This window comes from Apteryx mantelli, chromosome Z, assembly GCF_036417845.1.
Source record: "Apteryx mantelli isolate bAptMan1 chromosome Z, bAptMan1.hap1, whole genome shotgun sequence".
Classification (NCBI taxonomy): domain Eukaryota; kingdom Metazoa; phylum Chordata; class Aves; order Apterygiformes; family Apterygidae; genus Apteryx; species Apteryx mantelli.
The window spans coordinates 16675592-16819770 of record NC_090020.1 but is presented as its reverse complement, the minus strand read 5'-3'; the positions used below and the strand labels follow the sequence as shown (position 1 = coordinate 16819770).

At 38.0% G+C, this 144179-nt stretch overlaps 2 protein-coding genes across 7 annotated transcripts in view; both read right to left on the bottom strand.

Moving 5' to 3' along the window:
• The window catches only part of SUSD1 (sushi domain containing 1), a 50552-nt gene extending 2024 nt beyond the window's left edge, over window positions 1–48528 (bottom strand). Inside the window, exons 1-15 of one of the 5 annotated variants that reach the window (XM_067316484.1) lie at window positions 48462–48528; window positions 46206–46337; window positions 44835–44990; window positions 44003–44155; window positions 42498–42674; window positions 38051–38230; window positions 35517–35696; window positions 24844–24938; window positions 23021–23210; window positions 21907–22001; window positions 20596–20782; window positions 9872–9989; window positions 8529–8784; window positions 4668–4707; window positions 1962–2055 (exon numbers count right to left, since the gene is read on the bottom strand). In XM_067316484.1, coding sequence (XP_067172585.1) covers window positions 1962–2055; window positions 4668–4707; window positions 8529–8784; window positions 9872–9989; window positions 20596–20782; window positions 21907–22001; window positions 23021–23210; window positions 24844–24938; window positions 35517–35696; window positions 38051–38230; window positions 42498–42674; window positions 44003–44155; window positions 44835–44990; window positions 46206–46337; window positions 48462–48528 — 2120 coding nt within the window. The remainder of the gene's footprint in view (window positions 1–1961; window positions 2056–4667; window positions 4708–8528; window positions 8785–9871; window positions 9990–20595; window positions 20783–21906; window positions 22002–23020; window positions 23211–24843; window positions 24939–35516; window positions 35697–38050; window positions 38231–42497; window positions 42675–44002; window positions 44156–44834; window positions 44991–46205; window positions 46338–48461) is intronic. The other 4 variants (XM_067316487.1, XM_067316486.1, XM_067316485.1 and 1 more) reach the window with 4 other exon arrangements.
• Window positions 48529–66202: 17674 nt separating this feature from the next.
• On the bottom strand, window positions 66203–127396 carry PTBP3 (polypyrimidine tract binding protein 3). 2 transcript variants are annotated; one of them, XM_067315136.1, is made up of 14 exons: window positions 127367–127396; window positions 97389–97464; window positions 93405–93574; window positions 92582–92728; window positions 84952–85116; window positions 81905–82015; window positions 79882–80056; window positions 76699–76776; window positions 75905–76044; window positions 73222–73255; window positions 72464–72556; window positions 71706–71922; window positions 67943–68020; window positions 66203–67262 (listed from the first exon to the last, which is right to left on the bottom strand). In XM_067315136.1, the coding sequence occupies exons 2-14, from the start codon at window positions 97411–97413 to the stop codon at window positions 67130–67132; spliced, it is 1566 nt and encodes a 521-aa protein (XP_067171237.1). In that variant the 5' UTR covers window positions 97414–97464; window positions 127367–127396; the 3' UTR covers window positions 66203–67129. The 2 variants fall into 2 exon arrangements, with proteins under 2 accessions (XP_067171237.1, XP_067171238.1); XM_067315137.1 differs by lacking the exons at window positions 97389–97464; window positions 127367–127396 and adding an exon at window positions 97023–97058.
• Window positions 127397–144179: the final 16783 nt, after the last annotated feature.

Here is a 144179-nt window from a genome sequence, read left to right as displayed (position 1 = left end):
TTCTCCTCTTGGCTAAGCAGCTCTAGATTACCCTACCCACAGGTCGGATCGGACGGATCTCTGGTCTCTCTTGCTGAGTTTGTCTGTCTGTCTGTCTCTCTCTCTCACTGGGCCACATCTTTCTTGGAGTACAGTGCTCAGACTAGACCATGGCCTTAAAACAACTGGACAGGGCACAAGGCTGACTTCACATGTTTTTCAAATTACATTCTTATTCAGAAATGGATTCAAATGATGCTTATTTAAAAATAAAAGAGTATTTTGTTACTTATGAACATTACAGCAATTTCTTCTGAGCATTGGGAATGGTCATATCTCACATGACACCTGGATTTTCCATCCTCTGGCTCCCACAGGGGGTGGGGAAGCTTTAATTTCTGCCAGGGATTCTGTCTGATCCCCTCTAAAGCAGGAGAATGCATTTAGGTGTTTCTCTACACATGGCAACATGGGCCTACAAGATACCTGCTGAGTTATCAAGTTCCAGTCCATAATATTGCATGACATTACAGCATGATCCTTGTCAAAATGTACTCAGCTTCCTAGGGACAGTACTTGAGGATTTAACTCCCACTATTTTTAAAGGAAAACTGAAATGGAAGATCAGGACCTTAATTCCTCTACACTCATTCATGACTGGTTCATACTCATATGAGATTCTTCCAGTACTGTCTTTTATCTTAAAAAGTTCTCCTCCCTCCCTGAGGCTAATTGCTTGCACACAGTTTTAAAGAATATTCATATCCCTTTGTCCCATTTTTGCCACAGAAACTGAGATAACTGAGGAGTTTTTCAGACCACAGCAGCCTAGCAATGCGCCTTCTGCTGCAATAAACCATCTGCCAGGATCTGCTAGTTAAGACACTAGCATAGTTCCAGCCCCCTCCATCTTGAATGTCAAAAGCTGATTCTGACAACCTATCCCAAAAAATAAAAGCAATCAAGATTGCAAGCACCAGTTGATGACTGTATCTGATTGCCAAAGGAAATCTGAGATCCCTTTCCTGAGTAATTACTCAAAGAAAAGAAAGAAACTGTGGAGGTTTTATTTTGGGATTTACATTTTAAGAATTGAATTAAAATTTAGACAACCACAAATAATCCCACTTTCTCTAGCCTTTATAAGGAGAAGCTTCTTCTGCATGCCATTCTCCTTCTGAATGCCAAATAATCAGCTTAGCTGATCAATGCTTGATACTTCATGGCCCCCAAGCTGTGGGCTCCTGATCTCATGAGGGACATAAATCAGGAGAACAGTTTTCTTAGAGACAAACATATTTAAAGGAATGACAACGGTGTTTTTTTTCGGTCAAGAAATTTTACACATACATAGATGTAAACAATTACTGAAAGGCACATACTTGTTTTGCCTTTGAAAGAAGGAAAGTTATAAAGTTATTGCCCCTACATGAAGGACCATGAAACACAAAGCAATCAATTACTTTAAGATTTCTAGCACATTTTTATTGTAGCCTTTTTTTAAAGATAGCTTCTTTTGAAAAACTATTTTTTAGACCTTTTGAATAAAGTTGGGAAGTCTGGAAATTGTTCCATAAATAAGAAAAGCAGAGCAACATTTCTTTGGCATGACTTTACTTTTACAGTAGCGTGCTGTATAAACATCCTTTATTTAGTTACCATTAAATCAAAACATCTCTGAACTAAATTCCTGGCACTAATCGCTCTCTGGATCCCTCAGTTATTAAGGTATGCCCCTTATTTTTCAGATGTTCCCCCACTGATTGAAAAGATAAAGAGGGCATCAATTCATGCAATGGACTAAATTCCAGAGGAGGTGGCTACCGATGAACTATTGATGAAGTTTCTAACCACCCAGGAGGCCTTAAGCAAGCAGGTTGGTGAGAAAGACTAAAAGCTGAGAGAGAAGGACCGAAAAGCAAAACATATAAGCCTTGAGCAGGACAACTACAAAACTGGAGTTAACAATAAACTATACATACCGTGCTGCTGAGAAAGAAAGGAACAGTATAAGGCAGACAGCAGCAACCGACCCTAATCCAACAGCAGTCATGTATTGCAGAGTGGGCGATAAATCTGAAAGGAAAATATCAAACAATTTAAGTGAACAAATGGTGTAGTTTCAGTGTGGGGATTGACTGATTAAAAAAATAGTTACAAGCTAAATAATTCTAAGAAAACTCATAGACTAGACTTACTGCTCAATCAAGCAGTAATGGATCTGACTATTCAGTAGTCAGTGGCCAACTGAGGAAGTATGATTAAATGGTGTATTTCTCAGTAGTGATTACACTTCTCCATCCCTCACCTTTCCTGTTTTTTTCCTTTTAATTTCTGATACTCAATATCAACATTTTCCCTGCTCACCACTGGCAATTTCAGTCCCAGTCACATGCCAAGGTGGTCTCTGCTGCCAGAAAATCCTAATGCTTTATTAAATGGCTCAATGATTCTCTTTCAACATTTTGCAATTCAGGTATTATTTTCTTTCCCCATTCTCTTTTTTTTTTTTTTTCAGTGAAAAAATAGAAATAAACTTGGCCATTATAGTCTTACCCAAGCCCACCATGACCGAAGCCACCTAGGACAGAACAGAAGGCTTATACTGATTTAAGGTCAACACCAGAATTATTAAGAACTACCTGTGAAGACAACCTGAGCAAACAACAACTTGATCCCCTCCATCTACCTCTATCCCATTTTCAGTAGCAGGTGAAAGTTACCCCTTTCTTTCTGGATTTCTCACCGACATCTGGGCCACTGGATCTTATTCCTGTAAGATTCCACACTTTTGCTTCCTGTTAAATCTTGCACATGTGAGTATTTAATTCTTTAGCAGAAGTTTAATTTATTGCAAAAAATGCAACTTCCTTATTCAGTGAAATTATTGCATATGTCAATGAAGAGAACCCAAATGCCCAGATATCAGGGAAGCAATCTCTATTATATAAGTGGAAGTGTCTTTTTTTGGCTCATCTGAAGGTGCAGGCACAAGGAGCAGGCTAGGCTTTTACCCATAACGCTCTCAACAGTTGGTTTGAAGCACAAAAAACATACAGGCGAATAATAATAAAGGAATTAGGAGAACTTTAAAAGTTTGCCTAACTCTGCTAGTGTAGCAAGACATGTATTGATGTAGCACTTCCTGAACCTGGCTTGCAAAAGAAAGAATTTCAGATAGGGACCTCATGAGGAAAATGTGTTTAATTTCCAAGCATGTCCAGTTTTGGAAAAAGTTAAACTAAGAGACACCTGTCCTAACATCACCACAACACTAGTTGCCATATGTAAAATAAAAATGTCTACAACAGGTGTCAGCCCCCCCTAAAAACTACAGAAGTGCCTTCCCCACATGTTGTAGAATATATTTTCTGAAAAACCCTCAAATTCATTCTATTCAGGCAACCATTAATGACAGAAGGAAGCACACTTGTAACACCACCCTACCACTTTTTACAACAATGATTTATCCAGCAATGTGAAGTGCTGTCTAAAGGGCATCTGAAGCAGCGCAGCTGGCTTTAGATTTAATTTATAGACCTGTCCTTCACCCAAGTGGAATTAAGCAATATTCCTTAAAGGATTTGGTGAGCCAAAAATACTCTCAGCCTCTCCAGTTGTAGAAGTCTCTTTAAGCCAAGAACACCATTTGGCTAGAAGCCTCTCCAATATAAAGGCAAACAGATTTACATGCAAAGGCAAAGGCCTGTTCTGTCCTGCCCTCCTCTTGCAACGCTCATCTTTTCACCCTCCCCCAAAACCCATCTATACATAAGACAATCTCTGACAATGCTCTAGAAGCTGGTAAAAGAGAAATTCAGAAGCAGACAGTTTTCTGTCCTTCCAGCATTTTTTTACATCTCTTGCCACCTTGGACTAGCAACACAGCACTCAAACTTATTGAATCTTTGAGCTTAGCAGAGTTTCTCATAATAACAAGCTGCTGAGATGATATTCTAAATGCAGCAGCAAATAAACCAAGTTGTGTGAGTACACAACCTAGAAATAAAGATACAGTTGTCCCTGGAAGATCAATAACAATACCAGTCAGACGTGGCTTTTGCTGAGTAGTGGAGGAGATACAGCACAAACACCGCCTCTTTCAAAGATATTCTCACTCCCTAGTGTCACATTTCCTAACACAGTTTCACATTAGGTCTTTCAACCCAAAAGCAGAATCTAGAGTTTGTAGGGGACTCTGAGGGTACCACTTTTTTGTCAGGAGAGGCTAATGTTTGCCTTTTGCTGTAATAAGATGAAATGGGTAAAGATGGTTTCTTCTAACATGGTGGAAAGGATATTTTTCTCTATTTTCTTCTGTATTTTTCAAAACAAGCTTCTAAAATTACATTTACCTTTTGTGCTTCAAATCTTTTACGCCTGAAACTTTTATTTCCTCTTTTATTTTGATATGGAAGAAGACGGGTCACAAAACCAGTGCTGTAAATGGATGTGATGCCCAGAAAGAGCAATATTACAAGCAAGGTGGTGAATCCATTTTAAAACTTTGTCCTCTAAATACTGAAGTTCAAAGCAAAACTTCTGCCTCTAACCTTTACAATCCTCAAAGTGAACCGATTATTAACAGTGAATGAAAGAACAGCCACAGCAATTATTAGTTTTATGTTGGGATGCTGCCAAGCCAAGCTTTGACTTCTGTTTTCTCATTGAAGGAAAAATGGACTTACTTTTGATTTGTGCCCAAACAGCACAGGACTGTGTTCTCACCTGAAAATGAAAATATAAAAAAACACCATTTCTGACTAGAGAAATTTACCATCATTTACACCCTCATCAAGCAGTCAGCCGCAAAACACTGAATTTTTTTACTATTGAGAATGGTTCCTCCCTTCCCACCCCCAGAAACAGCACCTAGCTCTTCTGAGAAGATCATAAACCATAAAGATAAGATGAGAGAGATGGCTTTGATAAAAGCCTAGCTCTACTCTTTTCCCCCTTTCTTTCTATAACCTATGCATGTAAGTGACATGAAAGGATCTTTGAAGCTGTATGGTTAAAAAATTAAAAATTAGGAAATGCCAAGGCTGAATGTGCTGTATTAACTCTATTCTTGTGTAGCATATATATGCTAAAACACAGTACTTAATTACATGGTTTTCAGATACTACATTGCACAATGTTTTTTGCAGTTATGACTACATGCTTAGTGCCTGTTAATTTTAAAGTATTTTTATACAGTACTTACAGCAGTTAATGTTCACAGTAACTAGACAAATCTTTATCAAGACTCTTCTTTTGAACTGTTTAACAAGTTTGTTTTTCTACAGTAAGTCTTGGCGTCCGTATGCCTTTTTTCCCCTTTTTTCGTAGTCATATACACATAAAAACACATGCACGTGCTCGTTCTATTCTAAGTTCTATTGTCCGTTGTATAAGTACTGGGAAGTTTATTTTTGGAGTGCTTCTATATGGATCTTCCTGCTAAATGACTTTCACACGCTTTCACAGAATATATATATATGCATTCCTCGTGAAAGCTTTTGACAAAATGTATTACCCTGCTCTGGATGATGGTATGTTTTCATGCAATTAAAGACTTAAGTTATGAACCATTTGCACAAGAGGACAACACCACATTTTTATACATATTCTTCCTTTTGTGTGTCTGCATGCCTAATCATGCAACCTCAGTGTTTCTTAAAATAGGCTTTCATATGGAATTTTCTAGCTATTTAAAAATACAAAATACTGAAAAAGGAAAGCTTATTAAGATAGGAAGGAAAAAGAATAAGGAGTGAATTTAAAAACTCAGCCAAATGCCAGAGCCTAGCAGTCACTTGTGTAAGTGCCATCATCTCGGAACAGCTACCTCCCTGGCAAGCACTGGTTTGCAGTAAGTCAGTCCTTCCCTGCCTAAGAAAGAAGTTACAGACCTCCCAGGGATCTCACCAGCAAAGTACGCTAGCCTGTACTTGATACCAAGTCAAATTATAACACCCTTTGATGAATTAGCAGCTGATAACAAAAGTAAACCCCCATGCCTTCTCAGAAAGTTATCAGTCAGATTACTCCTGCAAATATTCAAGTACCCCTTGTGCATGACAAGGTCCATGGACCTCAAAGTCCTTATTTTGGCCTGTATATTCTGCTTTTCCCTGGTAGTTAAACTGGAGCTAGAAACCCCTCTCGCAGCTGTACGCTTAAAAGACTTCTGGAGAACAGAGAAGATATTTTCCCCTGCACATATACTTTTCTTAGCTGATTTTTATCAGTGTAATTTAACAGGCTTTCATTCCAACTCAGATTATTTCCATTCTAATTTTCTAAAAAGCTCTTAGCTTTTTTACTAAAACTACTGCATGTCACACACACAGACAAAAAAGGAAGAGAGTACTAAAGTTATCTTCACTTTTCATAGACCTGCTCTTACTTCTGTTATATGCGTACACTGTTTGCTCCGGGAAAGCTGATGCCGACACTGAAGTTGTACAAAGTTGTGCTAAAGAAATTAATCCCAAATCTGTTTAATCTCCAACTACTTTTCTTAATTCTGACCATTCACTTTGAGCATTGGCTTTCTGTAGAGCATGGAATCTATAAAGTAATCACTGGAGATTGAAATGGGTACGAGATAGTTTTGAGTTATTTAATTAACAGTATGCTTTACACAGAAGGACACATCCAAGGGTGGACAATTTGTTCCACTTAAGTGAGATTTTCATGATAATGACAGTAAATTCTCATTTGTTCCCAAATCGTCCCTTGGTCTCCAACATTCCTGTATCCCAACTGCCAAATTCATCAGTATGAAAAATGGTAATTTCCTTTATCTCTAACTTCTTAGCTTCTTTCCTTATACTTTTCCAAAATTCTCCTTAGCAGAAGATCATATGACTAGCCTTTTAACACACATGAATATTCTGCGCAACTGAAAAATACAGCTTTTAAGTCCTCTACTTTGAAAAATAATCAGAAAGCAAAAACTGCACAACAGGAAGCTTTCTGAAAATCTTCAAACCATTTCTAAGCAACGGATAAATCAAAGTGGAATAAACATAATGGAATCACTTATTTATCTTAACCACTTCCTTATAATTTTATCTGAACTTATTTTCCCACCTTTACTTCAAGGAAAATACAATAGAGATATTGAGAAATAACAGCAAGAAAAAGTCACAACCTAGCCTTGATTTTGTAGTTCTTAGCATGAAGTGACCCCAAGCTAGAAAGGTCTTAGGAGGATGCCAGAACATAGAAGTACAATAATGACAACAGTAGTTATTATTCTATGACATAACTTTCTAATATGGCTGTATTCAAATAGAAATGTATTCACATCTAAAACATACTAGATAAATGCAAACTTCAGAGTGCCTTTAACTGCCATTTCTCTGCTGATTCCCTCAGACTATTAATCAGAAATAAGTGACAGATGCCAGGTTTATATCAGGATCAGGAACCATCTTATCTGTACTATCAAAAACTTAAATATTAAAGTAGACGCCATATAGAAAGTATGATGCACACATTAATAGATACCACTACAGGAATTGACATGTATTTACTTGTTTTATTTCATTTGGTTTGGACTGAGGCAGAGTTATGTTTCTTATTAGAAGCTGTTTTCACTTACTGAGGTTTGGATGTAGGCTTCCAAAGCTACAGAGATTTACAAGTGACTCACAGATGAGTTTTTGCCCTGCCACATTGCTTTATGCTTACACATGAGACCCCCAAACTCTATTTTAATTTCAAAAGGCTTTTTTTTTTCTTTTTTTTGGCAGAGTGCACTGTTTGTGTGGTGTTTTGTTTTGTTTTTCTTACATTTGATATTCGGGACAAATTTGACCTTGAAAACGCTGTCACCTGGCTCACTTGGGAAAAACTACCTGCTGCTGAGACCTCTATTGGCCACAATATATCAGCTATAGACCAGTGAGATGGACAATGACTGGAAAACTAGTGGCATAATAACATCAAGGGAGGAAAGACACTGAAGCACTGAACAGCTGAGAGGAATACACATTTTAGATGTTTTGTTTCTGATTAAAATACACATTTAACTTAAAATGCCAAAAATTTTATGCTAGTAATATGTCTTCCAGTAAGTCTTTTCCAAGGGAACAGGAGTTGACATTCATTGCTACTTGGAATGTAACACACATGATAAAATACATACTTATTTGGTTACTTGGAGAAGTAGAATATTTTGCTCTAGGACATTCAGTTCAAAAATGAGAGAATTTTTCATTGCTAGGGAGTAATTTCAGATTTGTCAATACAAATCTCTTTCACTAAGTTCTGGCCTAAAAGAGACATCCTCAAATAGTGAGGGCAGAGCTGGCCCTTCATTTTTAATTCTTTCTATTGTTTGCCTTTTGGCATCCAGAATTACTCCAACATTACAGTGACCTGAATATCTGTAAGGAATTACAAGAGTTATTTAAAGATGCTTTAGATTCATTCTGTCAATTTACAGATACTTTCAACATCATAAAAATTTAACACAAACCTAAATTTTTTCTCTTTTTTCCACAGCTACATTTCTTTCCACAGGTATAAAAGAAAATTTAAAAAATATCCATTACCTTATTCCACTCGCTTATTATTCTCAAAAAAACAGAATACTCTTTTCCCAGCTTTAAAGGAGCATTATAAAACTTTCCGTAGTAATGTCTGTCTCCGAGAGCGATTGACATGTTATCAGCAACATCCTTGGCCCGAAATTCAGCTGCCACATATCCCTCAGTGTCAGTGGTGTTGCTAAAGAAAGTTGCAGCAGCAAAGGAATCACAAATAAAAGTGCTCTGCAAACCCAGGGGTAGCACAATCACCTGATAAAAACTAGAGTAAAACAAAAAAGTAAACTTTAGCCCTCACTTCAATGTACTAAGCATCAGACATTCACTACACTTCCATTTCCTGTTTTCTACCTGTAGACTCTTAACTGTTTTTAATCATCAATGTCCAATATGAACTTTTCTTATATTAGAATATTTCTCTCAGTGTGTGCTCCACAGCATTTTGTACAAAGAGCAATGCATACACAATTTAAGACTGGTTCCCCTTATCACATTCACATAAATCTTAAATGTTACTGCATGTTAACTTGAGAAGAGCATCAAACTCAGTTTCTACAGGATGCCTTTTGCTGCTCTCATCTGACCTATAAGGTTGTTTATAAAACAGAACACATGATTGGCCTCTAAAAACTATTGTTTCCAATTTTCCAGAAGCAAGTCTTTTTCTGTTTAAAGAAGGAGAGGATCCAATTTCTAAAAAAATTCATTAAATCTGTCCCCAGACCTCTCAAAACAAAGTTTAGCCTATGGTATTCTAACATAGGAAGAGTAATTCTCAGAGCTGTTATATCAATCATTTGCTCATATATTACTAGCTTTTAAATATTTTCTGCTTTAGTATAATGTGAGTTACAATTACCATTTCCCTCCTTTCACAAACAGTACTTACTAAGATGTAAATCTTATCTCTCCCCCAAAATATGTATTTTGGCAGTAATGCAATAATATGAACATAGTACTTCAGAATATGCAGAAAAAACAGACTTTGTTATTCATTTCCTCTGGCTTCTAGAAAATAATTTTATTGGATGCACGAGTTCAAAGGAAAACAAAAATTACAGGGGTAGAACTGCTCTTGGACACATCAATAAAAATCTAGTGTGACTTCACTGTGGCTAAAGGAAAAAATCAGTGAAAACTCAGAACGATTAAGGACAGAATTTTGATCCAGAAAGTGGGGAAGAGTCTGTAGCCAAATACTATTCTGCCAAGGGAGCTGAAACTGGGAATTATAGTTGAGTTTTTTCCCACTGCTAATAAAAAATAACCCAAACAAAAAGCTCTAATATATAAATAACATAAATCTGCGGAATGTTTTTTTGAAATATAAAGAGTGCACAGAGACAAACCTGATCGGGCCATTTCGATCATCTGCTTTCCGGAGTCTGAGCAAGGGCGCAGAACCTTTTGTTTTAACAAATTCTACATCTGGGGAGGGGGGATCTAAAAAGAAAACAAATATCACAACTTCAGAGAGACTTCAGAAATATTTCAAGCATGAAGGTTCCTAGCTGTTTTTTTTTCAAACTTCCTCTATTAACTGAACCTCAAACCCCAAAGGCAAACATGAACATGATGGCATGGCAACCACAACTCAAATCCTTTGCTACGTGTGCTACTTGGGAAAAACAGAAATATCCATGAATGATGATAGACTGTAAAGAAATGAGACAGGAAAGACTTGTAGGAAGAAGCAATATTATTTATTAAAGTTACCATAATGTTTGGGGGTGGCGGAAGATGAACCTCTGGGCACAAGGCCCACTACAAGAAATAAGATGAATAAATGAGAACCTTTCAGGGCCAAAAACACTTTCAACAAGGCAACTTCCTTAGTTATTGCTCATAGTCAGCTAGTAATATCCAGCCTCTTAAATTGGATTTGGACTTGGATACAGAGCTCTAATTTGTATTAATGGGAATTTGCATCAGGACCAAAACCACGCAAACACTTCTGCCTCCAGTTTCAACAGCAATGACGATGGCTTCACACTGACAGAGACCCATGCTGTGGTAATAGAAATTACCACTACCAGCCTGGAAATAAAACTGAAAGAGTTTCAGTATGCCCGGCTGAGAAGGAAGCTGCTGCCCCACAAGTCTGAAAGAACTAGCACAACTATTTACAGGTACAGCTAGGCTGCTTGAAACTGGTCTGTCAAGCTGCTGGCAGCATACGTGACTAAACAATAATAATGCAATGCAGTGCTTACATGTTGGAAATGAAGACCTCAGAACAGTGTTAGAAAGGATAATCAAAGCAGTGGAAAAAAACAAAGGAAGGCAATGCAGATTTGCCCAAGTTACGTCATTCCAGGCAAATCCTTGGTGAGATACATGGATTTTTCAAACAGCAGGAATAGGGTAGCTGAAACACACGCTGAAGCACAGAAAATCAGCATTGGTAGAAAAACAGGAAAGTGGGTAAAGAGCTGGTAAATAGGGAGCTAGCAACATGCAACATGTTGAAAGTAGAAATACTAGGCTGCAGGGAGGTTATTAGAAGAGTTCCTTCAAGGTTAAACAAAGTCAGTACTAAGACCAGTGTTTTTCCTAATGATCATGGCACAAATTCTGGGCGTGTGCAGATGAATTTTGCTGCTCCACATTAGACATAGTGTCAAACCAAAGTTGTATGGGGATGTTACCTACAAAAAACTGAATGACCATGAGAGAGCGTGTTCTGAAAAAATGGGATGAAATTCAGCAGTATAAAATGCAAGGTGATGTACTTGGGGACTAACATGAATTTTTTGCTGTATACCTTGAGATTATTTGGGTAGTAGAAAGAACATACTAGTGAGTGTCAGTCACCAAAATAGTAACAGATAAAAAGGAAAAGGCAATTCTAAAAAGCGTAACAAACGTATTTCAGTAACACTGGAATAGTACCATCACAATTACAGAAAGTCTGGGCGCAATCATTTCACAACTGCCTAAACTTCCAGTCATAAGTCCAACAAAGCTAAGTCAAACCAGCGCGCAGGATGACTACACAATCCAGAGAGGGAACCAAAGACTTGTCTTTGTAGCCTACCAAGATGAAATCCGAGAGTCTATATGATCTCTGCTTTAAATAGATTTGAGCAGATAACTCCAGCGAGGGAAAGGAACAACTTAAGCACAGCATGCCCAATATAAAGACAACAGGCCATACGCAGACCACCAAAGGAAAATAAACTCTACCTTGTCTGTGGTAAAAATCACCCTTAAGAGAACCTCGTGAAAGCTTACTGAGCCAAACGAATTCCTCTGGTAGTTCCCTTTACCAGGTCCTCTTCAAAACCAGGCTGTAGGCAAACTACCAGTGGAGAAAACTAGCCATGAATATGTTCAAGATTTAAATAAGAATAAGATTTGTATCCAGCAAAACCACAATGTTCAAAAGTAGCTTTTCTCTAGCAGAAGACAGGACAAAAATCCTTTAAAATAGAATTTCATGACATAATGAAGCATATGGCGTGGCTGCCTGCAAGAATAGGAAATGGTCTTTACTTTGGAAGGTCTCTTCAATCTTTTTATAAATACAAATAGCTTAACATTTATAGACAATATTTCTAGCTAATGTTGGAAACAATACTTCATACTGAGTATTAGCCTGAACAATATGTGAGAGCCAACCTTTTTGTTCTTTGCACCTTTCAAATTTAAGCAAATATAACTTAAGACCTGAAAACTTTCCACTAACTTCAAGGTTCCTCAGCACAGACATTGCCAGGGGGCACCTAGATAGGAAAATACATTCCGTCAGGGTGGATTTAACTGGTACTGTTCTCACATCTTTGTTTCCTTTGGTATCCAGTACTGTTAGGAGATGCTTTGTTTCTCTTGGGAATCTTCCAATTCCCAAGGAAAGCTTAGGAACTTCTTCTCAAATCTCAGCCAGAATGTGCAAAGCATACAACGGCTTTGCATTACTTTTCAGGCAAGCAGTGCAAGCGGGAACAAGGGGCAAAAAGGCTGTTGGCACAGTTCGTAACAGAGTGTTTTTTATTTTCTAGCATTTGACAGAAGTAATGCAAAACATGAAAGCAAACACCATTGACAGCCCTAATAAGTGAGCAGAAGGAAGTAAAATCTGCAAAGCACAGTGCATTTAAAGCTTGGAGCCTTTTGCCATTTTTAGTTTCTGATAAGAAATACAAATATTTAAAAACATCAAGCACATCTAAAACTCCCTGCCTATTTTAATAAGAAGAGTAAACAAATCACAACAATCCAAACCAATAATAATAATAATAATAAATGAAAGGACCAGATTTCATTTTTGCTTCAGGAATCAGAAATGCCCTCTGAAGGAGTTTTTCCATATGCAATAATTGGCAACAGGGTTCTTCTTCTTCTTTTTTTTTTAAACAGAAGCATCTTCTCAGAACTTTAACTTTTGCCTAAAATAAATCTGCTATGAGGTTCTCAGAATGTCCAAATTTAAAAATTCACACGGAAAAAATAACTTAATACCATCTAGAAGTCGTTGTGGGGGAGGGAGGAATGCTATTGACAGATGAAGAACTCTCACAATGTGGACTGTGAGAAGAAAGCAACATCCTCTAGCCCATCTAGGTGCTGTTAGCCTGTAGCCTTTGGTAAAAGTACTACTCTAACTCTTCACCAGCAGCACAGACCAACACCTGTGAGCAGCACCATCAAACATATATGCTGAGATGGTCCCACTCTCAGAGCTCCTCATCATAGCAGCACTAGGTTGCCAATGCTTGGACATTTCATTGTGAGGACCATCTTCGACAATAAGAATCCATGTGCTGAGTCTCCCTTTGAACATAGAGCCAGACTACAGGAAAGAAGTTCATGCCAGGAAGTGCCTCACATTGCAAAAAACACAGGAAAACAGCACACGCCTCAGTTTTGGAGCAAAAGCCTGTTTGCTGTTTTACTGTAATCTTACTCTTCAGAAAAATCTAGCATGTAGGAAGCAGTTCATTATTTGTTCTTATGAAAACATTTCATACCGGAAAAGCTGCATTTTTTCTCTAATACTGGAAATGTATTGTTTACTCCTTGTTTTACAGATCTGATTTTTGCAGATACTGTTTACTGCTGCAGTCCAAGCACTGCACAGGCAAACTGCCACAATATGAGGAATATCGGCACTTTCATGACTTTCCATGGTAGGGATAACAAGAATATTTAATGCCTTTCCTGTCATCTGACCTTATGTTTGGCTCTGAAGACTCTGGGACAATACTGTGCTATTTATTTACCTTTAGATATATAATGCGGGCAAGAAAGGTTGCAATGTTTCCTATACATGTTTGAGTCAAAAAAATGAATGTATATATCTCTATCGCACTCTATATATGGATACACACAAATAAAATCTGCTAAACCGAATGACATGTACCTTAGTAGATACCTTTGTTTTGTTCCAGCATAGCCCTATTTAATGCTTCCCTTTGTCATTTTGTGCTGATGATAAAGCTTTAAAAATAGTAACGGAACTAAGCCATGAAGTCCCAAAACAGATGGTAACTCTTCCCAAGTTCAGGTAAGTCAAATCAAGGATTCTTCCTAAGGCCAAACTCTAATCACAAACAGCTGTTTGCTGAAATAATGCCATTAGTGTGATCTTTATTTCTTGCAATCAATTTTTTATTTTATTTTATTTTTTTATGAAATAGCCCTATGTGAGGGCTTTACATCCAAAAATTTTTTTACTGAATCTTAAAACAAGGAAGTCAAAAGCTCTCATGTAAAAGGGACAAAAAAGTCATGTACAAGTACTAAGTCAGCGGAATTTTTTTACTATTGATATTACTGTCTGAAAAGCAACTAAGTTTATTGTATATATTACAGTATAAATGCTTTACTGAGGAGTGAAGAGAGATTTTTAACTTGCAGAAAACCATTACTAAAGGAAGGGAAAAAAGGAGGGGAAGAAATCAAGACCCTATCTGCAAAATATGATCACTTAAATATTCTTTTAATATAAAGATATTGTATCTTAAAAAAAGGAAATACTGGGCGAGACTTTCAGTCCATAACTGAAAAATGTCTATTTTCCTCCCCAATGTAGTCTATTCTCATTTGTTCTTCTTTTTTTCCTGTTTGCACTTCACTCATTTTACTTAATGCAAATTATGCTAACTAGATTCATTTTATCATAATTTGTCTATATTCGAGGACAGCATAAAGGTAGATGCAGGTACATAATTATAAATTAGTGCTGTTTCAGGTAGTCCTTTACAAAAGAGCTTCCAGTTCACACCAAAGGAAAAAAAAAAATAAAAAGAGAGAATTTTGGTCAGCATGTAAAGCAGTGGCTGTACAGAATTAACTGAATCACCTATATCAAGTGTTTTGTAAACAGAATGATAGAGGTGATTGGAATGAACATGACTTTGCAGATATTTATGAAAAAATTCTTGCCATGAGAGAAGTCAGAAGAATAACTGAAAATCTGAGTTACATGAATTTAAATATCGTGCATTTGAACAGTCTTTGCATAAATGCAAAGTGCATGCATGAATGTTTGTATGGAAATGTTTACAGGATTGGCAGCTTATTTCCCCCCTACATAAAAACAATTTCTATGCTCAGGTTTTAATCACTCCCCTTTCCCCATTACACAAACCAGAAATTCGCTTCTCTGCAATATTGTGCTAAAGTTGCACACTGTAATGGATTGTCTCAGTTGGTGAAGTGCTGTTGCAGTAGAAGAGCTGTTTTATCACCAGATAGCCCAGTCTTTCAGTTCTTCACTGGAAAGCAGATTTTTTTTTCCTTCTCTTTTTCCAGACCTTAAAGAACTCCCTTTATCAAAGGATGAGTGTAAACTTTTTCCATCATACGTTTTAGCAGAACAATAATGGATCTTTTACACACACACATGCACACCAGGCACAAACACAAACCAGATTTCACTACCTGATCTGTCATGCAGTGCATGAAAAGGGCTCTATAAGACTGTACTTACTATGCAGTGAAATTCACTTCTCTAATTCAAAACACTTTCCAGACTCTGTGCTGGTGAGTCTTCTGACTTACATGTTCATATGAGAGAGAGAGGATACACATACAAGAATGTGTGGCATGCAGGTATATCCTGGACTAAAACAAAAACAACAGCATCTGAGAAACATAGGAACTACTTTAACTGTCTGAGACACACGGGCACCAGAGGTCAAACCTACCCAAACCCACTGGAAGGTGCACATACAAATGGGTAAGAAATGGCAATACGTGTGAATTGTAAGCATAGCACAAAGTGGAAATACACACTGATTCTAAGCAAAAATTAAGAGGAGGAAGTGTAGTGAGAAATGGTCATTGAATCCAATATGAATTATTTTACAGGAAGAAAATATAAGCCTTCCCCATTCAGTAATTCAGAAACAAAGAATCTATTTCTAGTGGCCAGATTTTCTTCTGTCTTATACATACGATGTCTCAGTTCATGGAATCAGCTCCAAACCACAGAAGACTAGCCCAACTGTACATATTAAATAAGTAGATATTAATTAAATCCTAAAGACCAAAATTTTATTTTCATATCCATCACAAATATCTATCCCAAAATAAAGCTAGTAAACAGATTCAATCTGAACCTAATTTTAATGCGGCTCAGTTGAAGAAGTTATTTTGTTCAAGGATATTAAAGTGAAAGCACATGCATTAACTCTCTTCCAAACCACCACTCCCCCACTGTAATGAAGCCAAATTGAGATAGAAGCCCTACTCCATGAAGATAAAACTTCATACAGTAGTGGAAAGATGGCAGGAAAAGACACATGCATATCTATGCAACATAATACAGCCTGAAAGTTTGATTTCTTTTCTTCATTTCACAATCCTGGAAAAGGTCCTTGAAAATACCTTTTACAGGGTTGCACTCTGACAATATGCTGGCAGCTCAGCAAGATCTTCTAAAGCAAGTCTTTCTTGTAGAACTGCATGTGATGGAAAAAATATTATCAAAAGAAATAGACTGAAAAATGATAATTGGGGGTTTTGTCTGCTTTCTGCAGTGAGAGGCAGAAAATGCAATGAGGATTTCAGGATGCTGAGAGTAGAAAACAAGACAAACATGCTGATACAGACAGCTCCCTCCACACTTCTGTGGTTCTCTGTGTGGACTGCTTTCATGAAGCCGGCTCCAAGAATTTTCCCCTTCTGTTTTACAGAGTATGTTTCAAATCTACACATTTTGCCTACTATTCCACTAAAACCCCAGATTTAACCGCCTCTTTTCTTCATCATTCATATGTGAATGCTGTTCAAAAGAATATTCTGTCACCTTTGAGTAATGATTTTGAAGTCTATTTAGCCTTTATGGTGCTGAAGGTTTTTCTGGGGGGAGGGGAAGGAAGTGGGGTATTTGCATGGCTACCTTTGTTAAGAAGGGAACATGTTAATTCTGTAACTGGAGATACCGTGATAGCACATGATAAATAGCAACAAACAGGAATAAGTGAGGCGATAGATCAATATTTTTAAATATCAGTTGGAATTCTGAATGAGGAACCTGAATCACGTGAGAAAGGCTTGCTTTTAGAAACTGATGATCGTTGATGAAATAGGTGAAAATCAGGCCATTTTCACAGTCTTCAAGTCAAGCACCCAAGAATTACCAGTTATGCTTGAAAATTACCCCTGCCTTTCATATACCCTCATCTGCAGAAACAGGTCATTTTGAAAGTCAGGCTGTCATAAAGGAATTCTGAATTACACTGGTTGCTGAGTACCTCCTATCCTTTCCTTAAGCCTCATCTTGAAGTTCATAGACAGAGCTGCTCTGGAAATACTTGTAAAATGTACTTCATGGACTGCACAAAGCTATTGTTCAAGCTATCTTCAAGCTCACTATTTTCCCGTAAAAAAACTTGCTTGTTTGTCACCAGAAGTTGCAAGGGTGCCCATTCTGCACAATTTGGCATCACTCTGTTGTTGCACCACTCACTTTATTTAAGATCATTCTTTCTCTATCATTTCTGTTTTTCAAACACTTGAAAGTGGTTATAAAACTCAGTCTTCTTAAATTCATACACAAAAACAGGTAATGAAATTAACAGCAATAGCTTGACTGAGGATGCCTTCATGAATTCCTACAAAAGGAAAGAACAGCAGAGCCACATGTAACTAGAGTAACTCTCATGGAAATAATGAATGAGGAAGTACACCCAAAAGACACTCTCCTTCCTTTCCTTGGAAACAGACACAAATTCTCTTCTTGCTTAAAAGACAATCTTGCTATCATCTTTTTATATCTACAGTGTAATCACTGCCTAACTATCTTTCGTCATTGACTCAATTTCCTATCTTGAGAAGACAGGTGCTGAGAGCTTGTCTAAAATAAGCTAAGAAGACATAAAAGGCTGTGTGAGAAGCCTGCTACTGGAAATATGAAAGGAGCAGAATTTCAATGATCCACCAAGCATTTGGTAGACTATATTTACCATCCACAAGATGACGGGCAAAAACAACTACATGCTCAGCCCAGAACTATTTTTAAAGGATGTTACTTGCCAGGAGAGAAGCAGGCTTCTGAGTCCCAAATTCTTGGACTTTTTCTTCAGAAAAATTGTGGGCATAATGAGTCCTCTCATTCAGGATATCTAACCTAGGAGTAGCTTTCTTAACATGTATTTACAAATCTTCCTTTTAGAACAAAGATTTTCACTAGCACTTACATGTTTGATTACACAGCTTAATGTATTCTGCAACATTCCTAATAGTTTGCACAGATGGCCCTCCCTGTCAGGAAATGAAGTCTGTTTGGTAGCGTCCATTCAACCGTCTGGGACATGTCTCTTCGCAGCATTTGAATCTCCACAGTTAAGACTGACGTGAGTGGTATGTTGAAGTCAAGGAGATATGACACTCAGCAGAATATGGATTAACCCCCAGCTGGGGAAACAGACCGACTGAATGTGCATTTGTGAAGAGATTCCACGTGAAACTTTACACAATAAACAAGGCTATTTGCAGTACATTAGCAGTAAAACATCTCTGTCAGTCTCAGCTTCCTTGGAACCTCTAAGTTTTAAGCATATCTTGCATTTATACAATACCTTTTAGCCAGAAAATCACCCAAACCATAAGATACTGTTCAGACTTAAGCTGGCAGACAAATTGAGAACATTCCACCCACCACTGAAACACAGCCATCTGGTTTAATATCATTCTTTATTGCAAAATAACTGGAAAGAGAAGAAGGAAATTACATACCTATTCTAAAGTTAAAATAGTTATTATATAAATTAAGTTGCTCATAAAGATAACGCAACTAATCAAACAGAAGGAGCAAAAGTCAAAGAGACATTGCCAGGAGAATTATTTTAAATGTTTCCTTTTCATATTAGATCAGCTGAAACAGCTAGAAAATTTTAACATTTGGTTTAGATTTTCATCCTCTGATGAGCTTTTCAGCATGATCTCTGCTGGCTTTTTCATTTTCACTCCATTTCAACCATAAAAAGACCTACTTTCTCTTTTTGACTGCCATTAAAAAAGCATAATAGAGAGTGTTTGTGTCACAAGTTTTGGAGGAAGATTCCTAATGACATAGCAATACCTGCTTTTTATTGCTCATTGAAAAAAGTAAGTACACAGTTTCATAATGTTGTGAATAATTTTATAATATTGAAATGAGTTCTATAAATCTATGGTGACATAAACATTGTCATTCTTACCAGAAATAGAATGGTCTGTGTAGTAGGTGCTTCTTTCAAAATGGAAATGACCTAATTTTTATGTCAAGACCTTTCCTGGGACCATGCATGTGTATTTATCAAGCATTAACTTAGCTGAGAGGGAAACATGCCAGCTGCCATGTCACGATTACCACTTTACACAACACCTGCTGCAAAATGCTCTTTAGAGTGCTTCTGAGTGAGTGACCTGACGCAATCCTGCAGATCTTAGGAATTATGACAGGATGACAGTGTACAGGAGGAATGCGTTTACTCAGAGTACAAAATTACCTCCATCAACCACGTTCTGGGACAGCTTATTAGTTTTACAAGACTCATGAGAGGGGCACTACTTTCAAGTGATAGCTAGGACATTTCTGAACATGAATTACCAAATCATTACTATAACCAGGTAAAAAATAATCCAGATCATTGTGTATCCTAAACAGCACCATTAGAAAACAAAAGAGAGATATTTTGCCTTTCACGAGGCTTAAAAACCTTAGATTTACTATTAGAAATTCTGTAATACTAAAATTTAAGAAGCACCACAAAATCTAATCCCCAGTTCTTCATAAGTAGTCAGAAGAGGATTGGTTCCACCTAGTGACTGAACATAGTTACATATACTCAGAGAACTTGTAAGGTTTCTTACCTATCCCAGCTGTTTGTTACCCAAACCTGAAGAATTGATACTAGCACCAAAGCCTGCACTTCATCTTGTAATAACAATGAACTAACGCAGAAAGTTTGACAATACAGGGATAGCGCAAAACTGTTCTAAACAAAAGTGAGGTAAAAAATGACAGATGACCTTTATCATAGCATTTTGGTGCAGCAAAAATATCTTGCAAAATATTGAAACTGAAACTCCCTAGAGTGATATTTTTGCTAAAATGCCCTTTACATTTTGCACTCTGCCAATTACAAACAAAGGTACTATCTGAAATACTTGTAGGACTCTTTGTACAACAGATCCTCACAGACTTTGGTGATATCTGTTGTCCCAAATACTCATATGAAGTATGATTGCGCTATGATCTCCACTTCACAGTGGAGAGAACTGATATACTGAGAACATAAGTGACTTAGTCTCTAGTAGAGCAGGAAATTGAACCCCGCTCTCTCACATACCAACCTTGTGTCTCACCCACCAACCTATCTTTTCCTTACTGTGCCACAATGACTCTTTGAAACACACTGAACGCACTATACCCCTCACCCTTTCTCTCCACCTTCAAGAGTAGGATTGTCAACAGTATGAAACCTCTGAAAACAAACAATGAAAACAAAGTATTTTGAACATGCAATGAGCTTTTTGAAAGATGGCGTTACAACACAGAGATCAACAATGCTACTTCACCTGGGTTTCTTGCACCCAATGGGTCCTTTTGCAAATACATAAAATAAATGGCAGGACCTACCTGTAATTTGCGTTGTCATGGAAACCAGCAGTGAAAAATTCAAAGCTACCATGGAGATATTAACAGAGTAATTTGTGCCTGGCTGCAAATCAAAACAAACTTCTGGCGCCCGCTTGTATGTGGTAAGGTTGAAGGTCATTTCATGAAAGAACTCCTTCTGATACCAGCGCCGGCCTTGCACATGAAACTGTAACAAAAAAAAAATCACAGCATGGAAATTGTAATGTTTTAATACATCACTTGCATTCATTTATGCCATACTCTAAATGAGAAGGAATAGAAGAAACACACATCATTGTATACAGAACATCAAGTGCTGACAATTATTCTAATTCAAATACTTCCTAAATTTGACATGAAGTGCAGCCCCTCTTGTTGATCAGCTCTGACATTTTCCTAGCTCTTCAGTTCTCCTCCTCCTAGCCTATCCTCTTTTCTATGAGAAACATAGTTCCCACGATTCTTGCTTGCCTGCTAACAAACACTTTTAGTATAGTGCGTCTTCATTGTGCAAAGTAATGAGCTACAAAAGTGAACTCACATGCACAGATCTGTGACTCGACCCTGAGGATCAAGTCAAAATCAAATCATTTGGAGCTATGTCAAAATGTATTCTGAATGCCGAGTATCTCCCAGGATCTGCCTACAGACAGCTATGGTTCTAGGAAAAATTACAAGCACACTTTTTTTATTTTGGTTGGATTTTGTGTGTGATTATTTTACTGTTCATGTCTTAAACTATCATAAAGTTATTTTTTAAATTAAGACCTCTCCTGATTTTTTGTTAATAAAAACTAAAATGCTCGCTATATTTAAATCATATGCTGTTATTTCTTTTAAACAAATCCTGTGTCTTTATTTAATCCCTGAGCACCTCCTAGCACAGGGAGATTAGAGACAACAGCAGGTGGTCAGAGCCCTGGCAGAGATAGTTCACGTACAAATGCCCTATTGGGATGAGAGAAGATTGAAGGTATGTCATAAGACAAAACAGAATGACTTTGTAGAATTGGAACAGACTTCTTTGGGAGCTGGGAACGACCAAGCTGAAGGTACAGGCAATGAAGGCAAAATAGAATTAGAGTAGAAGAGGGGAAAAATAACCAAGAAACAGAGACTACAAAAAAGCATGGTGGTTTATTTCTTTTTCAAACATTGCTATGCAAGATCACTCCCTTTTTATGAGAGATGTTATTAGCATCAGAAATACTGAGGGCAACAAGTGTCTAAAAAATTACAGGTTTGTTCAGACACGTGATTAAAATAGAGAGGTAAAAAAGTCACAGATTCAAAATATGTATTATCACTTACTGAATATCTGTCTTCCATATCAGCTCCCCTGACATTTCTCCGCCATTTCAAGCAGGTGTCATTAAAAATTAATACGTTGTTGAAAGCTTCCTTTACTGCAGAGACAATAAAAAATGGAAGAACTCATTACAAAAAACATCACCTTCTTTAACATAATTGAATGTGGGTAGCTCAAAATAAAAAAAAGGTTTTATTTTCTCTTCTGAGCAGGAGGTAGAACCTCATTTCATTTTGAATGCACAAACACAGTAAAAAAAGCATGAAGTTCCCCCCCAAGTAATGGCTTTTGGAAAAATCCAAGCACTCTGTTTGGGAAATCAAGAAGGATTTATTTGTCCCAGATCTAGGGAGGATGTAAGGACGAAGATCAAATTTCTTCTGTCTGTTAACCCTCCTGATGGCAATAAAGTTATTGCAGAACCATTTGTAACAGCAAATGCATTTGAGGAAAAATACACCTAAGAAAAAATATTTCTTGGGATTCCAAAGGCAATTGTTTCCCCAGGCCCATCTCCTTAGAATTAGTTTGTCAGAAGGCAAGCTTAAAGCTTCCATGACCAAAATGTTACAAAATCCTGCTCTTAGAACATACCTTCTCTACAACTACTGAAAAGCTGCTAGAACACTGCTCAGCACTGCTAAACATAGGGACATTGTCTACAATGCTCACATCACTTAGATCAGTATCACATGGCTCAGCAACGGTGAACACTCCCATAGGCAGAGAATCAATTATCAAGGCAAGGCACGGAAACCATTAAGCACTGTGCCACGGACTGAAACTCCTGCATCCAGGCAGGAATGTCACTGCACCAACCCTGCCTTAGTCAAGAGACAACCCCTGAAAAAGGAGTTTGCCAAGTCTTTCTGAAGGGCAATTATCACCACAGCTCTAAGTTTGCTCATAGATTTGTGGACCACAGTGAGCAGGAAGAAAAACATCTTACTTACAGAAAAGGAGGGATGGTGATGGTGGTTTTATTTGAGAAGTGAGAATAAATGATGGGATAGTCTCGGAAACAGCTTGTTATCTTGTCTGCTAGACTCTGAACAATGAACTCCACACCAGAGTAATGTGTTTTATAAATCACAGAGAACACAAAACACAACTTACCTTTTGTTTGAACTGCTACTGTAACTGAGACAGTAATGTTTGTGGAAGAGATGGTAGTAATATTCACCAGGTAGTTAGTGCCAGAGTTGAGTTCTAAACAAACCTCCGGATTATCTTCACTTGTAGTAACGTTAAGTGTCGCCACCTCTGAGAATGTCTTCTCATCCCATCTTTGGCCCAGTATGTGAAACTATTGAAGGATTAACAAAAACAATTTTGCAATCAGTTGTGGCTCTCCACAATTCAGAATTCAATTAAACCTTGAGGATTAGGGTTAATTCTAGGATTACACTTGTTTTAGACTACCAGCTGGACTCAAAAAATATGCTTGTGTCTAACTGTTTTGCTATATCATGATGGCTTAATAAATCAGATTCTTAATTTCTTCTGTCTGTTAAAAAGATTATTATTGCTTTGTATATTGGCACAACAAATTGAAGGAATCTATGAAGGGGGCCCTAAAAATACCTCAAATACAAACAGTAAGCTATAAGTAAACATTTTCTCTTGTTTACAGCATATAGATGTAAACTACATCAGCTTGGTACTTTCTGTTCATTTTTCTACTTTTCTCCCCATGCTCTACAGAAGCAGCCACAAGACAAAGTGCCAACCAGCAGCAGAAGCCAGGCTTCCATCTGATCTTGCTCAGGGCAGTGAAACAGAAAGCTGCTGTTTATATGAGATGAAGGGACAGATAAAGCTTACCTAATTGAGCTCAAAGCTGGCCGCACTGCATTATGGACCTTATCACATCTACCTATGCCTGCATCATCCCCAGTTTTAGCTATTCTGAAGTGCCTTGCTGAGAGCTAAATTCAGGCACAAGCAAATGCACAGAGCACACTGCACCAGAGATCTGCAGTTTGCCAGATATCACTGGGTACAATGGAAAGCACTGGTTTTGAACCGCTAAGGTAATCTGGAAGTTGTTTTTCCATCTAAGTGGTGCTTAATAAAAGCACTCAAATTAACAATGCATCAGTTTATAACATAGAATTTCCTAAATTAACACCCAACCTTGCAATGTGTTTTCCGTATTAGCTTCTCACCTCTGGAAGTTCTAAGTAATCCCCTTCTTTTTTCCCTATTTGGGCATGCTCAAAAAAGTCAAACTTTCTTGGGCTGCTGTCATTGTCAAAACACGGGAATTCTTGTCTATTATTTTCAACTTAGATAACCCTGACTAAGCAATTTCTTTCTGAATTTTTATTTAATTTATTTTTGTTTCTAAGAGTTTATATTTTAACTTTTATTCTTATGCTTATAGATGGCAAAAAAAACAAAAAGACAAAAAACCCCCAAAACAGTTACAAAGGTTGCTTTCAACTACCAGGAAATAAAGTTATAAAATGTTTAAATAGAAGATGGTTGACTCTCTTGAGCAAGATGCAATATTTCAATTTACCTTTCATTTCTAAAACAAACTATGTCCAGTATCTGCAAGTGATTTGCTGCTTACTTGAAATAAATACATCAGAGATGGGGACAGAGCACAAGTGGTGTAGTATTTTCTCTATCAAAGTGACCTCTAGCTCTTCGATGTAATTTAACTATAAGCTTTCTTCTAGTTTCAAGCCGACATTTAAATGCTTTACTGGAATGGGACCCCAAGAGCTGCTGAGCCCTTCAACTGATGTTAGGGCTGGGATGTGTTTCTTTCCTCTCTCACACAGCCACATGGAAAGTTTTAGGTAGTTCACTGGAAAGAAAAAGCCAAGAACTTACGCTGCCAACAAACCCCCAAAATAGATCTCCATTGCTGACTCACCAGAATTAACCAGGACAAAGCTTCTCCCACTGTTGAATACTGCATCACTTACTGTGTATGTTTTCTGTGCACCAGACCTTCCAGTCTTCCTCTGCCACTTCACACAGGTTTCATTGAATATGGACAAATTACTGAATAATTCTTCTTCTGTGAGCAAAAATATTAACATAGAAAGACAGTCATTATTATTTCTCAGGTAAATGTTAAAAAGTTTGGAGCAATGCTTTATTTCTCTTTTCCTCTAAATGTTTTTGTTGCAAAAGACAAAACAAGGCATGCAAAAGTTAGGTAGGAAGTTTTCACCTAATTGTGTAGGCTCCTAAAAATAACATACAAGACCAAGTGAAGCAAAAATTTCTGAACTTATGACTGCCCAAGTCCTTAAACACAGAGCTGACATTACATAACTTATCACAAATAATGAAAACAAAATACTTTGCTAGGTTTGGATTTTAATGTAGAAAAATTTAAATTCTAATGGCTTTACAGATCTTGAATAGGATGTTAAAACTACATTGCAGTCTCCTGACATCAAAGCAACAAGCTCATACAATCCATCACGCATACATCACTGTCACAGATATGTTTCTATATATCAAAGCATGCACACATATCAGCACTTTTTCTTGCACAAGGATCTATAGCATACACTCTACTAAAGACTAAATTCTTCCATACTGGATGACAATCCAGATGGCGCAGCCCCTGATGAAAGAGATTCTGCCCTGCTTTGGACATTCCTCCTAGTCATAGTATATTAAATGTGTGCCTTGTGTAGATATTTCTGAATGCCAGGTCAAAGTCTCTCATTAAAGTCTACTTACAATATTTTCACACCACAAAAAACAGAGAGTAAGAAAGAATGCCCCAGTTCCATTATTTCTGCTACCTGTTCTAGATTCTCCTTGCACTTTGGTGCCAGCATCTGGATCTCATGAGATCCAGTGGTCTACAAAGTCTTCAAGTTGATTTGTAAGTAGCTGTCTTAAGAAGACAGAATCAATCTATTCCACACTATACTGCAGGCAAAAAAGTCAAACTGGATCATGCAAAAGACCTGTCTGTAAGAAAAAGAGGTTACTAAAAAACAAACAAAAATAAAAAAGACACCTTTGAATACAATACCCTGCATTAAAGCATTTTAAGAAAGCTTCTGTGCTAGATGGAAAAAGAGTTTTTTTGAAGCTGAATGAATGTTTTGTTCATTATTTTTCTGGGCTTTCTTTTTAAAAAACCTTTACTTTTGTCAATATTTTATAAATACTATTTTATATCTATAAACATATTCATATATAAATATTAATATTTATATTTTATCAATGCAATTAAATAGCACAATCACAGTAAAAACACTTTTTAGAACAGATACTAGAGCCAAAGAATGAAACCCACAAAACTAAGCACGTAGTGAGTGCAGTTGTAGCAACCAGTAACAAAGCCTTTAACATACCTGTGTTAATTTACAAATTATTTAAAAGTTGATTCATGCTGCAGAGAAAACACGGTCAGGAAGATCAGCTCATCCATTCTTTTTTTAGGCAATTCTCTCACTGCTGTCATAGACACAGAACAGTTGCTTTTACATGACATGACAATCAAATAACCCATGACTGAGAACATAGCTCCTTCTGGTCACAGGTTAGCTTGACTGTGAATCCATTTGCTCCTCTTCTTGCTTTCACTAGCCTTCAAACATGTCATTCCTTCGCCCACTACAATAATTTATTATTACATTCACCACGTGACCAGAGTCTTACAAAGCCAAGCTCATACACATACTGAGCTGAAGAGCACTTTCTGTTGAAAATATGAAGGGGATTTATACGACAGCCTTGTTAGATACATCAGTGATATTCACTGAGTAGTTGGTGTAACGCCTGGTGTAAAGGCAGGCATAGCTCAGGGCTCTCTTCCTCTGTAAGTAAACTTCTTCTCTAGGTATTCAGCAAATAAACCTCTCACTCACTAGGTTGGTTTCTCTATCTCCCAACTCATTCAAAATGCCTCCTCTGTTCCAAACAGGTGTGGTTAAATACAAAACACTTTTGAAACTTCCTCTTCTGCAAAACTAAACAGTGAAAAATGAGAAAAATCTACATCCCCTCTAAAACAATCTTCCTTACAATTGGCTGTGCAATTTATTACATAGAAATGCTAGATTCCTCTTATTTCCATTATTCGTTGTTTCCTTTGCAACAACGCCTAGAAACTCCACAGTGGTTAAGACTGCTGTACCAACATAAAGCACAAGAATATGTTCAGTTGTTGTATTCTTTAAATCAGACATCATTTATTAAAAGAATGGATGGCAAAAATGACTCATTAGAGCACAGCCAGAGGGAAAACATTTGCATATTCATGAGATCTGAATTAAAATGCATAGCAAGAAGGAAAAAAATATCTCATCTCCAGGACTGCATAGCTAGATAATCAGACACATGATTTATAAAAGATTCAGTTAAAAAAAAAAAAAAAGAGAGAGAGAGAAATAAAGAGCCAAATAATAAAATAATAAAACAGTGACTATGTTCAGGCAAGGAAACAAATCTTAGACAGCACCCACTTTGGACATAAGGAAACAAAACTAGAAGCATTTTTTTCTGTAATTACATCAATCATTTCTGTCACACTAACCCATATTAACATTCAAAGGACAAGCCTACCATGCATTTACCAAATGGCCACAGAATAGCTGGCAGAATTTTTTGCAAAGGTTTCCACTCTAAATGGGTGGGAGTGACAGAGATAAGAACAAAAGCTGTAACATGCACACCACGAAACACCATGTGAACACCACAAAAAAGTCCTGGGCTTTCTCAAGGGATGGCTTTTCCTCCCTTACTCTTACTGATCATACATACTCTTTGGTTGGATCATCAAATGTACAGTAAGTGCTTGGTTAAACTTCAAGTCCAGTATAATAAACAGAGTATCCAGTAAGAGCACAGAGGTATCTCTGAAAAATCAATTCTTTCACCTAGAAAGAAGTGGGTTTCCTGACACATTTGTTCTCCTACCAAATTTAATGGTACTAATGCCTTCCACAGTTTGGGAACTCCCAAAAAAAAATGCAATGTACATGCCTGGACTCATGTGATCAGCATGTCTTAGTAAACAGCGGCAACCAGGTCTTAAACATTTCTGATTTTTATCAACAGCTTTCATTCAGAGTCCCAAACAAGGGAGTATAGGAATGCCCCAATCTTCCCATACTTTAGCACTGGGAATTGCAGCTTGTGATGAACGGAGAAGGCCACTGGATGCCGGTGTTGCTCCACCAAGCTCTGAAGAAGGCTCCAGGTCACCCTCCCAATCTCCTTCCCATCCCAAGGGAAAGGGTTCCAAAAATGAGATGGTAACTGGTGGGGACCAGAGCAGCAGGGGGAAAAGGATCCAGAGTCAAATACAGAAAGGCAAATTAGGGAGAGGATAGAAAAAAATGGCAATTGACTGCCATTGACCTGAGCTGGAGAGAGAGATATCTCTCATCAGTGAAGTATTTTTGAACTTTCACAAAAAAACAGTATTTATGAAAAGGAGACAAAACCAGCTCCAATCTGCTACTTCATCTTCTGCAAGTAGCTAAAAGATCATCCACACATGCAAATTCGCTTACAGAGTTCTTCCCACCCTTACATATGTGCAACTTAGGAGAAAGAAAAAAACCAAATACTATCTTCCCTTTTTTCAGTTCTGTGAAAACTGCGAATGAAGTGCTGCAAATGCCATCTGCTGCTAACATGCACTACACACACATTCAGACAGAGAACTGAAGTGACAGAAAGTGAAGCATTTCAAAGGAAACTTCCACTCAGACTGTTTCGGGACATCTTTTCCACTGAATACAGGCAACCTTCTTCTGTACGGTACTTTTTGCAGGTATATATGCAATCTATTTTAGAGATGTATCTTCAGTATTTCTACCTTTTAGGGTAGCATGGGAAGCTTTTAAGAGTATTTTCACATTGGAGTAACATACCTACTCTTTGTTTAACTAACACTGCAAATTTCAGCAAGTCTTCATTTTCTGTCCCAAACTTTACATAGAGGAAGCCCACAAAAGAACAGCAGAGCTACAGGCAGAGACAGCCATGTAGGAAGGAGCAAACAGATAGCTAATGATTTACAGCTTCCTTTGGTCTAAAAATGTTACAAGGATACAGCTAGGAGCAGAGTAATTCCCGTATTGAACTAGACCGACAAAAACATAAGAGATGCAACTGAGGGCATATTTACAAAGGAAAGATATACCAATCATGTGCACAAGCAACAGAGTCAGGACAGACGGTATTAGATGAGCTAGGACTAGAAATCCTCATGATCTACTCCCCATTTGAAAGAGGTTTCTGGGATTAGTGACTGATATTTGCCATCAGGAATCATCATTGTTGGATTGCAATACCTCCCCATAACACAAACTCCACCTGTGTTTTTCCAGGCAATTAAAGAAGTTATCAGATTACTAGATATCTGGATTTAACATATCAAATTAGTCATTTACAAGAATTTAGGCCAATCAGATCTTTTTCATCACCGACTTTAATTACCCTAGTTGTTTGATGAGGTCCTCATTCCTTCAGAACTATGGGCTTCCAGTCAGTGCCCACAGATCTGAGTGACACCTTCTCTAATAAGCTCAGAACTATTGTATTTACACACAGCTGGGGACAAAAATTAGGTGGAAAGTGAGAGAGATCTGGGAAAGAAGAAAGACAGTTAAACCATTCACTGTTGCCTGGAAATTGCTGACATCATTACCACCATAGAAACATCCCAGCCACCCTTCTGTACCATCCCGCTAGCTAGACGGGAAATCAGTCAGTGAGAATGGGGACAAAACACAGAAGAAAAAGGGGGAGTGAAAGCAAAAAACAACTCACAAATAAGGAGGGAGTAACTAGACCCTCTCGGCTGCATGAAAATGATCTTTGCTTTAGGTCTGAAGTCAAATTACATCTGCAAAGCTGGTCATGCCCTCTTTGTTCTAGACTGGACCAGATTTGGCTTTTGATTTTTTCCCCAGTTTTTCACACTGTAAATGCGTTCATTTCCTCTTATGCATTTTTAAAGTGCACAGTGCAGACAGTCTGTTGTGCCTTCTCTGGACTGGCTCATCAAACTACTCTTCTTCGCTCTGTACCTTTACAAATCTCTGAAGCAATGTTTACAGGAAATCATCATGTATTCTCCATTCGCTTCATCCCTTATGTTTTTCTGTGTTGGTCTGTTACATGCATTTTTCTGGGACATGTCTCAAAAACAATTAACACCTTCCTTTCTTGACACCTTTAAGGTACTCCTCATTATCATAATACTCAAATTCCACGTAATCATCTCTACAAAATCTCCAGAGGGTAACACATGCCACTAAACCCTACTTGTGGATGGCAGCCATGACACAGAAAAACAAAGCATTCTAATACAGAAAATTAACTCTTAGTGGAAGAGGAACAGTTCACATTACATTTAACAAGAGGTGCTATAAAATAAGAGCATGCACATACGAGTTTATGACACAGAAGCTGCTGTGATTTTTTTACTTTTTTGCTGCCGTACATTTTTGTTTTCAAGCTCAGGACTAGATGTAATGTGTAGTGGTGGGGGGAATGAGTTCTTCCTGTTTGAGTTCTAGGTTCACACTGTGATGGATGGATTAATCTTTGCTTTATGTGCCATGCATAAGGGGCCTGCAGCCTGCTACAGCCTTTACTGTACCTGACACTACTTTGGAGGACTCTCATAACTAATCAATAAAATAGCTGTGCTGTCAAGTTCAGCATTAAAGGCACACAGAGGTCAAATTTCCCTTTTGCCTATTACCGGCTATTCCCTACTGCCTGAATTTTGGAAAGCTTCATGAGTAATTTTGATTAACTTTTTCATGCAGGTCAGATGGTATTTCTCCTCCAGCCTTTTTACATATCCATGTATTTTTCCCACTCATGTGCAACCATTGTGTCTATTGCAGAGACAATACTTCAATGTTTACGTTCAGAAGTTCTTTAATAAATTTATTTCTAATAACATAGGGAACAGTGGTAATGGAAAATGTATTTAAATACTGAGATGTTATTCTTTAATGCAAACTCGCATTTTCTTTTTTAGGATAAGAGTAATGAAATTGGCTGGAATTCAAACTGTTTGCCTTTCTTCAGACACCATATTGTAGCTATCCACACCAATAGATGCTAAATACAGTCACTGAATACTGACAACTTCCGCAGAAAACAGACATACAGAAAGAGATTTTGGGGACCAGAATAATAAAAAGCAGACAACCCAGCATATGTGGTTGTTGCTGGGACTAGAGCCTATTGTTACAGGAAGGAAGGATCAGATACTATGAAAAACTTCCAATGACAAGATTATCTCTGGGGCTTCGGACCAGGAAATTGGAAGAAGCTGGATGAATAGCAGGAGGAAGGACTATGGAAACAGGATGAGAAGAGAGCTGCAGTAAGTAATGGGACTACTTCCTTCTAAAATATCCCTAACAATTGTTTATTTAATCTAGAAAATTGCATCAAGCACTCCCCCCTTTGTGCAAGAACTGACCCCTTCATAACTTTGAAGAAGATGGGGAAAAAACACCAGTTTTACAGTTACACATGGTATCTAGAGACAGGCAGTCTCATAAGCACCTTTTTCAACGCAGTTCTTTTAAACTTTCCCAGCAGGCTCAAAAACAAGTTCTCAAAGATTAATTTCTCTCTCTCTCTCTCTCTCTCTCTCTCTCTCCCTGTTTGTGTGTACATGCATGTACGTTGTAGTCAGTTCCACATCCACCAAAGCAAAGGTAGAGTAGCACTCTAAAAATCTTGAAAATCACAGCCTAAAAAAGGACAAGGTGGGCATATGCCAGCACAAGAAGACAAGAGTAAATAATTAAAATTCTGCAGCAGACTTCCTTTCATGTTGCTTTCTTTTACTATGTGCATATACATACATGCATGCATATTAGAAGGGAAACAAGATTTTACTTCAGCTTCTATGTTAGTCCTCCCTGATATTTTACTTTCAATATCACTTGTATCCAAGCTCAATGAAAGACAAAACCAAATCATTTTACATTTTTATTTCAAATACCCTCCAGTTCCTCTCCCTGCCCTTCTCAAAAAATACATATTTTATGAACTTGAAAATGGCTTGTGACATACACTCCACTCTACACTCTGCCATTTTCAAGCACAGATTTAAGAGCAAGCATCTCAGGTTCATTGCCAAGGCACAATTTGCCTTTTGTCTGATCTTCTGGCAGCTGTGATGAATCCAAAAAAACCCAAATCTGTGGAATCTCCTCAAAAAGAACAAAACAGGGTAGGAAGGCTTCATTATAGACCTTTCCATTTTATAAAAAATACAGTTGCAAGCCTTATAATACCTTATGTCACATTTTGGGCCTGCACCCAGAATAACCTCTCTAGGTAATATAAATATTACTAACAAAAAGCTCAGGTTACACTTGCTTCTCTTACATTTACAGCAAGGGGAAAACAAAGCTCCTTGTTTCAGACTATCTCATATTCCACATTTGCATGCTAAAATGCTCTGTAGCCAAACACCTTCACCGAAACAAACATTATTCCCACCAGACTATCTCAACCTCTGCCTAAAAACAACTTCTCTGATTTGCCTTGGAATCCCACCGCAGCTCAACACAGTGCGTGCTTGGAAAAAAAAATGCTATTTCTAGAACAAAAATAAATGAAACCACATATTCTTATTCCACAGCAAGAAAAAAAAAAAAAAGACAAGCTTTCAAGACAAGCTGCGCAGGATGTCCAGATTCACATATTCATCATGTCAAAACATATTGGACAGTGGGTATTTACTTGCTCAAAGGTTCTCTGCACTGTAGTGACTTTGGTGACTTGTTTACATACACAAATCAAAGGCTGTGAAAGAAAGACTGCAATCCAATTAGCCATTGCTTGAATTCACTGCTGATGGCTTAATCCTATCAGCATCAGCCAATAAAATCACTTTGTTAGGAAACTTTCTATATTTGAAAATAGCTATTAAAGAATGTATTTCATATACAAACACACACATATATACATTATATTACACACACACACACACACACAAGGTTTTCAGTCAACATGCAATGCAAATAAAGGGAATTTCATAGCAATCACTGCCTGAGAAACGAAGAAAAGTGATTATTGGTCAAAGGGAACATGCTCAGGGGTATTTCTTTACTTCTCTCTTACTTCTAATTAGTTTTTTATTCCATACTGTTCATTTCCCCTTAAGGCAGCAGGAAAAAAGAAAAATGGTGTTCTGTACATTTCATAAGTTATTCTGGAATGGTACATTAATTTCTCTCATTTTAATGGGAATTACTGATTAATTGCACACACCCTTAAGATCATATTCATCTGAAAGGCATCATTACTGAAACAGAACTTTCATTTCATTTGAAAGTCATTTGTGACCTTCAATGAGTGTTAAAAATGTAATAGTTGAGGGTTCTCATAAAAATTTCCTATTCATAATTTTTTTCAAATCAGCCTTAACTAGTTAGGCTATTTCTTTCAGGTTTTTCCATCCTACTTATCCATATCCCTGGGCATTCCAGAGGAAGGGCTTTTCTTTTTGCCTTCTGAGCCAACAGCTAGAGTCTACATTCCTGCCTCTGGCCAAGCTCTTGCTGAAATCCATGGTAATACAGTGAATGCAGTCTGCAGGTTCAGACCCTGTAAAGCTTCAGGGTGCTCAGGATTGAAGCCTTGACATTGCAAAGACTTACACACCTGATTAACTTCCACACTCTACAACAATGTTGGCTTCAAAAACAACTCAAAAATACAGAAGCTATGCAGATGGCTTAAATGAAATGTGAATTATGACTTCCAACAATTGCAGTTCCACTTTTAGATGGGCACTATAAAAAGTAAAAGAACTGTTTTTCTGTATGCTTATTTTATTTCCTATGTTTTATATCCACAGTGAATGCTCAAGACCAAAGAGGTGGGCATCAAGTCCCAACTCTGTGTGTACAGATTTGGTCTGTGAAGTGATAGAAGTCAAAGGCACATTTTTAGTCCTTCTGGAAAACGTGTTGGTGTTACAAGCTAGAGGAACACTATCACCTGCAAAAGACAGCATTACTACTTAAAAACAAAAGAGATGAATAGTCATAGAGATATCTCATGACACCCCTTTCTGAGGGCACAGAAGAAAACTGAGGAGCACAACAGCTATAGTCCAAAACATCTGCCAATTTTTTGCTATTATTAAGATGTCATTACATCCTGTCTCCAAACCTACAGTATGACAGTATCTTCATTACAGACCTTCTCAGGGGTCATTCTTTTATGAAGTAAATCCTCCTGGATTGAAATTCAGAGAACTGAGTCTAGGCTGGAATGGCAACCATGAACAAATTTTACTTTGGGTGTTAGGGGAGAAGACAAAAGAGAGTTTTGGATTCCGTTGCCCTTATTGTCACAGCAGTGGACTTCACAGTATCAGGCCCATAATAAAGTACTGTTAAGTGCCATCTGATTGCCTGGTGATGCTGCATTGTCTTTTAAAGTTGCAGGTTCCCAGAGCAGCAATGAAACTCCTGTTGCATTAGTCCCTTTCTGTTTGAAACAAAAACTAGAGCAGATGGACAGCTGGACTAGCTAGTTCTGCCATCCACTAGCTATAACATCCACCAGAAATCGTTGTATGATTAACATTCTTTTTCTTGACATTTCCATCCAAAAGTACTACTACATAGTCTAAAACTGTAAATTAAAAAGGGCTTTCTTGCCTTCTATTTACCCTACCTTCAGAATAGGAACTTGAAACTGGATTAAACAGCACACCCCAAATTAAAATGCTAAAGATTTTATCATATTGTTACATTTGCATATTGGATGTGTTATTTCCCAGATCCTTTTACAAGGAGTAACAGAAAGTGTTCCTCCCATTTGGGCTGTGGAATCCCTTGTGGCTATGGCAATGCATTATGACCCATTTGAGAAATATTTTTCCAGTACACCTCTGTGGTGAGAAGTATGTGGGTTTTGCCACAATCTGTTGCTGAAAATTATCAAAACTAATGTTAATATACAAGCAAGTCTTCTCAGGATTAATACACCAGTTAATGTAACATAGTTAATCAGAATGATCCCTTTGAAGTTTATCAAGGTTAAAAACCACTACAGAGACAAAACAGTACTCTAATGAAGGAAATCCTAAAGTTCTTTTCAAGAGCTCTGTGTCTCAGGGGAAAAAAACAATCCTTTTACCTCTAAAATAAGCAACTCATTTGCAACTTTATGAACTACAATAGGAATTGGAAATTGTGTGGGCTCTTCCCTTACTGAGTGAACCCACAAGGCGCACAGTTCATAGGTCAAGTCCCACTCTCACTTCTGCCACAGCAAGGCCACTGTCTCTGGAATCAGCCTATTGAATTAAAACTTCATTGTGAATTCTACTGGCACATAAGCCAAAGAATAAACCAGTTCTTTGGCTCTCAAAATGTGATGTTTCTTCAATCTCAGATTAAAAAAATGAATAAACTTATGTTTTTCATTTATGACAGTGCATGCAATTTGAGGCAAAAGGAATAGATCTGTCCAGAATAAAATTCAATGATTTGTTTTCTTTCACTTTCTTTACAGCAAGGCCAATCAGAAAGACTAATCTGAAGCCCCACAGATTTCATTTGAAGCCAATGGATTTTTAAAGCTAAGGGGGGAAAAAAAATCCTTCAGTAATATTTACCTTTGCATACGTATGTAATATTTTCCCACTCCTGATCTATTGTGCATTCTGAAAAATTCCTGTCTCCATGAAAATAATATCCTTCTCTACACTGATAGTACACTCTGCTCCACAGGGTGGTAGAGTTGTCCCAGACCATTTCTGTGTGTGGAATCACCAAAGGTTTGCCACAGTCTATTTCTGGAAGAGAAAAATCAGGATAATAAACCTAAAAATGGAAACAATCAAGGCATGTCACAGGATTTAAAGAGGAGATGAAAATTGTCCCAGCAAACAACACTCCACCTTTCTGCACTTCCTAATGACTTCTAAAAGTCAGGTTAGCCTTTCAGAACCTGGAATTTCTTTCCTGTAGTTTCCAACAGGGTGGGGCATTTATCCCTCAAGGTGCTTCATAAAATAAGAGTGTCCTGCTTAGAAGTGGAGAACAAAGATCTACAAGCAAATTTGAACAGTTGGATTTACCTTCCCACAACACTTGACTCCCAGCTGATATTTATTCTTTTATTTCACCTATCATTAGCAACAACAGAGGCCAGAGCATCTCCCCAGGAGATGTAGCTTAGCACAGTCTTGTGGCTGACCTACAAAAGTTGACAGTCATCCTCTAGGCACTGAGGCCAGCCACCATCTCCCTGACATGGACTGAATCTGTAGAAACTTTCAGTCAGCTTTCTGGAGAGTGAGAGATTCCCCACATTTAGGGAACCTTCAGATAGGGAGATGCAGGCAGTTTCTCCTCCCTACAACCCATGAAGCAGCCCACCTGAAGAAAGTGTGCATGAAACTCAAGACAACGGCATAGGAAATTACTCTATGCCAGATAACAGGGGAGGGATTTTGCACTCCAATTCATATAATACTTTCACGCACAGAAACATCTGAAAAATGATACATGGTCCAAGGAGTGACATGGAAGAACAGCATCAAGAGGGTTGTATTCTATCACCGCTAGGTTTAATTTAAGCTTTGAAAGAAGGAGGAGCTGCTTCAGACAAGGAGAAAGAGCACTTCTGGGAGGGGAACTGATTGGTTATTCAGGCTGCAGCAGACATAATTAGAAAGCTGGGGTAATGTACTTTGAAATTTATTCATTTACTTGGTTGTTTTCAGGGGCTTCACAATAAAATTAGGGAACTGAAAGAATTAAGAGAGAAGATCTAATCAACTGAAAGATATTTTGGGTTAAAATTCCCTCTCAAATCCACAGTGAATCTTACACTCCAGTTAAAGCTTCTGCATTGCTTCACTTATAGGAAGCTAAAAATGTAAGAATTCGAACCTTACCTTCACTAAAGCTTATATGCAGAAAAGAAGTGTTTTTTAAAAGTGTTCAATGAATGATCTTAAATGATTCTGAGATTCCATTCAGAAAAAAAGTAAAATAAAGAAGTAAAAAATAAAGCATGTAGAATCATAATTTTATAATTTACAATAACACCTTTAAAGGAAAACTTAATCATATACTTTGCAATGGAAACACATCTACTATAATGATTACCTTTCTTTTCAAACATCAGTATGCATGCATGTATATACATATAGCACATAGAAAAAGCTTCTCTTTAGAATAACAAATTTACATGCAAAGAATATATTTAACTTATAGAAGGATAATATTTGCTGGCATACAAAAATTACTACTCCTTAACTCCAGCTATCTGCCCTCAGCCTTTCAATATATCAAAGACCAAAAAACAGAAATGCTGAATTATGTTCCTGTGTAACTAAGCAAGCCCTTTATTTCTAAAAGTAGAGGTTGGTTGAAACATTGACGAAGTGCATTCAAAAAATTACTAAATTTGATACCAAGGAACAGAAGGCTTGACCTTGTTGAATCAAGCTGATGAGATACTAATCCTCCAGGGAATGGAAAAGTGAAGTTGTGCCAATGTAAAAGCTGATTAAGGACTCAGGTCACATTAATTAATAATATGAATTCAGAGTAACAACCCACTGGAAATTCTGTTAGGTAAAATATAATTCTCTTTTTATGTGTTTTTGTGTTTCTTCTTAACAAAGAACTAGTTAGGCTACATTCTTCCAAATTATAAAAACAAAAGGGATTTATGATTCGTGTCAAATAATAAGAGCTTGCTTGAGTAATCAATGTGAGTAACTAGCAACAGTCTGAATATGGGAATTTCAAGGGAAGGTTACCTAGTAACAACGGCTCAATTTCTAAGTAGTGGCTTCAGCCACAGAGTAGGCGTTGGGCTAGAAGAAAGCAGCGATTTAGGTTGGACTTCCATCTCATGGAAATCCCAAAGCCTCATATGCAAAAAATGCTGAAGACGTAGCCTTTCATCGCTAGAATCTGTTAACATTTAAGAATCTGCTGCAACTTCATTAGCAACGGATATAAAAAACTGTTTAGTTTACGGCTTTTGTTTTGTGAGTTCCTATGCCAGAAGACTGCATAAACTGAATGCCCAAAGAGGGTGTCTCCAGCTTATAAACTGCATGACTGCTATTTATAGTGATGCCTGAAACAACACCTATGCTAAATAAATCTGAAGGCAGATGTGATTTACCTTTGCACACCAAATCAGTACCATCCCATTGTCCTTTGGCATTGCAAACTGCAGTCTGATTGCCACTTGCAATAAGGTAACCATGAACACAATTGTAAATAACTTCACTTCCATATGTGGTTCCACTCAAAGATGCTGGATGTGCATTTATGATAGAGGGTGGAACTCCACAATCCACACCTACACAGGGGAAGAAAGAGGAAAATAAATTGTTATTCAAACAACAAAAGGAAGGAAGGAAGGAAGGAAGGTTGCTCTCCCATGAAACTATTTTTTTCATCATTATCAATTAACCATCTCCTGTGGTAATCAAATTCTCCCATGTATCCTCTCCCATCGTGGGATTGACAGAGTGCTCTGGCTAGTCCAGAACTATGGTCAGATCCAAACACAGTAAGTTCTGCCTGCCTTTTCCTCACTATGGTATGCTAAATTCATGTCAAACCAGCTAGTTTGTTAATATACTCAAAATGTCCCAGGTTTCAATCAAGATTCTCCTTCTTTTACAAACACGATTAAAGTGTTTAAAGGCCAGTTGGTTCTAAAGCTTTTAGGGAGAGAAAGGGTCAGACAGAAGCAGACGGACAAGCAGAAACTAACTTCAGGAGATCAAACTTAAAAAAAAAAAAAAAAAAAAAAGCATAGGGACCAGATAAATGCAAAACCATAAAAGATGTTGCAACATGTAACACAAACCCTTCCTCTTAAAGCAAGAATCTACATGCTTTTCAAAACATGCTGTAATAACTAAGTTGTTTTATACACAAAAAGCCTTCAGGCTAAATCAGAATTTGCAAAATAAGTGTAGTAGTACAAAAAACAGTCTGTTTGACAGGATGTACATTTTTTAGAGTAAGCATCTACCTACCTGCTTTCATAATAGCATGATAAAAAAAAAAAAACAAAAAAACCCCCCACATTCAACAATTTAACTACAACTCTCCACATACATCGCCTCTTCCCAGAGAACTAACTATGCGAGATTTTGGCTCAAGACAATTCTGCTCATTAACATTCAAGGAAAGCTGTATTCTTTGAAGGCACACTACAACCACATTCATATACTTAAATCAGAAAAAAGGGGACCTGTTCCACTCACAGTACCTTGATGTTAGGTCAAATACCCTACCAAACATAACCTTATTTGATCTGTCAGTTTCATCATAAATAAAATCATTAATAAAATAAATTTCTAAATTACCATAGGAAGTAACACAAATTCTAATTTGAAAGCATTCTTGATTTTCCTGAATGAGAAGGAATTACACTTGGCCAGGAGAAATTCCTAGATTAGTCAAAATAATCGTCAGGGAAATTGTGAGATTTTAAAGAATTTTTTAAAAACTCCCTTCCTAATGTTAAGAAGATATGGCTACTCAGACTTGCTGGTTTTACAGAAAGAGAAGAAATCTTTACTGAAATCCAGGAAAAGCAACTTGCAATAAAAGAGGAAACAGTTTGTCATTTCAACCTCATGAGCTGTTTTTTGGGGTTTGAGTTGCTTTATTCCAATTAATCACCAGAGGTATGCTCAAAACTCCAGTCTGACCTATTGTTTGATTGTGGAAATTAAAAAATCATATGCCAAAACTTCACTAAAAATATTACTTAAAAAACTATACTGAGAATTCACAAGGGGTGCCTTCCACAAGCTTTCTTTAGTGGACCTCTTGAGGCTTTGGGCATTTTCTTTTTGTTTTGAAATTCATTTTGTTTTATTTATTTTGAGGAGAAAAGTGTTATTGCAATTGCCTTACTTTCCATGTCACTGTATTTTATTATTTATAAATAACTACTGCCAGTAATTTCATAGTAAATTGTCTGGTCCCTTCCTTAAGAATTTGCTGGTGATGTTTAATACTTCACCTTTTCCAGCCACACTTGCTTTAGCACCCTTATTCTAATTTTTACTCACACACACACACACACACACACACACACACGGTATCTATCCACTGTCAAAAAAACAAAACAAAACAAGAAAGAACTAGAAATAAAGAATATTTTTCGTATTTTGAGGGAAGGATTCTCTTCATTAACACATTATTTTCAGGACTACAATCTTCCTCTTCCCTGTATTGTTGTTATATACATTGTAGCTTATGTTAACTAGCATTTTTTGTCATTTAACTAACATATAGATTTTCTAACTATTCACAGGAACACAAAATACTGCAGAATGGGTAATTACAATACCAAAGCAAGTGGAAGTTTTAATGATGCTTACAAGAAGTATTCAGAGATCTTCTGAAAGCATTTCATTATGTTAAAATCAGGAAGGCTATCTAGCAATGAAGAGCGGTATGATGCCTCTTTTGCAACTGCAGTCAACCTTAGGAAAAAACCTCACATGCTCCAGAAAAACTGTGTCTTTTCCTATAATGTCATATATTTCAGTGTTTCTCATGAAATACTTCAGAAATTTAATGTTTGCTAAGCCTCAGCTCACAGACACAAGAACACATTGCTCTGCTTGTAGAAATGAAAGGACCAGCATCCAAAATGACATTCTAGGAACAAGAGGTGGCATAATTTTATTACATATTTACTAGAAAATAAACCTGTTCCTGCTCAGAGTTTTGTAAAAAAATCCTGACAGAAAATGGTAATTCATTGTTCATGTACTGAAGGGCATGTTACTCTGAAGCAGCTTCAAATTAGAAATATCTGCAAAACATTAATACATAGAATAACCTGTCATTTTATTCTTTTTTTTTTTTTAAATAGCCAGAACTTGTAGAAATACCTTTGAATTGAGGAACTGGCCTACTTTCTTTCGCAAACACACTTCAGAGAATCACAGAACAGTTGAGGTTGGAAGGGACCTTTAAAGATCATCTAGTCCAAGCCCCCCTGCTCAAGCAGAGTCTCCTAGAGCCTGTTGCCCAGGACCTTGTCCAGACAGCTTTTGAATATCTCCAAGGATGGAGACTCCACCACCTCTCTGGACAACATGATCCAGTGCTCAGTTACCCTCACTGTAAAAAAGTTTTTCCTTACGTTCAGACGGAAATTCCTGTGTTTCCATTTGTGCCCACTGCCTGTCGTCCTAGCACCACTGAAAAGAGTCTGGCCCCAAGCTCTTTATACCTGCCCTTCAGATAGCTATCCACATTGATAAGATTCCCCACTCAGCCTTCTCTTCTCCAGGCTACACAGTCCCAGCTATCTCAGCCTTTCTTCATATGACAGACGCTCCAGTCCCTTAATCACCTTAGTAGTCCATTAGACTTGCTCCAGTAGCTCCATGTCTCTCTTGTTCTGGGAAGCCCAGAACTGGACGCAGTACTCCAGATGTGGCCTCACCAGGGCTGAGGAGAGGGGGAGGATCACCTCCCTCCACCTGCTGGCAACACTCTTCCTCATGCACCCCAGGATACCACTGGCCTTCTTGGCCACAAGGGCACATTGCTGGCTCACAGTCAAGTTGTTGTCCACCAGCACTCCCAGGTCCTTCTCTGCAGAGCTGCTTTCCAGCAGGTCAGCCCCCAGCCTCTACTGGGGCATGGGGTTATTCCTCCCTAGGTGAAGGACTTGGCACTTCCCTTTGTTGAACTTCATGAGGTTCCTCTCCGCCCACCTCTCCAGCCTGTCCAGGTCTCTCTGAATGGCAGCACAGCCCTCTGGTGTAGCAGCTGTTCCTCCCAGTTTGGTATCATCAGCAAACTTGCTGAGGGTGCACTCTGTCCCTTCATCCAGGTCACTGATGAGTAAGTTGAACAGGGCTGGACCCAGTACTGACCCCTGGGGGACACCGCTAGCTACAGGCCTCCAACTAGACTCTGTGCCACTGATCACAACTCTCTGAGCTCTGCCTTTCAGCCAGTTCTCAATCCACCTCACTGTCTGCTCATCTAACCCGCACTTCCTGAGCTTGTCTATGAGGATGTTATGGGAGACAGTGTCAAAAGCCTTGCTGAAGTCAAGGGAGACAACACCCACTGCTCTCCCCTCATCTACCCAGCCAGTCATTCCATCACAGAAGGCTATCAGATTGGTTAAGCATGATTTCCCCTTGGTGAAGCCATGCTGACTACTCCTGATCACCTTCTTGTCCTCCACATGCTTGGAGATGGCCTCCAGGATGAGCTGCTCCATCACCTTTCCAGGGATGGAGGTGAGGCTGACTGGCCTGGAGTTCCCTGGGTCCTCCTTCTTGCCCTTTTTGAAGACTGGGGTGACACTGGCTTTCTTCCAGTCTTCAGGCACCTCTCCTGTTCTCCATGACCTTTCAAAGATGACTGACAGTGGCCTTGCAGTGACGCTGGCCAGTTCCCTCTGCACTTGTGGGTGTATCTCATCAGGGCCAGTTCTGTGTGTCCAGTTTGTTTAAGTGATCCATAACCTGATCCTCCTGCACCTCCTTGCACCATGCATTTTTCCCCATGCATAAACCCCCTTAATGAAGAATTTAAGAAAGGTTTAAAAATACAGAAACTCCTTTCACCTTTACAGCTTAAAGTGGCAGGTTCCCAAGTTTCATTTGCAGTGCAAATGGAAAACTCTCCCTCTTCGCTGTAAAATCCTTCTTCACATTCATAACGAACCACGCTTCCTGGTACCAAGCTGTAGTTCCCTACAGTGTAGCCATGCTTCATCTCAGGAGGGGAGCCACATCTGATTTCTGCAAAGAGAAAAGCCTGGGTTTAAAGTACAGATTTCATGGTACAAAAAACAGAACACATAACCACTTTAAGAAGAGCTGGACTGGACAGTCACATCACAAAATATGTCTATCTGCGTGACTCTGAGGGAAGCCAAACACTTGCCTTGGCCACAGTCTCATGAACACAGAGATGCAACAAATGAGCCCACGTCTTTATCATCTTCATTACCATTCAGCTGTAGCAATTCACAACACCAAAAACATGACACCGGAATGTGATGGTGCCTTGGATGTCCTGGTTTTGTTACAGCAATGCCTGAATTTTCCTTCAACACCAGAGGAAAATTTCAGGCCCTAGTGCGCAGCTCTATTTCCCTGTGCGCAGGAAAGGTGGAGCGCTGCAGCTAAGCTGAAATCAAACCGTCTGCCCCTCAATTCCTTCAGCTCACTGAACCAGGTCGCCTACAAATGCTGCGCTCCTCCCAGCCAGCTACAGGACAGGGCTCACTTGTCAGGCTCCACCGGTGGCCTCCTCAGCACAGATATGCTGCTTTCCCGCAGTGTGTGGAGGGGGGCAGTCAGTAAGATAGGCAGGGTACTGACAACCCTGGCAAAACGGAGCAGCGCACTCTAGCTGGAAAAACTGATAAAACCGGAGGCAGTGAGCTTTACTGACAACTCTTGCAGTGATCTGGCATTGAGAGAGATGGGTTTAACCCAAGCAGCTCCTCCCACCTGGGAGGCGTGGGTCCACTGAGCACGCTGACAGCTACAGCCTGCACTGCTAGCACTCTGCATCTGCGAAAACTTATGCTGGAGAAATAGGAGAGGAGGAAAAGAGGAATCATTTCAAATTCAGATTTATTCCTTTTTATGGCAAGATAAACAGAGCAGTTGATTCATGCAGGTGGCACAGTAACAAATGGCTAAATTATTATTTTATTATTCCTCTCCCCCAGGCCTGTTTTATTCACTTGATCTCTCTCACTAGCTATTTATCCCTTCTTCCCTTCCCTTGAAGCAGTATAATTATTTATGCAAGTGAAATAGGGCATATTTCCTCTCTTCTCAGAAACTAATTATATCACCTTCACGGCATATTAAACTTCTCTGATGCTGCACACTCAAACCACTGTTGCGATCCTGTAGCAATCACATCCTGTGTTGATCCTACCATCCAGACATCATTGCAACATGTTGAACATGAGAAGAAAAGAGTAATCATACAGCAAGTAAAGTCCACACAGAGGACTTTTGCTTTGCAAACTTAGGTCAGAGCAAGCACCACTGTATCACAATAGATCTGATTTTATTAGCCAACATGAACAGCATCCAAAGGCTCTCACCTTTGCACGAAACCATGTTCCCATCTGGATGAAAAGATTGCTCTCCATTTTCCAATTTATAACCATCAATGCAGTAACACTTGTAGCTTCCTTCAGTATTCACACATCTTGCATTGTGACCACACAGCCCAGATTCTTCACATTCATCTATATCTAGAAATTCAGAGCAAAATGTATGCATTTTTTAACAGATTTCTTTTTTTTTTTCTTTCTTTTTATTAGTTAATGTAGGACTCCAGCTTAAAATGCACAAAGGATTGCCTGAATGGTTCTGTATAGCTCCTGATGGCTCTTCTGGGAAATAAAGGAGGTTATCATTACCCAATGTTCAACCACCTGGAAGAATGAGATTCTTAGAATTTTGTACCTATCTTTTCAAATTGGTTTCTGTTTCACCTGACAAATAGTTTCCAATTTATTTCCTGCTATAACCATCCCATAAAAAAAATCCCACCTCTGCAAATATTGTAATCAGTCACAAACAGTTAATTATTGTGACAAGGAACTAATATCCACACTGAACACAAATATGACATTCAAGGGGAAAAAAGAAGTATAATCTTATTTTCTTAATCTAGTTTCTTTTACTGCAAAGACTGTTGCTACAAAGTTACATTCAAGCAATAATTCATAATAAAAGAGCAAAGAATTAAAAAATGGAACTAATTCACAGTTGTTAGAACTTAGATGTCAAACAAATGTTTGCAGCATACAGCAGAAACTGCTGTGATACAGTTTTGGAAAGAAAATTCTACAGTAACCAGAAAAATACTGGTGCAGTAGAAAATGAAGTTCTGGATTCCTGGCTGTCAAGACTCCTCGTGACATCTACCTGTACAGTTCGTTCCATCATTGGGAATAAACGTCTTGTTGTTGTTAGAGGCACGATATCCATCAAGGCAAACGCAGTAAAAACTTCCATGTGTGTTATGACACAGGGTATGGTTCCCGCAGATCTTGGTGGCTCCAATCTGGCATTCGTCTTTGTCTGTCAGCATATTCAAAACACATCAGAGAGATTAAAAATGTAAAATACCCTCTCCTCCTCACTCATTCTTGAGTAACAAGACTTCCCGTTACCGTTTGTTTCCCTAAGTTATTTGGGCCGTAAACACTGCTTGAAAGCTGGAGCATTTAGACCAATAGAGGTTGTTGTCCCTGGATGAGACTGTGAACAGTGCTTCATGACACAGCTTGGGCTGCTCTAAGAGCTGTTGAAATCGGAAGGACCCGCTCCCCTCTACTGCTCCTCCTTCCAGTGTGCCCTGGCCGTAGCACTTGATGGAGCTTGTGCTTGTCTTATTCAGCTTGCTCAACTGACAGGGAATTAACCTGGCAAACCACCTAACTTGCCTTTGCCCATAAAAATGAGATGATTACTGAGCTCTGGGCAGGGTTCAGTGAGTGCCAGAGCTTGTGGAAGGGAGGAGAAGAGATGAAGAGGAAGAGATCAGAGGCGGGGGCCCTTCCCCTTTAAGCAGGGGTAAGCTATTACATCCACTTAGACATAGCATTTGACTTCATCCTTTGACTCACACATTGATCTGTCATGTATAAGACAGTATTAAAAAGACAGCTACAATAAACAACAATGCTGAACAATACTTTTCATATAACAAATATCTATTTGCATGTGACAAATCTGTGTAAACATGCACACTGTTATTAAGAACAGACTTTCAATTTCTGACACTAATTTTAAATTACTCAGTAATCTGGAAAAAATAGTGAAGACAGCTAAGTTTAATTGTTAGTTTTATTGTGTAGTTCTCAGTTCAACAATGCATAGGTAAAAAAGAACAATAAAGTGAACCCTATCATATGTAAGAAAATTTTTTTAAGATGGAATAAAAAAATAAAACAAGCCACTCCAATACATTATATTTTGAAAGCAAACATTTGATAAAGCCTTACATTCTCTAAGACAAAATGAATTTACAGTCTTTCATTATACGATAGAAATTGAATAAAATACTTAAACAACTAAGTACAAAACAATACTTACACTAAATACAAGTAAAGTACGGCCCCCAGCTAGCCATTAAAAGAAATGAAAAGCAATCCATACGTATTCTAGGTTTTGGAAATACTGTCAGGAAATGACAAAGCTCTTATTCTGTTTTGTGTAACTCAGTGATATTACCCAAGAGAAGACATTTTAGGAATGTACAGTTTCTTGCCATTGTACAAAGAGGTAGCCTACCTTGACAATGTGTTCTTCCATTCCCCACAAATCCATAGTTACAAATACAGACGCTTTTTCCTTCTATTTGATGACAAGTAGCATGAATGTGGCAAGTAGCACAGACATCTGGAACTGATCTCTTCACAACTGCTTTAACACAAGGACACAATTACTTTAAAAAAATTGGTCTGGTATAAGGAACTAGCACAGAGCTTAGAGTGGAGGTAAAATTCAGATTAAACCCAAAGAATAAAATCACACCTCCTCCCACCTCATTTTCAAACCAGAAGGAAAACCACAGCCATAGTACTCAAGGACTAAACTTAGAAAACAGAGAGAAAGAAGAAAGGATTAAGGAAAATAACTACACTGGGCAGTTTTCTCCATCCACCTATTATTTGATAACAAATAAACCAGCTTTTCATGACAGCAGTTGGCAAGGCATACATGACCTATATAATAAATAGCTACCCAATATTATTAATCTTTTCTCCATACGCACTTTCTTTCCCTTGGTCAATTTGTATCTTACGTGCTCAATATGTAACCATTTAGTATAAAAGCTATTCACAAAAATGATGTTGAGAATGCTGCCAGGATGAAAATGGCTTGTAATAAAGCTGTTTTTAAAATGAATTTATCTTAGCAGTAGTAGAGGAGCATATGACACACAACCTAATTTATTATAATTTGAAAGTATGACAAATGTATATGAAACTAGAATTAAATATGAACTCATTCCCTTATTTGTAATCATACTTTTGGCGTATTTTGTGAATTTCTCTCTGTTTTTCGTAAGCTCTTTTCATTATCTTTACACATGCAACAGCTTTCCAATGATAAACCTCAGAATGGACAGCTTGAATAGACAAAGCACGTGTATGCTTACACCCTTTTTACATTTTTTAAAAATAACTACTTAATCCTGCACTAGCTGATTATGTCTCAAGGTGCTAGACATAACAAGAATGGAATTTTTTATTTTTCCAAGACACATAGACTGATAAGGATGGTACAGTTCTTATTAAATACAAATCTTATTGTGTACATAATAGCCCTTACAAGGTTTTCTTCACGTGTCTGTACACTGTTTTGAAATATGTAAACACGACTTGAAGAAGAGGGCAGCTGAAGACTCTAGGCAGCTTTTTTACACACACAAATTTATCAGATTGCCAAAAAAAAAAAAAAAAAAAAAGCCTTTCCAGGTGCACAGTATTTTATTTTTTACTCCCAGTGCATTTCTGAGTTTAAGACACACAGGAAGCATCATATATTCCTACTAATTCGCTATGCATTTACAAACTTTTTTTGTGCGTGCTCCCCAAGGAGAACAGAAAACAGAAACCTATTAGCATGAAGTGGTAGTCAACACGGACTAGAAAATTAAATTAAAAACAGCCATAGTAAGAAGTAGCTCATGATACTTCAATCTTCTGATAAGAATTGGGAGCGCCTGCCCCAGATTGCCGCTACAGGATATAAAACCGTGCATGTCCCCCTACTATCGCAGATGATGTTTTGTGACTTATTTCCACTTGCTAACGCCCAAATTCTCGCAGCTGCACAAAAGTCATCTCAACGATTTCAACCCTATCGACCAGATCTCGTGAACGCCATGAGAAGCGATACGCAATTCCCACGGAGGGCGAGAAAGCGGCACGGGCCAGCACACCAACACCAACCGAGTGCGCGGGACAGCCCAAAGGGTGGGGGGCAACCCCAGGGGGAGCAGGGGGGCAACCCAAACGGTGTGGGGGCACAGGCGCAACCAAATGGTGTGTGGGCAACCCAAATGGTGTGTGGGCAACCCAAAGGGAGAGGGACGATCCAGAGGGAGCGGAGGCAGCCCAAAGAGGGGCACAGGGGCCACCCAAACTGTGTGGGAGCAAACCAGCGGGAGCAGGGGCAACCCCAGGGGGACAGAGGCAACCCAAAGCATGTGGGGGCCACCCGAAGGGCACAGGGTGCCCCTTGCCACCACCCCATCCCCGTCCCGCTCCGTTGCGCGGGCCCTGCCAGGCTGGGAGTCCTGGCCGCTCCTGCAGGTGCCTCGGCGGCCACCGGCCCAACATGGGGCCTGCTGGGCTGGCACCTGGGCACGGGTGGGGAGGCAGGGGGCAGGGGGGCAGGCAGGGAGGCAGGCAGGCAGGCAGGGAGGTGGGGAGGGAGGCAGGGAGGCGGGGAGGGAGGCAGGCAGGGAGAGAGAGAGGGAGGCAGGGAGGCAGGCATGCAGGGGAGCGGGCGCCGCCCGGGCCCGCGGCCCGCACTTACCCCGCGGCTGCCCGGCGCAGAGCAGCGCCAGCAGCAGCAGCGGCCCCCGGGCGCCCCCCGCGCTCATGTCGCCGCCGCCGCCGCCGCATCCTCCCCGCGGGCGGCAGCCAGGGCGGCCGGGGCAGGGCGGGGGGCCGCGCCGGGGGCCAGGGCGTCGCGCTGCCCCAGCGCCTGCGGCCGCAGGCAGGCGGGGGGGGGGAGGGGAGGCAGGGGGCGCCCGCCCCGCCCGCAACCGCCTTATCGCCGCCGCCTGCCCGCCCTCGGCCTCGGCCCCCTCTCGCCTCGCCTCGCCTCGCCTCGCCTCGCCGCCCCGGCCCTCCCGCCTGCCTCTCCGCCCTCGCGGCCCCTCCGGGCCCTTTCCTCCCTCCGCCGAGAAGCCCCGACCCACAAAACGCGCTTTCTGCTTGCTTTCCTTCTCTCTGCCCGCGCCGGCACAACCGCTTCCTTCCCCAGGACGCTGCCGCTGCCCGGGCCGGGCGGCTGGCAGCGCTGATAAGGGCGGTCGGCGGCCTGGCCTCAGCCGGAGCACGGGGAGAGGGTGTTTGCGACTGCTGGGAAAGGGGGGAAAACAGCGCTTGGGAAGTGGCGCCTCTCTTCACGTGGACGGGCCCTCTTGCCCCCGCCGTCTCCGGTCGCTGTTGGCAAAACGGCCGTGGCCGGAGATGCCTGGAGGAAGCGCGCGGGCTCAGCTCATGCCCCTCTAACACGAGGCAAACGCCTGCTTTGCGGGGTATCCGCTAACTGGCTCTGCTAAAAAGGGACTGCAAGTTTTGCCAAAGTGGCTATATGCAGCTAAAGAAATCATATAGCCAAACACCACGAACCATATATGTACTTGAAATTAAGTAGCTTTTCTCCTTCGGCCTTCCCTGGAGTACCGCACAATGTCAAAATTTTGTTTTTAATCAATACCCACGAGGCTGCCTGAAGGGTTTTCTGCTATAGAAGAGTCTGTTAATTCTCCTAAAGCTTGTGGTTCATTTGTCTGTGAGCCTGAATTTTGAAAAGTAGCATAAACTTGCTTTTGTTAAAAATGTGGCTGCTCAAAAATTACTACTAAAATAGAAGTGTCAAGGAGAAGACTAACATAAAGAGAGACTTAGGTGTCTCAATATGCTCTAATGAGCTTCATGAAGGAGCTGTTCATGTTCTAGACTGGCTTTACTCAATGCCATTTAATATTAACATTGTCAAGTCCACTGTCATGGTTGAGTTTAAGTGACATAACCTGATCTGTCACTGTTGTGTCTTTACAAGCAGTTATTATAACAACAAAGGCTGAATGCGAACAAAATCCCATTTCATAGAGCTATCTGGTTCACTGATTTGTTTCTAGCTATACATGCTGATCTGTTCCAGTGTTTTTTAATTACTGTCCTGTGTACTTAAGCATGTATGCACTTGTAACCAGCTTCTGCTATACTTACTCATCTCAGCTAGGACGCAAAGTGACTAGATTCTCATGCAGTGCAGGCCCAGTTACCATGTAAGTGAACCTACTCCTATGACAGCATGCTAAAGACTTAGGTACTACATATTTCTATCTTAAGTTCAGTGGTGGCAAGTAGTCTCAATGGTGCGAAGTAGTTTATCACTGTAAAAAAAAAGATCCAAATGAGCTGTTCTGTATAACTGATGAAAAATGATTTCCAAATAATATTTTTCTCTCCCTTAGCAGCCTGCTAGGATGCAAACCCACTAATCAGAGCAGTTTCTGCTTTTTCTCTCGTAAAAAGTAGCAGGAGCTACTGTGGAAGTGAAATTGTAAGCACCTTATGCACTAAGCAGAAAAAATATTTTTGGCAGGAAACCTGAGAAAATGTGAGTGTGTCATTATGTTTATAAAGAGAACAAGTAGAGAGATGTGATATAAACATACTCTGAAGAAAGTTACAAGGAGATGTATTAGTTTAAGAAAATACAGGGCCTAGACTGGAACAGAAATCCTTGCATAATGATTAGTTGCTGTTTAAGACATACTTCAATACTGAATAATCTAAGTACATACAAAGGTGGCTTTAAATTACACATATGTTGATTACATATCTAAATTCAAAGCACAGTCATTGGAAATAAGGCTCAAAAGGACCTTGAGAGGGCATGTAATCCATTTTTCTGCTCTAAGACAGGATCAGTCCTGCATAAATGACTCCTGACAGGTACTTGTCTAACTTGTTCTTTAAAACATCAGTGATGTTAGTGATCATAGCCTCCCCAAGTAATTTATTCCAGTATTTAGCTCTCTTTGTCATCTGAAAATGGTAACCCAAGGTCCATCTTAATTTCTAGCTAAGATGTGAAGTCCTTGTCCAGTTTGCCACAGCAGCCTCCATGACCTGGGCCCAAGTTACAATCAGACAGCAAAAGGGGGCAGAGATCGCTTGTGCTGCATGGTCACCAGCTGCAGTCCTGAGCTGCTTTATTGAGGAAGAGAAGGACTCAGGAGGATGAGACAGGACAGAGTCCCAACATCTTTACAGCTTAAGCAAATGCAGCTTATTTCATATAAATCTATTAAATGAAAATATGGGAAAATATCCACATAGATTTTCTGTTCTGGACAGGATAAGGATTTTATCTTTTTATTGTCAAACTTAAAGAACCCAATTTGTAATTACAATGTTTTCCCTTGTCCTTAATAGCATTAAATTTCGCTACCCAGAAGGCATCAGTACCACTGCTTGCTTCCATTTCTCTTTGTGATAAGAAAACGGTTGTGATGGTCAAAGTAATTGAATTCATCCAGAGACACTTGGAAGTTTCCTGTGCAGCTTTTCCTTGCAGCTGTCTAAATGGAGATAATTGAAAATCAAAAAGGCAAGCAGGATTAAACATCTCAGCCATCTGTATTTTTCCATCTCCTTTGCAGACAGTGAATGTCACTATGCTATCTAAATCATTCTTTTTGGAAGGATGTTTGGCATAGATTACACTACTTCTTCTGACATAGGAAGACAAAATATTAGATATTAATGGCTCTTTCAGCAAACAGATTTTTAGAACATGGAAAACATCTTCAGCCAGACTGAGTAAATGTGATTCATCCTTGTGAACAGATCACCGTGCTATTCATAACACGGTTGCATTCTCTAACAGCCTGCTATCAAGTACTTCTTTCCAGCTGGCAAAGACGAGAGTAACCTAAATTGATGGAAGGCTCTTTCTCTGTCTCTCTCTGTCTCTCTCTCTCTCACGCACGCACACACACACGCACACACACACACACACTCTAAATTCTGCCTCTCTTGTCTATTTCAAATGAATGAGATTAATAATTGGTTTCTGGTTATCCATTTAGATTCCAGAATAAGCAATAGCAGATGTTGAAGCATAAATAACAACCGAAAACTTGGCTGACCCTCTTCAGCTTCTAATCAAGGTGCTTCACTAAATATTGTGCAGAGAAAAGGTATTCTCTTGTCATAAATTTTGCTGCAAAGGAAATATTACCACTGAAGTTGTTTGCAGCATGTATGTCTCTGCTCTCAAGTGCAATTTTATGCCATTATCTATGCCCCTGTCTCAAGTCCTAAAAAATGAAATTGAGATTTAAAAAAAGTAAACAAATGGGATCTCTGCAAAAGATTTAGAGTGAGATATACCTGAACATATTTGGTTAAACCTAATTTCCTATTGAATGCTTCTGTAACATTTCCCCAGAGGACAGGCCTTGGATAAAACAGACATCACAGCGTGCTGTATATATCTCACAGAGCAAACATGCTAGGCGATAAGCCTGCTGACAGTTGCTGTTAATCTGAAAAGCATTTCCACAGAGCAAAAGGGTTACTATCTGCGGGTTTTAGGAGAGGAGTAGGAGCCCAAACTGAGCTTTTCCACAAACTCACTGTGACCTTGGATAAGATAACCCCTTTCTGTCTCTCTTGGCTCTCACTTCCCACTGAGTTGTGAAACTGGGATAGTATTCCTGCCTAGGGGTTTTGAGGCTTAATACTGTAAAAGTGGGTCTAAAATGATGGAGTGTAAACTCTTCTGAGGAAAGCTTTGATGTCACTGAATTTTGCCCCAATTTTTAAGCTGAAAGCAAAGAAAGAAAGAGTTAGCTTCAATCAATTTATGAAGCATCACCATAATATTTTTGGGTCTTGGAATATCATGTGAGAAGGCTGCTGACTAGCCACTGCCTCAGATGCTCCACGCTGTATATACAGGCTGAGTCTTTATTTGGGGGCTACGCTGACTGAGGGTAACAGTTAAGAGGAGAGGCAGAGGACAAGGAAGGAAAAATAAAGAACAAAGCACCCCTTAAAACAGCACCCCTTTCACACACTATAAAAAGAAATATAGTGTTGTGATTTCTTCATCTTCAGGTAGAAGTACAGACATCTTTTTCTTTCCGGTCCTAGAATATCTGCTAAAATCAGAAGAGAAAAAAAATGGTCAAAACCACATTTACCTACTGCATGTAGTTTACTGTTAATACCATCACAGCACTCATTCAATGACTTGGACAGATACACGTTATCCACAACAGGCTTAATGCTTCCTGCTTTGTCAGCCACCTGGAGCTCTTCTGCAGGGGTGCTGCCTTTACTATGGCAGCTGTACAAAACTTGCTAACAAGTTATAGCCAAGGCAGCAGTTAGTGAAAATTTGATAGGTACAGGAGGAAAACCAAATCCCATTCCTTTTAACTTCTCTCTTACCATTAGCTTTGCTATGTTTTGGGGCAAGATCTCTCTAGAAGTGTAATCATTAGACAGGAAAGAGGACATGTCAAACTATATTATCTATGAAGAGCAAAAATCCCATAAGCAGGTCTTATGAAAAGGGCAATCCAAACTTTGACTAAAGACTGTAAACCAAACAGCTCTTTTTAAGGTATCCAGGCACCTGAGGATTTTCCCACTGCTGTTCCTTTTCTTACAGACTAACTGTATTTTGTCTGTTTCATATTTGCATCAGCAGTTCACAGTGGGAAAGCAAGGGGGGGAAATCTAATAACTAAACCTTGCATAGTAAATACGTTGACCTTCTCTCTCCCGGTTGTTTTATAAATGAGTCAGCTTTCATCTGCTGTTTATCCAGCTTGAAGAAACATTTGTCATCTCAATTAGAAAGCACCCCAAATTATTGTGTTTTTCAGACTCAGGCAAAACAAAGCCAACAGGATGAGTTGGAGCCTCAGATTCACAACGTTACGTATTCATTTTTGGCATACAAAGGGAGATTGCTTTTGTTTGGTTACAAAAAAACACAAGCTCTGCTGTTCAGTCTTTCAAAATTCAATTAAGTGTAACTTTATTATTTCTATATTGACTGGCAATCAGAAAAGAAGGAGACTCTGGGTGATGACATTCATACATTGTCATAAATTGTAATAAAGATACAAGACTGACATTTCTAGGGAAAGAAAAGGTCACCTAGTTTTCTTCTGATATTAATTGCAAAGCTGACAGCCCTATTTATCTTCAAATAGTTTACAATATTCCCATAAGACTCTTCAAGTCTATTGGTAATGCGGCTATCCCAAAATTGAGTGGCAATAAGAGACCATTTGCCATGGCAATTAGAGGTTGAATTCTCTCTAGTACTGAACACTTGTTATTGCACCACAAAAATACAGTAGCTGAATGACAAAATCATTGACCTTTACAGAGATTTTCTGTACTACCTGCTTCTTCCCACCAAGAACAGGCAGGGTCTGTGTTAGTCAGCATGACCTACATAAAAATTAGGGATCAATGATATGCTTAAGGAGGATGGAAACTTCTCCATAAAAGCAAAATAAAGTATTTTGGGGAAGTTTGTTAGCATTTTAAAAGGTCCTAAAGAGGACACACACAACCAGATCACTTAATCATCGCATTTTCTGTAGACCCAAAACTAGGGAGATCACTATATATCTCTGATGAAGAGTCTGTGTGAAAATGCATTTTTGTACGTACAGGCTTTGGGACATAGGCTTGTCAAATCACAAAACCACAAATGTTTGATGAAAGTACTTGTTGGCTTTCAGAGAGATTTCTTAAAAGTATTGTTTAGGATTAAAATATGAAGATATTGCCAAAGTGAAACTGTTCTTTAATCATCCTGCTTTAATCTGAAAATTTAGGCAGAAAAGTCTCATTGTAGATGGCACAACAGCTAGGAAACAGGGAGAATGAACTAGAACCTCAGACCTTCATGAAAAGTGTATCTAAAAGAGGGGAACCTCCTTTTTCCTGCAGAATTCTATCTACCAAGGCAAAGTTCTACTTGTTTTTTGGGGGGGAAAAGCTAAAGGGGAATAAGGGAATCATCATAGATGGCAGCTTCTCAAGTTTCTGAAAATGCTAGTAAACCAAGTGAGAGGACAAGACCACAAAAGGCAGTTTCTTTGTATCACTTTATGTGAGGTCCTCCCTGTGAGGAATGGTACAATACAAAAGCAGTCAATGTAGTTGAATAGAAGAAAAAAATGTGGAAGCTATTGCACTTTACCATGATCATCAGTGCATGGTGGAAAATGGTTAACTAAACAAAGCATTGCTAGCAAAAAGAAGCTTAGAGATGTGTGCTTATTAGAAGCATGAAAAGATAGATGGGCAGTATTAACTTGATTTTGTGCCTAAGGAAGAATAACTACATCTTGGAAATCAGGAAAGTAGAAATAACCTACTCTGTCTTTATAGTCTTTTATTATTATTATTATTTATTTGTAGAAAAATCTGTCCCTTTATGACAACCTGAGTGCTTCATTGTAGGTTACCAAGAAAAGGAAATACAGCACATTAGAAGTGTTTTTCTACTGGTCTCTGAATTATAGATTCATCCAGCACAGACTTTCTCAACAAGCAATTCTTCCAAACCTTGGAAATCCAGGCTTTCTTCTAAGCACTTTTTTAACTCAAAATGCTCAACTCTTGCTTATACTAAGTCTAAGCCCTTCTGCACTGATGATTCTAAAGACAACTGTACATAAACACTTGTACCTAAAATAAATATTCAAGACATGATATCACAATCTTTTGAGATGTTTTAAACTTGTAGCTTATCATTCCAAGGAATTCATGGCTAAGATGCATTTTAGAATATCCCCCCCAAAGTAACCTGGACAAGGCTGTGAACAAACATATGACACATCAAACAGCTACCATTCTTAAGACTACTTTGCTGACCATATAAGGAAAATATACTTTAGAGTTGCAGAAGAATCATAGCGATTGGTCTTTATCACATACAGTACTTCTCCCAAAACCTCAAGACTCCAGTAGTAGTATACAAAGAGGAAAACTGACACTAATTAAACATGTTCAAACACACAAAAATTCCATAGCAGAATCTGAGCAAGAAATCAGTTTTTGTCTTAGGGCCTTACAACCACTGTCAGTTATAACCTTTACATTGGCAGGCAAGAAGAGTCCTTACAAAAATATAAGCCTTATCTAAAAAAAGTTATACAAGCAAACAAACAAACAACAAAACAAAACCCCCCAAAGAGAAGAAATCTGCTTTGGAGGAGTGGGGTCCATCTAACAGCACATGACGGTTCCTGAATCACAAGCTGTAGATAGCTAGATGCTTCAAACTTGTCACTTAACAGAAGTTTCACTGGCCCAAGCCCTGAAAGCGGAGATACTGCCACCCATTGTGGCAGTGACAGAGCCTGTCAGAACCAGCACAGTTCTTCCAGACTTTCATACCACTAATAGAGCTCTCTCTCCACAAAAAAAAAATGGATGTAGGTAACATGTGGCTACTATACATCTCTGTTAATGAGCTACTCTGCACTTGATGTCCGTTTTGCATTCTTGGGGAGAACGCAAAAGACATTGGAAGAACCTGAGATTTAAATAATCTAAGTCTGTAGGAACTAAATGATCATTACTCCTGCGCTAGACTATTTTTTCATGCTACGTACATTTTTTTGTTCAAATTCATTTAATGTATAACTAGTGTGTTTATAGCAGTATACAGTTATATAAATCAAAAATCCCAATTTATAATTGTCTTAATAATAACAGCACTGTGTGCATTAACATAGTATTTAGATCCAGGTAAGTGATTTTAGACTTCCTTCCAGTCTCCCAGAACAAAACAAGGGAGTGTTTTAAAGTTAGGCTGAAGATAGAGTCACATCACTGGCAGGATAGTTGAGAAGGTAGGTATTTAAGTTTAGCAGTTACTGAAATTAGATCCTGGACATTGAAAAGGAAGAAAATCAAGATTATTCAGCAGTATTTCTCAAGATGCATTCAGCATCTTACTCAATAAAGCCCATTGCTAATGACTTTGCAGTTTGGTTGCATAGAAACAATTTTTCTGTTAAATGACATGAGACATTAAGTGACTGAGATATTGCAGGCAAGACAGCACGTTGTTGCTAACATCTGATGGTTTTGTCAGACTTTCTAGAAATAATTTATTGCTTTATCTTTTTTATTTTCCTGCTGATGGATGGCAATAATGACTGTGAAGATATTTTTTGGGGGCCTTAATTAAAAGCATCAGAATCATGCATCAAAATAGAGACTAAGTTTTATAAACTCATCCTTTCTATCTAAAAAATGTGTTTTTCCCATAATATAAAGTTGGGATAATCTAAGCACCTCAAAGTAACAAGCAACTTGTATAATAGCAAAAGCTAAGGTTACACAGTCATTGAACATCTTCCTCAAAGAAAACAATTTACACGAGCAGTCATGGTCCTGTGCTGAGTGCTGAATACAGGGCTCCGTAAAGAGTTCCCATAAATTCTTTAGGAACCGTCCTGTAGGTACAAACATAGGTAAAATCCCCCTGAAATCAGGGGTGAAATCAAGCCAGGCCATCTTGTGACAGGCAGGCTGTAACCAATACTGTCAGCCCAAAGCAGAAAAAGACATTCCTGCCATAAAAAGTCTTAGCATCAATAAGCATGGTGCTGCAGATTGACTTTGATCTCCACGTGAAAATGATGATTGCTGAATTAACAGTAGAAGATCTTATCCTGGGAGGAGCTCAAACTTAAGAACTAAATTAGATAATACATTACTGCTTACTGTAGGAAGGAAAGACACTAATTTGTCAACAGACCTGAAGATGACTAAAACTCAAATAGGTCTCCAATCAAAATTTTTACCAGTCCAGTATCTGACAGACCAATGAAAGCTCTGAGCAAGAGCATCAGACTGTTGAAATGCATAAGGGAACAATGCAAACAGCAAGACTCTATGCTTTTGACAAGACAGAGCCTCATCAAGAGAGAATTTCTGAGCTATACAGTCACATTGAAAATGAACACACACATACACACGAAGGAAAAAGATATGCCACAGCTTTATAAATGAGGAACCTTAGTTATACAATTTACAAGATGTTTCCAAATTTCTTGACCACATAAGTCAAATTCTGCATATACAGGAGTGATATTTTGCTGAATGCATTGCGTTGTGGCTACTGAAAATCAAACTGCTTCAGCAGCCTGGCCATGGGAGAGAGTTGGAGATAAGAGGGAAGGAAAAAATCAGTTAAAAATACTGAGAAATCAGCTAGTGACGTACTTTTTTTCTGTGGTAAGATCTTCTATTCTTTGGTAAGAATTATTCTAATTTCTTTAACTTTTGAGATAGCCTTAAAAGTCAGGTTTTGTAGCAAGAATGTATTTTTAAAAATGTCCATTTTTAATTTCTAGAGGCAGTGATCTTTACTAACCCAATAGTGTTAGTAAAACACTTTCTAGGTGTGTGCAAGGTAGGAACAGAAACTGTATACAACCAGAGAGTTGCAAGCCTACAGCATTATCTGATATCCTTGAGTCAGTCCCCTGTTTAGAAAGTTTTCAAACATGGAATCATGTTGCTTTTCAGACTGAGATGTGCCCTGGAAAAAAAAAAGAAAAAAAACTCAATAAAAACTATTATAGACTCCTCATCCTATAAGTAATGTGCGCACGCATGGGAACCAGTCAAACCATAGCTGCAAAAAGTGTTTGACAGACCAATGAAATCTTTGAGAAAAAGGGTCAGGTACCATAGAAGACATGCCTTTACTTTTCAACCAAATCAATTTTCTCACCATTTTTTTTTCTCATCAAACTGGGGAGCAGTGACACTTATTTGTAATAAAAGCTCTCTCAGATAAACTTCAATCAAGTATAAATACTAGGCATACTTGAAGCAGATTGCAAACAAAAAATAAGATCCAGAAGTATTACCGTGGTAAACTAACTTAAGACTAAGCAGCAAATAGTAAGGAGTATGAATGATTGCTGACTTGAGACTAAGATACTGCCCTCCTCCCAAAAGCACTTACAGTATTGAGCAACTAATATTCTCCTTCTCAAAGCTCTGTGGATACATACTGATTCTGATCGTCTGTCTCATGAGGCAGATGTTCTTCCTATTAGCTAATTATTTCATTTTCCAGACACAAAAAGAATCAAGTTCTGTACTGTGGGAAGTCCGACTCTAGTCTATGTTATATATAATCAGTGTAGACTTCGGACTGAAGGAAATTACAACTCTAGATCTATTTTTGCGACTGGGTCCAAGAACTCTGAGTTTATGAAAGCCATTTTAGATCAAATGACACTTGTCAAACAGATCAAACTTTTCAGAAAAAGTGTAGATTAACTCTTGAATACCAAAAAGAAAATTTGCTTAAATGTGTAAACTCTTCGACACAAAGACCTGTACAGGGGTTGGATGAGGGGCCTCAGTCATTTAAGGTAGTGAAATCACTACCCTTAAAAAGAAAAAAATTCCTAATCTTAGTGGATATTTTAATGTATTTCAGTTTCTGCAGCATCCAAGCTGAGGTTATGGTCAACAGCAAAGGCATTGGCCTGGAAACAGTCTCTGCAAGGATCCACTTCCCTATACTTTGAGAGATCTCTTTTGCTCTCTGCTCCAGCCTCCCTTGTTTCCTCCCACCCATGTATTCTAACACGTGATTTTAATCTTTCTTTCAGACATGCTTGTACTCACCTGTCACGCTTGGAAGAACACAATGCCAAATGTCTGAGCCCACTTAGGAAAATACAAGGAGTTGGGTTTTTTTTCTTTTTAATTAAACATAGGTTATCTTATTTCATCTCTGTAAAAGGGTTGCTGGAGCTGTAAAATAATCCTTTGGGACCAGTCCACAATATATGAGATCCTATTATCTGTTGGCAAATTCACTAGTTAGTGCCCCTTCTGTTTCAGTTTGGAAGAAACAGAACAAATTCTGATACCACAAAATGCATACCTCTGCTGCTTAAAAGTGATTATTCATTTTTGAAGACACACACTTATTTAGGGAAAAACAGTAACTTGTGATTATATTGAGGGAGTATGATAACAGCAGACAAGAATTAGAGGTGGGATTTTATTTTTGGTTAGGGGAAAGGGAAGGACAGGTAAGAATTCTCCTCTCCTACTACACTTTCTCAGGCAGACATGGCCAGAAAAAAGATGCAGGATTTTGGCCATCAAAAACTAGTATATTTTCCAGAAGGCTCAAATATTTAGGTATGAAATACAAAATCAGAAGTCACACTAGGGGAGTCTAAATCTAGCTTTTGGAAAATAAGCATTTTGCTCAAAGCTTCAGTCCATTTTAACATGAATTAGATTTTTCTCCCCAGGCATCAATATTCAATCAGGGATCAATTATAGCATTGTTTACACTAGATCTGTTCCGTGCTCTAGTCCTAGACATGAGATATGGGCTGTCATTGAGAACATGCATAAGACCAGATTCTTCAAGATCTACTAAAGCTTAGTGACTGAAATTACTGCTAAGACAGTGAAATTCCTGCCAGATTGGCTGTTTTAGCACAGAAAGGAGCATTGCAGTCCCCTCATCACCCACATAGACTCCTGCCTACTTACCATCAGTCCTAAATTTTGGATGTAAGAACAAGGGGGTCTAAATTAGCAGGGTGTAAACACACAGCAGGACAAGCAGAAGAACATGAAAAAACAGCAATTAACAAGAAGGTTGAAAAAGATGCAGGCTAAAAGCAGGTCATCTTATTCAGCTCCTGCTTAAATTTTTTGAATTCTCTGTGCAAGTGATACCAGCTTGAATGCTAAGGCCATAAAAGAGTACAGACAGGTAAAAGAGAAGACATTAAAGAGAATTCTTTTTAATGAGCCTCCGACGCTTGAGGGAACTCGTCCCTACCTCAAAGAATGAAGCAGTCTTCAGTTGTATTGTTTCGGGGTTGTAGCATAGATTCCCATTCTACTGAAAACAAAAATTTCTACCCTGTTCTGGGGAACAGGAGTTGCTGAAATTCAACTGTTGTTGAAGATGTGCATTAGTCCTGTTAAAATTTACTTGATATAAAAACCTTTTGTTTAGATGGCCATGTATGCTAAGGGAAAAAGAAAAAAAATGAAAATAAGACATCATTAGCTGTACAATTATAAAACAAGAAAAATCCAAAGCAATAGACAAGAACACACAAAAATTTAAGAGAGTACAGATGTAATGACATTTATTAAAAGGCATGCTACAACAACTAGAGTTGTTAGGAAAAAAGTTAGGTATAGATACCAAGTAATCAGCAAATGTACTAACTTAAAAGAAATAGAATATATTGCAGTATTCACAAGTTCAAATTAACCATGCACTACACAGTTAAAAAATAGGTTTCTTTAATATTCCATCTTCTTTGCATTTATAATATAAGTCATCTCAACAGACATGGAATCCTTTTTTTCCAGTGCCACAAGCTGCTTTACAAATGAAAGCTGGTACTGTTGTTTATCAAAATATACAAGACAATTGATGTTTTTATATAAAAAACATTTTACACTTTAACTTGTTCTCCAAAACCCTTTTTTCCAGGTTAAAAAAATGATGTTACAAATATTTACAGCATTTTTTTGTGCTAGATGAATGGACTGAACAGTAGATAAAAACGGACTTCTATGAATAGATTACATAAAATGAGAATATGTCAGCAATTCCTAGCCGTGCTATGTGTGTCTTGAATACAGTACTAAAAGTAGTCCATTAATCCCTTGCTTTATCCTGCACCATTTGGTTCACATTAAGACCCCATTTTCCACTAAGTGGTCTGTCCACCAATGGTAGACTCAAATAAAGGCAACTTTGCATTTGGTCTTCCCTTCAAAAAGGAGCTGGAGAGAAAACAAACTTTCACAGAATGTCTCAGTAAAACCAGAACAGACAGTCTTTGGTCAGAACAATGAGGTGAAATTCTGATGCAAAAATCTGCTTGGTTAGCAACTTTCGACTTGTGCTGCTGTGGTTCTGGGGTGAACTTTTGCAGAAAGTGGATAACATATCCAAAAAAAATTACAATGTGCTTAAAATGGAGTTAGCACATAGTGGCTAGATTCCCAATCATAAATTATGCACAGTTTCCAAGAACTGAAAAACTGTTTTTAGTGATGACATTAGTCTGTTAAGGTAAGAACTTTCTTCACCTGTCAAGGACCTTCAACTACAAAAGTATGTTGTTTCTTGGAGACTGCTCCAGTTGCAACCTGTTATACTGTCCTAAATTGGCAATACGTGGATTATTCTTGAATTCCTGCATATTGCAATACAAAAAATATTGCAATGATAAAGGCATAAGGGATAATTAAAACTGTACTAAATGCAGTTCATGGTATATGTCATCAGTCAGTGGGAGAACATTCACTTTTAACAATATCAGTATACAATTTCCAGGAAAAAAAGTATTTATTATACTTAGGACATCAATAGATATGAAAAAACCCTACATGTAAGACTACTGAAGGCACATAAACTTTGGTCCCATTTTGTCCCTCCTCCCCTCAATCCCTCTGGTAAGGCCCTGAAATTAAATAGTTCAGAGATTTTCAATTCTTTCTTAAAATAATTCACAATTCCTAATTGTTAGGATTTGCTTTGAAAATAGCTGGCAAACAGCCTCATATATATAACAAACAAATCTCCACAGGACAATTAAGAGTCAACAGTTAATTTAAAGAAAAAATTCTGTGCAATTTGAATCCTTTCAGCACAACAGTAAAAACACTAAGTCTGGTAGTTTTACTCTAGTTAACAACATATCAGGACAGAAGGTAAAGGCAAACAGAAATGGCTTTTTTAAGCAGTTGCCCTCTCATTTAAAAAAATAGCAGTACATGCTAGTGGTATTACAATGGTGAGTAATAGGTCCACATCCCTCAGGGAAAAAACAAAAACAAAACAAAACCCCAACCCCCCACTCATCGCTTCCTTAATTCCCAGTTCAAATTAAAAGTATCAGGGGAGTACAATATATCTGATTCCACAAGCTCCACACTGGTGCAGTTCTTTCAACAATTTCTCAGCATACAAACACAGGTTTGCCATCTAAGATCAGAAAATGCCACATAAGCAAATCTCCTCAGAAGGCTATCTCTGGAATATATTAAGCACAAAAAGGCCCCATTCTATCTTTGAACAGAAAAAGTGCAATTGGTGGGACCAGCAGACAAGGCAATCAAGGCAAATTACAAATTAGTTTCAGAAAAAAGATTAAGAGAAGCAAAAGCTTTATCATTATGCAACAGATCACAGGTCACTTGAAAAGGCACTAAGTTGTTCCTGGGTTGTTGAGAGAGCCTTACTACACTTTGAACCAAGGAAAAAAACGGGGCTGGAGGTAACCCAGAGCTGATGTGGACTTCCCAAATACACAGGCAGAGAACTCTGAATTCAAGACCAGTTAGAGGGAACAGGGGGAAGAGGAGGATTTTGTTCATTTGTTAGAATAATACAGCCAATTAAAACTTTTCCCCCTACACTTAGATCAAAATAGGAAGAAGAATTCTACCCTCAAGCATTTCTGGTACCTGTAGTGAGGATTTAACCACCGAGACCATTAGTGCTTTATAGTACAAGCTCTGGGTCACAATATGCACATTACCAGGTACAGCATAAGTGATTTAAACAGAAATTAAGAATCTGTATTAAAGAAATTACGAATCTATCTTGATCACTTAATGGGACAGTATGGTGAAGATGGAGACGGACTCTCCTAGAGAGTTGCAAAGTGAGAGAAGAAGCCTAATTATATATTAGGGAAAAAAAAAAATCACAATGAGGGCACTTGAACATTGCAACAGTTGTTAAGAGAGGTTGTGAAATCTTCATTCTTGGAAATACTCAAAACTTGACTGGGCGATTCTCTGAATAACTGCTCTAAGGTGGCCCTTCTTGGACGTTTCTAAGGTGGCCCTTCTTGGACGTTTGGACTAAGACATCCAGAGGTTCCTTTCTGACCTACACCATTGTAATAGTCCACAGAATAATCATAGTCTTTTCCAAGTCCTGCTCTTTCCACAGATATCAAGGGGTCTGCTCATATTTGGTTTTGAGAATCAAGAACTGAGATGCAACTGTGCTTTTGCAGCCAGGCACTAACGAGTCAAGGGCAAAGTATAAGAATTACTCCTTTTCATCCTGATCCCGTGCTAATACTGCATTACAATAAACAAGAAGTTATGTTATCATTTTTAGTTATTCAAGGCAGAACACTGAATGAGATAAGCCAGCCTTAACTAGGGCAACCATTCTGTTAAGCAAACATTAAGATGTACTGCTTTTTTTGAAGCTTGCCTGCACCTCTTGAAAAAGCAGATATCTCCCTAAGAGACAGCATCGCTACGGTGTACACAAATCTAAAAGTAAGTTGACAGGGATAATTCAATTACAGAACTAAAACAACAAAAGAGAATTACAGGAAGATACAGGATAAATGTAGCACAAAACCAAAAGTACACAGAAGATCATAAACATCCAACACAGATTTTTCTTAAATTAAAAAGATCATAAATCTCTGCCAACTTATACTGTAGGCCTCTACAATTCAAACTGCAAATAGTTAAGAGCTGACATTATCAGTACTCTAAAATTGAAAAATTACTCCCTTCTCTAACAGAATGCCAGATGCCTTTATCCCTTTAGATTTTCCCATCTTCTGCTATCAGAATCAATAAATTAAAATGCATGTAATGCATATGCTCGTATGCCAATATGGCATCTTACGCAGACAGTATACATGCACTGCTCCAGTATTATATATGCCAATATAAATTCTCAGTCTTAAGGTTGCTTTTACCTGCTTTACAGTTACATTCAGATCCAACATAATTCCTCTCCTCTGTAGCAGCAGTTCTCTAAAAAAATGACAGACCATGTTTTATGGATAATGCTTTTCCCTGCTTGAGCAGGGGGTTGGACTGTATGATCTCTAAAGGTCCCTTCCAACCTCAACTGTTCTGTGATTCTGTGAATGTTCCAGTATTATCAAACCACTTTACATGCAGTAACAACGGATATTCCCAGTCAGCAGGATACTTGATGCATTATGAACTTGTATCAACGTGACTACTAACAAGGTTAAACACAGACACGAATTAAGTATCTTGCTGAAAAAGGGCCTATCTGCAAACGAAAGAGTTCATGTACTGCTGCACCTTGCTAAAATCATATTAAAATGTTACTTTTTAATACAGTGCTTTGGCACTACAGAATTGCTTATTTTCATGTATTCTCAAAAAATTGGTTTGAAACTTCAAACTGAATCAACTGTTTTGGAGAGGGGAAAGAGAAAGATCATCTCAAAAGCCAAATACAACATTTTCTGTTATACCTAAGCCATTTTAAACTTTCCAGTAAATATTACAGTTCTGTATAATTATTTATTTGTAGTGTACAGCAAAGGTTATATCCACTTATGTATTTAGTCTGATGTTCTATCTACTGTCAAATAGCATGCTTTTATTGCAGTATAGAGGTCTGCCAACTTCATTACTATGACTGCCTGCTGCACTTATAATTAAATTATAAGTCATTAACACAAGGCAAGCCTGTATCTCTCTGATACTGCAAAAATAATTCAGAGAGAAAACTTGAAGACATTTACTTCAAGATACTCGGCTCTTGCTAGAAAGATTACCATTATTCTAGAAAGACTATACCCTTCAGAATTGTATTTCCCAACTGACAGCTGGCATTACAAGTATGAAATATAAATTACTGAAAAACTAAAATGAATGCTAAAACATTACAGCAGAAAAGTTTTATTTCTGCAGTTATGAAAACAGAAGCAGAAGTAAACAACCATTGTGTTTGAGAGGAATACCACTTTAAAAGGTGCTTAATTTTAAGTAAATTCTAAAAAAATAAATTCTAAAAATAAAAATCACTTAAAATGAAATTTAACTTTGTAAACTACAATTAAAAATCACTAAGGTTCATATGTACCTTTAACAAAAAAATACTAACTGCATCTCAGCTCATTTTCCAAAGAGAAATGGGCATTCAGTATTGAAATTTGTGATATTTATAAAGGAAGGAATGCTTGTTCTTTATTAATTTAGGCTCTATACCGAAGGAAAAATGTAGGTACCTGAGACAGAATATTCTGATAGAGCCAATGTCTTTCAAAAATTAAATAAAGTCTAGAAACTGTAGTTAATTTGCTGTTTTGTCTTTATGCAAAGGGTTTTTCTGGTGGATTTTTCTGGGAGTAAATTTTTTTTTTTTCATCCAGATATTAGTATAGGACAACTGCAACTGAGTAATTTTGAAGAGGCCTACAGGACTGTGCAGAGTTAAACCTCACTCCCACTTCTACCACATCTCTATATCAAAGCACCAGAGATTGGAATTCAGAGTATTACTTACTGAAAAAGACATTTTTGAAGTAGCAAGAAAAACATTAAAAAAAAAGATGAATAAGAAAACTTTCACCAAGAACACAATAAATTTTTCAAGATATTTCAGATAAAACTCTAAGTTATTGTATCATAAGCACATAATAAGGCACATAATAAGAAATTAAGTAAATACACAGTAATTTGATCCAACTATTAGAGATTATAGTGGTACAAAAACCCCTTGAGGTGTAATTTTTTTCCCCGAAGATCTTACCAAAAATAACTTCTTAAAAATTTGTCAAACCATGATAGACCTGAATATTTTCCTTATGGCTGTAAACATCTTATTTTTAAAAGAAATGTATAAAACTCTTTGAAATTAGGACTATTTTCTTCTCTCAATTTCTCAAGTCCTATCATAGCAAAAATAACATATGAAACTTCAATTCCACGATTGTAAGTCAAACTAAGTCTCTGATACCACATCTTGAAGAAACTTGTCAAATATCTTTTACTCCACAGAGAAAAGGCACTGCCTTTCCTCTAATAATTTAACCCTGGTGAACAATACACACTTTTTTAAAAGTTATTTTTAAAGATCTGCCTAAGTATAAACACTCCTGCAGTAAGATAAATACTATTCAGTGGACACTCACAGTCAATGCTTGCTTTTCCTCAAGAAACCCAAGCACTATTTCACATTCAAATTAGTGTTTTATCTATACAGAATAGGTTTACTATTTCATTAGAAATATTCTTTGTTTGGTATATTATAAAAATGCTAAAAGTGTTGTGTAAGGCTGACTTGGAACAAAAGCTAAAAGGATATTCTTAAAATATAATTTTAAGTAGGGAATTTGATGATAAATATTGTTGCTTAAGAAATTTCACAGAAGAATCTTTTTATGGAGAAATATTAAACTTTGACCACATCCTGGCAGTTGAAACTGGAAAATATCATCCCTTGATTCTTTACTGCATGTATGAATACACAAACTCAGAATGAACTTTTTGTTTTAAGAATCAGAGTTGGTCACAGCTGCTACAGTCTCTGTCTGACGGTTTTACTGAAACTGTGATGCAGTCGTAAAAGGAAAGTTCACAGAAAAGTCAGATTGCAGATTTTGAGAAGGAAACTCTGAGGTGATGTTTTTCTCCAAGGTCATGATTGTGAAGCTCAATGAGAGCGTGGACTGCTTCCTCCACGGAACCCAGCTGGATGAGAGCCATTTTGCGATCTTTCCTTAAGTACAAAAAAACATAATTAATCCTAATTTTTCACCGTGCTAAGCCAACACAAAGTGATGCAAGTATTTTTTCAGTCACTTCACCCCTTTTTCACACTGAACACTTGCACAGCAAAAGAATCAGAACTAGCCAAGCACCTGCTAAGACAGACAAAAGTATGAAAATTTTGTAGACTGATGGCCTACAGCCATGACTTTCTTCCATTATACTGCATCTCAAAAGTAGGGTTAAAAGAAGGCTCAAAGATCTCTAGCAAACACTTGTATTGCACATATGTAAGGGATTGTTCTAGCAGGCATAATCATGCTAAAATAATGCCACCAAGCAGCCCTAATGAATGACAGAACAGATCCACTGTCATCTTTTACATGATGTTTTACATGTACTTTCTTTTTAAAAGCTATTATTTCATTTACTTTCTTTAAACTTACCTTCCTTTGAACAAATGAGGAATTTGTCAACAGATAGGATTATAATAAATTCTGGTTGATATTGTATTTTTCATTTAATTATGCTAATACAGTATCACATTTAAAATTTAAAGATTAGAATTATCATAAACATCATTACAGTAGTACAGCTTTTGCCTATAGCTACAGCTTTGTACACACATGGAATTCCTCCTCAAAAATTAAAGGCTGAAAGATTGTTCAGCATTTTTACTTGAGAACTTACTGAAAGAACTTGAAGGCTTTCACAGTGGATCCAGTACCCGCAAAAAGGTTCTTCAGATCATCAACAGTAACAGAAGGCCTAATTAAAAAACAAAAAAACAACACAAAACCTTGTCAACTTGTAAAAGAGCACAGAGTTCTGTAATAGTACTGAATTCCCAGTTCTGGTTCCTACATTAAAAACGAGCATCAAACACTACCAGCTCAAGGTCAGTCAGCACTTTACCCCAAACATCTTGGCTTTGACACTAAGATTTAGCACTGCAGTGTGCTACAAAAATATTTTAGATACAATCTTTTGCTTTTCATCCTCTCCCATTCCTCCCTCTTTTAAACTAGGACTGCAGAAAAATCACTAAAGAGCTTAACTAGTAACCTCAGAAATAGCTTTGATCTTGTACATTTTCAGTTTTGAAAGTTTCCTATTTTATTCAAAAAGCCATTTTCTGAGTTTCCTATATTGATTTTTCTTATCTGGACAAAATTCCATAGTTTTCTTATCTCCAAGTTCCTCTCTGCACAGCTGCAGAACAAAAGAAACCTATGCAAACTTACGATGTTCGGCTGTCACTCCACACATTTTTGGCAATATTCTATAAAGAAAAGTTTAAATTTTAATGTATTTATAATGTATTGAGCTGTGCCTAGGGGTGGATGAAGAGCGAGTCGAGAGCTTATGGGTAAGGATCAAAGGGCAGGCTAGCATGGGTGACACTGTTGTGGGTGTTTACTACAGGCCACCTGATCAGGAAGAGGAAGTCGATGAGGCCTTCTACAGACAGCTGGAAGTAGCCTCACGATCCCAGGCCCTGCTTCTCATGGGGGACTTCAACCACCCCGATATCTGCTGGAAAGACAACACAGCTAGGCACAAACAGTCCTGGAGGTTCCTGCAGAGCATTGGTGACAGCTTCTTGACACAGGTGGTGGAGGAGCCAACAAGGAGAGGTGTGCTGCCGGACCTCGTACTAACAAACAAAGAAGGACTGGTGGAAGATGTGAAGGTCGGGGGCAGCCTTGGCTGCAGTGACCACGAGATCGTGGAATTCAGTATCCTGCGAGGAGGAGGCAGCAGGGCACCAAGTAGGATCGCAACCCTGGACTTCAGGAGAGCAAACTTTGGCCTCTTCAGGGACCTACTTGGAGGAATCCCATGGGTTAGGGCCCTAGAAGGAAGAGGTGTTCAAGAGAGCTGGTTAATATTCAAACATCACCTCCTCCAGGCTCAAGAGTGGTGCATCCCTGTGAGTAGGAAGTCAAGCAAAGGAGGCAGGAGACCTGCATGGATGAGCAAGGAGCTCCTGGCAAAACTCAACCAGAAGAAGGAAGCATACAGAAAGTGGAAAGGGGGACAGGCCACTTGGGAGGAATAGAGGAACGTTGTCAGAGTATGCAGGGATGCGACGAGGAAGGCTAAGGCCCGTTTGGAATTAAATCTGGCTAGAGATGTCAAGGACAGCAAGAAGGGCTTCTTCAAATACCTCAGTAGCAAGAGGAAGACTAGGGAAAATGTGGGCCTGCTGCTGAATGGGGTGGGTGCCCTGGTGACGAAGGATGCAGAGAAGGCAGAGTTACTGAATGCCTTCTTTGCCTCATTCTTTACTGCTCAGGCCAGCCCTCAGGAACGCCAGACCCTGGAGGCAAGAGAGAAAGTCTGGAAAAAGGAAGACTTTCCCTTGGTGGGGGAGGATCTGGTTAGAGATCATTTAAGCAAACTTGACACCCACAAATCCATGGGCCCTGATGGGATGCACCTACGAGTACTGAGGGAGCTGGCGGACGTTATTGCTAAGCCACTCTCCATCATCTTTGAAAGGTCATGGAGGACAGGAGAGGTGCCTGAGGACTGGAAGAAAGCCAATGTCACCCCAGTCTTCAAAAAGGGCAAGAAGGAGGACCCAGGGAACTACAGGCCAGTCAGCCTCACCTCCATCCCTGGAAAGGTGATGGAGCAGCTCATCCTGGAGGCCATCTCCAAGCATGTGGAGGACAAGAAGGTGCTCAAGAGTAGTCAGCAGGGCTTCACCAAGGGGAAATCATGCCTAACCAATCTGATAGCCTTCTATGATGGAATGACTGGCTGGGTAGATGAGGGGAGAGCAGTGGATGTTGTCTACCTAGACTTCAGCAAGGCTTTTGACACTGTCTCCCATAACATCCTCATAGACAAGCTCAGGAAGTGTGGGCTGGATGAGCGGACAGTGAGGTGGATTGAGAACTGGCTGAATGGCAGAGCTCAGAGGGTTGTGATCAGTGGCACAGAGTCTAGTTGGAGGCCTGTAGCTAGCGGTGTCCCCCAGGGGTCAGTACGGGGTCCAGCCCTGTTCAACTTACTCATCAGTGACCTGGATGAAGGGACAGAGTGCACCCTCAGCAAGTTTGCTGACGATACAAAACTGGGAGGAGTGGCTGCTACACCAGAGGGCTGTGCTGCCATTCAGAGAGACCTGGACAGGCTGGAGAGGTGGGCAGAGAGGAACCTCATGAAGTTCAACCAAGGCAAGTGCAGGGCCCTGCACCTGGGGAGGAATAACCCCATGCACCAGTACAGGTTGGGGGTTGACCTGCTGGAAAGCAGCTCTGTGGAGAAAGACCTGGGAGTGCTGGTGGACACCAAGTTAAGCATGAGGCAGCAATGTGCCCTTGTGGCCAAGAAGGCCAATGGTATCCTGGGCTGCATCAGGAAGAGTGTTGCCAGCAGGTGGAGGGAGGTGATCCTCCCCCTCTCCTCAGCCCTGGTGAGGCCACATCTGGAGTACTGCATCCAGTTCTGGGCTCCCCAGTACAAGAGGGATGTGGCACTACTGGAGCAAGTCCAGCGAAGGGCTACAAAGATGATTAGGGGACTGGAGCATCTCTCTTATGAGGAAAGGCTGAGAGAGCTGGGCCTGTTTAGCCTGGAGAAGAGAAGGCTGAGAGGAGACCTTATCAACGTACACAAATATCTAAAGGAAGAGTGTCAAGAGGATGGGACCAGACTCTTTTCAGTGGAGCCCAGTGACAGGACGTGAGGCAACAGGCACAAACTGAAACACATGCAGTTCCATCTGAACATGAGGAAAAACTTCTTCACTGTGAGGGTGACAGAGCACTGGAACAGGTTGCCCAGAGAGGTTGTGGAGTCTCCTTCTCCGGAGATCTTCAAAACCCGCCTGGACGTGATCCTGTGCAACATGCTCTAGGTGACCCTGCTTGAGCAGGGGGGTTGGACTAGATGATCTCCAGAGGTCCCTTCCAACCTCAGCGATTCTGTGATTCTGTAAACAACACAGTTCCTGAAACCTTTTTTCTTTTTTTAAAGAAACTCCCTTCTTGATAAGAAATCTAAATTCTGTTAAAACTGTCATTTAAAAAGTATTAAGTGATTAAAAACTGTATCTACATTACATAATAATGCCAATAATGGATTTGATATAATGTAACTCTCGTACATTATCCACAAAAGCCTGTCTTTAACCTTCTGCAAAAAATTACAGCACAGGACTTAAGTGAAAAATGAATGCACCTTCTCAAGAAAATACAAACTCTGTTACAACTCATTAAAAAAAACCAGTAAGTTTCAATCTTTTATCCTCTTTGCCAATCACAGGAAAATAACAGTAAAAGGATTTACTTTTTGTTAAATTATATAGCAAAATTACCCCCAATACTCAGAAAACTGTAAAAGGCAAAAAAAATTTAGAGCCCACATCAGACTTTGTATCCTAAAAACATAACCTAAAAATGATTATCTTTCCAAGAGCTGCCTCTGTGTAAGTACTCACGGGATGTTGGAGAGATGCAGGGTGGCAGATGGAGGAAAGATATTCTGGAAGTTCTTAGAGCCAGGCTTCTTAAAGCGATGTAAAGGGCTATTGCTATAGTCCTTAGTCAGACCTTGATCCTCTTGTCCCTCACGAGGAAGTTGAACTGTCTGATATTTTGAAAGAGTAGCACGGAGGATCTTTCCATACAGCCTCTGTCCATTCAAGTGGCTCATAGCTAGTCAGTAGAAATATCATTTGAACAGGAAAACAGATGAGGGGAGGGGAAGAAAAAAGGATTCTTTGAATACCACTGTCGTCCTCTATTTAGCATCAGATTTCACATTCTCTATTTAAATAGCAACTTCCGTCAGTACCAGGTGGGCTAGGTTTGCTTTCATAATATTATATTTAAAACAAGTATATGAATGCTATATAACACTCTAGTCTAAGTGCAACAAAAACGCAAATCAGCCTTTCACAAAAGAACACTATCATATATATAGCTTTTTAAGAATAATGAACAACAGGAAAATTCTAAAATAAATTCTCACAGTGCTTTTTAAATGGAGACTTGGGTTTTTTTCAAACCACTAAGAAAAAAATTCATTTACATGAAAGCCAACAATTCAATATCAACATATAAAAGCAAAAATTTGTATGTAGTAAAGCATCACTATGATAAATTTGTTTATGTTAGCCACTGACAGATGACAAATTCCTAATCCATACTATTTTCAAGCTAGTTAGAAGCATAAATAAGTTTTACAAATCCGTACCTAGCTGAGCCTGGGTTGCATCTGCCATTTGAACCAAAGCATTTTCTTTTTTGTTAAACATGATCTTCACACGATGTACATCACCATACACACCTGTGGAAATCCAGAAAAGATATCTGCCCAGAACATTTGCTATGAACAGCACAAGGGCAAATTTGTTTCTTTTGATGAAGAACAGTGTTACAAAAAAAATAATCAACTCATTAAACCAGCTTGGTTAGAACCTAAGGATAAAGAAGAGCTTTCAAGCTTCTGTATTATTTTCTGAAGTTTAGAACTTGTGACCCTCCCCCACAACAGGATCTCAATCATAAAACTGCATGTTTATTTTCAACTGCTAAATAGTGCAAAAGTGTTAAGATTCTCTCAGCAGTTGCATATTAGAACATCACCGCACCACCAAACATTTTCTCCTCCAAATAAAGTATGTGCCAATTCTGTAATCCATTCCCTCTAACACAGTCTTTGTTTTCCATCTTACTTTACTTTCCCATTCTTTGTAGTGTAAAAACAAATAAGATCATGCACACTGAAATTCTGCTGAAACTCTGATGGCTTTGCCTTGGTACCTGTGCCCTATGACTACTGATTCAGATTACTGTCATTTTAAAACCAGCACATTCTCTTTTGTGTTTTCTGCACAAGGAACAAAACAATGGAATGGCAAATAATCAGTGCGTGTCAGTTATGTATGTAACTGACATACATTTTATACACATCTTTTATACACATAACATTTTATATACATAAAATCTTACCAAATAAGATGAAGAGTCCATGTGGTGTGATGACCTGTTTAAATGACAAAACAAGTACACTATTTTTAAAACAATGCAAGTAAAATAGGAGTTGAATCTCTAAGTACTTAGTAAACAAAAACGAACGCAAGAGACACTGCACGCTAACACATAAACATGTTTCCTGAATTTCTTGGTCATTCCCATGAATGACTGAAGCAAACAGCCTTCTTGTTAGTATGCATTTAGTAATCACATACAAAATATTTAGACAATGTAACACTTCAGCTCGTGCATTTTCATCACTGAAGACTCAGTTTATCATGCTGAAGAAGCAACTAAGTGGCTTTAGTTGAATCTACTCTTTCCACACTAGCATTTCATTCACTGAAAAACGAAAGCCACTTGCTAAACCAAAACCAGAAAAGAACATTCAAGAACACATTGGTAGATATTTTCTATACAGAAGACAACATCAAAAAAACCAAAAATAGTTGCTTCAGAATGTATTTGTTTTTTCTTCAATTTTGTCTCCACCTCTGCATATCACCACACTATGTTAAAGTCATGCGCATACTATATAATTGTTTAGGTATGAAGCACATAGAGCAGTATTTATATTGTGTCCGGTTAAAACTGTGAACAGAAGTTAAATATTGAATGAAATGTTTTTTGTTCAGTGATTTTTAACTAAATGGTAGTCTACCGAGCTCCCCAAACACCCGAGAGGATAATCTACACCCTAATGAAGCCAGGTTTTATCCAACTCAGGCAAAGGTTTTGCCAGCAATGATTACTAACAAAGTCTGGGGACCAGAAGCACTACTCACACCCTATAGCCCTATCCTTTCTCAACTTGCAACACTTCCTTCAATGTGTATTGAAATATAAATACATTATTTAAAAACAGAACATACTGCAGCTTAAATATGACCTCATACCTTATCATCAGCATTTAGGGATGAGGAACAATTATTATCAATATAAAACTTAAATGCTTCTTGCTCTTGTTTTCTGTCTCAAAATTTATTTAAAGACATTTCTTAATTAGACCAGACTGCAGTACTTCTATGAAAAAAATAGGTTTGTGAAGACAAGAAGAACAATTGATTTAAGAGTCATGGAGAGTCATGAGATACGGACACTGAAACCCTAAAAGAAGGGAGAAATGTAAAATGAAATTAGGTGAACCAGATTTTCTGTACATAGACAAAGAAACAACAGAGTTCAAACAATCACTACTGAAGAACAAGGGAGAACCTGTTACGTAGCTGCCAAAAATATATTTACCATGGACAGGTTGTCTCACGTTTTTATTTTTACCTTTCAAGAAGCTGAGCATTATTAAATGAATATACGTTGTATCATGTGTTGCAGCACAAAGTTCTATATCACAACTTCTTAAATATGATTACTATTAAGTAAAGCATCAATGTCCTAAAGATAGCTTTGATCTATGCTTCACATATGCTTATTCTTAAAAAGCTCATTCTTTGAAGACTCAGAGGACCATCTTGAATAATCAGCTGCAGAAAGCACTTCCACAGCAATAGTTAGAAATTAAATAATTCTCATCTTTCCTACTTGTTTGTACAAATACTTTTATTCCATACCAAGCATCAAAATAAACAGGTGTAGATTAGGACTGCAAGAGAAGGCAGCTATTCTTTGCTTTGTCAATATACCTTATCACTTAGAAACATTGAAGACACTGGTCAAGAGACTTTTAAATCTTAGTAATATGAAGATAAGTTTCATTTTGACAGTAAGTCTTAATATCATCTGTTTTATGGGTAAAAATCTCATGAGCATGTAGAGCAAGAAGGAATTTTATATTGCTGTAGTAGAACTGCTTGTGAGTAGTCAAGTAGAACTGCGTACTAAGACACGGTCTTGGTAAAGTTCTTAGATTTTTTTAACAGGATGCAAATTAAGTTTAACTAAGCACAGATCAATGTTCAATATTTGAGATATAGCAGTATGCTTATGAAACAATCTATGCTATTTCTACTATAAAAATAAAGTTGTCCTCTCCTACCAAGGTATGAAAAAAAAAAAAAAAAAAATCAGTGTGGTTCTAAGGTGAACATGTGTATTTATTAACTTAAAAAAATTTACAGAGCTGCCAGTATCAAAGGACACCTCTGTTCTTATTCCCCTCCAGCCCAGTCAATATGACAAAACTAGAAAGATCCTACCCATGCTTTGAAAGGTACTTGATTTATCATGCTTTTATCTCCTTTGCTGCTCCCTTTAGTTTCCCTGAGTCTTTCCATTTTGTATCAAATGAAGAATTCTTTGGCTTCTCTAATGATGAAAGTGATTCACAAAGGCATCTTATCAGTAAAGATGCCAGTGAATTTACCAGTAGCATATGTTGTCTACGTTTTCAAAAAAGTTCTTATATCTCAGCATAAACTTTTCTCTGATTACTGTGTTCACTTACACTGCTAATACAAGGGTAATAAATGTTTCTCAAGTTAATTTGTGGTGTTTGGAAGTTTTCCACTGCTGACTGGAGTTTTTAAACCTCATCAATATTGCAAATTATCTCAAAAAAGAAGAGTGTCCTACTTCTGATACTATCAACATAAAAATATCATCTCTTATTCCTACAGCTAATTTCAAATTTTGGTAAGGATTCTGGCGGGTGATACTATTTTAGTACATAACTACTTGCATTGATTCCACCAACCAAACTTACCTCAGAGTTGAGGTTGCTGACCAGTAAAACAGAATTTCCTGGAACACCAGTAACACCTGGAATAGTCATCCGTCCAGATACTGCAGAGGTGGGCATTCCAAGAGGACCAAGCGCTCCAGGAACAGCTGGAACTGAAAGATCTGGAACGGAATGAATAGAATCATATGACATCTCAAATAAAGTGAGAAAATGCATTTTAGAAAACTGAAAAGCAGGCTTAGTTCTGCAAAAAAATCAGTATTTAATAAAAACAATGCTGTCAAGTACTTCAGTTACTCCTAATAACCAATTAATAAACCAGGAAGCACCTCCTCTCAGCAGACAAAGAAATACTCAGTCACAGCAAGGGACCAAAGGGGGTCACAAATTGCAGCTGAAAAAAGATGAAAAATTATTTAGCACAAAAATTTATCCTGTGCTAGAGAGGAAAAGATTACTGAGTCTGGAAGACTGTTTATTTTTCATTTTGTACCCAGAAAAGGGAAGACTTACTGCTTTACTTTTGAGTGTCAACGAAGTCTTATGATTTTTAGAAAAAAGGATGCCTAGAGTTTCTTCTCTTGCAGGTAATCTTTTTCATGGTATTTAATTTCTTATGAGATGAAAAATCACATCAACTTATGTTCTTTATTATAAAAAGTAATTTTATTGAATAATATGTTATGCAAAGAGATTCAGAATGCCTCAAATGAGCTTTGTGTTCTGACTGCTGCATTTGAAAACAAGTCCTGTATTCTGACAGACCACCAGTCCCAAATGCAACCACCACATTTTCTTAGAGAATAGGAACTTACTGGCAGCTTGAGGAAAGCCAATGGCTGGGGCAAATCCAGCAGGCCCCGAGTATGGTGAGGAGATGATACCTGGGGTGCCTAGAGATAGGAGACATATCTAATTAAAACAGATTTTAACATCTTCAGAAAACAGAAAAGACTTCAAGAATGAGATTCAGCAGCCAACATTGCCATTTTGACTTAGGTCAGGTATTACATCTTCTACAAAATGTTAAAAAAAACTGATTGAAATCCAAAATTCTATATTCAAAGAGATAATTTTCAGCCTTTTTTTAGTGCAATGATTCAGATCACCTTCAGTGTCCCCTTTTAAATGAAGTCAGGGCAAAATGCAATGTAGACTAGTTTGATCAGGAAAGTATAGCATAGATCCACTGAAGCCGAGACATCTGTGGGCTAATGTTCAGTAAAGAATTGCTTCTATTCATAAAATGAAAATGCATTCTAGAAATTTTCAAGAAGGAAATACTCTCATGAAGGACATTTTGCAATGACCATATACTTATATTAAGAATATATATATATATATATATATATATATTTTAATGGTTCTCCTGGCAATCACTAGTCTTAAGCAGATTTTGAATAGTAACATACAGAGAGTAGTTGCCCCAAAGATTGTTCAGTTGCTTTAATATTTGGAGTTAATTGCTACCCTGAGCAGCACATAAGCTAGCGTTCTGAGAGACAATTAGATCCAAGCTTGAGTTGTAGATTCTTTCATAAGTTAGCACACTAGATTTTTTTTAAAACTGTACTTATATAATCTGTAAATACATTCTGAGTGCCCATAACATGTTGAATACTCAAACCTCCACCACTAACTCAAACAGCTACATTCTCTAACAGGTGGGTATTGACAGGAATGATACAATACCATAAGAATTACCAGTTATGAGTTACAAAAACAACAAATGAAACAGACTCCTCAGATCCAGTATTCATGAATACTGCATCACATTACATCTCCTCTTATCTGTAGTGACAAAATGTCTTTAACACAAACAATGTGATGTATTTATCACAAAGTAAGTCGTTGTGTTCTTGTAATACATGCATTAGTGCATTATACTGACAAGTTCTGGCAATATAGGTATCAATCACGTATTCATTGTCCAAGAATGATAATGGAAACATTACTGAAGAAACAGATAAAGGGCTTTTATTTTGCAAAATGTGACCTGCATGTTGCACACTGATATCAAAAACAGGCACATAAAAATAGTCAAACAGAGCTAAAAAATATCTAGAATTCTTTGCACATTTTTTATGGACAAAATAATTTGCTTTATAGCTTAGCAGCTAGCTTTTAAAGCATGCTAATTCATATACCTTCTGCCTGTGCTCACTGGGTGAGGAAAATCTTTAAATGCAAAATATATTTCAAAATTTGCTTGTCAATAATTAAAATATCTTTCCCACTGCAAAATGAAATTTCAAGAACAGTTCAGTTTAGCTATTACAATAACTTCAAGCCTACAGTAAAAAATGCATGTAGCACTCCAGTAGAGATACCTGCTTTATCTTCTATTTCTCCATCAAAACTGCTTCCACTAGAAATAACAAAGGAAGCATAAGTTCTGACAGAACTCCAACATCTTTGCCTCATATCATGTAACTGAGAACTGTTTGAACATGCCTATGGCAGCATATCCACCTTGTTACTACTGATGAAAAAGTCAGAACTGTGTTTTTCTCAGTCTACAGCTGCATGTACAGACAAAACTGATATGTATTTTTTTAAAAGAAAAAATATCTATGCAGCTGCTTCACTATGACCCCACTATAAACTTCTCTCATATTGATACAGATGTCAGACTCTTATTTACACCAGCACCTCTGCTGTTCTTACTATTATAATAGACTTATAGACTGAAAATCAGATTGTCAGCAGAGACAGACTTGGAGGAGTGAGGGGGAAAGAAATGCAGAAGTGTTCACGTGTCATCCCTGAAAAGCATGTGTACAATGTTTATCTCTTTCCTACATGCATGTGTGTACTTAATCTACTTTAATTATACTTTTCCTTTTCACTGACATGTCAATTATAAAAACTTAATTCATCAAAACATATCAGACCTATAAAAACCACAGGGCACATTGTTTTCATGATGCTGTATGGCAACTTCTTCAAAAAATTATTAAAGTGATAGTTCATGACATAAACATCCAAAGCCAGCCTTTCTATAAGAAAACCTGTAGAAATAATCAAGAAAGAGGAGTGAGTGCAACCCACTTTCTTACTCTAATTAGAACTATCATAGCCAACTACCAGACAAACAAACCAAAACCAGTATCTGACACAGCTATCCCAGAAAATTGAAGGAAAAAAGGGAATTCGTCCCTCGCCTTCCTCCCTGCTATTATTCTGACCAAAAGAACTGTCCTTAGATACTTATTCAACAGCTGAGACAATTCTTAGTTGTGTATTATTGCTAATGGTTGTCGTTAGAGAGAAAGAAAAATAGCTAAAATTGCTCAAATTGCATTGTGAGCACTTCTTCCAAGTAATCAGATTAATCTATTTGATGATTTACATTATTACCAAAGTTGATTAAGTGAATACGCATGAGGAGTTACAACAAAAGGCTTCTCCAGTGCAGCTTCAAGCAAACACTCTCACCTCTATGCCATGGCAGTGACTTCTAAGATTCTAAAAAAGCTTCTAAAATTTCATCTTTTAAAAAAGACATTTATAAAACATACATTAATAAGCATAATATTGATACATATTGTTCTTCAAAGCAGCCAGTTTTCCTTAGAGTATGAACAAATAAGAGCAAATAGGCTTTAAAACACTTATTTTCAAACAGCTTTAGGGAACCTGTGTCAATTTTGGATGACTGTGCCACTGACCTTTATGCTATGCAGCACTTATTATCCTACCCTGTAACAACCATATAATTTCACACAATTTTACAAAAGTAGCTTTATGATGGTCCTTTGAATTTGCCCAACAGCATTCCTCATGTTATGGTTTCAGATATTCATTCACCCAGAATAGGATTTTCTATTTTTCAAGCAAATTTGACTGGAACCCAACAATCAGAAATGTACCTAAAACAGACCCTTCTTTCAACAGAACCATTAGGGAGGCAGAACACAAATCCATCAAGGGCAATGCAACATAAAAAACAATGATCTGATTGTGTGCGTTTATCATTAATAGGGAAGATTTCTTACCAAAGGCAGCAGCCATGGTGGGATCCAGGGAAGGCTGGCCATCACCAGAGGGAAGGTCAAGGCGAGTGAAATCTCTACTTTTGTCGTTGTTGTACTTTACATTAAGGCTAGTTAACTTGGAGAAATCAATACGCAGAGTGCAGCATGCATTGTAGACATTCTGGCCATCCAGAGCCTGAAGAAAAATAGTTAAGGTTTCAGAGACAAAATGCTACAGCCCCCACTCTAAATTTATATCACAACTGTATCCAAACAGAAATCCATTTTCTCTGTTTAAGGTCCTGCTTTCAAATGTCAGGTGGACAATTATGCTGTAACTACCCTTTCCTAAATATGCTGTGTAGAGTATTAGTGTAGTGCAATAATTAGCAAGTATTATGTTGCTTTGTGCCAATGTATAACACGTAACTTCAAGGATGACTTGTGTTCCTAGATGTGCTTCTAATCTTACTTGTCTCCCACTCAACACATGGTATGAGATGCTGGTAGCGACACTAATTTTGAGATTTTTACGATAGGCCAGAAGCAATGAATTATGCATGTTTGGAATTCTCTCTCTTACATTATAAAAATGAAAATCCATCTTTTTAACGGCAGTTATGCCCAAAGAGATCACTGAAATAGTATTTTCTCCAGAGACCCATCATTAAAAAATAGTAGTGGAGAAAGGGAAAAAAACACACTCAGAAGCTACTGTTTTGTCATAAGTTATAGAATTATAATTTCAGTTTCATATATGTTCATAGGAGTAATCATATGAATTTCCCTGAACTTTTTAATCAGATATCATTTATTAATAATATTGTTCTTTAAGAAAAGATGCTATTGCTAACAAACAGGACGTAGCCCAACTACCTTTATTAATTCCTGATACAAACTTCATCTCTAAAACACATATTGAATTTACCTACTAGGTAACTAATGGAAATTAATACACGGCCTAAAGTGCAAGTACCAATATTTAAATATTCTGTGCTTTTAATTTTGAAGCTGAGAATAAAATCAATTTCAAAAACAAAAGAAGTGTAAAAGTTCCCTTACCTTTAATCTTCCAGTAACTTTTTGAAAAAACTGAATACTAAATACCACTTCATACTTAAAGACAATTTTTTTTTCTGTGTACTTTTTCTGTGAACTTTAAATTTTATTTTATTTATTTATTAATTTGAGGTTACCAACATAGGTTAAGGAGAAATGCACAGCACTTCATGCTTAATTTCCAACAAATTAAATACTTTATTTTTACAAATTAAATACTTCATTTTCTGTACCTGTTCATTACTTCACAGTCCAGATATTACCACATGATGAATTTTAACACTGCTTATCCTTCTGCAAAAGTCTGTGAGGTCTCAGCTCAATATCTAAGTATCAAGCTACTATCCACTCAGAAAATTAACACTAAATTCCCTAAAAATGAAAATATTTAACTATAAGGTGACTAATTCTACAACTTTATTTTTGAAAGAGACAGATATCTAAAGTAGGTGACCTTTTTCTCATTACTGAGAACATGCATTTTAAAAATCAGCAAGCTGCTGGCTTGAAATTAAGAAATTTAAGGTGAAAAGATTGATTACATTAAGTTCTCACTGAAATTCAAGACAGTAAAATATCTTGCATTTATCAAATTAACCTCAAGGCATTTAACTACACTGTTCTTAGGCCTGATAGGCACTGAAAATATTCTATTTAGTTTGACAGGCAAAAGAAGTTCTGGCAAAACTACAGCTACTATCACTCATCACTATTAGCAGCCCCAATCTTTGATTTGGTAGAATCATACAGGTTTTGATATATGTGCTCATATGTTTATACTTGCTGTTCATGATGCACCTTTATCCTCTTACCTAATTAGGGATGCTGAAGTTATTCTATGCAACAAGAGGATTTAAGCATGAGAATGACAAGAAGTCATAACATTAGTAATTGTTTGCTTGTTAATTTTATGTATAAAGACCAGTTTGTCTGGAAAACAAGCCAAACAAAACAAACACATATCAGCTGAATACACTACACTTACCATTTTGGCATAATGTGCATTCATTGGATCAGCATATTGAAGCAAGACTTGAAATTGATTGTTCTTTGTGAAGGTGATAATCTTCAAGACAGTTCCAAATTTAGAGAAAATCTGAGAAGAAAGAAACATGGAAAATTTTGAAAACCATGAAGAATTCATCCACAGTAAAAACTAACAATTTAGTACTTTATATAATTTTCTGAAGAATGATTTCTGCTCTGAGAGCTGAACAGAAATTGACTGATGTCAGAAATTTGCTTCAGGTAAAAAAATGTTATGGAAGGTGGAGAAGAGGGATATAATTTCCAGAAGAACTATCAATGACTGTTCAACAAAAAGTGAAGAAGTCCATCCCAAATAGGCCTTTGTCCAGTGTCTGCACAGAAACTGGCGATAAAGAAAGTGAATGCTTGAGAAATGGAACATCACAAACTAATTGAAATGGGGACAGCAAACTGCCTTTGGAGATATCAATATTTAAATTCTGTACTTCAAACAAATTCTGCAAATTTAGTGGCTGAAGGTACAATCTAAATAGCTTATGCCTCTATAGATTAGTTATGCAGACCCAATGTCGAACTAGAAGTCAAGGAAGCAAGAAAAAAAATCCAGTTTGGGACCTCTAATTTACAATTGAATGGTATTTAGTTTATTGTATATGCAAGTTCTATAGAAGATTTTAAAAGGCTGAAATTATATACACATGTCCAAAATCAGAGTGCATTCAACACACAGGTACACAAAAGAGTACCCCCAAAGAATGAGGAAAAAAAGTACAACTAGGCTACATCATGCAAAAGCAGAAAAACCTACATCTGATGTATGAGTGAAAAAGGAAGTGCGAGTCTGGGAAGTACTGACAGCAAATTTAAGCCAGACATACAGTGCAGGGAAAAGAATAATTGTAAAGGTAACTCAATATCAAGTTTCAGAGCAAACTATTAGAAGTAATACAAAGTAACATAGCAGTCAGGAAAGCAGAACTCCCATTCCGCCCCAGACAAGTTTTAACCCTGGAATGGAAAGAAACACCAGAGATATGCACAAGCATCTCTTATCAACCTACTAGGCCTAGAGTCATGGATACAAGACACACTGTCCTAACCCTTTGTGCTCAGTTCTTCTCTCTCTCTCTCTCTCTCTCTCTCACAGTTAAGGTTTTTATGCCACAGTCAGCATTTTGTGGTAGAAGACAGAACAGAAACCTTTTTCACAGCAGTTTAAAATTAGCTGTTGAGTGCCTGTTCACAAAGCACTTCTCCTTAACAATGGCCAAAATACAGACTCTGAGCATATGCTTTTCCTTGTATGTTCCTTTTTAAGGTAATGAAATTCAATGTATACCTGTTTATTTTTAAACCTAAAACCTGCTGTATACACCAATTTTGTTTCTACAAAGATAACACTGAATATTCACTTTCTTATAATAAATATTTTAAAGTAAATTTGGTAAAAAAGTGAAAGTGTTTCCTGACAAGCAGTTATAATTCACAATATATAATCTAAGTTTTGGATGAAATCTTGCCTACCAGTATTCTACATAATGCTATAATAATCAGGGAAAATTTGCATTTTCATTAACCTTATCACACTGTTACAGAACAACGTGACCTTGTAGCTATCTATCATGCACAAAGTGCTGTTCTAATTAGTAGAGAGTATCCCTTGTTAACTCCAAATAACATTCCTTTTCAAATATCACTTAATTTTCCAAGTCCACTGCAAAAGTAATTAAGTGAGGGTCACCGAGCAACTTAAACATTGAGAATACAGTTCTGCTGCAATGAAGCATTAATTTTATTAAAGTAACTTAGCATGAATCTCCTCTTCTGCTGCCTGCTTAGTAAGAATAGCATCCAAGGTTAGGTCCAGGAATTGCTTTTACACTGTTAAACTAGTACAGCTCCCATAATCATAGAAATTAGTGCATTCAGAATAACCTGAAAACAAATAATCCTAAAATGCTAACATAATATTTGTATAAGCACATTAATGAGTAAACAATACTCATAGATGCAAACAGAAGTTTAGACCATGCTAATTGCTACCCCAAAGAGAGAACAGGTAAGTGTGTTAGCTAAATGGTATCATGGGGAAACACAGGGGAAAAAAAGGAAATATTAAAAAGAAGAGGAAAAACAGAATGTATTTAACAATCAATTATTGTTTGAGATGCTTAAGTAGAGCTCCAATGAGAAGAGCAGCAAAAATCTCCTTCCAGAACTGTAGGTCCTTGTAAGAGATTCCCAATCATTTTAAATCACATTAATTGAAAAATCCCATATTTTTGGGGTGTGCCCAAATTTACTGGTTATTTCAAAAGCTTCAAGTATGAAATCCTTATGCAATATCTGAAGGAAGTATTGACAAAATTTTCAGGCACATAGAAACAGTCTCCTAATGTTGCTGCTTTTAAATGTTTAGATCTCAACAGCACAGCACAACTGCCTAGCAGGAGTTACAGTGAAGTCTTTCATAGCTATAACCCACAATTATTCCAAGTTCTCAAAGGTAAAGTAGCTGACATTCTAACAGTCGATGAAAAATTGAATACATTTGTCCAAATGACTATGCTTGTACATTATACCACTTACATAGAATAATAAAAGTTAATATGAAACCCTCAAACATAATGCAAACTACAACAGTTACTCAGTATGAAGAGTGCTACAGTATTTGCTCCTTAAATTCATAAGAATCACTATTTCGCTTCCTCATAGTTTTGGCATACACTAAAAGTAACACCCCATGTTAGTTGCTCTTGGTCGCAATTCTGTTTATCATCTTAATCAAGGAAGTAAAAGGAGTGAAAGACAACATGAAAAGCTGAGTACAGAAGCCCAATCTACTGTGATTTTTTTTTTTCAGGCAAGACTAATTCAAGCCTAGACCCATAAATTACAACAAATCATTTTTGAAGTGACACTTTTCATTCAAAATGAGAACCAACATAAGGATCCACGGCCCTTAAAAAACAAAAAGTTAATGGATTTACACTAGCAGTATAGAAACAGATTTTAACTATTTGCTTTATCAGTCCTCATTACCTGATACAGCACTTCCAAAGTGACAGGATAGAAAAGATTTTCAACAATGATTCGAAGAACAGAACCTTGACCTGGAAGGAACCCAACTTCAGTAGCAAAAGCACCTGTAATAGCCAGGCTTCCAGACTGCATGGCATTCACAGCTTGCAGTGCAGCTTGGGTTCTCTGAAATGATGACACAGGGAGACCACAATTAACTTACACATGTACGAATTATTCATATGTAAACAAAGTTCTCTTTCAAATAAAACATATACAATTTTTAAACTATTTCCCCTTTATCTACTGGATATCTACTTTATCTACCTACTGGAATTCCAGGCGAGTAGGTAAATTAACCCCCCTCCTTTCCTTCCCCCAGCTCCTAAAAGAAGTCATACCATACTTGCATAGAATACAGGTATGATATTCTTAAAAACTACATGATTATTTGAGGAAAGGCAAAAGCTTTTTTTGTTATATGGTTACTACTTTTCTACCATAATGCCATATAAATGCAATTTTGCATTCTTTCTGTATGTTTTTGTCATTCCAGATGTATATTCTAAGAAATCATTATCACGACCATACGCCAGTGGACAACCAACCAGTCAGCACACCAAGAACCATTTGCTCAGCTTCATTAGGATTTCATTCTCTTAACAGGCTCAGTTTTGCTGATAATAAGCTTGAAGGCGCTTACCGTGCTCTTTTTCCTGAGTCAAGCTTTTGCCTACAAAAGATCTCTTTAGATCTCACTCCTCAAACTGTTTAACTGGGACTTGGGATGTCTCTACAGTCATTTTTGATGGGTTTCTCTCCAAAAAGTCTTCAGACTACCTTTGAGGGCACTATGGAGAGTCTTTCCTTTCCAGATATATTTGCAGCTTGAAGCCAGGTCTCCATGACACTCTTGTCTTGGGAGACAGACTAAACATGGCAGAAGTACAGTTGGTGCCTACTTTTGTAAACATGCAACTCTGCAAAAACTGTCTCTCAGGCCTGAGCCTAGACACTACAAAGTCTGTAACGCAGTGCTCAGCCACTCTACTAGAATCTCTAAAAATTTAAATGAAAGTCAAACGTAAGAGTCATAAGTGCAAAAAAAAAAAAAAAAAAAAGATTATATGTATTCAAAAGTAAATCATATTTTTATAGGAGGACAAAGCAGAGACTGAGTTACTCATTAAGTTGAAAATGCTCTGAGATACAGACATAAGGAATCTCATTTGCAAATATGAGTGTAGTTTTCCTGAGGCTGTTATATACACCATATCCTTAAAAATGTGTCATTTATTTTTACACATGACAAACCAATCCAGTAATCTTGGATGAGAAAAAAGACAACCTTTAGCAGACTGACAAACTTGCAAGACTTCAGTGACTTTCATATCAGCACAAATTAAAAATGAGCACTGATTTTTGTCCCAGTCACAATTTGCAACACTCCTACAGGAAACAAAATTGATCTGCAAGTAGCACATTCTATGATTTACACAGCTAAAGGACAGGTCAGTTGCAATTCATCCTGGAATCCAAAAATCCAAGTGGATTTCAACTGCAATATGATGGTTTGTATACTTTGATCTTATTCTGAGAAGAGTTTTATTTCCTTGTTTAGAGATTAGGATTAAAATCACTTATCTGCAGTGCTCAGTTCATATTCTGAAGAAATCAGTTTTAAGTGCTTTAAAAAAATATAAGGAAGAAATCAATTCTGGTGCTTGGCAAAAAGTTATAGAACATCAATTGCATGTATCATTGAAAATATTCATTTCATTGGATCTAGGGTTCTTCCTTACAATAAACAGTCAACATTAAAGAGAACACTATTAAGAATAAACTTGAATACAACTTAGACGCAGATTTCCATTTCTGACTTGGCCAGCCCTTGGAAGCATATTAATAGTGAACACAGATCTTACAAAAGCAGGTTATAAGACCCCTTGCAATAACATTCATATCTAATTAAGTACCAAGATCTGCTTTCTGGGTAGAAAGTGGTTCATAACACTTCAAGTGGGTGTTCCCTTCCTTGTGTTCTTCAGATAGCATCTACAGCCCCAAGATTAGCAATTAGCTTTAAGAAAACACAAACCTGTAAAAATGAAATAATATATTCTTGTGGTATGTGTGCTACTGTGTTACTGATACAATAACAGGAAAAAATCCTAGTTATTTGGTGAAAAGAATTTAGTGGAGAAGACAGTCTTTCCATATTTTGAAGCTATTGAGACTGTTATCTAATGTTAAAACTTAGGAATGACAAAAGTTCTTTCAAAACATATTGTAACCAGTTATTTCTAAGTAGAGTAGAATATAAGAAAGTCCACAGAAATGTAAGTATAGAAACATAAGTATGCCAAGCTAATTTAAGTCAGAGGCTAAGAAAAGATTAAAACAGTAAAAACACTGTGCAAACATTGCGCTAAAGCAAAATAAGCCTCCAGAGAGGGACTTCATAGCATACAAAAAAAATGTAGTCATGCAAACTGTTTTGACTTCTTTTAAATAACTTATCTAGCCCATTTGTCTCTAGAATCTAGCAGTGCTAGAACTGGAATATTTTCTATGTAGGTCAGTACTAGTCAGTTATGCATATTTTATGTACAGTTCCAAAGCCAACTACATTATAAACTAGTGCTTTAACAGGGAAATTTTCATTGAACTATAGCTTCTTGGTGATCATAAAAGCAAGTCCTTTTCCAATTGCAGATGTTGGAAGAGCACTGATAAGCAAAAGAAAAAATAACTTCATCTATGACAAGAAGGTAGCAATATTTTGAGATACAGATAACAGTATCACTTTTTGAATGCCTTCCAAACTTCCCTGTCCTTTACACAGCTGATAGCATGGCACAAAATATTTGCCTTCTGATGTAAATTTCAGTATTGAGCCAGTTTTATATTTGAAAACAACTGGATAATGAAATGACCGGAGCAGACACATGCCGCAGAACTTTTAAGCTTTTCGATCTCCAAAGGGTATATCTGAACAAGAAAATGGACTAAACCCTACACTGGAGAAACTGAAGTTGGTGGGGCACAAAGAAAGTTGTGAGAAGGGCCTTATTTATTCAGTTCAGACTGCGCTTTGTGCTTTGCTATAAATACTGCTTGGTAGAAAGAAAACTTTGTTCCAAGGAGGGTATGGTACTGAGTCTTGCAGTTTACACATGAGAAAATCTTTTCTGAAAACTTTATTAATATTCCAGAGTTTAAAAAAAAAAGCCTAGAATCCTTTGCTGTAAATCAATATTACAAAAATCAAATACTGAACTGCAACTACTCTAAATGTTAACATTATCACACAGGCTTTCTACTTTCAAAATATGCCATTGCTAATATACAGCAAATGTAGCAGTCTTCAGAATGACCAAGGAGTTGTATTATCAAATTGTATAATCAGTTCACATTCACCATTGTTCAGAAGTACACAGAAAACTTTCTACTTCAGAGACAAAGTTTTTCTGTTTTGAAAGGCATAAAAATGTGTTCTTGAGTGACAGTACCATGGTTAGTTTATAAATAATGGAATAGATGACACATTTCTATGTTAACTGAGCTTCTGGGTATAGTTCCTTAAAATGTAATGAACACCACTGTTACTGAGAGGAGATTTGGAGACTCTGCTATATTTTTCTCCTCATCACAAGCCTATTCAACACATTAACCCAGAAAAAAACTACCCTTTTTCGTTGCCAAGTTATGAACTGAATCACTCTCAGAAGAATCCAGCAAGCACCAGACATAGTATAAAGGAGAGAGCAGAACCACATAGCTGGAGGCAGGAGGAAGGATGTACCAGACCCTCTCCTTTTGGCAGCAGTAAGCTATTAGGTGAGCTCAGTTACTCACAGAATTACTGCTTCAGAAATACCTCAAGCTTTTCTAGTTTTAATATTGCTATACTTAACTACAATTGTTCACTGAAGAAAGTATTATTAATGTCAAGTTTCTGTCAGAAATCTCATCCAGAAAACCAATTACAGAGCAATTAGTCTTTAGAGTAGCTCCCTCTGGGAATACTCCTCAGTTACGTCTTCCCAAACTTTTTAACACCGAATGCAACTATGATCAGACTAGTGCTATAATATACAAATAAAACATCAAACCTTGGGATTTTTTTTTTAAATTAGAGTTCCCTTTCTAATTGCAGACCTTGTGATTTAGGAAAATGCTTTTATAGACTTAGGCTTTGAGGGAAGTTATGAATGATCTCTTGTACATAGGTTATGGGTGACAACATAACATCTCCGTTAATGAAACAAGGCCATGTCATTTCTAGTGGTCAAATGCTAAAATGCCATTATATGAATGACAAAGGTTTCAGATGAATGAAGCTAGCCCTTTATCCTGTGCTGAAATCCATTTGGAAGCAGACAGAGAGTGTTCTTGGTCACTGCAAACTGAATCCATAATTATGAACTTGGCCATCTCTTACTAGATTTGGACTAGAAATCCATTCCCAATTACATTATTATAAGTGTGAGTCTGCTAAGATATCCAGAAATCTGCCTGCCTCCTTCCTTGAAGGAAAGGACTTCCCGCCCCACCCTTAAGTGGAGGCTTGGTCATCTCATGAGAAAAGCTCTTTCACACTGTTATCCTTCTAAATGCCTGTGGCACAGTAGTGCCAGAAAAAGTTTACATATGACAGAATGTCAAGTCAGACAAGGCAATATTTCAAAATAACCATCTCATTTTTAAAAACAGAAAGCTATCTAGAAAAGTGTGGAATTGGCTTGACTTCTTTACACTAGAAATGATTCTCTATGACACTCTACCCAAGCAAATGGAAAAATATCTGAAAACCCACAAGACAAATACTATATTTTTCCATACAGTCTGTGCTTATTTAATCTTTATGTAAGAAGACAACATTGGGAAGGATGACTTTTTTGGCCATATAACTAGTTACCTCTACATTTGCAAGATATGATATGCCATTTAAGAAAGAGACAAAGTTAAATAGCTCTTTACTGAGAAACTGATTGTAGAAAAAAGGTACAAGACATATTTTAAAGATCACCGTATGCAAGAACGATGTCATTATCTACAGCCTCTGGACACTACAACCTTGGATTACTGAAAGAGAGAAAAACAATTTTGTAGCAGTCTTTTCATTTGTTAACTGATAGGAGAAGGGAGCCTTGAGGAATTCATTAATGCTACCTACTAATTCCCAGGAAAAGCATGAGATTCTCAGTATCTGTAAAGACACAGAACCAGAAACACCTGTTCCTTCACACTTTAATTTACATTTTGTGGCTGGACAGCAAAGAGAATCACTGCCCCTTTCTGACCTGGCATTTGCATTCATACAGAACTTTCTGGAAGAGGGGAATGTTTTTTCCACAAGAATAAAAGGTTCTGCTTAACTGAGAAGCTTTCGGAGCAGAACAGGGCAAACAACGAAGTCTTCAGCACTGGATACAAAATGGGAGATTCCTAGGAGAAGCAGTGAGCTTTTTTGCAGCAGACAGTAAACACTACTACAACCATGTCTCACAGGTGACAGAAAAGAGAAAAGAGATAGCCCAAGCAGGACTTGAAGAAAAAGACCAACCACACAGGAACAAAATGGATAGGTTTGCTTTTTCAAAAATGTTCATCCATCTCTGTTGGCAGAACTGATTTTCCCTACCTGTGAAGTTGTTCCTTTCTAGTTGGATCTCTGGATCCATACTCACTGTAAAGAAGCACAATAGCCGCACCTCAAGTCTCTGATCAGCTCAAAAGAGGATTGGTGAGGTTGGAAGGGAACTCTGGTGACTGTCTGGTCCAACCCCCCTGCTCAAAGCAGGGTCATTTACAGCAGGTTGCTCAGGATCTTGTCCAGTCAGATTTTGAGCATCCCCAAATATGGCTACTCCATAAATTCTCTGGTCAACCTGTTCCACTGTTTGACAAACCTCACCATAAAAAAAACTTTTTTTTAATGTTTAAGTGGAATATTCTGTATTTCATTTTGTGCCCACTCTCTATCATCCTGTCACTGAGCACCATTAGGAAGAGTCAGGCTCCATCTTCCTTACTCCCTCCTATCAGGAATTTGCACATGTTGCCAAGATCTCCCCCAATTCTCTTCTCCATGAGCAACTATTCCAGCTCTGTCCGCCTCATCTCAAGTATTTCAGATGCTCCAATCCCTTAATCATCTTTGTGGCCCTTCATTGGACTTGTTCTAGTGTGTCCAAGTCCTTCTTGTACTGAGCACCCCAGCACTGGACACAGCACTCCACGTGTCTCACCATTGCTGAGTAGAGGGGAAGGATCACCTCTCTCCACCTGCTGGTAATACTCTGCCTAACGCAGCTCAGGATGCCATTGGCCTTCTTTGCCACAAGGGCACACTGCAGGCTCAGGGCCAACATATTGTATATCAGTGCCTCCAAACTTTTTCTGCAAAGCTGTTTTCCAGCCAGTCGGCACCCCGCCTGTACTGGTGTGTGGGATTGTTCCTCCCCAAAGCCAGGACTTTGCACTTCCCTTGGTTGAACTTCACGAGGTTCCTCTCCACCCACCTCTCCAGCCTGTCGAGGTCCCTCTGAAAGGCAGCACAACCCTCTGGTGTATCAGCCACTCCTCCCAGTTCTGTCATCTACAAGCTTGCTGAGGCTGCACTCTGCCCCGTCATCTAGGTCATTACTGAAGATGTTAAACAGCATTAGACCCAGTATTGATGCCTGGGGGCCACCACTCGTGACTGGCCTCCTGCTGGACTTTGCGCCACTGATCACAACCCTCTGAGCCTGGCAGTTCCACCAATTTTCAGTCCACCTCACTGTCCATTTATCTAGCCTGTACTTTATCAGTCTGTCTAGGAGGATGTTATGGGAGACAGTGTTGAAAGCCTTACTAAATCAAGATAACATCCAGTGCTCTCCCTCATCCATTCAGCCAGTCATCTCATTGTAGAAGACTGTCAGATTGGTCAGGAGCGACCTTTCGATAACCAAGAGTGGCCTTGCAATGACATGGGTCAGCTCGTGTCCACTTTGTTTAAATGTTCCCTAACCCACCCAGGGTAAGCCTTCAGGGTTCCAAACTTTCCCTTTGGTCTCAGGGGCTTGGGATTCTTGAGGGCAGCTCTTACCAATAAAGTCTGAGACAAAGAAAGCATCCAGTACCTCAGCCTTTCCCATGTCCTTCCTTTGTCACCAGGGCCCCTCCCCCATTAAGCAGTGAACCCACTTTTTTGCTTGGTTTCCTTTTACTGCTGATATACCTGCAGAAGCCTTTCTTGCTGCCCTTCAGATCCCTCACCAGAGACTTTGGCTTCCCCTGCATGTTCAGATAGTGCCTCTGTATTTCTCCTGGGTCACCTGTCCCTGCTTCCACTTCTTCTATGCTTCCTTTTTATGTTTGAGTTTTGTCAGGAGCTCTTTGTTCATTCACACAGGCCTCCTGCTACCTTTGCTTGATTTCCTGCTCATCAAGAGGGACCATTCTTGAGCTTGAGCTCCTCCACAGTAATTTTTGTCTTTGCCTAGAATGCATGGAAAGCTTACAGCCTAGACTGCAACTGAGGGAAACAATATCCTTTAGAAGTTGATTATTGATGTAGTATTAGCAGAAAGTAGTTTATTTATTTAGTAATGCAAGTCATGCACAAATCCGTCCTGTTAAATGGAAATATTATACTTACAGCCTGATTAGGTAGATTGTCAGTCTTAAGTTCTCTGTGATTGGAATACTGAATATAAACAGGCTGACTGCGGAGGTGAGGTGTAACAGGAGTATAGTAGTTCACCATATTAACAGCAGCTTCTTCAGAAGCCATTTCCAAAAAAGCCTGCAATCAATATATAGCATTTTTCAATGTTCTTTTGTTTACATGAAAGAACAAAGCATCAAACCATTATTTATTCCCAATTCCATGCTTACTAAAAAAAGATCATGTGAAAGTATAGCTCAGTATTTTTGTTTTGCTCAGTATTAAAATATATGTATGCATACATGTGTATGTAGTTGTAGGGTTATTTGATTTGTGGGGTGTTTTTAAAAAGATTTTTACATTGTAAGTACAATAAATCATTAAAGAAGAGATGGAATAAGTATAACACTTGGGAAGCTATGTTACTGAAAAAAATCACACAAAGATTAAACAAACTAATCATTTTTTTTCACTTAAATATATGCATCTTAATCAGGCAAGATATTTCAATACAGCTGTCAATATCAATAATGACAATGCAGTTGTTGATCATCTATGTATTCTTACATACGATGGATATGTTAATCAATATTATTAACTTATTAGATCATTATTTAATCCAAAAGTATATTAAAAACTTATGATAAATATCAATACATCCTCAATTTGAAAATGTGAACATCTTGAGCCATCAGCGAAACATTTAGACAATGTTGCAATTCTTTTAAGTCAAACGCAATACCAAAACAGTCATATAACACAAACCATATTTCTTCAGCCCTGCTCTTATATTGAAATGTTGAAAATAACATACCTGACTTTTTCCTTTTAGCATCAAGAGGTTGGTTACTTTGCCAAAAGGGAGACCTAATGAAATGACTTCTGCTTCAGTGACATCACTTGGAATTTTACGAAGATGAAGGACACGAGAGGGGGAGCATGGAGATCTGTCTCCTTTACATTTCCTGTTGTCATTCCCATTAGCTAAAATATTTTAGGGAAAGGGATGGACAAGCAAACAAGACAAACTTATTATACAGTGTAAATGCCAAAATCTAAGAGAGAAAAATTGCTCTCTCAACACTGACACTGACTATTATCTACGGCTCTTTGAATACTAAGAAAGGACAGCTTATATACAGTCAGAGGACAGTTTAAAAACCCCTAAATCTTTTCCAGATTTCCACTGCATTTTTATTTTTTTTTTTAAGAAGTCTTGCAACCAGAGAGGCCAGTAACTTCTTCCCAAATCCCAAATCAATCCCAATCCCATATTTAGATACTACACAGAAAAGGGGAAGTCAGTAGTAACTGGGGAGGTAATACATTCATTCCTTATTACTACCTTATCTTTCTACAGCATCAATTCCTTAACTAGATTTAGTTGCTACCTTGAGTGATTTTTATTAAAGAAAGCCTCGTATTCTGCACGCTTGTAAATTAAAATGTCTTTGAATGGGATACACAGTAGTGAGTCATGGCATCCATACAGATTCTAAAATCTTCCACTTCAGTAAACAGCTTTTTTTGAACATGTTTATTTGGACCCTGTAATAGATAAGTAACCATCAACACCTTAAGGAGCTGACTCAGAGCCCTTGAGAGCACTTTTAGACAGAACAACACACCTGAAACAGACGTGTTCTAGAAGCTATCACAACGGAGTAATAACTGTCACAGTAATAAAAATTAAATTCATTAGCTTAACTCCAGATCTCAGTAATAGACTCTGCAAAACAAGCTACAGAAGAAGAAAAAAAATGTACTAAATTGAGCGGGAAGACTGCATATTCAATGGAAAGGAAACTGTACCAAAATCTAAGTGCATGTCACTCAGGTTATGAGAAGAAACAGCACTCTCTTTTGGCGTATGTGCTGCAGAAAGCTTTACTCCAGCAAGATAGATAGCCTTCACACATCACATGCTAATTTTAACCTTCCCAGGAGAACCCCAAAACATTAGGAACAAACATTAGTATGCACTTACTAAGTAATTTCAAATTTTCCTGTAAGTTTTGAATATAGTCTAAGGATGAGAAGCAAATCACACAAGTCATTCTGTACAAAGAACTTTACAAATTTTTTTGAACTGGTGGAAGTCTATAAATCTTAAAGTTGGATGATCTAAGCCCCAACAGTGGCACTCTAAGTCAAGGTACCTTATTCCTCTCTCCTCTGCCTTACAGAAAGAGTTTGTCATGCCTGGCTTTTTCCACGAAGAAATTTCAAATGGTAACATGTGCTCCATGTGCATTTTGAAAAATGTGAACAAATAGCATACTTGCTGGGGAAGAGATTTTAAGAGAAACATACTCAATGTGTATCATTAGCAAGCCACAACAGGATATATTACCATGGAAGTCTAATGACTTGTCCTACTTTGTATAATCTACTTCTCAGGCTCAAAAGGGATATGATAAGGTCCTTTACTTTACTTTAAATGAAGCAGCAAATTAAACTTGACAAGAATTTTGCCCTTAGTTTACGGAAGAGGGTTTCCTCGCAAAAGCAATAGCTTCTGGGTTCTGACTCACTACCACAAGTGACAAGGTGGATCTAAGCAGCAGCCAGAGCATTTTCTCCCTAGATCTTTACCGAGAGTTATAAGAGTTTGCAGCTGAGGCATTCAGCCAAAATGGAAAGCGCTTACTAGAACAATTCTGGCTTGTATACACAGATTGCACATCCTCTATTTAACTTGTTAGGATCTACCCATTAGCAAGCATATATGTTAGCTCTAGTTGATTTAGCTTTTGAACACTGATCAAAATCTGACCTAAAAATCTTACATGCTGTTAAAATACTTCTCCAGGTAAGTCACTCAATCAGCAGTAAAAGCTAGCACTCATTCCATTCCAAGTATAAAAGTCTGAGCTTCTGTTAAACCATTCTTTCTCCAGCTGTTGTCTAATATGAATCTTGAGGCAGAGAGCTAATCATGTATTTTCTCTAGCATCTCAATTTCAAAATGGCTTCAATAACTTCTTAAAGCATGCCCACAGTCATCACCTCTTCAGAATTTTATGCTAAAATGGGTGAAAGCAGAAAATAGAAACATAAAGGCAAGAGAAGCCTTATAAACATGGAGAAATTTGATGCCTGGCATTACAAGAGAGGTTAATTGTAAACATGATTCATGATTATACAAGCATTTTCCAAATCGATAATCTCAGATCAAGAAACCCAAATGCATTTTAAATATGTGACCCGCCATATAAAAAAAAACCTGCTACAGTTGTATTAGGTGAACAGCTGCATCTCAATAGAGATTATGTAATCCCCAAATGAAGTACAGTTATCAATGAGGAGCTAGAATCTTCTAGATTTATTAGGAGCCAGACACCTCTATCTTATTTTAAAGTTTAATATTATTTAGATGCTCTGAAAGTCACTATGCATTATCAGTGGTTGTATTGGTAATTAACAAAAGCCATGTGGACTCAGTACAGATTTATAGTTCTTGCCAGCTGGCTTCTCCCCACAAAAATACCATCTACAAAGGTCTGAAATATACTTAAGCTACTAAATTACAAGCTAATGTTGCTCCAAGCCAAGCAGAGGTCTTGACTTCATACTGAGTCAGCTAGCAGAAACATGACCAATTTGAGATGTGTAAGTCAAAGAAGTGCAAAAGAAAAATCTTAAGTTAGTTTCTCAGTCTCTTACTCCTCCTTATTCTCCACTGGAAATACAGAATGTAAGTCCTGAAGGTTTATCAAGGTCATCTGCTCCATCGCTTGCTCCACAACAAAATCAGTTATCTAGAAACCACTGCTAATAGACAATTGACCTTGTCATGAAAAAGTCAGTTTATGCAGCTATGGGCCACAAACACTCCAAGTCCACATAAGCTGATAGCATCTCTAAAAGAAGCAGTCCCAGCTTTGTCTCACTCCCAACTTTTCAAATGACCTAATTCACCATGTAACCACAAAGTTCTTGGCCAACATGTAGGAGTGGGGCACAGCACAATTTTTTTGGCTAGTAATAACACTAACATGTTTGAAGAAAACATGGCAGTGTTTTCACATTAAGTCTCCATATTGCATAAATAGTCCCAGTTTCCTTACTCTGCCTCTGTCTACTAATTCTTCCACCTCCCAAAAAATCATTGTGCTGAAGAATAATATGTGCAGCAATGTGGTGAACCAGATCAACAAACCCATCTGATCAAAACTTTTTCCTTTTTCCTACTGCTTCCCTTGCCAAAACACTGCCACTCATGTGACTCCATAGAGAGATGGTTTAGGGACAAATTGGCAGAAAAGCATCTACAAAATAAATCACAGGACTGTGTGTACTGCTTAAGAGATTCTGGAAGCAGGGCAGAAATCAGGAACAAGAACACCCCTTTCAGCAGGGAATCACCTTAGCTCTTTATCAGGAAACCAAACAATATGTTCCACCAAACAGATTGGTATAGAATATTCACCTTTTGGCTCTGTAATCCTGATAAACTTGCGATAATTCAAAACAAACTCATTTTAAACACAAGTGCAGAAAAACTGAGCAGGAACACAAGAACATCTACAGAATGCTACTTCCTTTATCATGATTATTGAAAATAGACATTTCTTGGCCCATTTCAACAAGTCAGCTTTAGAGTTCCTTAATACTGTCACTGAGTAAGACTTCTGGATAGATTCCAGTGGCTCTACTGTTGGAATCTGATTAGACTTCAGGATCTGCTGAGGCTGCTCTTGGAGACATTAAGGAATACAAAAGAAAAAAAACATATTAACGGTGAGCACACACACGTTGTTGAAGAACTGTGATTTTTTTTTTTTTTGGGGTATACCTGTAGCTGGAGTAGAATTGTTCATGGTAAAAGGCCTGTTAGTGACACCAGAAGAAAGAAGCTCGTCAGGTCCACGCTAAAAAATAAAAGACAAGGTTACCAGTAAATGGTGTTATGGAGAAAGTGGCTTAATATAAAAGCTAAACAACTCTTGTCATTTATCCTTCCTGAGAACATTCCCTTTATATACTCACCATCCACTATTCAGCATGTAGACAGCTTGTTATGAACTTATGTTTCGACAACAACAAAAAAGCAAATACCAACCACACAACTGTTCATTCTGTCTCAAGAGGCTATTATCAAGTTCATCTGTGTTACATTGATTATTTCTCATATTACTTATGCTACTACAAACAGTTTATGCTTCAAAAGATCAAGCATAACAAATGGCTAGGAAAAGAAATGAGCTGTTAACAAGCTCCAGGTCTGCAATTCAGCAGTGTTTCCAGATATGAATAAACACATAATCACACTGATCAGGCCAGTATTTGTGTCTGGCCATGGTGGAGTTTGAACAAAACTTTAGCTCAGTATATTTTCAAATATACCTATTACACATTTTTAATCTAATCCTTGTGCTAAGAATTTGATGGTAGATAACACCGTACTTAAAATGATATTGAAAATCAAAGCACATGCTTTAAGAATACTGACAGTTTGAGGCTCTAACCACTAGTAGAAGAGTTTGAGCACTTTAAGTTCTTCATCCAAAAAATCAGTGCTTAGCTGCCAGTTAAGTCTATTTAGCTAATGTTGAACACCACTCTAATATGCCAGTCAAGCATCAGCTTCTCCATATCATAGCTCTCCAAACTGCCAACAGGAAACAACATACCACATAGCCTCTAAAAGGCAATTGAGGTTCCTAAAACTTTCACCACATTCTACCATAAAAGTATTTACATGAACAAGCTGGACTAAGGGAGTAGTTCTACAGGACAGAGTAAGCTGATCCAAACATATCATCACCACTTTGGTGGAAGGGAAGGCTACCATTCCTCTCACCCCAGTATTCCCTGCCATGTCCACGAGCCGTTCATCTTGCACCATCTCTGGTGCCCGTCAGATTCTCTGTGAGATGGTTCAACTCCCCAACCTGTCAGAAAACTACACTGATTTAGGGTAGCCAGTTAATCAGCTGAAAGATGGTGCTGAAAGTGGGCAGGATCCAGATCAAAGGAGTGGGCAGGATCATTTGCACAGGAGACAGGTGTAAGACAGCATCCTTTTGGCAGCAGCAAGCCATTATGCTGGTTTATATTGGCTGTGGAAGTACCACTTGCAGAGGGTTTCGTAACTACTTTGTAAGTGGTCTGTGCTGCTACTAAAAGGGGCAGTTTTGTCCTTTTACTTCTTGCAATTAACCACATATTCCTGCTGTTTCCCTCATGCTGGCAAAGTCATTCATGAAGCAAGGTTTTGACCAGGCTAGGATGCTGAAAAGAGTTTTCAGCCAAATTTAGCTGCCCATGAAGAAGCACAAGAATTAGTGTGGGAAGCCAGAAAACATGCCTGCATTCATTCCTCTCTGTCAGCAGTACAGACTTTTGTTACTGTTAATCATGAAGCCACATCTTAACATTATATTTAAATGTAACACCTAATATGGCAAACACTCCAAAAAATCATCTTTACGTTAAAAGAAATAAAAAGCTTTGCACAGACGGCATTTACATTACAAAAAGTGGGACATTCTTTGGAACTACATTCAAAATACAAATATGGAAGATTATATCCCAAAGGGTCTGTTTTAAACCTGCTTTATGTTTTAAGGAAATTCCAATTCTAATCATTTTCAGTTGCCACTAATTAAATGCATTTGCAATACAACACAGGCTAATGTAAAGCCTAGCTTATTTGACTGAGCAATGGAATACACTATTAACCATATAGTTCATGATAATTTATTCAGATGTTTGCATTTTAAACTTACTTTATTAAATTATGCAAATGAAATGTTTAGTAGATTCCTGATGAGTATCACATTCTATTTGGATGTGTAATGGTATTTAGTTAGCATCCAATAGCAGTATTAATTTTTACTTGTTAGGAGTACTTTGAGTACGCCAGTATCCAGGTGTTGAACTTCTAAGTGTACTCAACAACAACAACAACAACAACATCGCTGCATTTTTTCAAGAAGGTTCTATCAAAAGCTTATGCTTTAATATGTCAGACTCTGGCAGCAGGTGCCTTTACTGAGCAACTTTTACATATTTTGTTGTTTCATTATGAACTTTGGCACTAATTTGCCTATTACTATTTTCATAGTTGAAGTCAATTTCAAAAAGCTAACATGCATTCTTGTAATTTCATATTTCATTTTAAATGCACTGATATCTAAAAAAATAGACCTTTTCAGAATAAAATAATTTTCTAATCCATATCATTTTAAAGGGTTTTCTTAATTGATTCCCCTCAAGATTCAAATGAGCATCTTAGTGCAGAAACCAGAATCTACTATTTCAGCAAGCTATGTATTTATAGTTTATGAAGAATTTAGGGAAGTGTGTAATGGCAAGATGTTTACAAATCATAAGTTTTTTTGATATGTTTACATGTGGGAAAATCTGTAATTTCATGAAATTTATAATTTACAATGTACTAACAAAATTAATAGTTTTCAGCTTAAATGTTATTGCTTGCAAGAAAAAGGGAGCACCAATAACTTGCAGCATTAGATATTTTGTAGGTCGCTACATGAGAGTGCAACTGGCAAGTTTGAAACTGATTCCCAGGGAAAAGTACCATAAGTATAACTATCTCCATATTTTCAGTTTGATACAAGAAGGATTTAAAATTAGCCTACATTTCATCATGTTTAAGTTAAAAAAAAAAAAAAAAGTTATTCCAGAATTTAATGAGTTTTTTACAGCCACAAGATTTTCATTTATTGATTGATTTCATTTATAGATTTTCATTTATTTTATTTCTATTACTTGATTGCTCTACTGAAATGCTCTTTTTATAACTTGTGATATCAATACTAAATTATACACCTACTTGTACAGTTACAGCATATTAGTTTTTGCTATTCCTAAAAAGCTATCACAATTTGTTTACTACAGTCTTGCCAAACTAACAATAACTCAAGCTACACTAATTTCTTTATTCTCAGAATGAAAATTACTGGAAAACAGACATAGTAACATTCTCTAGTATGTTCTTCAGTAATAAACCCAACCAAGTACTTCTTCTGATACAAACCTAAGAGAAATAAAGAGACTAACTCAAGTGGTTTGAATGAGGACAAGTGAGCAAAAAACACCCCTGGAAGGGCTTTGTATAAGAGGACTGCTAGCAACTCCGGATTTTTTGCAGAAAATGACCAAGCTATTTCTGAATTACAATAACATTATAAAGATGCTTCTCCATATCTCACCAGCTATCCAGCAATATGACTGGTAAAAACTTTCTCAGTCATTGACTAAAAGCAAAAACAAAGCTGATGCAAAAATGTTCTAGAAGAACACAAAGATAAATGAGCACAGTGACAGTTCTCCCTTAAATTGAAATAAAATGTGCATATGATGAAGAGACTCTGGATAAGTTAAGAAGGAGACAAATCCAAAAGAGGTGACAGAATTCAAGTTTCTGAAGCAAGTCAGCCTTTCTCCTTCTTTCTGTACCAGGAAGAGTTGAGAGAATATTTTCAAATACTTTGAGACATGATGAAGGATCTAATGTCATGACAAAGATCTACTATAGAGTGCTCTGGTAAAAAGGCTGGCAAGGCCTTGAGCATTCAAAAAGTCCACACAAGTTAGTACAGTCTAGCTAGTACACTATAAAATCTTACTAAATTTTACTAAATAACCTATAGAATCTTACAATGCCTCTACTTTCTGTGTACAAGTTTTGACTGGCTACTTTTTAGTTATTCACTATTTTAAAAGTCCAGCTGAGAAACTAATTAGAGCAACCAAATCTTATCTACAAAGCTCACCTTGATATCTTTCCTTGACTGTTATTTAGACACACCTGACAAGCACTTCTTTCAGCAGTAATGTCAGTTACACAGCCACTGGTTTTGCCAGGACAACTCTCTGTGATGAGAAGGCTATTAACCTAAGCGAGTTGTTTGCTCCTGTTCACTGTAAGGCCTCGCCGTCACAGGCAAAACTGAAGATGTGGACAAGGCGAGTAAGCACAGGTGCCTAACCCTTCATAGATAGGCATTTCTTCTGGCACAAGACTACACTCAAAGGCAGCACTGCAGCTCTACCTGAACGCTAAAAGGACTGTACCAATTATATGGTGAATCTTCTTTCTTTCAGATTACAGCAAAAGATGCTTTTTTTTTGAAATTACTTAAGCTGCTCTATGATTTATGTTTATTGATAGTTATGTGTGTTAATGATTCTGCAGTTCAAGTGTAAAAAAGGCTGCACTCATACCAAAATAATATAGCGAACATCTGAAAGTCAGAAACTAGGCTTCATTGCATCTTTATAAGTGAAATACAGTTGGAAACAGGAGAGTAAGTTAGGTACTCAAAAATACTCTTTAAAAAGATGTCCACTTTTCAGAATTACAGCAGTTATTTACTCAGCATTACCTCTGGAATTAATGAATCCTATAAACAACATTAAAAATATTGAAAAAGGATGTAAAACCACTTTTTTTCCCCCCAACTTTCAACTGCAATATTTTCCTTGCTAGTCATAAATTTGCCAGTACAGTTCAATTAATGACCAATGGGATAGTCTCAGAGAAACTTATACTAGACATGCTATTTCCTCTGAAAGATGTACTGTTTGTTTTCCTTGAACATAACTAGTCTTCTTTCTGGACTATTATTTTTTAGTCAAAAAACAGGAAGAATATGATTGTAACTTTTTATTACGAGATAGCTAGAACAACCAAGCAGGTGGTCCAATTTTAAGGAAGAATAATTCTTCTTTCACAAAAATACCTGTCTCCTTGCATATAAACTAAATTTTGATACTCTTTTCTAGAAGAAACTATAGGGAAACATAAGAACTACTGTACCAAAACATGCACATTTTGAAAAATGACATTTTCAAGTCACACCAGTAACAAACTGCTATTAAATATTCAGAAAATTAACCAAAATCCAATGAATACCCCATTAAATTTTGTGGGATTTGGGAAAAAAGCTAAGGGGGCATGAAGAGTGAAAGTTTCCATTGTCTTTTACTTCTGCAGTAAGCTATCTAAATATCCATCATATTGCTTATTTTCCCACAGACTGTGTTTGCAACAGCAAGATGCAAAACCTACTTCCAAAATGAGGATTTAATATGAAGGACAACGCCATTGACACCAAAATAAAGACATTTCAAAGAAACTAGAGGTCAACTAACAGAAATTTCAGAGTCATATTTGTATAAACATGTCAAACTTGCACAGAAAAAGCTGTCATTTCAACATGTTGAAACAGAAATAAATTATAGGCAGTGATCAGAAACAAGGAAACCTCCCTTCCCCTGCTCCAAAGACTCCCCCAAACACATTGGCTTGACAGGTAGATCAGCAGTCACCCTAGAAACAAGCCTGTTATTTTAGCACAGACAGCTGCTGTTCTGTAGGCTTTAATGCTCAGTGGCTCTGTTAGCATTACAGTCAGCTCTATTGTCTCCACTATTAATTATTGAAGCTCCCTGCTAGACCTGTAACAAGATACTACAGACTTTTTAAAAGTCACGCAACAATAATTAAAAAAACAGTGAAAAGGGAAAAAAATGACTTAAGTATTAGGCCTGTGGTTTCATTAATGAAAAGGTATAGGAGTTTTTTAGAACACCAAATTTAGTATTAAATAATTAGTAAAGCACAGAAGACCAGGATATACTTTGACATGAATTAAGTATCTTCTCCACTCATAACAATTTTTAAAGTATAAAGCTTTTATATCACAAAGATAGCTTAAACAAATGCTTCCTTACTGGCAAATGCCATAATGAAATTGGAAACACAATACAGACTCACAAAACCCCCAAACATACCACCAGAGTGTTTAGCATCAATTTCAAAGCCATCAGTTTCAACAATTGCATACAAAATGGTTTTGGAAAATACTATCCAGTCATCCTTTCTTAACTTTTCTAATAAAAAAAATGAACTACTAAAACCATGCAATCATTTCCCCATTTTTCTATATAATAGCTGGGAAAAAGTGATTAATAATAAAACTGACTATCCACACGCATACATTTTTCCTGTTGCCTTCTTCTAAACAAGTATTTCTCAATTTATCACTACAGACTGTTTCTCAAGACAGATGCATCAGTTTTAAATGAGGAAATCCAAAGCCAAAATACTTTTTAAAACCATGTAAATAATAACAGTGTTGGTTCAAACTACATCCAGGAGCTATGCAAATTGCAAAGAGCTCCTCTCTAGCTCATACATGTTTGTTGCTCATGTCAAGAGCAGGAGAATGGAAAGGGAGATGAGTTTTACCAAGCTACAGTGTTCATCCTTTACTGGAAAGAAGGGATAGAATGAAGGGGAAAGAGGCAGTGAAAAGCTCATGAGACAAGGGCTGGGCAGTGCCTTGCCTCTGTCCCTCACCATGCCAACCAGTACTAAATAAATGTAATAAATACACTGCATGATATACACCTAGACCATTTACCTTCTCTGCAACATCACCAATTCATGTTATAATAAGTATATATAATCTTATTGTAAGATGTAAAAGGAATGAGAATTACAAAGCACACCGCAAACTTCTTCAGGGCTAAAAACAACGGTTTTCAAGAGACCACAGCCAGAGTGTATCAAAATGGAGTGCCAAATACTGGACTTACAATTGCTGCTTCATGTAGCAACAGACGGCTGCTAAGAACAGGAAGTATCAAGCTGCTCATTTCAGAACCCAGGGGGTGCAGAAGGTTTGGTTACGCAGTCCGGTTTTGAACAGAGGAGCATCAGGTCGTAGTGTGGTTGCTCTGTATGCATTTAGTCCTTTACAGCAATAAAACCCTCAATGAGAGAAAAGCAATTCTGATCAAAGCTTGTTCTACCCTCTGTACCTAGAAAATACATACACTATTTCAGGTAGCAATGACCTAGTTAATTACTTTCAGCCTTTCAAAGCCGACAAAAGACCTTCTGAGAGACAAAAGGTAAAAGAGTCAAAGCGCGCAGGACCAATGTTTTCACTAAGCACGTTAGCTGTTAAATATGATCAATTCAGCCAACTGCGCTGGCAACATTGCTGGCTATATCACAGACATCCTTCACGATGTGGCAGGAGCCAGCTACATCAACATGGGTATCAGCTGGTTCACACAGTTAGCATACTATTAGTTGAAATAATCACAGCAGCATGCTAGATGGTATTCAATGCTTTAAAACTTGGCCAAAATCAGCCACTGCACTGCCTCAGCCATATGTGAAACTCAGAAGTCCAAAGCAAAACAAAGTGAAAGAAATTACGTTCTATATAGACTTATGTCTGAAGGAAGAAGCAGGTTCAGAATTTTAGGGGAACTCAAGATTTTCCAACAAGTTTGCTTAATGTAGTATATTTGTATAGTATACTGCCTAGATATATTCAGAAAGCACAAATGGGAAGCACTAATTTTTTCAGAGGATTAAATTTATAAACTCTATGTTTCTTCCACAGAATATTTTATCCTGTTCTGTAGCATAAAGTGAGAAAATTTCCTCAACCTTAATCTATAACTCTACTTACTTTTCTGGGAATAAACCAGAATGCAACATTTTCAAACACCAAACTGAATGGAAACTAACCCCAAAACCTCTAAAAAGATGACACTGCCATCATCTGTTACCTAGCTTAAATTATTTTGATCTCACTTAAAATAGCGAAGTATTTTTCCTTTTTATCTAATATTACCAAAAATATAAAAAAATATAAAAAATATGTATAATATATATAAAAATATATGTTTTTCAGCAGTATTAGAACCAAATATTTTTACTTGTTTTCATTCCATTAAAGCATTCAATCTAAGGCAGTATAACTTAAGATACATTATTGCACTTTGATGTAGATGAAACCGCTGTTGTAAGACATCACCCTTCCACAAGTCTTTATAATTTTCCTCCTCTAACCAGGTAACTGAGGGTAGTACAATTAACAGTTTAGACTAAACAGCACAGTCAAATCATTCACACACTACAAGGCATTTCAGGAATGCTGCTGTTACCAAGTTATCAAATCACCTTCAAAAAGTGGTGCTGAGTCTCCCTGTAGTTCAGCCTATTGGTTAAATATTTAAAAAAGTTGCATCTAGATAACCGCACAAATCCAGTTTATATTTTACAGACTATGTTTTATGTCTTTAGAAGCATTTACACTCATTTTACTAATACAATTGCTTAAAAGATGTGGAAAACTATAATAGGCAGGTATAAGATTTTTAAACATGTATTCAGAACCTTATTTTTTATATCTAAGGTTTAAGCTGACTTATGTTTGCAGTGTGACTGAATTTGTCATGGGTTTGAGGTTTGCTGAAAAAAATTAAACTGAAAATGTCATAGCCACAAAGCATTGTATCTTGAAACTCTTAAGATACATCTGAAAATCAAACCCATTTGAAAAAAAAACCTAATACTGCGTGAATATCAAAAGCAACAAACAAATAAATGGCACTATTTTCAATTAGGTAAATTTTTTGTACTTAAGTATTCTCTTTTCCATTTTTAGCTATAAAAATTTTTTAAAAAAGGAACAAACTGCAAGACTTTTACAAACGGTTACTCTTTTTTATCAGTCCTGAATACAAGTGAAAAGTTCATTTTGAAAATTATTTGGGAACTAATGACAATTGGATCAATTGTTCGTCAGATGAAACAAGCAATCTGCAACAAAACTTCAACTGCCTGCCTGCTTTTACTGTCATCTAACTTGTGCTTCATGCTCCATGAGGCAGCAAAATAATTTCAACTTGAAACAAAATATGCTGATTCTAAAATCAAGAGTATAAGAGTCCCGTCCCTCCCCTCCCCAAGGATACCAAATATACTTAAGTCTTCTTAGGGCTGACAATTTTAGAACTTTTCTTACATTTGGCATTTTATTTCAGTGTGCCAGACTACCTACGATCCCTGGTCCGAGTCTGAATCTGCCAACATTGCATTTTAGAATCTGCTTGAAAGGTTTGCAGAAGTTAATTCTGCAAATAATTTTTACTTATTTCTTCCCACACACATACATATAACACCACAGAGCCAAAACCAGGCTCATTATTTAAAGACAAGAATTGTGCAATGTCTTTTCACATGTGCATGCAAAACAAAACCAATATACTAAGAAACTCTGGTAGTATTACATCCATGTTCTAAATTGTACTCATACACCTGACATGATAATTACTAATAACAGCACTATGACTAAAAAGAACCCTAACTTGTCAAACTGGCAATAACTCCCTACACATCGAGATCAATGAACAGAACTCAGGAAGTAAAAGCCCATCCTATAAACTTTGCGTAGAAAGCCCTAATTGTATTTTTCACAAAGGAATCCCACATGGAATGTATTACTTAAATCATTAACAGCTTCTGGACCAATCAAAGAAATAGTTCATCCAGGTTGAACTCAGAGGAGGATGCATCTAAGCACTGGGAAAAGAAAGGAATTTTAAATGAGTCATACAATTTTACTGTATTTCCAAAATCATATCTGATTAACACAAGAATCAACAATTATACTTCACATACTTTAATCAACACTCTCATTTAAAGTACATTGCTAGAGAAACCAGATGCTGCAGTGATAAACTGCTAACTAAATAAAATAATTTGAAATTATGAAGATATATTGAAAGTACAAGGCGGCACAGGAGTACATTGACTATTCTTATATATTTTCAGGTCTCTCATAACGACAAACATCCACAACAGCAACTTCTGCTTCCATAGCTACCTGGCAAAAGGAGGTCATGATCTTCCCATTTTAAATATTTGCCTCGCCACTATTTGATAGATGCTCTGAAAATACAAAATACACCCATTACATACAGTTTTGAATTGCACTATATGCATCACTTACGGTTCTAAAGCAAAACCAACTCCTCCTCTTTAGAATGCAAAATTATTTGAGGCATAAAACCTTGTCAAACTTGGACTAAAAATCAATTAAGAATCATCAAACTCGAAACAACAACTAGTACAATTTAATATACATAGAGAAAAAAAAGCAGCACTGGCACAATTAAAATAATTTAAAGCATTTTTCAACATTTTGCATATAGTCAGTTTCACTATAGCTAGAAAATCAGAAATCAGAAACCAAAGTACTTGTTATTTAAGGAATTCAGGTTATATTTAACTGAACAGTTTTCTAGTATTAAGGGTACTTACCAATTACGGTAACAAAAAAATAAAAACATACTTTCTGAAAGGACCTCTGCTTCATTTCTTAAATATGATCTGAGCATTCCATCTCTACTTTCTATCTTAGAACACATTAATTCTATTCCTGCCTCTTTCCCAAAATAAAAAGGCAGCTAAACATATGCCAGACTACCATGAGTTTTCATTAAGCAAGAAGCTAAAGAAGAATACAAGAGTCATTTTTCCTGCTTGACTCCTCCTCACAAGCCTTCATCTAGCAATATAGTAAGGGCCCAGTGACAAAGAGTGCTTCTTTAAGTTGACAGTAACTCAATCCATGTTTCAATTAAGTAGAAAAAAAAATTTTTCATAACATAACCAAAATACTGTATGCTTTTTCTCTTTCTTAAAGACAACTTGCATATATCCTTATCAACACTAAGGCATACAATTTGGCTACTTGTTAAAATGTTTTCCTAAGGAAATGAATTGCTACATTCAATTTTTAGAGAGGGAAAGTAGAAGAAGGCATGCTAGTTTGGCTCTTTTAATTGCAGAATCTGGTCTTCAAAAGATGTTGTAAATATTACTTAAATGTACCAGGAAAATCCATGTCTAACCATGTTACTATCCCATATATTTTAAAGACTCATGAGATATTTGATATGACTAAATTAGTATGTAACTGAAATAGATAATTCAACAGACACCCACACCTCAGACAACAAATTTATCCATATCCAATTTATATGACACTGGGGCTGAACTTCCTGATGCAAGTCTTCAACAGCAATATCAACTCAGGCTATTCTTCTAATGGATTTCCACACCACTTTCCCACTGTGAACCAAATGGGTGCATTAATCCAATCAAAAAATAATCCACGTCGTGTTTGCAACAGAATCACGAACTGCATCTGCAAAGCTGAGGCCATGGTTTCACAACACATCCCAGCTGAATTAATGGCTTATTGTCACAGAAAAGATGAATCAATGGCTTATTGCATCATTTGCTTTCCCTCTATTCCACTCCATCTCACTAAAAGGTAAGGAAATGCAACTTGCCAATCTGGCAAAAAAGTCACCAAAAAACCTCAAAAAATACCCCCACTTAAAAAAAAAAAAAGTGGAGAGGACTAGCCTGGTTTAAGTAACAATGAGCTTACTCTGTGTTCAGACAAGCTGGATCTGGAGCTCAGAATAAAACAGAAGAGATTAGAACAAGACTTCACTCTTTCAGCATCAGTAAAACATTGCATTTCCTTCATGAAAACATACCCTGCTTAGTGACAAGCAGCAAAGGCCAGAAGAAGAAGCAAGATAAGGGGAAAGAGTCCAGTCAATATTGCTAAGGTTTTAATAGCAACAACAACAAAAAAACCCACACTATATATAATATATTCCATAGTTGGGACAGCAAGCAGCTATTTATTAAAAATCAGCAACTAACAACATCTATTTTCCACTGAGCAAAAGACATTTAAAGTCAATCAATATCTTTCCTCCAAAAAGAGTTTAACAACTGTAGTACTTGCATCACTTACTTGTCTAGTGCTAACCGTTCTTTAAAGACACAGATTCTTTTTCCCCTGCCAAAACAGGGCATTTTTATTCACAAGAAAACTAGCACCATCCACTTATAAAATTCAGTTGGAGACAAGACACTGTAGTTTTATAGCACTGTAACCAAAAGAGTTAATACAGTCTTCAACCTCACATGGTCTACCTTACCGTAATACCATAAAAACTTCTACGTCCTATTTCCACTATGACTTTTACAGGAGAATAATCAGAAGTAAACACTATCACAGACACAGACTTTCAAGCTAGCTTCATGAAGACCAGCTCAGGTTTGGGAGTGTTTAGGAACTCACACACAACATCTAATGATTATGGCTATACTTCCTTTGTATCCAGCCTGACTTTTGAAGCAGCGCATCTACACTGCATTCTACATTCTTACAACTTGGCTTATATGAACTGGTTTACATGCCAGCTCTGACTTCCCCATTAACACTATCTAACATTTCCAGCTTTAGCACAACTTATTTGTGCCAGGCTCAAATTCAAACTTGCCTATACTCTTTCCACACTTCATCTAGTTCTATGCATTCCTATGTTAAGTTAGCTAAAGCTAGTAAGTAAGTAGCCAGCCACAACTGGACTGTCCCTACCTAAAGAAGCAATCACTGAAAAGATCAGCAAGTTAACGTAAAATTCTTATTGAAAAGAGATCTGCTAATGCAAACTCAGGTTGATTCATGTATATCTAACAGGTTTAGAGGTAGCTCTGTTTAACTAAGAATTATTTAAAAATTAAAGCATCTGTGCACTATAATTGTGTTGCAGTTTCTATCCAAAGAGACAACATGAGGATAGCCATATTAGGGCATATTAGTTCATCTGGCCCAGAATCTCGTCTCTGACAATTTCTAACAGGTGATGCCCAAGTATTTAAGAAGAAAACCAACATGCAGCAGTATTTTCTCAAAACACTCTCCCAGAACACCACAACACATGCAAGAGAGTTATCTGCAATAGAAAAGGATGCATGGAACATTTCCAACAGAAGAATAAATATTATAGATATGAGCAACATGTTAAACATACAGGTAAATGTGTAAATATAATGTATCCTTTACGGTAATGACTTACACCACACAATAAAAATCAACATCTAAGGAAAGGAAGAAGTATAAATTACCACCACATTTAAAATGATTCTTCTATGGACCAGGAAACCTTCACCTAAATAATTTAATCATTATTTAAGACATTTTAAATCAATTGATTCTGATCATCAGTCAGACTTCCATTTGGAAGAAGATCAATACCAATAATCAAACAATGCACACATGCAGCAGAACTCACTGACTACTAGACTGCCTCTCCAAATCCCTTGGCAGAGCTACTCTACAGAATAAGATTATATAAATCTACAAATTAAGCTCCAGGTAACAGGCCTGTATATTTCTGGGGCTTACATTCCTTAGACTATCGCTTTTTACATTTATGTTATGTGCAATACATTACATGTGTTTCTAATTCTGAAACAGATTGCAGGACCAGGAGATTCAGAAAGACACACAAGGTCACAAAATGTTTACAAACAGGGTTTGATCTATTTACACAATATATAATAAATTTATCAGATATTATTTCCATAAAATACAATCTAAAGACTGCAATAATTATGAGACATCACTTCAACAAATGCCATATTGTTTTTCATGGCATGAAATGTGGGAAAACCACATTTTCCCCCCTCCCTAGAATACTAACTCTTCATCTTCAAAATATATAACAAGAAAAAAAAAAACTTTAAAGGCAGATGATATCACATGGGCTCACAGCAAACTGATAACAACTTCAGATTCATAAGACAACAACTTGAAAACCCTATGGTGTTGTGGTTTAGGTCAGGACAGACTAAATGCACAATAATTGGATACCTATGGAATTTGGCTATTTATTGCCCCTGTGAAAGAGCGATTATTACTGCAAAGAATATCACAAAACTACAGAAAAGCAGTTTGCTCTACTTCCCTTTTCCTTGCTGACAGTGGCAGTGCCAGCAGTCGGGAGGAGCAGGGTGCTGAGCGTGCCGGCTTTGGCTGTGCAAGCTCAGTCTCAGGTGTTCCTGGAGGTCCTCCACGGCCAGGTGACCCCAAGGGCGGAGCTGTACTGCTTCCCTTTGGGTGGAGGTGGATGTGGTTTGTGAAGGGGAGAGCATCTTCCAGACTTTTTGATCTCTACTGGTTGGTGGACTGCACTGAGCTGTTGCTCATTGATTGGTGTAATGAGTCACTGGGCAAATATTTGTGTGCAAGTTTAGTTCTGTGATTGTTACCCTTTACTTTTCATAACACTTGCATAATTGTGCTTTAGCAAACAAATCACAATCCTTAATTACTACAGAGCAACATACTATCAAACTGGGGGCCTCCAACATTGGCCTAACTACTCAAGTGATGTCAGCTCAGCAGGCCAATGCTCATTCCAACCCTTGCTCTACACCTCCATTACACTTGCATGTCTAATGTATGTAGTGGGAGGTTAATTGCATCATAAATAACACCCTCTGCAACAGTCTCCAGATTATTACATACAGAATTATAACAACAATGGTTAAGATTACAAGTGTTCCCAACAGCACAACAATGAGATGAGCGAGCAGATGGAACAAGGCATTTGGGTTCCAACCAGAGAATATATCATACCACTACAAGAAGTGTTAAATACATTCCTGTGCTCATGTAACACTTTGGTCTCTACTTCTTGGTTGGTATCTAGGCTCCCTAATAGCTCTGTCATTTGTATCTCTAATCCCGCTTAGTTTTGAAGGATGCTATTCAGGTATTCCCCAGCCTCATAGTTGGGTACTGTCCAGTGAATATTTTCTTTAGAGACATTTTTCATGTCTACCACTGTGATTACTGGGGTATGATAGGTGTGATTACCAATTATAGACACAGTAGCATGAGTATTACATTCTCACGCAGGCAGGAATGAGCATGTTTCATCTTCCCACTCTACTGGTAGACCTACAGATATTACACAAAGACTCTTGTTCTAATTAGTGGTTACAAAATGTTTTTCTCTAGGATACCTTGAGTTCCGCTAGTTGTGCAAAAGTCAGTCACAGTGGGAGGTTCCTGTGTGTATATCCATTTCTATTCTGGTTTACTCATAATATCTTATTATTACATCCATCACTTTCTAAAATTTCATGTACACTTGTTTAACCTACAATTCCCTCAGCTTTTAACTACTTAAGTACAGGTAGCAATTAGTTGGTTTCCCTTCTGTTTCAAACATTTTACCTTCTTGACACTCCATCTTAGACTTCTTTTGTCATACTTTCTTAAAAGAATATTACTGAAATCAACAATTTGATAACTAGGTTTGGCTGTTCCTTTTAAAGTTGTTGCTCTTCAAAGGTTCATTCTGCAAAACAATAAAAAGACCTACCAAAGCCACCAGCTTGTTACAGTTTGCTTTTAACTGTGATTGCTGAAACTTCACTTAAGATTATTTAAGATTACATCCATCTATTACTTAAGTTTGAACTGTTTCTCTACATTTTTTAATGATCAGAGATTTTGCTACATCTTATGACATTTTCCAGCCTTTTCTGGTTTCTTCTAATAGTGTTGGTAACTGAACACGTTGGCTCTACTTTTCTTGAGATCTGGGAATAATATGGGATATCTAGTCAACTCCATGTTCATCTGTCCATAATTTCATCATTTCATTTCTGAAATTAAAGAATCAAGTCTGCCAATGGCTTTCAGATGTACCATGTCTCCACCAATTTTGTTTTCTGATATTTACTATCATGTTTTTAGTAGTGGCATGGACTACTGGGTAAGTCTCCAGCCAGCCCAGAGTTTTATCTGCCATGGGTAGACAGATATGCCCCTATCCTACTGCTCCTGCACAAAAGTCCAAAGTAGGTTATTTGCCATGCACTGCCAAACTGGCAGTTTAAGTGTCCTTTGTGTTTTGACATCTTGGTTGTTTAGCTTTTTTCATTAATGCACAAGTTTTGCAGGCCTTTGTTAATACTACAATGGCATCTCTAGAAAGTCTACCCCTCCTCAGTCTCTTGCCCAGCAACATATGTCATCTCATCCTACGTGTCTGATGTTTTATGAACTACATATAATTCCCCTTTATGTTTCCAGTCTAGGTTTTTGTTGATTGTGATGATCTGAGCAGCTTGGCCCACCTGGCAGTTGCTGATTCGTTCTTCAGTATCCCTTCCCTTTGGGATATGGACATCAACATGCCACAGCTGCATGTCAGGTTCCCCCCTCCTCCCCGCCCCCCCCCCCAAATCCTGGGCAGCATTTTTCCCAGAAGTCAGCCATCCAGAGGAGCTTTCCTCATGTCCAAATGCAGTTTTCACTATGTGACCCAGCTCCAGAGGGTGCTGGTCACTATCCAAGAATCAGTATATAGGTATAACCTGGGCCATTTCCTCTGTAATGCTACATCAATGGCCAGTCTTTTGCCTTTGGACTCAATTGTCTTTCACATTCATCCACCTTTATCACATGCTGGATGGGACTCCAAATTGCAGCTTTCCATCTCTTCCAGCTGCCAATAATTTGACAAGACCCATCACTAAACAGGACATACTGCTACTTGTCTTCAGGTAGCTTGTCATATTCTAGGCATAAGCGTGTGACAATACTTTGGGTGAGGTTCCTCCCCAGCTCACAGGCAGTCCATGTGGGCGGAAGCCCAAGGTAGGCTTCTCTGAGACAACGAAGCCTGTTAGTGGACTCAGGGTCCTGACAATGTCCTTCCTTGCTGCTAGAGTTCACACACCCAGGTGGACAACTCTTTGGTGATTGCACTAGCTACAGCCCTATCTCACTGGGCAGAGACCCCAGCCACTGTGCTGAGACCCCAGCCACTGTGCCTTGCAGTTATTTAGCTCTAAAGACACTGGCACCCACATCCCAGCATCATAACAGTCAGGTTAGTAGGTTCTCCTCTCTCCTCCTCTATAGTCAGGCTTTAGGTCAGTATTTAAGGGTCAAGTGATTTCAGTGTCCTACATCACTAGTATTTTGTGCAACTGTTCTCAGCCCCTCTCCCAACCTGGCAGGAACTGCTGCAAAAAAACATCTATCCACATAGATGCTGGGAGAGGAAGAGTTAAGATACATTGCCTAGAGCACAGCCACACAACCTTGACTACTGTTTCCTCCCACTGTTCCTCAAGGAGCACACAATCTCACACCCTCCTCCCCCACTACAAAGAAGCACAGTCTTATACCAAGGATGTCCCAGACAGTGTTGGGAGTACTTGCTAGACTATACAACGGAAGTTGCTGAGTGATTACACAAAACATAGCAGGGAAGGTAAAAAAAGTTGTATTCCATTTGTTACTGTTTCTGGCTTGAACAAATTTCCCAACGTTAGTGCTATTTTATACACACTATTAACACTCTCTATAAAGTAGGAATTAGTGTTATCTTCTGTATACTATCGACATGTTATACTGAGTAGGAGGTAGCACTGTTACATATGAGTCAGAGCATCCTCTATACACTATTAACATAATAGCCTTAATAGCAGTCCTAAGCACACTTCCCACCAGACCCCTACCTCCAAGCACCCATGACCTGGCTCCACATGATTAGGCAAACTAACTTGGCAGCTGTAGGCAGTCTTGGCCTTGCAGACATTCATCAGCCAGCACTACAACAGTACAATCCTCTTTTCACAGTCCAAAACTTCCTTCAGATGGCACTTCTGACACTCTTCTTTTAATTAATGGTGTGGTTAAGGTCAGGACAGAAATTCACACATTAATTACTATGCAATACCTGGATCCATGTGAAGGAGTTTGGCTATTTACTGCCCCTGTGAAAGAGTGATTATTATTGCAAAGAACACAAAAAAGTTACAGAAAGACAGTTGTCTTACACTTCCCCTTTCCTGGCTGACAGGAGCAGCAGTGTCAGTGGTGGGGAGGAGCAGGGTGCTGAGTGTGCTGGCTCTGGCCATGCAAGGTCAGTCCCAGGCATCCCTGGAGGTCCTCCACAGCCAGGTGACCCCAACAGCAGAGTTGTGACCCTCCCTTTGGGCAGAGGTGGATGAAGATTATGAGGGGGAGAGCATCTTCCAGACTATTTGATCTTTACTGGTTGGTGGACTGCTCTGAGCTATTGCTCCTTGATTGGTGTAGCGAGTTACTGGGCAAATATTCTTTTATAAGTTTAGTTCTGATATTTTTTTTTAACCAACTACACTTTTTTTTCATAATGCCTTTTCATAACTGTACTTGAGGTAGTTACATATCAAAACTGATTGGATTTATCACATTTTACAATTCTTACAAGAAAATTCTTGAAGTATTCCTTCATGACAAGTATGGTGAAGCATAAACAAGCACCACACCACATAAAAATTCATGAGCATTTCAATGAATTGAGACAACTTGAAACCAACTAACTATGCTTTTCACACAATTTTAACATATGGCTAAGCTTCAAATGGGGAAACAATAACCCCAACATTCATAAAACCTTCTTCTTCCCTTTAACATACAAGCACTATCAATTTTAAATGATTATAAGCTATCAATGATTACTCCCTCTCTCTCTTTCACATAGAATTCCTATAAATTAAATTCTTGTCAAGCATTCTAAATCCAAGATTAAAGCATCCAATATTACAATAAATAAAAACAACTGCTTACTACATGAGTTAAAATGAGAGTTTGTCAAACTGGAGGTCAGAGAAACATCCTCAGGAAAGGGACTTAGCACCCATGAGGCAATTTTTCTCTCTGAACGATGGAATGACACTTAGAGAAGCCAAATTCTGCCTCTTCCCCCTCTTGTCATAGTGTTTATACACATTAGGAAGTGGCTGTTTGGTATCCCAAGCTTACTGATGAAAAATTAATCCTCTTCCCCTCCCACCCAAAAGGATGTTATGCTGCAGTTGTCTTTATAAATTTAACAGTGAGGCTCAGTGTCTTTCACATCCAATTTTCTACTTCAGCCTCTGTCTTTAGTGGGCTCAAACACTGTTCAGAGGTCCATTACAATTAACAAAAGGCCTTAACTCCATGCATGTTCTTTATTCATTAAAAAACATTTCAGGAATATTCCTAGAGAGTGTAAGACATTATATGTGTAGGGTTATAGACAGTCTGATTAATGTAAAAAGCTATTATACAAGCAATATTTTAAAACATTAAAGGCACCATTCCTTTTTTGTAAGGCAGAAAACACAATTGATAAAAAGCTAAAAATGGTATTTCTAGAATCACTCAAGTTTTTAGGTGAAATTATTTCTCCACACAGAACAAGCAAAATATTTTCTGAGAAATACATAGCTATGTTAGTAATTTATAATACCATATTAAAATACAGAGCAAGATATCTGTAAGTTAAAATATTAAAAGTAGAATAGAACTTTCTACATTTGAGCTCAAATCAACATGCTGAGTCAGCTTACCAGCACGAGGAATTTCATCATTTCTAATGCACCTATACAAAGATCCCTGACATTTTAAATAGAGACTTCATTTCCAAAGGTGTTCTAAAGCTTGAAGCAAGTATCATACAGTGCATATCTCCGCTTTATAGGATGATGTGGACACAGAGTTCACTGCCACTTAATGTCTGCAAAACTGTATGAGAACAGTAACAGTAGGTTATTCCACAGTATTGTTTTTCATTTGTTTTCTCTCTTACAAGGTAAATAATATTTTGCCTTCTACTCAGTATCTTCTGATGAAGACATGACAAAACCCATTAACACCACAATTTGGTAACCACAGGTTTACCACTGCTTTCCCTTTCCAATCCTCTGATAACTCCTCACAGGGGAAGGTCAGTACTGGCTTTCACTTTATCTTTTACTGCCTTTAATAGAATTAGACACAAACCTTCTTTTTGTTTCCCACAGATTTTGGAACTACAGTTCATACAAGTAGACCATTTTAATGGCATCAGATATTTTACATTTGTGAGACTAACTTTATAAGGACAGCTTAGCTCATACTAATTTACTTACTCCTACTACAGAGAGTAGAAATCCACAACCTTCTACCCCTACCACTGATCTGAAAGACAGGAAAGAAATACTACTTATTCTTATGTGAACTTTTTACAGAACAGCACCACACAATCTCAGTAACTCATTTATGACCCTATATCACCATTAATAGATGTATTTGGGGAGTAAGACTACCTACCAGAAGCTGAAGGGGAGATGAACAATCCAAAAATTCAGTAAAACTGAGAAGCAGTCTCCAAATGAACAAAGTTAAAGCAGAAAAGTGATCTGCAGATCAGTTTTAAATACAAGGCTGTTCTCTCCTTCCTGACAAATTTGTTTTATTACCTAAACACAATGTGTTCCATGCACTTCAGCACTTCCATTTTAAGAGTAATTTATTAGCAACTATGATTTTGGAAAATCTGGTGATCTGCAGGAGACTCCAAGAGGGAGACAGACAGATTACCAAAACCCTATTCCACACTTCAGTCCCTACTGACAGATTTACACAACACTCTGCACACCACTTTGGCTTTTAATGAAAGTAAATGGATCCATTTGAAAATAATTAATCTGAAGGAGAGTATGATGATTTACATCTTGTGCATCTCTCTTGATTCCTCTGTCACAGTGTACTACTATATCCTACTCAAAGTAATAAAACACCATTCATTTAAGAAAGAGCTTCTCAAATTTGTTGACAGACATTCCTGTTTAGAAACAAAAAAACCTTTTGTTAATCCTGGGGCTGGGGAGGAGAGAAAGATTCTGGTTTGTGTACCAGAATACCTGTTCACCAAGCACCATCAACAAAGATATCTGCCTCCCTATAAACATATCAGTGTCAATGAATAAGTCTGTTAAAAATGTAAGGCCCAAATATTTCTTCAACAAGTTTGCACAAGTGTAAGTGAGCAGGAGAAATGAAAAATTAAAAGTTACACCATTTCCACATCAAAGGCTTACATTTGAATGAGGCTATGGGGTAGAACTACACTACAATCTAGAGTATCATAGAAGTGATACAGTTGACCTTGGCAAGCCTGTGTCAAATGTAGGTATCAGCCTAACCAGTTTGCTGTTAGCTTAATCAGAACAATTTGTCACTTGAAAGACTGTTATGACTATACTTACAGTAAAGAGAAAAAAAAAAAATTCAGTAACACTGAGTCTGCATCTCGATGCACAGACATCCTTATACATCTCGCTGTGATGTTTAAGACTGATTACTTTAGAACTGAAAATAACCATTATCTGTTCTATTAAATCTGCAGCCTGATGCAGCAAGTCTGCAAAGGCCTTCATGACCAGACTCCACAAGTCAGAATGCTGTCATGTTATATACCTTGCATTTATGCTATACACAGGACAAGAACCTAAGGAAACTATTTTCATCTTGAAGTTGTGTATGCCCCATCAATATGCAATTTGAAGATGCTTGGAAGTAAATAACTAACTTAGAAGAAAAATTATAGATTTCCTACAGCAATCATGCTTTTGTGAAGATTGGCTACCACAAAAGAAGATTTTCTTCTCTTCTGAGTTCTTTCCCTTGAAGTATGATGTCCTGACTACACAATTAAACAGAATCACAAGGAGAGGCTGCAGTGGAGCACATAGGACAAAAAAGTAAAATAAACCACCACCAACAAAAAACCCTTGAACACGTGATTATCAAGAGTTATAAAATTAGTGTGACAATTTTAAGGTTTCAGTGAACCTGAAACATGAATCCTTAAAGATGAAGTGTCTTCACTTCATTAAGGCTTTAAACTCCTCCTAAAGAACAAGAATACATGCACAAGCCTGAACACTCCACAAACCAAGAAGATGTCATGACAGGGTCAGAGCTTCCTTTTGAGACTTTGTACCAAAAGACAAAAGTGAGATAGCTTCTCTTTGTGGCATCATCCCAGATTTATACTATATCCAATAATGTTGTTGCCTAAGAGTTTAAATAAAACTTTTATTAGCAATAAAGATGAAATATTTTACCTCCTAATGGGAGGGAGGGAGGGAGGGAGGGAGAAAAAAATATTCCTACCTCTAAACTGACTGCTATAAGATTTGTAACAACGTTATTAAAAAAGATGAGAGAAAATGGAAGAAATTAGATAGCAATTTATTGCAAATGTGGTGGTAAATAAGTTAAAGAAAGAAAAACATTGTTATACACATAAAAATGTGATGAGTTGTGGGTTTCTCCCCCCTTCTACCCCCCCCCCCCCGAAGGAAACTGACATTTTAACACGGCACATTATGGAGAAAAAAAGAAAATGTGGCTGGCAGGATCACAGTAGTAATCAAAAAATTTCTTCTATATTTCTACATAAAACATATTCTTTTTACCCTCCACTTTTAACCCAGTTCCTTCTGAAAACAGAAAAATGGATAAGCAAGATTCCACTATATGGTATTTCTCAGCAATTTTGTAGGATGAAAGAAACCTCCTTTTGCTACTTCAAATTCCATTGTTCTGCAAAACTAAATTCTATACAATTATTTAGTTTAAAAAAAAAAATTAAAAAGTCTCACTTCACACTCATCCAGAAAAAAACATGGGTTTGTGTGATGCTCATGTGAAGCTCCCAACAGATTTGTTCCTCAACTAGCAGCTCAGTTTAAAAGCATTAAACTACTTTTTCTACTTACTTAGATACTGATAAATCGTCTAAATAGAAATCCCATTCTCAGCTTAATCACAACACACTAAAGCTACATGTTCGGGATTATTTGTCCTTTGAGTTTTAAATTTTTCGATTCACATTTTTAAGCTTCTCTCCACAATGATGAAAGCCAGAAGACAATTTTATTACAGTGAAAATTCAGATTTTCAAACAATCACATAATTCTAGGAGAAAGAGTTCTATGAATTGTACACTTGAAGTCAAGTGGTCAGAACCTAAGAAGAGTCTGCATGATGATGTGCATGACATAAACCAAGTAATACTTAAATAAAATCTTGTCCTGATAGCTGAAAAATTTACAAGGCCAACAATTCAGTATGATACTTCTAACCACGAGCTGAATTCACAATTACTGCTCAATAGTTTCTAGGAGACTAGTGTTGTATGCCAGAAAAATATCGTCACGCCTATGTTACCCATAATTTTTGCCCTTTTTGTCTTGTCAGTGTTTTGTTTCCTAAATGCCTTAGCTGTGTTTCTTACCAGCTTCTTACTGTATGAGACTCTCTCATGCAATGGTCTTTATTCCTCAGCCCAACCTTGCTTCACTTGTTGGAATGATTAGTAATAAAATAGTCACTGTTAGAATCATCCTTTAGAATAAAGCTTCAGCATTATTAACACACTAATCATATATATGAGGGCAAAGTCATCATCTCAGACTGTCCATAGACTCAGGAGACAGTACAGCATTAATAAACTTCCATTTTTGTTTATATTTTTCCTTGTACCCAGAAAGCCTACATTTTTTGTTTAAATGAATGCTGCATCTTTCAAGACTATTGGGACAAGCTCTTCTCCTCCCTCATTCCCTCCCCCGAATATCACTGTCCATACAAAATATAACTTTTAGTTTTACTTCACAATAATACATCCTCTACCAGCCCTCATGTTTTCAAAATCTGAATAGAATGTGAGAGTTTGTTGGCTAAATAATACCTTTCAGTGAAGTGATTCAACTCTAACATTGAGGTCATCTTACTGTTAAGTGTAACTTTAAGTTTAACCTTGCTCTTTTGCTAACAAAAATGGGAGAAATGCGATCACTGGAAGAAAAGCTATGAAGCAAATATAACTCCTGGATTTTATCAACACATAAATTCACGCATCTTGTTAATGTTCTCTACATTTTGCAAAATACTGGTAACTATACTGGTTACCACCTTTGGGTTGTCTACACTTTTAAAATAGATTGCTTTGGCTAAATATCAAATTTGTTATATTATGTCAATTATATTAACATTCGTTACTCTAGAAGACAGTTTTAATCTAGTCTTTGAATTGCAAGTCTTGAGAACTCTGGATCCTCCTGAAGTCTTGCTTGTTTCTTGTCATGTGTTATATGAGCCCCGCTCTACACCTTTTGCAGTACATACTGAAACAGCAACTAGTACTATGGCAAAGAGCTCCTTCAAGAGAACATTGTACCCAGCACTAAGCTACACTTGTCACAGGTGTGCACTAAACATGTCTATCTGTTTAAAAAAAAAAAAACCCTATGGCTGCAAAATATAGTTCACAAAGTCAAAAAATTCCCAAGAAACCTTAATCTTGTTTCTCGATGATTCTACAAAGACACTATTTATGTTATTACTGTCCAGTCCCTGATGCATTCCCTACAAACAGCAACCATTTGGCAGTAAAGATAGCAGCAGGGGCAATAAAGCAACACAGCATAGTCTGAATGCTCTCCGCATTTACACATATCAAATTAGAAAGTCCATTCATTTACATAGATTTGAGACCTACTTTATATGGTGGTAAGACAAAAATTAGTAAATGGCACATTTCCACAATTCCCTTACAGAAAATAGCTTATGAGATCCTGCAGGTAAGACTTGGCAACAAAGTTGTTTTCAGGTTACTTTCACATTTTTAAAGCACTTAATTTTACATCCATATGTATTTTTTCTTTCTTTCTTTTTTTTTTAAGTCAACAAAGCCGGTATATTTGCACAAGCTCTATTCCAATAAATTGAAAAGTAGGCATTACCAAATAAAGCAGGGTTATACATGAAAAAAAGGAAAGTTATATATAAACACATTCTTCTTCAACGACAGATCTACATGACACTTTCAGACTACTGAGATTTAAAATAATTCAGTTTTTGAAGCAACAAATATCTGCTTTTCATCTTAAAATCAAGAATTACATAGATTTATAGAAATGAATGCATTTTGCTTATTAGGAATTGATGTCTATCCTCGCTGACCTTTCTGTTACAGCATGAACTACAGCATTGTTTAAATTGACCCTATAAGACTGGACAATGTTTTTATTTTATCTACATAGACCCAGCCTTACACTTACCCATTCCTTTTAAATACTTGGTTATCCAGAGGAGAAAGACTAAACAAAAACACTGTAAAAAGAGAAAACCCAAACACTGCAAGAGATGATGCGTGTCTGTACTCTGTACTCGTTTTCTGAAACTGACCAGTATTACATGGCGAACAAGCAATTATATGCCTCTACAAAGTTTTATTACACAGAAACAAGGCTGCTAGCACAGAGAGAAATCACATGAAAAAATAAAAGATCATCTGCTTTTGAGTTCAAGTAGTTCTGTGCAGGAGCTGAGTTTTGTACAGTGCATTCAATATCAAGCAAAAAACTTTAGAAAAACATCATTACAGATTCCAAACTGACAGTGTTCTGGGAAAGGATAGGTAACCAAACCAAGGGGAAGAGAGAAGATGTGAAGTTAGAGTAATTTTTCTGGTAAGAGAAGACCTGAATGAAAACTTGTCTGTCTACTGGGAGAAAGAAAGGAGAAGTTAGAGAGATTGAAAAATAGAAACAAGTGGATTGACAGAAAAAAAAAAAAGAGGGTGAGAAAAGAAGGCACTATTGTGGATGGTAAAATGAGAAAATGAGCAACCAAAAATACTCAGAAATGGCACTGGAAAGAAAAACCTAATAAGCTGAGTGGAGCTAGGTAGAAAAAGAAAGTCTAACAAAAGCAAAAGGGATTATGTATAATTTAATGAATTAAACTAAGTCACCTGGCAATGTTACAAGTTAGTAAAGTATGCAGATGCTCTATTCTTTTAATTTGCAAAGGACTTTGGGTCACAGTGGTGACAAGTATTTCAGGCTGACTGGCAAATAGTATTACACATTTTCAGCCTAGAAAATGTTACTGGTTAAAAGGTTGAAGACATATGGTGTCTGTATCCAGGAATGGGTTGAAATTTAGTTCACGTGCTCAAGAGTAAACCCAAAAGTATGTTCTCTCTGTATGGTCTTTTCCAAGGTATCAAGGTCTAGAATTTATCTAGCAAGCAAGAATCAAAGCTGGAGTGATACTCCTAGCCAAACAACTGCAAAGTGCATTAGAACAGACCTGCACTGGCCTGTTCTTCAACTACAGTGAAGTTACTTCATGTTCTTCTCAAGCACCACTGCACATGTAGCTACCATGCCATCTAAAGATAAGAAAAGGATAACCAACTATCAATTTCTCCACATTGTCTGGTCCCAAACCAGAAGACTTCATAACATCTGATTTTTGTCCACACCTGATTGAGGTATTTTTGGATCATCCTCATTTTAATGCAATCCAGGTCTCAAGATTTAGTAACATTTTGGTTAAATGGTAAAATCCTGGTAGGGATTACTGATCTCACCATATGCTTGTGGACTTGTGTGAACAGAGTGTAAGCAAGCAATCATTATTTTGATTTCTTTGCTTCTAGTATTCACTACTGAGAGAGGACAACCTGTCTTCTCCTTGATTTTAAATTCTACTATAATGCATCATGTCTCTTCATGAATAAGAATGGCAGCAAGTTAAATTATATGTAGTACAGTGTGATTAAGAAAATGAATTGTATGAAAGGTTACAGATCAATGGTTAAGACTATTGACTCATATGAGCATTCATTCCATTGGCTTTCACAGGAAATTAAGGGTGCGGTTTCCTCATCAGGTTAAGCTGATCTAAGGCTGCTGCGAGAAGTGCCAGTCCTGTCATTCCCCACCCATGCGCTCTCACTGCTCCTCTTGCATTGATTAACAACTGCATGGCAGCATGGTGCCAGAGTAATTTACTATAACACACCACATTTGCTACAGCCATAAAGGAGGTGCAGAAATGTGCCATTGAGGATGGCATTGCACCTTTGGCAACAGCTCTGAGTTTGAACAGCTCTAGTTAATAGAGAAATAGCCAGATCAGGAAAGAGTGGTATCAACAGGAACAGTCAAAACACTTTTTCCTGTTCACCTACACAGCTCTAAACACAAGTGTCAAATATGTCCCTTACTCCAGTGCAAAACTTATCTTCACAGTCCACTTGCTGAAATGGAGGGGAAGGGGGGAGAGGAGAACCTCTGTCAAACATTTCCACAAAATTTTTAGGGCAAAGTACAAATCACAGAATTTCAGAATGGTTCAAATGATTCACAGTGGTGAAAACTGAAAGCAAAAAAACTGAAAGCAAGTGTGCAGTTCTGTGCAACAGTTGAATAAATATAATAGAAAGAATTAAGACATGTACCCTGAAACAGCTGTAGTTATGTAATGAAAGCCTGCCTAACTCCTTCACCCTCGCATTTTGACAGAAGACTGCATTTAATCAGAATATCTTTTGGAAAAAAAAAAAAGTAGATTTAAACACACCCGTGTTTATCACTTACCACCTCTAGAAGTGCTTCAGCTAGCACAGCATTTGTGCAGCAGGAAGCTTGATAAACACTTCTTCATAGGACTCTACACATTTAAATGGCATCTCTCCCACAGGGTATCTTAGCAGATTGTCTTTCTTGCCTATAGACCAAGTATTATAAACAACCATTTGACAACTAGTAAGGAAGTTACAGAAGTGACTTGCATTTTGCTATTTTCATGTTTCAGACGAGGTCAGATGATTCCCATTTCTGATGACATTGGATGTTATTAGTAAGCACCAAGTTTGTTCAGGGAACAGCAAGCTCACAGGGAGGGATGCTTTTATTCATACCGGACCTGCAATGGATATTTTTCATACCCGCATAAACCACAGTGGGTTAAAAACAGATATTGATGAAGGAACAATATGTAGGAAAATGTGATGTATAATACAAATCCAAAAGAGAATTATAAGCCAGAGACCTAAGTGCAAGTGATTAGTATATTTTTAAGAGCTTAAACATCATCTTGCAGAATTCAGAAGTCTTGTCACAGCTGAAAACTTAATCTGGTAATGGAATGGCTGAATTTAACTTTGAAATAGAAGTTCAGCTACTGTTTTTTATTGTTGCTCTTGAATTCTGTCCTCTTACTGACCCATAATAAATCACTAATTTCAGTTAAAGAAAAAAAATACATATTTGGCCTGTGTTTGGTAGTCAACAGAAAATTCTAGTTCATACCATTAGCAATTTATTTCAACCTAATCAGTTTAATTTGAACCACATTCTCCTCCAAATGTAATCATCTTAAAAAAAGGAGAAAGTCAACTTCTTTGCCATAAGAACAGTGAAATGTGTTACAAGCTTTCTAGAGAATCTTCTTGATTCAAAGAAAAATGTTTTCTATTTGCTTTATTTTTTTGTATCCTTGGCTGCACTCAATTTAATTTTTGGATCTAAATCAGCCTGTGTCCCACAGAAATAAATTAATCCCTGTATATAACTTCTGTATTGGTTCCAATGAAGTGTCATTTTACTTCTTTTACTCTTCCTATTTTGAAGGTTGTTTAACTGAAAACATTTTCACAAGATGAATTATGAAAAGTTAACTTCTTTTTACAGTAAATATTTCATATTATAGCAATTTTAACCTAATCATGCTCCTAATGGCTTGCAGTTTCAACTGTCTAAAAATCCGGAGATCCTGCAATCTAGTCCAATTCTCAGGAAGTACGTAGCTGCTACTAACAAAAAAAGAACAGAATCCCAAAACACCCTCCAAACCAGGCCTTCCTAAAGTATCAGAGGAGGCACTTAGCAACTCAAAGCATACCCAGAGTTGCAGTTACCCCCCAAAACCTGCATCTTCATTACAGAGACACACAACAAGCTTTAGTAAAGAAAACTTTAAAAATTTTCCAATTTATTCACTTTTGATTTGCCTTTAGTTTCTGCTTACTCCCTGGCAACCAAGTTTATTATGGGGGTTCTAGTTTTAATGTTACTCATATTTGTACAATTTAAAAACTACATACATTTTGCATTTACTGTTTGTACTCAAAACAGAAGGAATGTTATCAACCTTAAGTCATCTCTAGCATTAATATTCAGGGCGCTACACCAACCAATGCATTCCCCTTCCCCCCCCCTCCTCTCTCAACTGAAATATTAAAAACTATATAAGTAAATGAACAGATCACACAAGAAAGTCATTATACATACTGAAAGAGACTAGGAAGACTATATGACTCACATTAAACTTAGCTGGAAGTTCTACAGTCTAAGAGAAAAAAAATTATATTCTCAAATGGATTAAATCAAAAAATTTTTTCAGTTCCTCTTAAGCACATTTTATAATTAAAATGAGCTTTAGTTCAATGTCAACTTCTTTAAGTTTCTTCTGAAATTTTCTTAAGAGTACTTTCAAAGCAAATATGAAGACATATTCATTGTATCAAAGTTATTCATTCCATTTTTAAACTTCCTAACACAGTGTTATTTTTGTTTAATCAGCATTTCCAAGAGAGCGTTTTGGCCAATCAGCCTCACTACCAACACTGCAACAGTGATGAAAAGTCTCTGAGAAGTTTGGGCTGCATTGCTTTGAGTCATCAGAAGGAAAAAAAAAAAAAACGTTCCTAGTTTCGTTTCAGAATTCGTAGTTTTCAAGAACAGCTCAGACTTTAAAGATAACTGAGACACGGGTGGCCTTTAACTGCTGACAGATACCTCTCACATGAAGTTAGAAGCACTGCCTTTAGGAACCGCTTCCACTCGCGCAGCCGCCTACAGTTATGACAATAAAAATAACAGAAACGCTTCTCCACTGTTACTTTACTCCACTGACAGCATTATGCGCGGCTACTTCCCCAGCAAGCTCAATTTCCCCCCCCCTTAAAAAAAAAAAAAGTTATTAATAGGAAAGGAGAAAAAAAGGAAAGGAATAGGAAAGGAAAAAAGAGTACTGGCAATCACAGTTTTTACTTAAGAAGTGAAGAGAAAGCTGGCGGGGAGAGCAGAGTCAGTAGGCAGGCGGCAGCGATGCTGCCCGGGCACCGCCGCCCCAACCGCCCCCAACGGTCCCCAACGGCCCCTTGGGCGCACGAGCCCGGCGGGGACCCGCGGCCGCGGGCGGCGCCCCCCCCCCCCCATCGCGAGCGCCCGCGGGAGCGTTACCGGAGCGCCGAGCCTCGGACGCGGCCGCCCGCCGCCGCCGCCTGCCACAAGTACCTGGCGGGGCAGCCCCGCGCCGCTGTCCCCACCCCGGCCCGGCCCGGCCCGGCCCCGCCGAGGCCCGGCCCCTCCGGCGGCGGCGGACCCCGTCGCCGGCACCTCCCCCGCCCGGCCCCGCCGCCGGCACTCACCCGCCCATGGCACAGCCGGCGGCGGCGGCGGCGGCGGCGGCGGCGGGGCGCGACGGTGACGGCCGCCGGGCGCCCCCGCCCCGCCCCGCGCGCCCGCCGCGGCGCAGGCGCGCGGAGGGCGCAGCCCTTCCCGCCGCGGCAGCGCGTGCGCGGGCGTTGGCGCTGAGGCGCCGCGCGCCGGTTGCTAAGGGGAGGGTGGCAGCGGGCCGAGCTGCGGGTGTTGGAGGAGGAGGAGGAGGGTGCGAAGCGGCGGCGGCGCAGCGACGTGCGTGTGAGCTCGCTTCGTGCGGCGGCGGGCGCGTTGGCTCTGCGTCCTGCCCCGCCGCAGCGGGCGCCAGGGCCCGGCGAGCGGCGCAGCCCGGGCGCTCGCCCCCCCCAGCAGGCACAAAGGAAATGCTGTGCTCGTCCCGTCCGGAGCCTTGTGTAACGCAGGCTGTAAGGACTTCCCTGAATCAATTCCTCTTTTTGGGGGCCGTGGCATTAAAGAAGGATGTAGCCTTAACCGAAAGGGTCACAGTCACAGGAAGATACTTGGGGTTATGCAAAGCCCTTAGGCTGCAGCGGGAAATAGAGACCTGCCACAGTGTCTCGGACAAAGCTCTTCCCGTATTGCGCTTCTGTAGAAATACATGAAGTGTGAAGGTTACTGCTATCGCTCCTGAGCAGTGTCAGCCTGTTAGGAACATGGGAGCAGGGGCAGCGCCAGAGGGCTGAAGATGCGGTGTGAGCTGTTAGTGCGTACATGATGGGGAAGCGTGCGTGACGGTGACGGGGAGCGTGTACGCATGAGGACCGGAGGGGGACAGTGCACAGACACCCCCCGATACACACGCTTTTCCACGAAATCCCTGCCGGGAACATGAAGGTTGAATGAGCGTGCAGCAGGGATGGCTTCATTTTAAGTGTGGCAGATTGTGACATCTGCTCATCCGATCGATGCCCAGGGTCATCTCAAAGGGCAAGATAAGAAGTGAAGACAACAGAATTTTGGGGAGGGGCAAATATGCATGCTTTCGTAAGCCATTTGCAGATTGGTTTCCCTAAATTGTGAATGCTTTGATACAAAATGGGAGCATGTCTTCGTTTGTATTTGTTCAGGGTCTAACGCAGTAGTACGCTATGACAGTACATGGCAGCAGCCTCTTCAGGAAACAATGGGATGTGTTATATGTTTGCATCACCTGGAGTTCACTCAGTGCAAAATTCAGCCTGCTACAGATGCTTTTGATAATTATAATCCCCGTTCCTATCTCCATCGGGTGATCACAATATACTTGGTGACTAAAATGCAAACTCTTTCAGTCAAATGATACATGTGTCCTGTCACCTGCTAGCAGGTGTTTCTGTTGAACACAATGGGAAATCTCTTCAGTCTGGCTAAAGCGAGAAGGCCGGTGGAACCACTGGGCAAGAGACTGGTAGGCAGCAAGTTCACCAAACCGAGTGACACAAACCCTGCCTCCATCAAGAATTCCCAGGAAAACGTGTGGTTTTGGAGTTCATGGAACATATACCCTGAAATGGTAGCCTGGGTTTTACCAGGGGCTGAAAGTTGAGAGTCATATTACCTAAAAATAGAATGAAGCCTTTTCGGTTGAAGGTTATGAAGTATATTGTTGCAAGACACTGTTGTTGTTCATCCCCTTACTGCTTTTTCCTCCAGCATGGTGACCTATCAGTCCATCTTTGCTAGCACAGCTGCTTGCATGGTCCTATAAAGTGGATTGGAGAATTGATCTGACATAAAAAAAATCTTTGTTTTGTTACTAGGTTATTTTTCAACTAGGTTGGTCCCCTACTTCAAGTCAAAAAGCATGTATGTGTGCTGTTTTTCCAATTTGGGACAGGGGATGGACTGTTACAGCATGAGGTGTAAAAAAGCATCAGAGATGGAGGAAAATTTTATTTCCCTCATGCCCCTCCAAGATTTTGTGGTTTGAAAGCACAGCCTCACTATGCCCTTTAAACTTGGCCTGAATTCACTAGTCTAGGAAAAATTACAGTCTCAAGTGGAAATTATGAGAAAGCCTTGTGATTTCATATGGTTTCCACCTTAGGCCAGGTTTTGGTTAACTGCCTCATAAAAAAGCAAAACTGTGGGTGGATAAGACATGCAAAATGCAACAAAATGACAAAACATTAGTATAAACCAAACCAAAACCACCATGCTTCTCACTCTTTTGCTCTTTTCTGCCCTAAAGATACAATACATGGTATTACTGCTTCAGGAAGCTTAATGTGAGTTGTGTCAGGCAGCAAATATAATTTAAACTTTTAATTTTTTATTGATCTAAATATGGAGGAGTGAAGTTACAGTAGTTTTCCACAGCTCAGTGCAGACAAAGATATAAGGGGTAAAGATGTATGGTCATTTGTAAAAGAAACGGGGATATGAGGATGTTGTTTGATTTAATTGATCAGTTCCAAGAATAATTTACTGAAAAGAGTACATTTTGTTAAGAATATAGGAGCATTTAAAAGTTTCCTTTTCTGATCCTCCATGAAATACAGCAACAAGATAAACCATGATGATTAGAAATCCCAATGTTATGACTACTGAGGTAAGATTAGAAGTACTTTGGTTAGCATTCATTGAAAAAATGGATTTTAAACATAGCCCCAGACTCATATATATATTTATATGTGTGTGTGTGTGAGTGTGTGTGTGTATATGTATATATGTATATAGTTACTAATTTCTGAATCCTTTGAAAAATCTTTTGAGGTTAGATTGGGAAAAGTGCCTTAGAGTTTCATAGCTGGTTATGTGTGTTTCTTATACAATGCATAATAACTGGTCTGTGTATATACTATAAAAATAGAAATAAGTGTGTTTCACCAGCAATAATCTAAGTTGTGCTGTCATTCAAGAATGCTTAATTATTTTCCTATTGGAATTCACAAGGCCAGCAGAAATGTCAATAGATTGTTTTGGCAGAAAAAGAAAATAAATCCAATATGATAGGGCCTGTGAACTGGTTATAACACAAGCAGGGAACAACAGAAAGGAAGAAAAAATTAAACGTTCCCTTCCCGAGAGGGAGGGAGGGAGGGAGGGAGAGAGAGTTTTAAAGAGGATATGACAGAAAACACTTCTACAGGGCAAACTTGGGTTTGAGAGTTGAATTTTTACTTTCTCTGTGGTTTTTATTTTTTTACTGTTCACCTGATTTTACTAATTTCAGGTTTTTCTTTTCTGCTTGTTTCCTGGTGGTTGTGTCTGTTCCTTGTTCTCCCTTTCCACTTCCTTTAAATGCACTCTTTCTATTTGATATCAAATTTATGTCTACTGCAACATTAGTGAAGTTATGGAATGGTGCTCTCTGTAAACTAGCTGCCAATAAATGTGTTGAATAGATGTATTTTGTTTCACCTGACTCTTTTATAAGGACATATGAACTGGAAGATGGTTTGTTTGTTTTAAAGGGGTATATGGTGTAATTTAATTAAACAGAACTTCAGTCAAGAACAGAGGTCTGTATGCCCAGATCCAATTATAACATCAGGGCATGGGTGTACAATAATTAGCCTGCTCAGCATACAAATAGAATTAAACAGATGCAATCAGTCAACATAATCTATTCTGAACAAACTGTGTTTACCTGTTTTCAGCCACACAGTGTTTTATGGAGAATGACTGTCTTTCAGGTTATTTGTATTAGGCTTAAGGAAATTAACACCTAGTATATTTTTCTGGTTTGTATCTTGTTAATATTCCTATTGTCTATATTAATAATACTTCCTTATACCATGAAAAAAATCTGGCCTGTTTTTCTGTTTTGTGATTTTATCCCATCAGACTAATGGCACAAAAACATATATGAATTTAACTGGTTTGTTTATCACAAAACCAAACTTTTACAATGTCTGAATACTAAAAACATTTTTTTTATTAGATCAGTTTTTGTTTGCCACAAAATTAATATGTAAAATTCAAGCCAGATTATTCTCATATGCTATAACTAAGAATGTGACATTCTGTATATGCTGATTCAGTACCAAAATGAGACAGAGAACCTTTAGGTTCTGAAACTTTATCTTTATTGACCCTGTCTGATCTTTCATGATTACTTATCTTTCTATGTTTTAATTTATCCATCCATAAAATGTAAATTGTACTTACTATGAAACTCAGAGGAGTTAATTTCTCTAAGAATGTTTTATCTTTTCAATGAGCAATTTAACACAACCTTTGTTCTTTTCTTGCCAGCTTTACTAATAAAAGATAATGACAATGACTTTTCATCTCTTTCCCAACGTTTCCTTTACTGTTAAGTCATTTTAAACAATGCATATAATTACTGCCAATTCATAGTCGTCTTCCAAATTGTACTGTCATCATAATTTACATGTTATAATTACTTCTTATTTTTTCTGTCCAGATAGCTAAAGTGATTGCTGTATCTATGCTAACTCATTGGTTCAAACTCATTGCCATATAATTTTAAGAAACATTTTTTGTCATTTGGTAGTAGTCAGAAGCTAAAATGTGTTCTAAACTGCTTTTATTTAATGGGAAAATATCCTTTTCTCCATTTTACTTAGCTCCAGAATAATTTAATATATTGTTGTCTTTCATGTAATTCTCCTATTAAAATTTTACCATTCTTTGAAAAATGCCATGTAGTCAGATGTACTATGTTTCTAGGAATACGGTACAACTCATGGTGTTGACTTCTTTGTCTGTTTAGTTCACCAAAACAAAAAAAGGAAGGGGGAGATTTCTTACCAGGATTGCTGATGACTAGGACATTCAGCTTTGCTCTCACTTGTCAACATCAGGTCTTCACAAAGTGTGGCTCACACATTAAACCTGACTATTTACTGCAACCAGCCATCTTCTCAGCTCTTCTGACCCAGCTGTTTGCCAGGCCATAACACAAGCAGGATTATAAAAATTAGCTAGGTTAAAAGTAACTTCCTCCTGCTCCTCCATTTTTTTGTTGGGGTCAGTCCTGCTGGCCTAAGTGGAAATAGCAAATTCCAGGAGTGGGGTGAAGCAGACATTTGGGGAGATTAACCATTGACTTCCACTGGTCAATGGACCAGTGTCCAGCTGGTCCACATGCTGATGCTGCTGGCAGCCTGTGGTAACGTACTGCCTTCCCAGCAGGCAGCTCACTGCACTGTGGCTCAGCAAATAAGAGTCCCAGCTTCAACTCTGCGACCGGCTTGTGGAGACATACTGAGTAAGACTCTTCATCCATGAGGATGGATGATGACTCAAAATGACAATTAAATATTGTAATTTATAATTCCAGTTTCCATTTCTTTCATGAAGTTCCAGTGGGGTTGATTCAGTGCAGAGGCTTTGTGCAAAATCTTAAGAGAATTTTAGTTCCATAGAAGAAAAGGGAGAAATTGTTTTGCCAGGCTATTAAAAGCTGTGTTTATTAAAATGCTAAGTTTAATTCAGGCTGAAATGACTGTTCTTGGCCACAGTCCAAGAACAGGGATTTTTTTTTTTCCTGAGAGCTAAATTTGACAAGCTTCTGGTCAGGTGGTAAGTGTGAAGAATATACTAAAATACTGTTGTACTTGTGAACTATTACAATAGCCACACATTAGTTTCTCACTAAAGAATTTAATTATAACTGCTGCACTGTACAGTCTGAAATATCTTCTAATGGAGAAAGTGATCTTGTAGTAAAGATTCAGCTGTCATTCAGGGTTTTGGTTCATGTCTTGATTTTAATGCAGAATCATTCTGAGACCATGGTAAATTTGCACAGCATTCATTGGAAAAGGCTTACAATTTAATATTTGTCTATCTCATGGAATTGCTAAAAGCATAAACTAACTAAATCATCAGTGATGGAAGCAACATAGCTAACCAATTAGCTATTGCTGTAAGCAGAGGGCAGTGCAGTAATCTAGTTTTGGGCTGATAAAATTTATGGATGCTTTGGAGAGATCTGAATCAACAAAGGCAAAAGATCAGGCAAAGTCAGAGGCCGCTTTGGTGGAGTCTAGATGTCAAAAGCGTTAGGGCTTGGTGCATGGCATTTAGGAATGGCAGAAGCAGAAAGGAATTTGATTTGTACCCACTGTTACCAAAGTTTATTTTAATACCTAAAGCAAAATCAAGCAAACTTGAGCATGTGAAATTATGTTCCAACACCAGTATTTGTGTGTGTAAATAGAACTGGCTGGATGTTCAAAGGTTCTGAACATCCCATGAGTTAGGTAACTTCTGTTTTTACAATAGATATTGGGCATTGGACAATTCAGAGGATACTCTTGGAATGTCACTCCAAATCCAATTTTAAACTTGGAGGTAGCCTTTTGAATCATAGAGCTGAAGGTCAGGAAAGAGAAGATAGTCACAGAGTAAGAACAGGGTATCCTATGGAGGTGAACCTCCATGAATCACCATTTTTTTGTTGTTGATAAGACAGAACCAAACAATCCCTGTTGTACCTGAGTCTTCTGAAACTCCAGTCATCCTGAAAGAAAAAAAAAATTGGCTAGGATCCATCAAATGAGTGTGGCAGTAAAGATCTAATTCTTAGTCATTTCCATTGCCCTCCTCCCAAGAATCAATAGTACAAATGTTGGGTGTGTATGTAATAAATTAAGGTATGAGGACATATGGAAGTACCTTAAGAAGCAAAGTCTTGTGGGTAATTTTCTATAGGATTGTTGGGGAGCAGCAAGAGCAGGCTGCTCCCTGAAGGAAGGTCATCCAAGTGTGGTCACCACAGAGTCCAGGCAACAGCCTCAAAAGCCAGGTGCAGTCCCACAGCACCAGAGGCAGGCGAGCAGAGGAAGGCGGTGACTGCAACAAGTCCTAATGACAGCCCAGTGAGCATCAGGCAAAGACAAGGTAACAGGACAGATCCAAGTTCAGTCCAGGAAACCTAAAGAGTTCGGGAACACGCTAGGGGCAAGCACACCTCAGATGGGCCTCAGGCAAAGACTGAAGGCCCGGGCTCAGGCCCAAGCTTACACAGACCCCTGGTCCGAGGGTGTGCATGGAGGCCCCAGGTGAGGCTTGTCAGGCCATCTAAGGCCTTTTTGTGCACTTTGGGCACTGAAAGGTGTTTATTTGGTGTGGGCTTTAACACAGTCTCAGTATAGGTAACAGGCAGAATGGAACTGGGATATCAAGACAAGGAAGAGCGGAAAGACAAGTAAGTGATGAATGTGTCTTTGGAACAAAGCTGAGAGTCAGAACTTCTTTTGAGCACAATGTCTGTTGGAAGAGCAGACGGTGATTTTCGATGAAGACATCTGCCTCTCTCCCTTCCCCCCGCCCCCCTTTCCCTAGCAGGGCGCAGGAGTGGGGGGGCTTCTTTTATCAAGACACACACGCACAAAGCCACCCTCATATAGTCAATTTCCCCAGACTGAAAGAGTTTTGGTTCATGATTTGCTCTGTATTTGAACAGTACATACTGTTATGAAGTAACTAACAAGAATATCTTGTTGTGCTAATAATACTGATAATACTAATAAGATTCTGAATTTTGGAGGTTATTCGTCCTAGAGTTTCTTAGTTGCTTTGCTTGTTGACTGAAGAGAAATGTATTTTTTTCCATCTTATCTTTGATCATCCACTTCTTAGGACAAGGTCTTACTGTACTTACCTCTTGACATTCTGTGCCCCAGATTTCTGGAACAGCATCTATTCAGTTCTATAGTGCTATAAACAAATTGTATAAAATTTGTCATTCAGTGTGCAGGGACCTGCCCTCTTTCTTTTGAGTGCTCTTTTTCTCAAAGTCATGACGTCTGTTTCTTTCTAAGCTTTCTTATGTGTCAAATTTTCTTCAGCTGAGCCACTTGTGTCCATAATAATGGAGAAATGATCACATCTTTTCCTCAGACAAGCCTCTGTAATAAATTTGTTACCTTCTCCAGGTGTCTATTACAGCTTGACATGACAGTACCCTCTAGTGGTAATTTTTTTTAATGTGTTTGCAAGTGCGAGGGAAAAGCAGAACTTCCAAGATTGCCAAGTAGCTTGCAACTGTTCGTTACAGTGAAATGTTATTATCGTGTGACATGTTTTTTTCTCTATAATAAATTTCCTAGACATTATTCCAGTGTTATAGGTGGACTTATGGTCCATGATTTTCAGTATTGGACCTAATTTCCCATCAGTACATCTCTCTAGTAAATTTAGACACATCTTTATTTTTCAGCTGCAGATCATATTTATCCATTTTGTTTTTTTGCTTTCCAATTTTTTTAATTATTTATATTTTTTTAGGTAACATCCTCCTATTTCCCTTCTTAGTTTAAGGTTTTTTTATATCCATATCATCCCCTTGCAGGCTTTGATTAATCTTGCATAACATCATGTTTATGTCTTGTTTCTTCTACATTTGTTTTTCATTTTACTTTGTCCATTGTCTTTTAGGATGCTCCGGCTTAATTTGAGAGTTTACTCCCACACTGTGTTTTACAAATCACTATTCTCAGTTCCAGAGGATTTGTTTCATAACAGATGCAGGAAGGTCTCACATGAACTTTATTACTTGTAAGTAACCAAATGTAGCAACACACTCCGTTCTGGGTCGGTGGTCTTAGCTGTGAAAACATCTGCCATGTGTTTGATTTCTGAACATCTGGAATAAGGATCATTTGTAACTGCATGCTGTTGTTTATTACATGCAAAATCTATATGCATTATTTGCCAACAGTTAACAATTCTGTTCCACAAGCATTTGGAATTATTTGGAACCAAAAACTGCTTTGGTGACTGTTGCAGAGTGTTGTGTATCTTAATCATACCTGGGGTCTAACAGCTCTCAGATGGCCTATGGAGTTTCCAAGATTGCCTTCAAGAAGCCCCAGCTTTCCACTTGTACTTCTATGGGACTAAATGATCTTTAGATTCTAGCCTAGACAGCTACCCAAAAACTAGTTAAGACTGCAACGTAGTGTAGTTTTGGGGTGTTTGTGTCTTTTATCAGGTCACACTCCAAACTCTGGAAAAGTGCTCAAAGACTGGGACTACAGCCAGTAATTTTGTGCCCAATCTCATGCCTCTTCCACTGGAAGAGCTTTTAATTGCTGCTGTTAACAGTCTGTACCTTAGAGTTGAACCCAAGCTTTCCCCCATACACTAAATTGTTCTTAGGCTTTCCTGAAAGACCTTATCCTAGCCCTTCTTCCCTCTGCTCAGCAAAATTTCTTCCATGGATATACTCCTGGTAGGTTTACCAGGCTACATCTGCCTACATGTAGTATTTCCATTCATAGCTCTCTTTTTCTTTCTTTAAGTAATTATCACATAAACAGGAAAATTACAAGATGAACAACAGAAATGGGTTGTTTTGCCTTGTAGGCTCAACTAAAAAATGATATGAAAATGGTCTCCTCATTTTTTTAAATTTTTTTTAAGATGATTGCCTTTACCAACTCAGTTGAAGTCCAGTCTTAGAAACACTTGAATTGGTACAGCTAAAAAGAAGATGACATTCATCACATGATGGAGTGTGCACGGGTAGTGGGAACCATCCAACACAGATCTGGTGCAGCTTTTAGGAGAATGTCTTTCCCCTCTCTTTTTCAATCTTTTTCAGTCACTCCTTTTTCTCCCCCTGAATTGTGAGGAATGACAAATAACTGTGTTTGGCTGTACTTCAGCAAGGGAGAAGCTTCTCATGGGGGATAAGATGCTGAATGAGGGAAGTTAGGTGCTGGGAATGCTATCAAAAGGTTAAACTGATCATCATTTGTTAAAATGTGTAAAACAATTACCATTTAACAGCCCCGTTGTTAATGACCGCATTGTTGCTCTGCTCTTACATGCCCTTTTCCTACCCCCTTGCTTGTCCTCTTTTCAGAATACACATTCTTCAGGGCAGGGATAGTCAGGCAGTCCGTGTTTGTTCAGCAGCTGGCCCAGCAGGAGCCTTTAGCACATTATAGATAAACAGCAGCACCCACTCATGAGGTAGGCTAGTGAAATGGTCTGCCATTCTCCTTTGAGACTTATATTCTTGTTTCTTTCAGAGAACTGTATGAAGACCTTGAGAAACTAAGTCAAGCAATTGCAGCGAGCAATCTTTTCTATATGTTTCTTGTAGCATTTTTCAGTGTTCTTTTTTCCTGAAAGTTCAGAGTAGGAAAATCTGGTGAGTATGTTTTCCACATTATTTTTAAAAACAGATATCATTTAAGATATGTATGTATGTATGATATTAAGATGTGTATAAAGCCATATGTATGAAAGCTTCATTTTATGAAGGTAATCTGTACCTCATTTGAATGATAATGCATTGTGGAACACCAAGAGCTGTTTGCTGTCCAAAGGGGGAATTTATGTTGTATAAAGTAGTGGATTACTGTATTGTGCTATAGATATAGCTTGACTATTATAATGCACTGGATGGCAGGTTTTTTTAGTCTGACTTCTTGAAAGAGTAGTGTTTTAAGCACCAAAGCGCGGTTCTAGAAAACTTTTGTCCAGAGACCCATGGGATTAATTCACGCTCTCTGAGAGGCTGGATCAAAGTTACAAAGAGTTCACTGCTAAGCTAGGAAAAGTGGGCTAGGTCCTCAAAGGTCTGCCTAGACCTAATTCCTGTTTTGAGCAATGTTTTCAGAGCATGTCTTATACAAGATATGGTCAGTTGTAGCAGTGATGAATTTCCCTTGTTTTGAGAAGGCTCTGAGGGGTGTTGGGTTGGAAGCAAGTTAATTATCCAGAGGTTTTCTTTGTTTTATTACCGTAAAAGTGTCCAAGAAATATCTGGCTTTTTTTTTTTTGGGGGGGGGGAAGGGAGGCTAAAGCAAAGGTAGCCTACAGCTGTTATCTAGAAGAAGGGAGGGGAACAAATTGTCTACCTTAATTTTTTGTGTTCAGGAGAGGGAACACCTGGCAGCCATACGATACCGTTTCAGATGGTTACTCATGTCTTTGGTTCTTTGTTGTCAAAAAGAACAGTGTCTGTGTGATTCATCGGACATGTCTAATGCTGTTAAATGGAAATGAAAAGTATGCGTTGAAAATGTAAATAAAAAGGAATTAAAGCTCTGGATCCCACTACAAATAATCTTTTAAAGCATTTTGTCCATTTTACTGCCTGTGCAAGTTCCCCAAAGCACACTATGTAAATGTGCCTTCTCCAGGAATTGCATGGACCTTTGAATATCACCATTTCTGCTGCAACACAGGATTATAGTATTTGTCTAAATCCAACCACTCTGGAAAAAGATAATTTGTGATTGTTTTAATCATTTCAAATATACTCAGAAATACCACTTTTCAAGGGAACAATGTAAGGGGAAATGCCTTTTGAAAAGCTCCAACCAGAAGTCATAAGATGAGACTATTAAAAACTTTCCTAACAGAAATACAGTTTTGAAAAATGTTAAATACCAGTGTATAGGTTTTAAGAGAATCCCTACTACTGCCATTCACTTGGCTCATGTTTAGGAGTTTTCTAAAAGTTAAATACAGTAAGTCCACATAGTCAGAAACGGGAGCTTGGAGGATGAAATAATAATAAACATAGATACAATCAGAGCAAATCATACAAGCCTGAAGCAGATTCATTGTTCATACAAAGCCAGTTATTTCTCACTACCCGCTCAAGCCTTTCATTTAAACCCCCAAAAGACTGATGTGCACTCTCACAAAATATGTTTTAAAAAGTTACTGCTTTCATTCCATGGACTCTTAGGGTCAAATCCTGGCTGTATACTCAGCCAAACAGTCTCACTGAAGTCAATGGGACCTCCAGTGTGTGTTATATGAGCAGGACTGAACATGTAGCCATCCTTTGTTTCTTTACCTATGAAGTAAATACATTTCCAAAAGATAGGGGTGTCATAGAATAGTCCGTGCTTCAACTCCCCCCGGAAAACTTCTGAGCAAAGTCAGAACTTATGTGTGGTTAGCATCCTTGCTAATTCCTGCTAACATAAGCTTGAGTGAGTACAGAAACGCCCCCACACAAATTCTTACTTCTGCTGTTTTCTCTAATTCTTGCCAGGGTTCCAGAAGGGAACTGGACCAGTCCAACAATGATGTGAGGCAGAGCAGCCTTGACAGGTGTGTACAGAGGAACTGTTCAGGACAGTTTCAACTCTATTGCAGAGTTCTGGAGCTTTTTTACAGGAGATGAAAAATGCTATCAATAAAACTGTTGGAGCTCAGTTGTCTGCATGAAAAGTTCTAGAGACATACAGATGTGTTGTTCTTGGCAGTGGTGCTCTGCACTAATCCTCCAGCATGACACTGAAGGCATAGTCAGACATTCATACCTCTATAAAAATCACAGTGGTTGAAGGATGGAAGGAGGGAGCTTCTGCTTCTCCACTGGCCTTCAGCCTTCTCTGTCTTCCTTTCCTTTCAATATTAAACTGAATATCTGTATCTCACAGTGAAAGAGCCAGTGAGAGTATAGAGAAAAAGGATTTCTTTGGATGACAGATCTCTTTGTAACTTCAAAATCTAAATTAGGCTTTGAAACATAATTTTTAAACATAGATTTAGTAAAATTTGGGGGCAAATGTTGTTGAAGGCATTAGTGGAATTAGGGGAGGAGCCTTACTAAACCTTGACATGTTAAAGTATAGCTTAAGCATACAAAATGTTCATTGTGTAAAGGTCTATAGTGCGTTTTATCTACTCAGGTAAAAGGTATCCCGTCTTTAAAGCACTGTAAACAGTATATCATGGATGGATATGCTGCATGACACTCTCCCTCCTGCCAGATGCCAGCAAAAAGTTATAGAAAATAAATTGTGAAATGAAAGAGTCTTATTCTGGTTACAGTGAAACACAGGAGGGTGCACATTTTTATGCTCCTGAAGTATTTCACAGATAGCTAGAGAAGTATTCAGCCTTCAACATGCTTCCTAACAGTGCACTGAATGTGGGCACCAATAGCTGCCTAATGCATACCCTGCTGTGACTTATTTCTGTAATCAGCTGTATGGAGCAGCAGGTACAAGAGAGTAGTGGCAGCCCTGCTGGCTGTTATTAATAATTGAGTATGTTTCCTTGACTATACATGTTATTTGAAGCTATAAACCTTCTTTTAAAGCTTGGGGAAACTTGTTTTTGTAACACATGGTACCTTGATTTTCATTTTGCTTAAACTTCTCTTTTCTAAAGAAATGCTGTTTCTCTACCTATAACGTTGTACATTCTCTCTGCTACCAAGATTTAGCTCCTCGTCCTGTATATGAAAAAGCTGGTGTGTTAGATGATCATTATTTCTTTAGAACTTTTGTACCCTTCACTAGAAATAAAACCCATTTTCACAGATATCTCCTCTAATACCAGTGGGGAAGGGTGTCTGCCCTGAAGAGTTCACAATATAGACAGATAAAATAGGGTAGAGGAACAGATATAGAAAGACACAGTAGAGCTGGAACTGAAACACTACAGTGTCCTCTCAATCTTTTATGCTTTTAAGCTAACTTTGCAAACTTTGCGTAGGTCTCACTGAAGTGGAGTTACCACATATGTACCTGCTGTGACATGGCTCTTCTGACATATTTTTAATCAAGAAATGCATGGTTATAGCACAACCCTGTTTTTCCTGTACTGACAGCAAAACAAATACTGAAATCTGGCTCTTCTTTCTGTCCTGTTTTCCACCCATTCTGAGTGCCTTTTCTATTTGATTCCTTCCCTGTTGTATTGTCAATATCCATACTTATTAATGTAGCAGCTAAATGGAGTTTTTTGAAGAGAAGTGACATGAAGACACACACTAAGGTTCAGCACAAGATGTTTAAAAGAATGTATGTTTAATTTTTTCTGCATAGATGGCCACCTGTAATCGCATGTTTCAGACTGCATTCAAGTAAGTTACAATAATAAGAGCCTGCAAGATAGAACATTGTAAAGAGCAATTTTAGAACAAATTTAGGTAGAAAGTAAGGGTGCCTCATTTTTAAAGACATTGGAAAATCAGAATAGCAAGTTCTCTGCTTGGCACAGGTGATCTGGCCTTGTCTGGATTTAGCCCCAGCATATCAAATGAAGGATGTAGCAAAAGGAGTCTTTCTAATTAATCTTCTTGTTTATACTGGCACTTCAGTTCTTTGTATGCATGTGTATGTGAATATAAAAGGGGGAGGTTGCACCTTAGTTAATACGTTATTTAGTAAGGTTTAGCCTTTTTTTTGGCAGCTTAGCTTTTAAGGTAGTTGTATTCACTGGTAATTTATTACAGTGTTATTAAAAAACTTCACTTTGAAGAGTAAGATAATGGCTTCCTTGAGGCTTTTTGTTTTGGTTTGATTTGTGTTTGTTGTTTTTTTTTAAAGCAAAAACTTCTAAAAGCTCCATCAGCAAGACATCAAAGAGGAATAAGAAATTATACTTTACACTTGGCTTAGTCGCACATTTTTCTAACCATCTGCATTTAGGTCTGCTGTTACAATCAGTTTTCTCCATTCACCAACAATTTTTGAGACACAGTACTATGAAAATTATAGGCTAGCTGTTGCTTTGACCTTTTTTTCCTTATTTTTACATATGATACATACATATGCTAAAATCTGCAAAATCAACAACCTGCATACAACTTACAGTCCTCACCACTGCTTCAACATGGAAATTCAGTTGAAACAGAAGTAGCCCCATAATGAGGCTGCCTGTTATTTAAGTGTGATCAACACTGAAAAAGTTTTTCTGACATGAATGGTGCAGATTAAGGAGTCTGAAAAGTTTGCTCACCCCTACCACTGAACACAGTTCAGTTAACCTTAGCTATACCGGCAAAAAAAAAAAAAAAAAAAAAATCCCCCCCCCTTTTGCCAGTAGAGGAAGCTAGCTAACTCAGACTAACAAAAGAATTATCATTGACATCTCTTACTGGCAAGCAGGAGAGGATGCTTGCTTTTTTAGCTCAATCAGTAGAGACTTGTATTGTCTTTACAAAGACAACCACAGCATACTGTAAAGTACCAGTTATATTTCAGCTGCAGTTGTTAAAATAATAAAGCAGAGGGTGCAGTATGTGTTCACACTTTGTGTACTTGTTTTAGGGCAGCTTCCTCTCCAGCCAGAGGTTAGAAATGCAGGTGGGAGGCCTAGGGAGGATCCTGGGAGTCTGTTTGTAGACTGCATGGATTCTGGCTCCGATGGGGGACTCCGGAGGTAGTTGTTAGATTGCTGGCCCCATTTCAACTGCTTTGTCTTCTCATTGTGATTTTAGAGTAAAATTCCTCAGAGTTGATGGCATGTGACTGGCAATAAAGACCTGCTGACTCCTGTTCTCTATCAGGAAATCCATGAGCTGGAAAAACAGGAGTTAACTTTTCCTGAATAAAACTTACTTGCTTGCAGAGAATCACTGAAGAGGTCTGTAAACATCCCATATCACCTGACAGGGGAAGTGGAGAGTTACAAAAAAAAAAAGGAGCAAAACAATTTGCTTTCTTTGACTATTTTTAGCAGCTCAGGGTGGGGAGAAAAGAATTCTGCTTTCTAGAACTAGACATGCACATTCCCATGTGCCAGTGAGGGGGAATGGAGGATGCTGCACTGAAAAAGAGTTTGGGTTTATTCTAACGGTCTGGACACAGTTAGTTTTCATTCTTTAAGTGAAAGTAATGATGGGTCTAGAAACACTGTGCAAACTCTGTCAGGTTGTTTGCCTGTATGGGCTGTAGCGTTCTGAAAGGTTTAAGTGTGAATCTGAAGGTTTCCGTTTTCTGGGATTCTAGGAAAGAGCTTGTTTCCAGAAGTGATGGGCACTGGAGGAGCCCAGGCAGAGCTGGACTCAGGAGATAGACAGCTGAAATTTAGACTCCAACTCTTGAGAAAAGATTTTGTAAAAAACATACCCGTAGCTGGGGCAGGGGGCAGAGGGTGTTCAGAAACCTGAAGACTGAGTGGTCCCTGATTACAGTCTGGACGGTAATACTGTCTGAGAGTTCAGCAGTGTGGCAAATGACTAATTGGAGGGGCACTGCCAGGTGCTATCACAGGCCATACTCTCCAAATCCCCACTCTCGGCTGGATCCCTGTGGGCAGACCTTTGTGCCTGCACAGTGTCTGATTGAAATCACTGTATAGCCTGAGGCAGGTTTTTGTTATAGTAATAGCCACTGGAGCCAGTGGATACAGGCTCCCTTTGGCTTAATGAGGAATAATATTTTATAATCCTGTAGTGCAGGCTAGGTAACAAAGAAAACACTTTTACCAGCTTCTCCTGGGTTTGGGGGTTTGTTGCATTTTTTTTTCTTTTGGATTATTCTTAACACCATTTTATTATCTGTGTTTGCAGACCAATTCTTCTCAACCAAAGCATGCACAGAAAGGCTATGCTAGTATTTCAAAGTATCAATTTTATAATATCCTTACGTATCTGGTTTTGTTTTTCTTTTAATGAGAGTAGTTACTATCATTTGTATAAAGTTCTCCTTCTGTATTCCAATTTTGTGCATCTGTCAAATGCTTGTCTTTCAGTTTTATTTCTAGTGCCCCAAGCCAGTAATAAACATTTGTCTGTAAAGTTTATTCACAGACTTAAGCCATTGTTCCACGCACTAGCATCAGGACTTTCTTCTTTTGCTGTATTTCATTGGGACTTTTTATTACCAGTGACTTGCTTTTCCAAAAACATTTGATTTCCTTGTATATTTGACACTGTCCTGCTGGTGTTTGGTATTTTTTCACTGTGTTAGGATTGCCCTTACATTTATTCCAACAAACAAGTCTCTCATTTTCCCTTGAATTCTGTTTTCCTGAATTTCTAATCAGATCTTCTTTCAGCTTTCTTGGCTCACACTCTTGTTTTGGAAACCCTGTTTTTTTTTGTTGTGTTTTGTTGTGTTTTGTTTTTTAATAATGCACAGATATCCATTTCAGTCAGCCTAGGACCTATTCGCT

What these genes read in the sequence shown, in the direction of transcription:
- PTBP3 (XM_067315136.1), bottom strand. Translation starts at nt 97,413, where the DNA reads ATGAACAATTCTACTCCAGCTACAG. An exon ending in ACAATCTACCTAATCAGGCT is followed by an intron (nt 85,117 to 92,581) that starts GTAAGTATAATA and finishes TCATCATTTCAG; the next exon opens with AGAACCCAAGCTGCACTGCA. An exon ending in AAAGCCTTCAAGTTCTTTCA is followed by an intron (nt 67,263 to 67,942) that starts GTAAGTTCTCAA and finishes TTTGTACTTAAG; the next exon opens with GAAAGATCGCAAAATGGCTC.